The 143,468-nt window shown below is 45.4% G+C and overlaps 3 protein-coding genes, 1 long non-coding RNA gene and 1 pseudogene across 29 annotated transcripts in view; 4 read left to right on the plus strand and 1 right to left on the minus strand.

The window, feature by feature from the left end:
* Positions 1-3,279: 3,279 nt before the first annotated feature.
* On the minus strand, positions 3,280-40,821 carry LOC309623556 (phosphoglycerate kinase 1 pseudogene; annotated as a pseudogene). Its single transcript, XR_014249947.1, has 2 exons — positions 30,967-40,821; positions 3,280-11,156 (listed from the first exon to the last, which is right to left on the minus strand). The product of XR_014249947.1 is annotated as a phosphoglycerate kinase 1 pseudogene (transcript).
* On the plus strand, positions 29,849-58,075 carry ZNF346 (zinc finger protein 346). 3 transcript variants are annotated; one of them, XR_014241403.1, is made up of 7 exons: positions 29,849-30,788; positions 40,830-40,933; positions 41,492-41,584; positions 43,320-43,464; positions 47,459-47,692; positions 51,475-51,668; positions 54,204-54,297. XR_014241403.1 is itself a non-coding variant. In XM_082380552.1 (7 exons), exons 1-7 carry the CDS (start codon positions 30,614-30,616, stop codon positions 56,715-56,717), a joined length of 933 nt encoding a protein of 310 aa, XP_082236678.1. In that variant the 5' UTR covers positions 29,869-30,613; the 3' UTR covers positions 56,718-58,075. The 3 variants fall into 3 exon arrangements, 2 of the variants coding, with proteins under 2 accessions (XP_082236678.1, XP_082236679.1); XM_082380552.1 differs by lacking the exon at positions 51,475-51,668 and adding an exon at positions 56,630-58,075 and having other exon boundaries at positions 29,869-30,788; XM_082380553.1 differs by lacking the exon at positions 51,475-51,668 and adding an exon at positions 56,630-58,075 and having other exon boundaries at positions 29,871-30,788; positions 47,507-47,692.
* Positions 58,076-75,463: 17,388 nt separating this feature from the next.
* On the plus strand, positions 75,464-88,370 carry FGFR4 (fibroblast growth factor receptor 4). Of its 10 annotated transcripts, XM_082380144.1 has the most exons (20): positions 75,464-75,683; positions 77,247-77,400; positions 78,002-78,145; positions 78,801-79,064; positions 79,154-79,234; positions 79,355-79,521; positions 80,072-80,195; positions 80,714-80,904; positions 81,035-81,173; positions 81,527-81,720; positions 81,828-81,973; positions 82,060-82,181; positions 83,712-83,822; positions 83,909-84,099; positions 84,492-84,614; positions 84,701-84,771; positions 85,005-85,142; positions 85,421-85,526; positions 87,427-87,507; positions 87,688-88,367. In XM_082380144.1, the coding sequence occupies exons 3-20, from the start codon at positions 78,055-78,057 to the stop codon at positions 87,754-87,756; spliced, it is 2,409 nt and encodes an 802-aa protein (XP_082236270.1). In that variant the 5' UTR covers positions 75,464-75,683; positions 77,247-77,400; positions 78,002-78,054; the 3' UTR covers positions 87,757-88,367. The 10 variants fall into 10 exon arrangements, with proteins under 10 accessions (XP_082236270.1, XP_082236264.1, XP_082236267.1 ...); XM_082380138.1 differs by having other exon boundaries at positions 87,427-88,370; XM_082380141.1 differs by having other exon boundaries at positions 77,247-77,295; positions 87,427-88,370.
* Positions 88,371-92,888: 4,518 nt separating this feature from the next.
* Positions 92,889-104,129, plus strand: LOC309623565. Its single transcript, XR_014241406.1, has 2 exons — positions 92,889-93,648; positions 94,469-104,129. It is a non-coding gene; the product is annotated as an uncharacterized lncRNA (long non-coding RNA).
* Positions 104,130-111,543: 7,414 nt separating this feature from the next.
* NSD1 (nuclear receptor binding SET domain protein 1) overlaps positions 111,544-143,468 on the plus strand; it is a 135,239-nt gene continuing 103,314 nt past the window's right edge. For 2 of the 14 annotated variants that reach the window (XM_082380499.1, XM_082380493.1), the window contains exons 1-3: positions 112,147-112,440; positions 113,568-113,681; positions 114,422-114,511. In XM_082380499.1, coding sequence (XP_082236625.1) covers positions 113,652-113,681; positions 114,422-114,511 — 120 coding nt within the window. In that variant the 5' untranslated portion in view covers positions 112,147-112,440; positions 113,568-113,651. Of the gene's footprint in view, positions 111,646-111,792; positions 111,894-112,139; positions 112,441-112,531; positions 112,719-112,738; positions 113,004-113,567; positions 114,512-143,468 lie in introns of those variants that run through there. The other 12 variants (XR_014241400.1, XM_082380491.1, XM_082380488.1 and 9 more) reach the window with 10 other exon arrangements.

Genomic DNA, 143,468 nt, shown 5'->3' on the forward strand with positions numbered 1-143,468 from the left:
TCCTAATAAGATTAACAGGCAACTTCTCAGCAGAATCAATGGAAGCCAGAAGGCACTGGGATAACATATTCAAAGCACACAAAGAAAACAACCTGTCAACCAGAAATCTTATACCCAGCAAAGCTATCTTCCAACAAAGAAGGTGAAATAAAGACTTGCCCAGATTAAAAATACAAACAAACAAATAAACAAAACAGAGAACTGTTGCTAGCAGACCCACCTTACAGGAACTATTAAAGGAAGTTGTTCAGGCTGAAGGTAAGTGACTCCAGATGGGAATGCGAGACTACATGAAAAAAGAATTGGTAAAGGCAATTATGTAATTATTTGACAGTGTACAGGCATACCTCATTTTATTGCTCTTTGCTTTACTGCACTTCACAGATACTGCTTTTTTTACAGATTGAAGGTTTGTGGCAACCCTGTGTTGAGAAAGTTTATTGGTGCCATTTTTCCAATAGCATTTGCTCACTTTGTGTTTCTGTATCACATTTGGTAATTTTCATAATATTTTAAACTTTTTCATTATTATTATGTTTGTTATAGTGATCTGTGATCAGTGATCTTTGATGTTGCTATTGTAATTGTTTTGGAGTGCCACAAACCACACCCATATAAGACGGTGAACTCAATCAATAAATGCTGGGTATGCTCTGACTGCTCCACCTACCAGCGATTTCCCTGTCTCTCTCCCTCTCTTCCAGCCTCCCTATTCCCTGAGAGACAACAATATTGAAATAGGCCATTTAATAACCCTACAATGGCCTCTAAGTGTTTAAGTGAAAAGAAGAGTCAATTGATGCAGCAAACTTCATTGCTGTCTTATTTTAAGAAATTACCACAGGCACCACTACCTTCAGCAACCACCACCCTGATCAGTTAGCAGCCATCAACATGGAGGCAACACCCTCCACCAGCAAAAACACTATGGCATGCGAAGGTTCAAATGATAATTAGCATTTTTTAGCAACAGTGTTTTTTTTTATTTATTTATTTTTATTTATGGCTGTGTTGGGTCTTCGTTTCTGTGCTAGGGCTTTCTCTAGTTGTGGCAAGTGGGGGCCACTCTTCATCGCGGTGTGCGGGCCTCTCATTATCGCGGCCTCTCTTGTTGCGGAGCACAGGCTCCAGACGCACAGGCTCAGTAATTGTGGCTCACGGGCCTAGTTGCTCCGTGGCATGTGGGATCTTCCCAGACCAGGGTTCGAACCCGTGTCCCCAGCATTGGCAGGCAGATTCTCAACCACTGCGCCACCAGGGAAGCCCTAGCAACAGTGTTTTTTAATTAAGGTACATACATTGTTTTTTTAGACATAGGCTATTGCACACTTAACAGACTACAGTATAGTGTAAACATAACTTCTATATGCACTGGGAAACCAAAAAATTTGTATGACTTGTATTACTGCAATATTTGCTTTTATTGCAGTAGTCTGGAACCAAAGCTGAGATATTGCCAAGATATGCCTGTAAATGTCTTTTTCCTCCTTTCTTTTTCTTAACTGATATAAAAATATTGTATAGTATAATATGATATAATGTACTGTTGGTACTATAACATATAGAAATGTAATATACATGTTATATATTTGCTAATAAGAGCACAAAAAAATGGGTGGGAGGAAAGCTGTATTGAGATAAGGAAGTGACTATATATGGTAAAGTAACAATGTATTGTTGGGTTTACAACATTGATTGTGTAATATGTATAACAATAACACCACAAAAAGGAGAAAAGGGGAATAGAGCTATACAGGAATAACGCTTCTAGATAATAACGCTTATTATCACTAGAATAAGCTAGCATCAGAATGTGAAGCTGATTCCGATAAGATGTATATGGCAATCCCTAGAGCAATTATTGAAAAAAAAATTTTTAATATAGTGGCAAATCAGTAAAGAAATTAAAATACTACATTAGAAAATACTTAAAAACAAAAAAAACAATAAAAGAAGAATAAAGGAACAAAAAATACATGACAATCAATAATATTATATATGAATGGGCTAAAAAAATCCAATCAAAAGTCAGAGATTGTCAGACTGGATAAAAAAGCATGATTCAACTATATGCTGACTCTAGGAGACACACTTTATATTCAAACATAAAAAAAACTGAAAGTAAAGGATGTAAAAAGACATATCATATAAACAGCAACTACAAGAAAGCTGGAATGGCTATAATAATATCATACAAAATAGACTTTAAAACAAAAAGAGGTTACTAGAGACAGAGAGGGATATTTAATCATGATAAAAATATCAATACATCAGAAGATAACAGTTACAAACATAAATGCATCTAATAACAGACCACTAAAATACATAAAGCAAAAAAACTGACAGAAATGAAAGGAGAAATACACAACTAAACAATCAAATTTGGAGAATCCAATACCCCACTTTCAACAACAGATAAAACAACACTCATATGATGACGTAAAATAAGACTTGAACAACACTATAAGGCAACTAGACCTTACAAACAACTATAAAACACTCCACCCAACAACAACGGAATACACGCCCTTCTCAAGGGAACAAGGGACAGTCACCAGAATAGATCTTATACTAGGCCGTTAAAAATAAACCTCAATAAATTTAAAAGGTTAGAAATAATTCAAAATATGTTCTCCACTACAATGGAAAGAAATTAGAAATCAACTGCAGGAAAAACTTTGGGAAATTCACAAATACATAGAAATTAAGCAATGCACTCCCAAACAATAATGGGTCAAAGAAGAAATCAAAAGGGGAATCAGGAAATAATTTGAGATGAATGAAAATCAAGACACAAAATACCAAAACTTATGAAATGCAACTAAAGCAGTACTTAGAGGGAAACTTACAGCTCTAATGGTGCTATTAAGAAAGGAGAGAGATCACAAATCAATAATCTAAACTTCCACCTCAACACACTGGAAGAAGATGAGTACAGTAAACCTAGAGCAAGCAGAAAGAAGAAAATAATAAAGAATACAGCAGAAATTAATAAAATAGAGGATATAAAAACAACAGAGAAAAGCAGTAAAAACCAAATGCTTGTTCTTTGAAAAGATCTACACAGTTGACAAACATTTAGCAATACTAATCAAGATTTTAAAAAATTCTTAAATTACCAGAATCATGGGACTTCCCTGGTGGTCCAGTGGTAAAGAATCCGCCTTCCAGTGCTGGGGACTTGGGTTTGATCCCTGGTCAGGGAACTAAGATCCCACATGCCGCGAGGCAACTAAGCCCACATGCCACAACTACTGAGCTCGCCTGCCTCAATGAGAGAGCCTGCGTGCCGCAAACTACAGAGCCCACGTGCTCTGCAGCCCGCGCGCCACAACTAGAGAGAGAAAACCCGCATGCCACAACTAGAGAAGCCCAAGCACTGCAACGAAAAGACTGTGCGCCATAACAAAGACCCCTTGTGCCACAACTAAGACCTGATGCAGCCAAAAAAATAAGGAAAATAAATAAATACAATAAATAAATATAAAAAAAATTACCAGAATCAGAAATAAAAGAAGGACATTACTATTGACCTTACAGAAATAAAAAAAGATCATAAAAGAATTCTGTGGGGCTTCCCTGGTGGCGCAGTGGTTGAGAATCTGCCTGCCAATGCAGGGGACACAGGTTCAAGCCCTGGTCTGGGAAGATCCCACATGCCGTGGAGCAACTAGGCCTGTGAGCCACAACTACTGAGCCTGCGCGTCTGGAGCCTATGCTCTGCAACAAGAGAGGCCGCGATGGTGAGAGGCCCGCGCACCGCGATGAAGAGTGGCCCCCACTTGCCACAACTAGAGAAAGCCCTCGCACAGAAAAGAAGACCCAACACAGCCAAAAATAAAAAAGATTTTAAAAATAATAATAATAATAAATAAATAAATAAAAGAATTCTATGAACAACTGTAGGCCAAAATTTTGATAAATTAGATGAAATGGACAAATTCCTAGAAAGACACAAACTATCAAAACTGGCTCCAGAAGAAATACACAATCTGAGTTTATCTACAGTAAGTGAAGAGATTGAAATAGTAATCAAAAAACTTCCCAGAGAGAAAAGTCCAGGCCCAGAGGGCTTCATCACTGAATTCTACCAAACATTTAAAGAATTCATAACAATTCTTCAAAAATTATTCTAAAAAACAGAACAAAAAAAGGGAGGGGGGGGAATTCCCTGGCGATCCAGTGGTTAGGGTTCTGCGCTTCCACTGCAGGGGGCATGGGTTCAATTCCTGGTCAGGGAACTAAGATCCCGTGTGCTGCGTGGCACGGCCAAAAAATTTTAAAAATAAATAAAATAATTTTTTAAATTAAAAAAATTAAAAATGGAAAACGAGAGAATATTTCCCAAGTCATTTCATGGGGCCAATATAACGCTTATGCCAAAAACAAAGACATCATAAGAAAAGGAAACTACAAACCAATATCTCTTATGTATATGATTGCAATAATCCTCAACAAAATACTAGCAAACAAAATACAGCATTTTATAAAAAGATTTGTTCACCATTACCAACTGGGATTTATTATGTTAATGCAAGGTTGGTTTAGTATCTGAAAACCAATTAATATAATACATCACATCAATAATATAATACACCACATCTGTTTCATGATAAAAAATAAAAACTCAACAAACTTGGAATATAAAGGAATTAACTCAACCTCATGAAGGACATTTATGAAAAATCCACAGCTAACATCGTACTTAATAGTAAAAAACTAGATGCTTTCCCACTAAGATTTGGAACAAGACAAGAATGTTCACTCTTGCTACCTCTATTCAAAATTACATTGGAGGTTCTAGCCAAGACAATTAGAAAGAAATAAAAGGGACTTCCCTGGTAGTGCAGTGGTTAAGAATCTGCCTGCCAATGCAGGGGACACGGGTTCGAGCCCTGGTCCAGGAAGATCCCACATGCTGCAGAGCAGCTAAGCCAGTGCACCACAACTACTGAGCCTGTGCTCTACAGCCCGTGAGCCACAACTACTGAGCCCGCATGCCACAACTACTGAAGCCTGCGTGCCTAGAGCCTGTGCTCTGCAACAAGAGAAGCCACCTCACTGAGAAGCCCGCACACTGCAATGAAGAGTACACCCCACTTGCCGCAACTAGAGAAAGCCCATGCGCAGCAGTGAAGACCCAACGCAGCCAAAAATAAATAAATAAATTTATTTTAAAAAATGAAAAAGAAAAGAAAGAAAGAAAAGCCATCCAGATTGGAAAGGAAGAAGTAAAATGATCTCCATTTGCAGATGCAATGAACTTGAATATAGAAATTCCTAAGGAATCCACTAAAAAAATATTAGAACTAATAAATAAGTTCAGCAAAGTTGTAAAAGTTCGGTAAACAAAAATAAACTATACTTCTGTACATTTGCAATGAACAATCTGAAAATGAAATTAAGAAAACAATTCCATTTACAATAGCATCATAAGGAATAAGATACTTAGGCATAACTTTAACAAAAGACATGTAGAACTTATACTCTGAAAACTGTAAAATGTTGTTGAAAGAAATTAAAGAAGATCTAAATAATTAGAAAAACATCCCATGTTCATGATCAGAAGACTTAACACTTAATATGGCAATGCTCCTAAATTGATCTACAGATTCAACACCATCTCTATCAGAATCCCAGTGGACTTCTTTGTAGAAATTGACAAGCTAATGCTAAAATTCATATAGAGAACCAAAAATAGCCAAAACAACACACCTTCCTATTTCAAACTTATTACACAGCAATGATAATCAAGACAGTGTGGTACTGGGAAAAGAACAGACACACAGATCAATGGAATAGAATTGAGAAGCCAAAAATAAAACCATATATCTATGATCAATTTTTTTTTAATAAATTTATTTACTTATTTATCTATTTTTGGCAGCGTTGGGTCTTTGTTGCTGCACGTGGGCTTTAGTTGCGGCAAGCAGGGGCTACTCTTCGTTGTGGTGCGCAGGTTTCTTATTGCGGTGGCTTCTTTTGTTACGGAGCACGGGCTCTAGGCACATGGGCTTCAGTAGCTGTGGCACGCAGGTTCAGTAGTTGTGGCACACAGGCTTAGTTGCTCCGCGGCATGTGGGATCTTCCCGGACCAGGGCTCAAACCCGTGTCCCCTGCATTGGCAGGCGGATTCTTAACCACAGTGCCACCAAGGAAGTCCCTCTATGAGCAATTTATTTCAACCCAGCCTTGGGACCAAAATTGGATGGTCCAAAGAAGATCACTGGGAAAAGAACAGTATTTTCAATAAATGGTGTAGGGACAACTGGTGTTGGACACTTACTTCACACAATATACAAAAATTAACTCAAAACTGATCAAAGATCCAAACTTAAGAGCTAAAACTATAAAACTCTTGGAAGACAACACAGGGGGGAATCTTCATGATCCTAGATTTGGCAAGGATACCTTGAATATGACATCGAAAGCACAGGCAACAAAAAATAAACTGACTTCATCAAAATTAAAAACTTTTGTGCATGAAAGGACACCATCAAGAGAGTAAGAAAACAACCCACAGAATGGGGAAAAAATTTTGCAATCTGATAAGGGATTAATGTCCAGAATACATATATAATTTAAACTCTTACATCTCAACGATGACAACACACACAAACAACCCAATCCAAAAATAGACGAAAGTCTTGAATAGACATTTCACCAACGATGATATACAAATGCCTAATATGCACATGGAAACATGTTCAACATTACTAGTCAAATCAAAACCACAGTGAAATACCACTTCACATCCATTAGGATGGTTGTTATAAAAAAAAAATGGAAAATAACAAATGTTATCCAGGATATGTGGAGAAATTGGAGCCCTACTACATTGCTAGTGGGAATGTAAAATGGTATAGCCACTGTGGAAAACAGCTTGGTAGTCCCTCAAAAAGACAAACACAGAATTACCATACAATCTAGCAATTCCACTCCTTGGTGTATAACCCAAAGAATTGAAAGCAGGGACTCATGATATCCAAAATATATAAAGAACTCACACAACTCAGTAGGAAAAAAGCAAACAATCCAATTTAAAAAATGGTCAGAATATCTGAAAAAACATTTTTCCAAAGAAGACATATGGCCAGCAAGTACTTGAAAAGGTGCTCAATATCACTAATCATCAGGGAAATGTAAATCAAACCCACAATGAGAGATCACCTCACATCTGTTAAAATGGCTCTTATCAAAAAGACAAGTGATAAGTGTTGGTGAGGATGTGGATATATTGGAGCCCTGGTGTACTGTTGGTGGGAATGTAAAATGGTATAACCACTGTGGAAAATAGTATCAAGATTCCTTAAAAAATTAAAAATAGTATTACCATATGATCCAGTAATTCCACTTCTAGGTGTATACCCAAAAGAATTGAAAGCAAGGTCTCAAAGTGATATTTGTAAACCCATGTTCATAGGCAGCATTATTTACAATAGCTAAAACATGAAAGCAACCCAAGTGTCCATTGACAGATGAATGGATAAGTAAAATGTAGTGTATACATACAATGGAGTATTATTCACCCTTAAAAAGGAAGGGAATCCTGACATACGCCACAACACGGATAAACCTTGAGGACATTATGCTGAGTTAAATAAGCCAGATACAAAAAGACAAATACTATATGATTCCACTTATATGAGGTACTTAAAGTAGTCAAAATCATAAACACAGAAAGTATAATGGTGATTGCCAGGGGCTAGGGGGAGGGGAAAATGGGAGGTTATTGTTTAATGGGTTTCAATTTTACAAGATGAAAAAAGATCTAGAAATGATGGTGATAATGATTACACAGTATGAATGTTCTCAATACCACTGAACTGGACACTTAAAAAGATAGGGGAATTCTCTGGCAGTCCAGTGGTTAGGACTCCATGTTCACTGCCAAGGGCCCAGGTTCAATCCCTGGTTGGGAACTAAGATCCCACAAGCCTCATGGCATGGCCAAAATAAATAAATAAAAAATTTTTTTTTAATGGTTAAGATAGGAAATTTTATGTTCTGTGTATTTTCCCACAATAAAAAAAAGTTGGGAAAAAACCAAAAATTCATTGTCTTCACCTCTAAACCTGTAATATATTCCTAATATATTCCTTATCTCTGTTAATGGCTTTACATACTATCTACCTATTCCCTCAAACTATAAGCCTCCTGGGCCACCACCCTGGGCACATTCTATGGGTCATAGAATCTTGACTTTAGAAAGACACTTAGATCCACTCCCTCCTTTGCCTCTGCCTTGGTTCAGGTCCCTCTCCTGTCATACCTGGAATACTGCAATAGCTTATGCACTATCACCAGCGTTATGTTCAAAACACTAATCCGATCCTATCATTTTTCTGCATAAAAACCTTTAATAACTCATCATTGCCCACAGAATAAGCACAGCTCTCTCAAAGTTTGCCCAGCATAACTTTCCAGGTTTAGCTCCTATCAATTCCTACACTAGGCTCCAGCTGCCGTTCCACAGTGTCACATACTGCCGCCTTACCATCTGTTACACATAGTTTTCCCATTATCTAAAGTTAACTTTCTCTCCTCCATAGAAAGAATTCTTAATCATCCTCCAAAGCTCAGAATCAACATCTCCTCCTCTTACAGAACCTCCCTGATTCTCCATTCTAAGACACTTGGTTACTTCTTCCATCAGTCAGTCAATAATAATTGAAGGCCAACTATGTGCCCTAATACAAGGTACTAAGGTTACAGTAAACAAGACAGACCCAGGCCCTAACAGTCTAGTAGGGAATAAAAAATAGTACAAAAAAAAATTACAAGCCTGTTAAATGCTATGAAGGCAAATTATGGGAAACTATGGAATATAAGCAGAGAACTTTGTCAGAAGCTATTAGGGAAGGTTTCCCTGAGGAAATATATTTAAGCTTTAAGCTGAAAGATAATCAGGAACCTAGAGCCAAACATCAGTTCTTACTCATCATCATTTACCCAATTAATTATATTGAGTGTCTACTATGGGCCAGATGCTTTGGACATATCAAGGATCAAGAATCAAAATTCCCTGCCTTCCTAGTGCTTGTATTTCATTGATTACATTCTAATTCCTTCATTCATTTACTCAACAAATTTCTATGGAGCATACACCGTCAGGCACTATGTCAAGTGGTAAGAATAAAATATGAACAATACACAAGTCCTTGCATAAGAGTACTGTCAAGCTGATTCCAATTTTATATGGTGAATATAATTGCTAAGGCAATCTTGAAGAAGAAAAACAAAGCTTTAGGAAATATGCTACCAGACATTAGGATGTATTATAAAGCTATAATAATTAAGACAGTGTGGGGAATTCCCTGGCAGTCCAGTGGTTAGGACTCAGTGCTTTCACTGCTAGGGCCCAAGTTCAATCCCTGGTTGGGAAACTAAGATCCCCGCAAGCCTTGCGGCATGACCAAAAAAAAAAAAAAAAAGACAGAGTGGTTTTGGCACAAAGGTAGACAAGCAGAATATTGGTACAGAACAGAGAATCTGGAAACATACCCACATATCTATGGACATCTGATATATGACGAAGTTGATACCTCAATGCAGTGGAGAAAGAACAGTCTTTTCAATAAATGGTGCAGGATCAGATTAATATCCACATGGGAAAAAAAGTGAATCTTCCTTCCTACCTCACACCATACCCAAAAATCAATTCCAGGTGGTTTTTAATCTGTGAAAGGTAAAATAATACATTTTTAGAAGAAAACATAGGATAATATTTTCAAAACTTCAGAGTAAGCAAATATTTCTTAAATAGGACACAAAGCGAGAGCCATAAAAAAATAGAAAAATGGACTATATTAAAATTAAGAACTTTTATTTGTAGGTCAATTATACTTCAAAAACAAACAAACAAACTTATAGAAAAAGAGATCAGATTTGTGGTTACCAGAGGCGGGGGTTGGGAGAGGGGGAATTGGATGAAGGCAGTCAAAAGGTACAAACTTCCAATTATAAGACAAATAAGTAGTAGGGATGTGATGTACAACATGATAAATAGAATTAACACTGCTGGATGCTATATGTCAAAGTTGTTAAGAGAGTAAAATCCAAGAGTTCTCAATACAAGGGAAAAAAATTTTTTTTATTTCTTTAATTTTGTATCTATATGAGATGACAGATGTTCACAAAACTTACTGTGCTAATCATTTCATGATGCATGTAAGTCAAACCATTATGCTGCATACCTTAAACTAATACAGTGCTGCATGTCAATTATATCTCAACAAAGCTGGAAGACAAAAACTGCTATTCATCAAAATACATAATAGGACAGTGAAAAGTCAAGCAGCAGACTGGGAAAAGATATTTTACTGTGAAAATATATATATATATATTCGCCCACAAAGTATTTGTTCACAGTGTCCTTCTCCTTGGGAGAAAGAAAAAGGCAGATAATCCAATAGAAAAATGGACAAAAGAGTTAAACATGTGCTTCACAAAACAGGATACCAAATGGCAAATAAACCTATGAAAGGGTAGTCAGCTGCATTAGTCACTATGTATGCAAATACTCCACCACAGGTAATTTTATTACATACCCACCATCATGACTAAAATGAAAAAGACAGACAATATCAAGTGTTGATGGGGATGTAGAACAATTGCTGCTAAGACTGTAAATTGGAAGAACTACTTTGGGAAACTATTTGGCAGTTTCTACTGAAGTTGAACATATGCATACCATATGACCCAGTGATTCCACTCCTAGGCGAATGAGCACAAAAGTTCACCAAAAGACACATACAAGAATATTCATAGGAGCAGTATACATAATAACCAAAAACTGGAAACAAATCAAATATCCATTTGTGGTATAATGCGTAATTTATTTGTGGAATATTATACAACAGAATACTATATAGTAATGAGAATGAACAAACTACAACTGTATGCAATAATACTGATTATTCTCACAAATATAATATTGGGAAAGAGAAAGCAGACATACACATACAAACATACTGTATGATTCCATTTATATAAAGTTCAAAACAGGCAAAATTAATCTATGGCGTTAGAAATCAGGATGGTCATTACCCTAGGGTGGTGAGGGAAGTATGAGAAGGTGACACAAGAAGGGCTTCTTTCGTGCTGGTAATGTTCTGTTTCTGGATCTGGGTTCTGGTTACACAAGAGTGTTCACTCTGTGAAAATTAAACGTCATACATTTATGATTTGTGCACTTTTCTGTATGTATGTCATAATTCGATAAAAATTTACTTAAATGAGTAAAACAGGTATACATTTTTTTAAAACAGACATATATAGGGGCCTCCCAGGATATACTGCTAAGTAGAAAAGGCCAAATGCAAGTCAAGAGAGACACAGAATAGATCCGTGGTTGCCTAGAGCTGGGAGTGGAGTGGGAGTGACATAAAAGTATGCAAGGTTTCTTCTTGGGGTGATAGAAATGTTCTAAAATTATACTGCAGTGATGGTTGCACAATTCTGTGAATATACTAATAATCATTGAAGTGTATACTTTAAATGGTAAATGTTAAGGTATGTAAATTATGCCTCAATAAAGCTTTTTTAAAAGATCAGATATACATAGTTTGCTACATTTTATATATAAGAAAAAGTAGGAGAGATTTAGAATATATATGTTTGCTTGTGTTTGCAAAAAATGATGAAAGGATAAATAAACAAAAATACATTTAAAGAATAGGACAAAGGGGTTGGAAGGAGGCATGAACGGACAAAAGGCAGTTTTGACCTTTGCATTATTTATACGCTTCACCTAGTCAAAGAAAAACTTAGGTTTTTTAGGAGTTTGGGATCAACGGACACAAACTACTATGTGTAAAATAGATAAACAGGGGCTGCCCTGGTGGCGCAGTGGTTAGAATCTGCCTGCCAATGTAGGGGACACGGGTTTGAGCCCTGGTCTGGGAAGATCCCACGTGCCACGGAGCAACTAAGCCCGTGCACCACAACTACTGAGCCTGTGCTCTAGAGCTTGCGAGCCACAACTACTGAAGCCCGCATGCCATAACTACTGAAGCCTGTGCGCCTAGAGCCTGTGCTCTGCAACAAGAGAAGCCACAGCAATGAGAAGCCTGCACACTGCAACGAAGAGTAGCCCCCGCTCACCGCAACTAGAGAAAGCCTGCACGCAGCAACGAAGACCCAACTCAGCCAATAAATAAATTAATTAATTTAATTTACTTAAATAAATAAATAAAATTTTAAAAAATAAAACAGATAAACAACAAGGTCCTCCTGTATAGCACAGGGAACTATATTCAATATCCTGTAATAAACCATAATGGGAAATAAATAAATAAATAAGCTACAAGGATATACTGTACAACACAGGGACTATAGCCAATATTTTATAATAACTATAAATGGAGTATAACCTTTAAAAATTGTGAATCACTATGTTGTACACCTGTAACTTATATAATATTGTATATCAACTATATCTCAATTTTTTAAAATTCCATCCCCTGGGGGAAAAAGCCTAATTTTTAAAAATTTCTTAAATTGAAAATAAATAAAATTTAATAAAATAAACTGAGTTTTAAATTGGTAACTACATAAAGAAAGGATTACTTCAAAGACTTTACAACACAGTATTTTGACTGCACATCCTAAGTGGGACACAATCCAAGAACAAAAAGATCTACAAAGAAATTTTAAACTCCCCTCAGCAGTTTTATTGTTTGTAGTAATTTCAGATTTATCACTTTCGACTGTCTTTATATTGTAGGTTAAAGCAAAGAAATAATTATGTTAATGATATTAGGAATCAACATTTTCAATGAGAGAAATATACTATTTAAATTATATGTAATATATATAATTTAAAAATCAGGGACTTCCCTGGTGGCGGAGTGGTTAAGAATCCGCCTGCCAATGCAAGGGACATGGGTTTGAGCCCTGGTCCAGGAAGATCCCACATGCTGCGGAGGAACTAAGCCTGTGTGCCACAACTACTGAGCCTGCACTCTAGAGCCCATGAGCCACAAGCACCAAGCCCGCGTGCCTAGAGCCTGTGCTCCGCAACAAGAGAAGCCACCACAATGAGAAGCCTGCACACCGCAATGAAGAGTAGCTCCCACTCGCCGCAATGAGAGAAAGCCCGCACACAGCAACAAAGACCCAATGCAGCCAAAAATAAATAAATAAATTTTTAAAAATAAATAAAAATAATAAATAAGGAAACCAAATAAAAATACCCTAATGTTAAAATTGAATGGATAATACCAATATGAACTAATTATTTTTAATGTGTATCTTTAAATTCTATCCACCAAAATGGACTAGAAGCAATGTCTCCACATTAACAAAAGGTTTTCTATCATCCAGACTGTGGTGTGTAATATCATTCCCCACTAAAACTGAACAAACAAACAACACAGGGCTCCTTAAAAAAATGTCTGAATCAAAGTCTGGTACATGGAAAAGCACAAGATGAATCTGGAGCAAAAGAAAAAAAAAACTGTTGGAATGATGATCAATCAGAGGCCAGATTTATGAATGTTTGAGGCTCAAAAAGAATAATACCTTTTCCCTTCACCCTTTTCCATTCCATCCACCATCTTTCCCCTCCTTTCCTGAACAATTCAGTTCTAAAGCAATTAGTTGGTACAAAACAAGATAGGCATTTGTACCTGGGATGGGAAGAGCTACACTAACCAAGAATGTAATGATGGAGCCTTTGAAGGGGTAAGGAGAGCGTCCATGTGAGAGAGTTGCCAGGTGAGGAGAGGAGAATCCATAATGGGGTAAAAAGAACATCCTGGCAGAACAGCAGCCTAGAGCAAAGTATCAGAGCCTGACCAGTATGAGCAGTTTGTCCACACAGGGGGCCAGCCCAGCTTGAGATGTCAGAGCCTGACTGGAGTGAGGAAGTTTCCCCCAAAGAGGGGCAGCCCATTTGGGGATACAGAGTCTCAGCAGGGTAAGAAAAGGCGATACAACATGGGATGTGTTAGTGCCCTAGCTCTGTTTACTGAGAAGGCCAGGGAGCACCAACACCCCAATGACAATGAGCACTCCCAGTGCCCAGTCTGTGGCTACTAAATACCATTCTCCACGAAAATGATCTAAGATTCTTTGGAGAAATGGCTGACTCCATTCCATTATATGGCTGGAACAGGTAGGGTATGAGATGAGCCTGAAGCATCTTGTTATGCCAAAAAGCAAAACATAATGAGGAAACTGTGAAAAGGACAAAGGAGCCAGCTCAAAGGGACTCCTACTGGCCAAATCTGGGAAAATCTGAGCATCAAAATAAATAATAGTAACTGATTATAACTCACTGAATAAAATAGGAAACCATGAGCCCATTTGCATATAAATGAATAAATGGAAAGTTTGATGAAGAACAGGATATTTATACATGGCTTCGAAGTAATTTCCCACAATATACTTATTGATTACAAGCAATACACTTATTGATTATAAATTACAAGACTAATTTTGCATCATCAGTAATAAGATATATCAAGGTTGTATACTATGTGAAAGGATACAATGATAACACAGCATCACTTTTCTAATATTTCTACCAGAGATGCATAATCTGAGAAAATACCAAACTAAAACTGAAGAACATTCCATAAAATAACTGGCCTGTAATCTTCAAAAGTGTCAGGGTGATGAAACATAATGAAAGTCTAAGGAACTGTTTCAGAGGGAAAGAAATGAAACATATGACAACTAAAAGCAACACATGATTCTAAACTGGATCCTTTTGCTACAAAGGACATTATGAGGACATTTGGCAAAATTCAAATAGCTAATTTCCTGATTCTGATGGTTGTATTTTGGTTATTTGGGAGAATATCCTTGTTTGTATGAAATACCACCAAGGTTTTGAGAAGGATGAGACATCAGATCAGCAACTCCTCTCAATGGTTCAAGAAAGGTTCTTTGTACCATGCTTACAACTTTCCTACACATTTCGGATTGTATCAGAAGCGGGAGGGGATTAAATCAAGGATTCTGTTAATTAAAGATTAAAACACCTTGAATCAATGAAAAAAATCAATTATTCTCTAACAATACTTTTCAAAAAACAGAAAAAAACCCATTTCTGCCCAAAGTAGATGTTTAAAGAAGTTCTTACTTTAAAAATTAGTAATTAAAAGTAAAGAGTTAAGCATTTATACCCCTTTCACAGTAGGAAATACATTTCAGGATAACTTAATAGTCCCAGTTCATGAAGGAAAGCTGTACCACACAGTAGTATGCCAGCTAATAAAGCACAGAAGGAATAAAATATAACTTTACAAATCCTAATTAAATTATTGACTCAGCAAGGCTTATCAACTGATGTTTAAACCATTATGTGAATGGTTGCTAGAGAATTGTATAAGCATTGAATGCCAAAAAACACCACAAAGATACTTTCTGATCACAAGGGAGGAAAAAAGTACATAATGGAGAGATCAAACTGCTACCACCATAATCCAGTGGTCAATCTTAGCTTCACTATTGGTGAAATAACCAGATATTACGTTATTACATTTTTCAGATGTGATTCAACATGAATCATACAACATTTCCTTAGATGTAGTCTAGCCAGCACGTTTAACTTAAATACGCCAAGTGTTTAGATATAACTTACAGTTAAAGGAAAACAGAGCCAATAGAGATAAAAGCTACACATCACCACAAAAAAGCCACCAATGCATCTCAAACTATCTGTGACAGAGGACAAGATTTGTTTTGTTTGTTAATTTCCAACGCTTACAGCTTGGTCTTAGTGTGCATGACTAGTATGCAGCTTGTACCACATGTACTTCACCACAAAAGTCCAACAACATGTGAAATGGACTATATCCTGACAACCCACTGATTGTGCCACTGGATACTGTGGCAACAGCAAATTTGCTAAAAAAATCTTGTAGATGCTTCCCCTCAATTTCTGTACTTACTACCTTAGTAGAGATTGTTAAGAAGAGCTCATGGACCATCACCACACCACAAACCATATATACTGATTTTTTTTTTTTTTTGGCCCATGCACCACGTTGGCTTGTGGGATCTCAGTTCCCTGACCAGGGATTGAACCCGGGCCACAGCAGTGAAAGTGCAGAATCCTAACCACTAGACCACCAGGGAACTCCCTCACAAACCATATTTTTAGATAGACTGTTTTTTAGAACAGTTTAGAGTCACTGAAGGATTGAGCAGAAAATAAAGAGATTACCAATCCTTTTTTTTTTTTTTTTTGGCCACACGGCATATGGTAATCCTAGTTCCCCAACCAGGGATCAAACCCACACCCCTTTCATTGGAAGCATGGAGTCTTAACCACTGGACTGCCAGGGAAGTCCCCACCAATCCATATTTTAAACAGCATTTTCCTAGGAGAAAGGGCAAAACTGAAGAAGACCAGTCCTAATACACAGTAAAACCAAGAATCCACAGCATCAAGGTAACATGCCAATATCTTATCTTCTTGCCAGGAAAAAATCTAAACCCTCTTGGGAGTAAGATAATATAAACAAAAACATCTCACATTTTTTTCCCCCACAATGTCCCGTACAATGAAAACTTATGAGACATGCTAAAAAAAAAAGAATAAAACAAACACTAGAAATACATTTCTATTCAACAAGTGAGTCAGACAGGGAATTCCCAGGCGGTCCAGTGGCTAGGACTCCATGCTTTCACTGCCGAGGACCCAGGTTCAATCCCTGGTCGGGGAACTAAGATCCTGCAAGCCGAGCGGTACAACCAAAAACAAACACCAAGTGAGTCAGATATTGAGAATTGTCAGAAAGGGACTTTAAAATAACTATTATTAAAATGTTCAAGAGAATAGAAGAAATGGTGACAGATGGTAACTAGACTTATCATGGTGATCATTTTGAAATATATACCAAATATCAAATCACTATGCTATATACTGGGAACTAATATAGTGCTATAGGTCAATTATACTATTGGCTATGTCTTAACAAAAGCCATGTGTTGGCTATCGTAAATATACTATTTATGATAGCCAAGACATGGAAACAACTTAAGTGTCCATCAATAGATGAATGGATAAAGAAGATATGGTACATATATACAATGGAATACTAATCAGCCATAAAAAAATGAAGGAAATAGTGCCATTTGCAGCAACATGGATAGACAGACCTAGAGATTATCATACTAAGTGAAGTAAGTCAGAAAGAGAAAGATAAATACCATATGATATCACCTATATGTGGAATCTAAAATATGACACAAATGAACTTATCTTCAAGACAGAAACAGACTCACAGACATAAAGAACAGACTTGTGGTTGCCAAGGGGGAGGTGGGGAGGGACGGATTGGGAGTATGGGATTAGCAGATGCAAACTATTATATAGAGAATGGATAAACAACAAGGTCCTATTGTATAGCACAGGGAACTGTACTCAATATCCTGTGATAAAACATAATGGAAAAGAACATGAAAAAGAATGTATATATATGTATAACTGAATCACTTTGCTGTACAGTAGAAATTAACACAACATTGTAAATCAACTATACTTCAATAAAATAATTTTTTTTCTAAATCTCAGAGAAAAAGAGATTGGCTTTGTGGTTACCAGAGGTGGAGGATGCAGGGAGGAGGAACTGGATGAAGGCAGTCAAAAGGTACAAACTTCCAGTTATAACAGAAGTAAGTACTAGGGATGTAATGTGCAATATGATAAATATAACACTACTATATGTTACAAATGAAAGTTGTTAAGAGTATATCCTAAGGGTTCTCAACACAAGGGAAAAAATTGTTTTCTTTATCTTAAATTTTTATCTATATGAGATGATGGATGTTTACTAGACTTATTGTGGTAACTATTTCATGATATATTTAAGTCAAATCATTATGCTATACACCTTAAACTTGTACAGCCTGTATGTCAACAATATCTCAATTATGAAAAGAAAGAAAATAGAAGAAAAGTTGAGAAATTTCATCAGATATCAGGAGTCTAAAAATAGAAAATGGAAATTCTAAAACTAAAAATTGCTATATCCAAAACTAAAAATACCACAGGCGGACTTAATGTAGATTAAACATAGTAGGACAGAGGATTATTGAACTAGAAGAAATGACAGTAGAAAATATCCAGACAGAAGCACAGGAGAAAAATACTATGGAATATACTTAGCATGTAAGGGACTTACAGGACATGGTGAAAAGTTCAAATATATATGAGTAATAGGAGTCCTAGGAGGAGAGGAGACAATAGAACAAAAATAAAATTTAAAGAAATACTGGATTTATTTAAATATTTTCTTTAAGAATTCACAAAAAAAAAAAAAAAAAGAATTCACATATTTTTCAAAAATTTTCCTATACTACAAAAGATATCAAACCATAGATTCAAGGAGTTCTCTGAACCCCAATCAGGATAAATACAACAAAATAAATAAATATAATAAAATACAAGGACATATCATACCAAACTGCTAAAAGCAATGATAAACAGAAAATCTTAAAAGCAGCCATATATAAAAGATATATTATGATCAAAGGAACAAGAATAAGATTCATGACTAACATTTCAACAGAAACAATGGAAAACAGAAGTGGAATGCTTCAGAATGAAAAACAGCACTTTAAATTGATGGAAAAGGGACATCCCTGGTGGCACAGTGGTTAAGAATCCGCCTGCCAATGCAGGGGACACGGGTTCCAATGTCTCCACATCTTTGTATTGCTTGTGGGAATAAAAAATGGTATACCTGCCGTAGAAAACAGTATGGCCATTCTTCAAAAAGATAAACATAGAATATCTATATGATCCAGCAATTCCACTTCTAGGTATATACTTAAGAGAATTGAAAGCATGGATCCGAACAGATATTTGAACACCAATGTTCACAGCAGCATTATTCACAATAGTCAAAAGGTAGAAGCAACCCAGTGTCCATTGATGAATGAATGGATGGATAAACAAAATGTGGTACATACATACAATGGAATATTATTCAGCCTTAAGAAGGAAGGAAATTGTGATACATGACGCAACATAAATGAACCTTAAAAACATCATGCCGGGACTTCCCTGGTGGTCCAGTGGTTAAGAATCTGCCTTCAAATGCAGGGGACATGGGTTCGATCCCTGGCGGGAACTAAGATCCCACATGCTGTGGGGCAACTAAGCCTGTGCACCACAACTGCTGAGCCCGCGTGCTCTGAAGCCCTCACGCCACAACAAGAGAGAAGCCCGCGCGCAGCAAGGAAAGAACCCTCATACCGCAACGAAGATCCCGCGTGCTACAACTAGGATCTGACGCAGCCAAAATAAAAAATCAGAACAAAAAAAAATTATGCTAAGTGCAATAAGCCAAACACAAAAGAACAGATGTTGTATGATTCTACCTATATGAAATACCTAGAATACTCAAATTCATAAAGACAGAAAGTAGAATCGTGATTACCAAGGGCTGAGAGTAGGGGATAATGGAGAGGTAAATGGGTGCAGAGTTTCAGTTTGGGATAATGAAAAAGTTCTGGAGATGGATAGTGGTGATGGTTGTACACAACATGAATGTGCTTAATGCCACTGAACCGTACACTTAAAAATGATTAAAATAGTAAACTTTATGGTCTGTATACTTTACCAGACTGAAAAATAATTAATAAAGGCAAAAGAGGACATTTTCTGACAATAAAAGTTGAGAGAATTCCCATTTGCAACAACATGGGTACACCTAGAGAGTATTATGTTTAGGGAAATAAGTCAGACAGAGAAAGACAAACACTGTATGTCATCACTTATATGTGGAATCTAAAAAATAAAACAAATAAATGTATATAGCAAAACAGAAACAGACTCACAGATATAGAAAACAAATTAGTGGATACCAGTGGACAGAGGGAAGTGAGGCGGGGCAAGGTAGGGATATGGGATTAAGAAATACAAACTATTGTGTATAAAATAGATAAGCAACAAGGATACAGCACAGGGAATTATAGCCATTATGTTGTAATAACTTTAAGTGGAGTATAATCTATAAAAATACTGAATCACCATGCTGTTCACCTAAAACTAATATAATATTGTAAATCACCTATACTTCAAGTTAAATTGTTTAAAAATGTTAAAAAGCTGAAAGAATTCATCATGAGCAGACCTGCACTATAAGAAATACTAAATGAAATTCTTTAGTCTGAAGGAAAATAAGCCAGATGGAGACTTGGAACTGCAAAATAGAATGAAGAACACCAGAAAGGGTGACTACGTAGGTAAATACAAATGAATATTGGAAATGAATATTGACAGTTTAAAACAACAAAGAAAATAATGTCTTGAGGAATTTAAAATATACACTGAAATAAAACATATAGCAACAATAGCACAGAAAGCACAAAGTGTTAGAGTTAAACTATTTTAAGTTTCTAGCATTGTTCAGGAAGTGTGAAAAATATTAATTTAGGGTAGATTGTAATGAGTTAAGAATGCATATTATAATCCCTAGAGTAACCACTAAAAGAGTTATCAAATAATAATCAAATATCTAAATAGTTAAATAATAATAAAAAAGAATAAAAAGTAGAATGATAAAAAATCATTGTTCAATACAAAAGAAGGCAAAAAAATGGAATGAAGGAACAAAGAACAGAAAGCACAAACAAAATAAATAGCAAAATGGTAGAAATAAACACACTGTATCAGTAATTAAATTAAATCAAAATGAACTAAAACACTAAATAAAAAACAAAGATTGTCAGACAGGATTTTAAAAATCCAACTATATGCTATTTACAAGTGACACACTTTAAATATAAGGTCATCACAGGGAGATCAGCTCTGTGCTTTGTGACCACCTAGAGGTGTGGGATAGGGAGGGCGGGAGGGAGGGAGATGCAAGAGGGAAGAGATATGGGAACATATGTATATGAATAACTGATTCACTTTGTTATAAAGCAGAAACTAACACACCATTGTAAAGCAATTATACTCCAATAAAGATGTTAAAAAAAAAGAAAATAATAATAATAATAAATAAATAAATATAAGGTCATCAAGGTTAAAAGAACACAAAAGAACAGGATGAAAAAATAGGTGCCGTACAAATACAAACAAAAGAGAGCTGGCTTAGCTAAATTAATATCAGACAAAACAGACTTTAACATAAGAAGTATTACTAGAGATAAGGAGAGGCATTAAACACTGATAAAAGTGTTTGTCTAGCTGAAAAATATGACTTTCCTATTAGTATATTTAGAAATTAAATATAAGAAGCAAGGGACTTCCCTGGTGGTCCAGTGGTAAAGAATCCGCCTTCCAATGCAGGGGACGCGGGTTCAATCCCTGGTCAGGGAACTAAGATCCCACATGCCACGGGGCAACTAAGCCCACGCACCTCAACTAGAGAGCCCGTGTGCCATAAACCACAGAACCCATGCACTCTGGAGCCCGCATGCCACAACTACAGAGCCCACACACCCTGGAGCCCACCCGCCACAACTAAGACACAATGCAGCCAAAAATAAGAAATAATTAATTTTTAAAAAATATATAAGAAGCAAATAATAACAGAACCAAAAAGAAAAGTAGGTCTTCCCTGGTGGCGCAGTGGTTGGGAGTCCGTTTGGCAATGCAGGAGACAAGGGTTCGAGCCCTGGTCCGGGAGGATCCCACATGCCGCGGAGCGGCTAAGCCCGTGCGCCACAACTACTGAGCCTGCGCTCTGGAGCCCGTGAGCCACAACTACTGAGCCCACATGCCACAACTACTGAAGCTCATGTGCCTAGAGCACATGCTCTGCAACGGGAGAGGCCACTGCAATAAGAAGACCATGCACCGCAGCAAGGAGTGGCCCCCGCACGCCGCAACTAGAGAAAGACCACGCAGCTGCGAAGACCCAGCACAGCCAAATATAAATAAATAAAATAAATAAATTTATATAAAAAAAGAAAAGTAGAGAAAGAGAAATCCACAATCATTGTTAGAGACTTAAATACACACACACGCCCCTCAGTAATTGATAGAACTAGTCAAAACTCAGTAAGGATATAGAAGATCTGAATACACTATCAATTACATTGACATAATTGAATATTTATACAACACTATACCCATCAACTGCAAAATACGCATTCTTTTCAAATACAAATGAAATGTTCACCAAATCGACCATATGCTGGGCCGTAAAACAAATCTCAACAGTCTTCAAAAGACTTAAGTCTTATACAGTATGTTCTCTGATCACAATAAATTAAATAAGAAATTAACAAGAAATCAAGAGAGGAGACTTCCCTGGTGGTCCAGTGGGAACACTCCGAGCTCCCAATGCATGGGGCCTGGGTTCGATCCCTGGTCAGAGAACTAAGATCCCACAAGCCGCGTGATGTGGACAAAAAAAAAAGCATATAAAGAAAAAAAGACACTAAATTCCCTAGTACCTAAGAAATATCTGCTTCATGGAGGATGCTTAATAAATGTTTAATGAATTAAAAAAGTAGGGCAAAATGAAGGATAGAATGAGAAGGTGTAACATACTTCTAATACCATTTACACCAACTAGGTTGGCAAAAGCTAAAGAAGTCGGACAGTACCAAGTGCTGGAGAGAATGAAAATCAATGGAAACTCTTACAGTTTGCTGATGAGAATATAAATTGATACAACCACTTCAGAAAACAATTTGGCATTAGCTTATAAAGTATAACATTCACATATCCTACCACCTGACAATTCAACTCCTAGGTGTGAACCCTAAGAAGCTCCTGCCCAAGTGCCCCAGGAGATAATTATAAGAATGTTAATAGTAGCTCTGCTCACTATAGCAAAAACTGGAAACATCTCAAATGTCCATCAATAGTAGAAAAGATAAGGCAATTGTGGTATAACCACACAGTAAGATATTAACCCACAGTGAAAATGAATGAATCATAGTTGCTTGCAACAACATAGATCTTAGAAACTTAGTGTTGAATGAAAAAGGAAAATCACAGAAAAAAATACAAACAGTATGATACCATGCTTATGAAGCTCAAACACAAACAAAATTAAACAATATGTTGTTTAGGCATTTTATTTATTTGTTTGTTTGTTTGTTTGTTTGTTTATGGCTGCACCGGGTCTTAGTTGCAGCAGGCGGGATCTTCTTTGCGGCACGCAGACTCTTCGTTGCGGCATGCAGGCGGGATCTAGTTCCCCGACCAGGGATCAAACCCAGGCCCCCTGTATTGGGAGCACGGAGCCTTACCCACTGGACCACCAGGGAAGTCCCTATAATTTTTTTAAAGCAAGGAAATTATAAATACAAAATTCAAAATAATGGTTAGGAAGAGATGAGGTGATAGATAATGTTCTAACTCAGATTGGATGATGACTTCATGAGTGTTCATTATATTTTCATTCTTTATAATTTATACGTAATGTTTTATATGTATTAAATATGAACTTAAAATATTTTTTAAATAAGGAAAAAGCAGTAGAAAGGGTGATAGGAGCATGGAGAAATGAGTTGTTTACTTCTTCCTAGAAGAGAGGAGAAGTTAAGGAGAATTTCATCTAGTAGGTGTGTCAGGGGTCCCCAGGTTCAGTGATTCACTAGAAGGTCTCACAGGACTCAGAGTATAATTGCACTCACAGCTATGATATATTATAGCCAAAAGATACAAATAAAAATCAGCGAAGGGAAAGGGGGCATGGGGCAAAGTCCAAAGGAAACCAGGCACAAACATCCAAGAGTCCCTTCCCAGTGGAGTCACATAGGATATAAATAATTCCTCCAGCATGACTATAATACCACTTGTGCAGTGTTGTCTACCAGGGAAACTTGCCAGAGCCTAGGAATCCAGGGTTTTTATCAGGGGTTAGTCGTGTAGGCACTCTCTGCCTACCACGTACCAAAATTTCAGACTCCCAGAAGGGAAGCAGGTGTTTAGCATAAACCATATTGCTAGCACAGTTTAGGCTCAGTGATCCACTTCTATATGTTAGGGTAGTTAGGAACCCTCCTAAAATCCAAATTCCCAGATGCTAGCCAAAGGCCAACCCTGAAAGCAGGACTTTCAAAGGATAGCACTCTCAGTCCTGCTTTATCAACTTTTTTCTGCATAGTTAAGTAATACTGTGGCTGATATTTGAGGTGAAACTTCAAGAAGTATGTCAAATGGACAAGGTAATATGGTGGAAGGGCATTAAAGGTAAAGGTAAAGAGGTGTGAAAAGATGCCCCAGTCGGGGAACAAACCACAGCGCTGAAGTCCTTTCAATATGGGTGGAGCACAAGGCACTTGGGAAAATATTAGAAGAAGGAAGTGGAGAGGGAAAGAGTCAGACTATAATGGGCCTCTTACACCACAGTGGGACATTTTAACTTTGTCCTGCAAGCGATGGGGAGTCATTAAAGTACTGTAGGTGAGAGAGTATAGTACAATGCCTGGCTGAAACAGACTGCTTGTGTCCTCCCAAAATTAAGATGCTGAAATCCTAAACCCCACTGTGATGGTATTAAGAGGTGGGCCCTTTGGGAGGCGAATAGGTGATGAGGGTGGTACCCTCATTAATGGGATTAGTGCCCTTATAAAAGAGACCCTAAGAGAGCTCCCTCACCCTCTCTGCTGTGTGAGGACGGAGGGAGATGGCTATCTATGAACCAGGAAGAAGGTCCCCACCAGACACCAGAGCTGCCAGCACTTCAATCTTGGACGTTCCAGCCTCCAGAACTATGAGAAATAAATGTTTGTTATTTAATCTACTCAATCTATGGTATTTTGTTATAGCAGCCCAAATGGACTAAGACACTGGCACATAATGTAGTAGGTCCTAAGTAAATCCTGTTGATTTCATGTGACTTAAACTACTATGCCAGTTCAATATCTATATAGATTTCTTGGCAATCCTTCAGTAGAGATGGTGGAACTTCATCGATCATTTTAGGCCACTCTAGATTTCCTTAGATACATTAAAGTAGACTACATCACTCTGATCCATAATCAGATGCACAGACTATTAACTGAAACTGGTTCTAGGAATTGTGGGATCTAAAACTGGTTCTAAAAAAGCAGGATTTAGGGGGCTTCCCTGGTGGTGCAGTGGTTAAGAATCTGCCTGCCAATGCAGGGGACACGGGTTCGAGCCCTGGTCTGGGAAGATCCCACATGCCGCAGAGCAACTAAGCTCATGCACCACAACTACTGAGCCTGCACTCTAGAGTCTGCGAGCCACAAGCCCGTGCTCCGTGACAAAGAGAGGCCACCAAAATGAGAAGCCCACACACTGCAACAAGGGGTAGCCCCCACTCGCCGCAACTAGAGAAAGCCCGCATGCAGCAATGAAGACCCAACACAGCCAAAAATAAATAAATAAAATAAATAAATTTTTTTTAAAGAAGCAGGATTTAGGTGATAGGGTCTTCACCAAGATGGAGACTAAAACGTAGTATCAATTTGTTAAATTACCAGGAAAATGTAGCTTTCCGAATAAACTGGTAACAACTACCATTTATTATGTGCCAGGCAACGTGCTAAGTAGTTTATGGAGATTGTTTTGGTTAATCTTCACAACCACCATTTAAGATGGGTATCATTTTCTCATTTACAGATGAGGAAGCAGACTCACAAATGTGAAATAATTTACCTACGGTCACATAGGTCATGGGTGCAGAATGGAGCAGTTGATGTCAAGCTGAGTACCTCACAGCTTTAACTGACTGCTTGTTTTTTTTCTCAGAGATTATTGGGGTTAATCCCCATCCTGCTTGCCTCAGACATCATCCGGGTCCAGAACATCATAGCCATCCGTTGCACCTCATATGGCTCTGAATATCCACCCCTCCTTCCCCAAGGCAACTTGGCAGGGCCTAAAATGGTTGAAATCCCTAGACTGCCACTAGAGTGATGAGAAGAAACAGTCTTATCTGTTTACTCTAACTTGCCATACAGATATGCTCATTTTTTAAATGGGCTATGACATGGAAAAAGTTGGGAAGCTCTACTTGAATCCAGTCTAATCCTCCTCCTCTCAAAATCCTCTGGAAATCCCAATCTATGATCAGCAAACTCCACTATACCCTCAATCTGTCCTTGGAAAGTCACTTTATTAAAACTTGGCATCCCCTGAAGACACTGCTTCCCTGTATGCAGCCCTGAAGACACTGTAATAAAAATGACCCAGCCTGAGAAATAGACTAGGATTGTAGCAAAGATGTACCCCCACAGAGTGAAGGCAAGTCGCTTTCTACAGGCAACTATTTTCCACAATTTCCCTCAGGAGCACCCATGCTGTTTTGGATTAATCTCAGGTTCGAATCGAATAACACTTGTTCATATCCTGTTAGTAAAACCTATCTATGGCCACTTGTAACAGCTGGAGATGTGTTTGCAGAGCTGAGAAGTAGAAAGAATCATATGGGGTAACCCAGAAACCATCATGATCCCCAAAACTGTGGCTTCTTTGTCCCACCCTATGCACACTAGCCTTGGTTGTTGTATTACTCATGTTTTGTTTTGTTTTGTTTTAATTTTCTGTTTTATTTTATGATGCTTTGACATCTTGGGACCTTGCAGACCAGGATGGAACTGCCCCTCTCAGGGTTTGCTAATTCCTAGAGATAGAAAACCACCTGCCTTCAAGCACACCTTTCATATGCAAACCAACCAATCCAAACCAGTATCCCTAACCACCTCCTTTATGGACTCTCATACACCAAACCAATATTCTCACTACCCTAAATCACCCTAGGGCCAGGTACCAGAAACTAGGGACCACTCCTATGGCCCAGAGCCCTGTTGAAATTATTCAAACTAGTCAACCCAACCTCTTACCTTGCCTCACCCATTCCTTCCTGTGGAAACCACAATAAAGGCTCTGGGCAATGTTATCCCCTCACACCTTCTGCCTCCTGACCAACCTTAGTGCTTCCCCATATGGCCCCGCATGGGCCTCTTGGGAACTGCACATAATAAAATTTTCAATGGCATTGAACTCCTGTGTCATCACTCAGTCACCTCTATAAATTAAGTCCTGGGCACAATCAAAACACTTGTCACTTCCATTACAGCAGTTAACATATACTCTCTGATATTATGTATAAGTAGATACTTTCATCTCCAGAATTTCATCTCTCTTAGAGTAGGAACCATATTTTACTAAAAAGCTCTGTAGGACTTGCCTGGTGGCACAATGGTTAAGAATCCGCCTGCCAATGCAGGGGACACGGGTTCGAGTCCTGGTCCACGAAGATCCCACATGCCGAGGAGCAACTACACCCATGTGCCACAACTACTGATCCTGTGCTCTAGAGCCCACAAGCCACAACTACTGAGCCCACGTGCTGCAACTACTGAGCCCACGTGCTGCAACTACTGAAGCCTGCGTGCCTAGAACAACAAGAGAAACCACCACAATGAGAAGCCCGCGCACCGCAACGAAGAGTAGCCCCCGCTCATCGCAACTAGAGAAAAGCCTGCGCACAGCAACAAAGACCCAACACAGCCAAAAAAAAAAAAAAGGAATATAAAAAAATAAATAAAATAAAATTTTAAAAATAAATAACAAATAAAAAGCTCTGTAGTGTGGGTTTGCATGCCCAAGAATACACACAGTCAGTGTTTATTCAACTGAAATGTTTGCTGAACTGTGGCCAATTCCTGTCCCTTCACAAAGCCATTTCCCTGGGATTGTTCTTCTCCCATAGCAACAATACACAGTAGAACATGTTGAGAAGTGGTTCTCATTTTCCACAGGGAAGAAATAAAAAAGCCAGCCCCACAAATACAAGGCATCACCTGCACTGCTGGGTCCCAATAAGGAGTCCAGGCCTGGACCAATATTAGAAGCATTTACACAAAGCAGAAAAATGGTGACACGGGCTGTTCAGACACTTGGTGCTGTAGCTCAGGACTCTGCCTCAGTGACACAGGAGACAAATCGTGACAGCATTCATTGAAGAATAAATGGAAATTATTTTGAGCATCTAATTGGATTGGGAGTGGGGAACTGGGGATTATTTATTATTATTTCCAATAATGTATAGCATCTTAAGTATCTCATTTTCAAGATTTGCTCCACTGTGCTTAAAAAAATACATATGCTTGAGTTCTGGGACTTTGACAAAAATGCCCTCTATCCCTTGGTATTTCTACCTGAACAACTCATGCTATGCAAATATGAGTAACTAGAAATCTTCTTTAAGATGAATAAGTAACATATAGTCATTGGTTTTTAGGCTGGTCATCTGGTATTGGCAAAAAGACATGGATTTGCAGTCTGAAGACTGGTGTGTTCAAGCACACCAGTGACTGGGCTCTGTCACTAACTAGCTGTGTGACCCTGATAAAAACCTTCACCTCTCTCAGTCTTTATTGTCAAATAAGAATCTATCATAAGAGAACCACACTGAGGATTAAACTTTATAATGTATGTTAAAGGTGCTTCATAAACTATAAAGCACTCACAAACATCAGTCATCTATTGCATTGGAAGCTCCAGAGCCTGGCATGAGGCCTGACACAGAGCCGGTGCTCAGTATTTGTAGTCTAAATGAGTAAATACCACTGATGAGCTGTGTGATCTCAGGCAAGAAAAATCTCTCTCCTCCTCCTCTTCCTCCTCCTCCCCTGATACCACTGTCCCCCTTGTTCACTGGACTACAGCCATACTGTCCTTTTTCCTGTTCCTCCTATACAGCAAGCTCAGTCCTGCCTCAGGGCCTCTGCTGTTTCCTCTGCCTGGAACACTCTTCCCCAGCTCTTTGCATGGCCATCCCCTTCTCATCAGTCAGGTCTCAGGCCAAATGTCATTTCTTTAGAGGCTTTCTCTTACCACCCTAATGTTCCTCCCCTATCATTCACCCAATATATATTCGTTTTATTTTCTCCTCCTGTTGACTTGTTTATTACACTCTCCTTCACTAGAATAAAAAACACTCTACTAGAGATTCCCTGTCTGTCTTGTTTACCTGTATTCCAATGCCTAAGACAACATCTAGCTCATAGAAAACTCTCAACAAAAGTTTGAATAAATGAGGTTGGAATAACTTAATATCAAAAGTTTCATTCATTCAACAAATGTTTTGTATGTACCTATGAGGATTCAGGCTCTATTTCAATGTGCTGGGGATTCAGCTGAGAATAAAACAGACAAAAATTCCTGCTTTCTTGGGGCTTGCCTTCCAGTGGGGAAACAAACAATAAACAAGATAAAAAGCGAAGTACAAACTATATCTGATGATAAGTGTTAAGGAGAAAAAAATAAATAAAGCAGTAAAGGAGGATATGAAGTGTGTTTGGAGGGGCACACAGAAATGCGAGACTGAGCCATGAGGCTATATGGGAGAAATACATTCCAGAAGGCCAGGGTAACTGGGACAGGAATGAAGGGGTTGGAGGCTAACAAAATAGAGGATGACGTCAGGGAGGTAAAGAGAAGTCAGATTGTATAGGGCCCTGTTGTCTAACCCAAGGACTTTGTCTTTTACAAAGAGTAAGATAGGGGTCCTACCTGGTGTCTTTTACAAAGAGTAAGATAGGGGTCCTTCCTGGTGGCACAGTGGTTAAGAATCCGCCTGCCAATGCAGGGTACATGGGTTTGATCCCTGGTCCGGGGAGATCCCACATGCCGCAGAGCAACTAAGCCCTTGTTTCACAACTACTGAGCCGGTGCTCTAGAGCTGGCGAGCCACAACTACTGAAGCCCACACGCCTAGAGCCCATTCTCCACAACAAGAGAAGCCACCGAGGGCTTCCCTGGTGGCGCAGTGGTTAAGAATCCACCTGCCAATGCAGGGGACACGGGTCCGCGCCCTGGTCCAGGAAGATCCCACATGCCGCGGAGCAACTAAGCCTGTGCGCCACAACTACGGAGCCTGCGCTCTACAGCCCACGAGCCACAACCACTGAAGCCCACGTGCCTAGAAGCCCGTGCTCCGCAACGAGAGGCCACCTCAATGAGAAGCCCACGCACCGCAACGAAGAGTAGCCCCCCGCTCACCACAACTAGAGAAAGCCCACGTGCAGCAACAGATCCAACAATTAATAAATTTTTTTTTTTAAAGTAAGATGGGAAAGTTTTGGAGAATCTGAGCACCGGAGTGTCATGATATGGCCTGTTATAAGAGGATCGCTGGGGCTGCTGTTTTGGGAATACCTGAAGGGTAAGCGAAGGGACCAGTAAGGATGCTACAATAACCACAGCCAAGACATAGTGGCTCCGGAAGACTGGGGAAGGAGCAGGTGCGGGGTTGGAAGATTAAATTTTGGCTTTTGACAGTTACTTTGGAGTGGAGTTTAGGGGGAGGTCTAGGCTGGGGGTCAGCGGCTGGAACTCAAATGGCAACAAATGTTGCCCTGCTAGTGAAATGAAGATACTCCCACATAACAGAGCCTTCATGCGAAAGAAATGAGGTGTCAAATGCTGACCGGAGCAACGTGAGAACCCTGAGCCAAGGACCGCACGAGCCTGTCCCGGAGGGAGGGGTATGCCGTGGAACCGGCGACCGACTTCCGAATCCACCGCACAAGCTCCGAGGTCCCAGCAGCGTCGAGGAAAAAGAACGGCCAGCGCCAGAACCGCAACGCAGCCTACGGTACTCAAACCTCGCGAGATTTGTTGGCCGGGCAAAGCCATCCTCCCACCCACATCTCGCGAGATCAAGGTTCATGAGCGGCTATCGGCCGGTTAGGGTTTGTGGGGAAGATGGAGTATTCCGCTTTGGGCACCGCGGAGGCCGCGGACAGCGGCGCGGCCCGGCCGTACAACAACTCGGAGGAGCGGGAGGGCCGGGAACCCGACGGGCTGCGCTTCGACCGCGAGAGGGCGCGCCGCCTCTGGGAAGCAGTGTCCGGGGCCCAACCAGTGGGGAGGGAGGAAGGTGAGTCCGGGTGCTTCAGAGGCAGGAAGACACTCGCCCGCCTGCTCCTTTCGCGGAGAGTGGCGAAAGCGCGGGGCGGGGACGCGGACCAGCCCCCGGGTCTACGGTCACACCCTCTGGCGCCCGGCCCGCCCCCTTGCGTGATGCGCCCCGGGACTCCCTGACTCGTGAACCTCACCAAGACTCGGGCGCCTTGTGCCAGCTCCCCTGAAAATCCAGGCCGTGCGCCACAGGAAGCGCGCGCAAATGGTCAAGGGCCTTCTCACGCTCTGGCCGCGTGGTTCTTTACCCCGCCTTCCTCACCCGCGAGAGCTTACCTCTTCCTCAACTTGAGGACTGGAATCCTCCGGGCGTGCCGTCCACGCCGTTTCGGAGACCCTCAGAACCTTCCCCGCCAGCCTCATAACCCCTTCACCATCCCAGTCTCCAGGTTGCCCCACCCCTAGTGTCTCTTGCCTCTCTTCTCTCATGCCCCACACTTCCGAGGGCTCTAGAAGGCGTTCTCCATACCTCAGTGTTCCTCCTGAACTTGGAGACTGAGCCCTGGCTTACCCCTGTTTCTTGGTGTCACCTGTCTCCACCACTTGAATCCCTTTTCTAATATAGGGGCCAGGAGCCCGAGAGCCTGGCCGGGGTATACTATGGCTCCAGCTTGTTGTATCCCACGCTTGACCCAAGGTTGTGGAGAACAGGATAGACAAGTGCGTCTAGGGGGGGCACTTGTGGGCTGAAGCTTCCCAGCTTGTTCTGCACTTGACCTAGCTCTGGGTAAGATGGAGATAGAAAGAGGAGGATGGAAAGAGCTGCTCTGACCCCGTTTTGTGACCCCCTTCACAGTCCTTAGCAGAGCTAGCTGCTTAACTCTAACCCAGAAGTACACAAACTGGGCTTTTGTGCTAATGCTGTCAGGTAATCTGCAGGGAAATCAGATTTCTGTAAAGGTTTGTTTGCTTGCCAAGCAGACTAATCTTGGAAAGTTAATATGTTGCTTGTCAACTGATTGTCCTGGGATAAAATGGAATTTTTGACCACATCCAAGGAAGATATGTTTAAATTTGGGGTGGTATACAGACCTGTACCCTGATGTATACTTCTCCGATTTAAAAACTAGTCTAGTCTGACTCCTAAATTAATAAGAGGCTCCTATCCCCCTCACCCTCATACTTTGAAACTTGTTTGGCACAAAGTTGCCTCTCCTCCACCCTCCACCGCCCGCAATTTTCCTTTCATTAATTTGACCAACATTCACTAACGCCTGCTCTGTTCCCGGGATTGGCTGGGCATCAGAGCTACAGAGTTGAGAATAATACTGTCCTTGCCCTGGAGGGGCTTGTAGTCTAATCCAGGAAGCAGACACCCAGACAGTTGCAGTGTAATGTAGTGGGTGCAGTGAAGTGGGAAGTCTAAGAGTTGAGGGTACACAAAGAGGAAGCGACCTTTGTCCTCAGGGGATAGGGAAGGCATGCCCTGGACATTGAAGCAGAGAACACAGCAGCTGTGCTCTGGGAAGTGAACTGTTTACGTGTGTATGAATGCACACAGTCATTTAGAACCCAGTTCATTTCCCTGCTCTCCTCACTTTGTCCAATAATTTATTTGAGGTCTAGGTAGATACCTATAACACCAAGTCCTACTCACCTTGGTTTTTTATTTTCTCTTAGTTATAATTTTTGTTTTCTCATTGAGTTATAATTTACATACCATAAAATTCACCCATTGTAACTGTAAAATTCAATTAATTGTAGTAAAAGTATAGAGTTGTATAGCCCTAGTCCAGTTTAGAATATTTCCATCACTCCAATTTGTGCTCCTTTACATTAAATCCCCTCTCTTACCTCCTGCCTTTGGCAACCACTAATCTGTTTTCTGTCTCTATAAATTTGCCTTTTCTGGACCTTTCATGTAAATGGAATCCTATAATATATAGTCTTTTTCATTTGGCTTCTCTCACTCAGCATGTTTTTGAGGTTCAGCCAAATTGTAGTGTGTATTAATACATCATTCCTTTTTATTGCTAAATAGAATTCCATTGTATAAATCTTGCTTTTTTTTATTCTCTAATAATCTCTGCCTTTTGAGTGGGCTGTTTAAACTATTGACATTTAATTTAGTTGTTGATATGGCTAGACTTACTGTCCCTACTTCATGACCCTATGAAAATCAGCCCTCTATGTCACATTCTAGATCTCTCAGCCTCTGCCCGATACCTCTTCTGATTGTCTACAATATGGATACAAAATAAATCCTGCCAATCAGATGCCTTCTCATAAGATTTGGAAGGCAGAAATGCAGTGAAGATCATATTTCTACAGCTATTGTTACTGTCAAGAAAGGTCGTGGAACTATAAGATCTTCTTACATCAGTGTTCCAGCATCCATTCTCCAGCTTCATATGTTAAGAGGCATGTTCAATGACAATGGAAGCGTCTTACTTCCAGCAAGGCTGCAGTGGAGGCCTCAGAGATTGTAGCTCACCTGTTGGAACAGTTATGCATTGTTCCTAGAGACATTTCTGGAAGGCTCAACCTAGTACCTTCAGCCTTTCCAATGATTTTCTAAGCACCTAATTTCCTGTATCAAACCTGTCCCCTCTGGTAATTGGTAATTGGATTAGAATTGTATGTGGATATCTGGGAAACAGGGATTCACATTCAGGCCACCATCTCAGAATTCTGATAATTCATACAAGTTCTTTTTCCCTCTGTGGACCTTAGCTTCCTCCAACCTCATGAACCTCTCACAGATTTTGTGAGTCAGGAATTCAGGAAAGGGTTGGCTGGACAGTTCTGACTCAAGGTCTCTTACGCAGTTGCAGTCAGATAGTGGCTAGAGCTGAAACAGCAGTGGGATGGAACTTCTGGAGGCTGGCCGGGCATCTCTTTTTTCACATAGTTTCAGGGTCTCTCCATGTGATTTCATGCATGGAATAGTTTAGGCTTCCTCACAGCTTGGAATAAAATCGCTTACATGGTAGCTGAAGACTTTAAGAGCAAATATTCCCAATTTGGTTCTTTTTTATAATTTCTGTCTTCCATGTGTCTATATGTTGCTTAGTAGTCAGCCAGTGATTCAGTAAACACCTGGAGCCAGTAAAGGCCTCGGTTGGATCTGTAGGTAGGTAGGAAAGTACATTCAAAGTTCAAGCCATTTTAAAGTCAGCCCTGGCTTTTACTTTCTGTCAGGGCCTTTTGCATCTCTTCTGTGCATGTGTACAACCTCAGAGTTGGCCAGGAGTATGTGGCTAACTTGGGCCGTCTTAGGTCCCCACTGCCACACAGTCTCAGCCACAAACATGACACAGCAAAGGCTATAGTAGAGCCTTTGGCCTTTCCTCCTCACCTACCTCTGAGACCATCACTTCCACCAACATTATCACTAGATAGGGGCGTTGCCCACCACTCCAAATCAAGTGGTTTCCTCTTCCACAGGGAAGCTATTGGTTCTCACATCCTACCTCTTCCTGGTAGAACCTCTGCACTGACTGAGTGTGGGAGAGGATGAGAGCAGTCCCAGATTCCCGCTCTTCTCACCCGTAGTTCAGCAGATGTACAAGCATAAGTGCTTCCCAGATTGTTAAGTGCCTTTGGTCAATTTCCAGGGTACTGAAGGGATTGTTTTTGTCAGTTTTGTCCAGTGTTTTAGTTGCCTTGGGTGAAGAGGATCTCCTCACTCTGCTATAGCCGAAGTCCCACCTCCTACTCATTTTATATTCAACTTCACTTCCTCTGCCTGACTTCTGAATTTGGAGGGTCCAAGACTCAGTCCTAGGAGTCTCAATTTGTATCTCCAGCTCTGACCTTTCCCTCAAGTTCTAGGCCTGAATCTCTAGCTGACTACTTGATATCTCTACCCATGTATGTGATAGACCACTCATGTTTAATATAGCCAAAGGAAAAGTCTTTAATTTCTCCTCCAAGGCTGTCTTCCTCCAGTTCTCATCTGTTAGTTGCTCAAATTCAAAACCTAGGAGTTATCCTTGAATGCTGTCCTACTTCACCCCCTACATCCAATCAAAGAAATTGGATGTCAGATCTACTTCCAGAACATAATTCCAAATCCATCAACTTTTCTCATCTCCACTGACAACCTGCCTAGTCCAAATTTCTATCATCTATTGCCTAGAAGACTGCAACAGCCTCTTCCCTGTTCTTCCTGTTTCCATTCCTATTCCCATACAATCTGCTGACACAACGAACAGACTAATCTTTTCAAAACATAAGCCATATCTTGTCACCTCTCATTGCACTAAGAATAAAATCTGTAGTTCATACCATGGTTTATGAGGCCTTATACTCATTCCACATGATCTGGTAGGCCTCAGGCTCTCTCCAACTTTATTTCCTACCACTATTCTCTCATTCACCATACTCTATCCACACTGTCCTTCTCTTCAGTCCTTGCATATGCCAGTCTCATCCCTGCCTCAGAGACTTGACACTGTCTCAGGTTGGAAAAGTTTCCCCCAGACGTTCTTGTGGCTAACACCTCCCTAGCATGGTCTTCACTGACTATACTGCCCCATCGTTCTCTACCACTTACTTTGTTTGCTTGTTTTCATAATATTTCTCACTCTCTGTCACCATCTTGCTTATTCATTTACTTTGTACTCTCTCTTATTTGTTGACATGGCCCCAGCACTAAACCCATTGCTGGCACGTAGAAGGCATTCTGAATACATAATTGTGAACTGTGTGAGTGTATTCTCTGAGGCCAAAGAGATGTATTTCATTTATTCAGCAGGTATTCACCAAGCCCCTCCTGTGGGTTAGGGATTTTATTTTTAATTTATTTTATTGAAGTATAGTTGATTTACAATGTGTTAATTTCTGCTGTATAGCAAAGTGATTCAGTTTCACATATATACATACATATACACATATATTCTTTTTCATATCCTTTTCCATTATGGTTTATCACAGGATATTCAATATACTTCCCTGTGCTATACAGTAGGACCTTGTTGTTTCATCCATTCTATATATGATAGTTTGCATCTACTAATCCCAAACTCCCAATCCATCCCTCTCCCACCTCCCCCTTGGCAACCATGAGTCTGTTCTCTATGTCTGTGAGTCTGTTTCTGTTTTGTAGATAAGTTCATTTGTGTCATATGTTAGATTCCACATATAAGTGATATATGGTATTTGTCTTTCTCTTTTTTTTTTTTAAATATTTATTTTATTTATTTATTTGGTTGCACCGGGTTTTAGTTGCAGCAGGTGGGCTCCTTAGTTGTGGCATGCGAACTCTTAGTTGGGGCATGCATGTGGGATCTAGTTCCCTGACCAGGGATCAAACCTGGGCCCCCTGCATTGGGAGTACGGAGTCCCAACCACTGCGCCACCAGGGAAGTCCCTGTCTTTCTCTTTCTGACTTCACTTAGTATGATAATCTCTAGGTCCATCCTTGTTGCTGCAAATTACATTATTTCATTCTTTTTTTATGGCTGAGTAGTATTCCATTGTATATATGTACCACATCTTCTTTATCCATTCATCTATCAATGAACATTTAGGTTGTTTCCATGTCGTGGCTATTGTGAATAGTGCTGCTATGAACATAGGGGTGCATGTATCTTTTTGAATTATAATTTTGGCTGGATATATGCCCAGGAGTGGGATTGCTGGATCATATGGCAACTCTATTTTTAGTTTTTTGAGGAACCTCCATACTGTTTTCCACAGTGGCTGCACCAATTTACATTCCCACCAACAGCGTAAGAGGATTCCCTTTTCTCCATACCATCTCCAGCATTTGTTATTTGTAGAGTTTTTAATGATGGCCATTCTGGGTCAGGCATTTTATTAGATACTGGGTATACAAAATCATAAGTGACATGGTCCTTGCCCTGTTTAGTCTTTGGGAGTCAGATTCTGAATATCCTTGAAAGGGAACCCCGTCTCCTTTAATAAAACAAAATCCATCATCTCCAGGCGAGGAGAGAATGGCTCTATCCTGACTCCTGGGTAGCATTTTCCCTTTATGGGCTTTGCATTCTGAGGAGCCTCTCACCCTCCCTTTAAAAAGCTCTGGCCCAGATGTGTTCACAGACCCACTTCTGTTGGTTTCTCTGAGCACGGCTGAGGCAGCCACAGTCTTTCACAAAAATCTACCAAACACTGTAGGAGAAAAATAGGGAAATAAACAAAAGACCCTCAGGGTCAGAAATGTAGCCAGACAACAGCCCTTCTTCCCAAAAGGGCTGGCATAAATAAGCTTTATATCTTGTGGAGTAGGGAGAGGCACCTTAAAAGTTCCCCACCAAAAACCTCCCTCCAGGGAATCTTGCCCACTTTTTGGTCCAGAATAGAAGATAAAACACATGAATTTGCCATCCCCTCACGGTTTTCTAGATTCTACCCCTGCCTCAGATTATCGATGTCATGATAGAACTCATGCCTTGAGTGAGATTTTACTCCCTCCTCAAAAAGTAAAGCTTTGTTTTCCAGGCCCAACAATTAAGCACAGGTTAATACTGTAGTTTCCTATGGTGTGGAACTTGTGTGACACGTTAGGTAATTTGTTTTTTTGGCTGCATTGGGTCTTCGTTGCTGTGAGCAGGCTTTCTCTAGTTGCGGCGAGTGGTGGCTACTCTTCATTGCAGTGCACGGGCTTCTCATTGCGGTGACTTCTCTTGTTGCGCAACACAGGCTCTAAGCGTGCGGGCTTCAGTAGTTGTGGCTCGTTGGCTCAGTAGTTGGGGTGCATGGGCTTAGTTGCTCCGCGGCATGTGGGATCTTCCCGGACCAGGGCTCGAACCCCTGTCCCCTGCATTGGCAGGCGGATTCTTAACCACTGCACCACCAGGGAAGTCCGTTAGGTAATTTTAGATGTTTCAAAATCAGATCAAGAACAGTGAGAAGGGACTTCCCTGGTGGCGCAGTGGTTAAGAATCCGCCTGCCGGGGCTTCCCTGGTGGCGCAGTGGTTGAGAGTCTGCCTGCCAATGCAGGGGACGCGGGTTCGAGCCCTGGTCTGGGAGGATCCCACATGCCGCGGAGCAACTCGGCCCGTGAGCCACAATTGCTGAGCCTGCGCGTCTGGAGCCTGTGCTCGGCAACGAGAGGCCGCGATAGTGAGAGGCCCGCGCACCGCAATGAAGAGTGGCCCCCGCACCGCGATGAAGAGTGATCCCCGCTTGCCACAACTAGAGAAAGCCCTCGCACAGAAACGAAGACCCAACAAAGCCATACATACATAAATAAAAAGAATGTAAGCAGAGAAGAATAGCATTAAAAATAAATAAATTAATTAATTAAAAAAAAAAAAAAAAAGAATCCGCCTGCCAATGCAGGGGACAGGGGTTCGAGCCCTGGTCCGGGAAGATCCCACATGCCACAGAGCAACTAAGCCCATGCACCCCAACTACTGAGCCTGCGCTCTAGAGCCCATGAGCCACAACTTCTGAGCCTGCACGCCACAACTACTGAAACCTGTGCACCTAGAGCCCATGCCCCACAAGAGAAGCCACCGCAATGAAAAGCCTGTACACTGCAACGAAGAGTAGCCCCTGCCTCTGCAACTAGAGAAAGCCCACACACAACGAAGACCCAACACAGCCAAAAATTAATTAATTAATTAATTTTTTAAAAAACGAACAGTGAGAAAATTACTCTCTTTTCAAGTCTTTCAATTCTTCCGATTCTGTCTGGGAAGTCATCTCAGTTGGGTGCTACGATATCTTAACACCTCTCCTCACAGTTGCCACTCTCTCTCTCTCTCTTTTTTTTTTTTCTAGTTTCAATGGATATTTTTTATTATTTATTTAATAGATCACCAACTTCTTCTTGCTCCCTACCAACAATTGGAATTTCATTTTGTTTCCATGCTGAGTGGTGAAACAATGACAAAGCTAATCAGCATAAGCTACTTCATAAAGAGAACTAAGCTAACACAGCTCATTTTCTTTTTTTTTTTTTTTTTTTTTTCATTTTCTTTTAACAGGCATAATATAAATATATGCACTCTAGAATGCACAATGGTTTAGTCTCTAAGAAATTCAAATAGGATCTTAAAGAATGTAGGCAAATCCAGGGTGCAGTAGATGTGAGCTGAGATGCCGTACAACTGTTTAAGGGTTCCTGGCGCTACATCTCTTGGCCACTAGCCGAATCTTGACAGGGGAAGATATTAGCTAATGCCAAGTGGAGATGCAGAAAGTGCTAAATTGACTTAGAGGCTATGCACAGGAACCAAAAGGCAGGAAAGTACTAAACATTTCTGAGAGCATCCACCCCAGGAAACACTTTACCTTCCAGGAGCTCTAAACTGGCACCACCCCCAGTGCTCACATGTCTGACTTTATCCTCCGTGTTCCATTTGGCACAGCAAGTAGCAGTGTCTCCACCACCTATGATGGTGATGCAGCCCCTGGAAGTGGCTTTTACCACCTCATCCATGAGGGCTTGGGTTCCTCGGGCAAAAGCTTCCCATTCAAATACGCCCACAGGTCCATTCCACACGACCTGCTTAGCCCGAGCATCAGCCTCAGCACACTCCTTGCTGCTCTCAGGACCACAGTCCAAGCACATCCAGCCAGCTGGTATGCCAGAGGCCACAGTGGCTTGGCCAGTCTTGGCATTCTCATCAAACTTATCAGCAGTGACAAAATCAACAGGCAAGGTAATCTTCACGCCATTCTTCTCAGCTTTGGACATCAGGTCTTTGAAAATCTTGGATCCCAGACAGAGAAGTGCCAGTCTCCATGTTGTTGAGCACCTTAAGGAAGGTAAAGGCCATTCCACCACCAATAATCATCTCACTGTCTTTGTCCAGCATATTATTGATCAGCTGGATCTTGTCCGTAACTTTAGCTCCGCCCATGATGGCCAGGAAGGGTCGCTCTGGGCTCTCCAAGGCCTTGCCAAGTAGTTCAGCTCCTTCTTCATCAGAAAACCTCTAGCCTTCTTTGGCAGATTTACTCCCACCATGGAGCTGTGGGCTCGGTGAGCAGTGCCAAAAGCATCATTGACATACACATCCCCTAGCTTGGAAAGCGAAGCTCGGAAGGCTTCTGTTTTGGCTGGCTCAGCTTTAACCTTGTTCCCAGAAGCATCTTTTCCCTTCCCATCTTCCTCCACGTGAAAGCAAAGGTTCTCCAGCAGGATGACAGACCCAGCAGCCAAGTCAGCACAAGCTTTCTAGTCCTTCAAGAACAAAACATCCTTGCCCAGCAGAGATTTGAGTTCTACAGCAACTGGCTGCAAGGAGTACTTGTCAGGCCTGGGGACACCATCAGGCCGGCCCAGATGGCTCATAAGAACAACTGACTTGGCTCCAATGTCCAAGCAGAATTTGGTGCTTGGAACGGCAGCCTTGATCCTCTGGTTGTTATCTTGTTGTTCTTCCTAGGAACATTGAAGTCCACTCTCATGATGACCCGCTTCCCCTTCACATCCAGCTTGTCCAGAGTCAGCTTGTTAGAAAGTGACATCTTGGCAATTCAGTGGCAGCAAGAGGCCGGGGGAAGAGACTGGGGCAGTGACAGCAGCAGAGACTGCATTTGCCATTCTCTTAATGTTCTTTTTAGAGAGAACTGCAAGCCTCTCACACCAGTATCTGGCTAGAATTGTTTCATTTTTATTGTATTTATTTTTATTGGTATTTACTTGTTTATAATTTAAAGATTCCTTTTTAAAAGAATTTACTTAGTAAAGAAAGTTGGCATAGGGACTTCCCTGGCAGTCCAGTGGCTAAGACTCCACGCTTCCACTGCAGGGGGCATGGGTTCCATCCCTGGTCGGGGAACTAAGATCCCACATGCCATGTGGCACAGCCAAAAATAAATAAATAAATAATAATAATCATTTAAAAAGAAGAAAGAAAGAAAGTTGGCGTACATAAAAGTATAAAGTAAGTTACAGGTGAGGTGGCACGAGAATATAGCATGAGTCATGAAAGCAGTAGGGGAGGGGTGGCTGAGGTTTGCCGATTTAATAGTATGGCATTCCATTACTCAGTGCCTGCGTTTGAGGCAGGGTTCAAAGACAGTACTGTTGAGGCAGGTTTTTAACTCAAAGATTTTTTATTTTCCTCTCTGTAGTGGAACACATGATCCAGAAGAACCAGTGTCTCTTCACCAACACCCAGTGTAAGGTTTGCTGCGCCTTGCTAATTTCTGAGTCCCAGAAGCTGGCACACTACCAGGTATGCCCTTGTACCTTTAGTACTGCTTTATTTTTCCAGACCCAGTGTCAAACCCCCACTTCTCCCTGGCTTGTGCAGTGAATTCCTTTTTAGCCACCCAGGTGTTGCCTCCATGCATGTTGGCTGTGACTTGAAGATTGACTTAATTTTTCTGAGTCTCATTTCTTCCATCCAAATCAGGATCATTACACTTATATGTTCCCATGCAGCTTGGTACAGTAGAAAGTACATGCTTTGGCTTTAAATAGACCTGTGTTTGAATCACATCTCTGTTACTCATCTTGGGCAAGAAACGTCACTATCTTCAGCCTCAGTTTCCTCATCTATAAGATTGAGATGATGATAATTTTCTCATAAATTATTGTGAAGATTAGATTTGACAGCATTTAAGTACTTTTACAGAGTAGGAACTCAATAAACTAGGTTTCTTCCCCCACCCTCTCCTCCTCAAAAGTGTCTGTGAGGATGAATCAGATGAAAATCTAGTAAGTGTTTTTGAGTGCCTTAGACATGAAATGGCATTTAGCTATCTTTGATCTTTTTCCTGGGTTCTTGCAGAGCAAAAAACATGCCAACAAAGTGAAGAGATACCTAGCAATCCATGGAATGGAGACGTTAAAGGGGGACACGAAGAAGCTAGACTCAGATCAGGTAATACAGCTACCATGTTGAGACTGCTCACTTCCTGATGAAGCCAGCAGGCAGGTTGGTGTGGTGGAAGGAGCATGGGCTTTGAGTCAGACTGACTTGGCTTCAAATCCTGGCCCTGTCGTGTGACTTGGGCAAGTCTTATTAATTCTCTGAGCCTTGATTTCTTCCTCTATAATAATAAGGATGCTAATGTCAACTACCTTTCAGGATTTTTCCAAACTAAAATGAAGGAAGGTTTATTAAAGCACCCAACACAGAGCCTGGCACATAGTAGGGGCTCAGTAAATGGAGCCATTGTCAGTGGTTTGTTAGAGTAGGACAGCTGTCCATTCCCTACTCAAGAAGAGAAAGTGGAAGAAAGCCAGGTTGCTTGCTTTCTTGAGATCTGGGGGAAAGAGCTGAGTTCAATACTTGAATATTTGGAATAAACAAGTGGAATAAACACTTTTCCAGCATGTTTGCTTTTTGCCTTAGAAATACTGTGAGAATTATGCTGAAACAACCCCAGTCCCTCAGGTGTACCATTATTTTTGTTCCATAGCAGGCTGTGCAAATGTCATGAGATGAAGTCAGCAGACTAGGGCCCAATACTAGCTCTACAGCTTAACTGGTCGGGTGACTTTGGACAAGTCACTTAACCTCTCTGTACTTCACCCATAAAATGGAGATAATAGTTCCTACCTCTTAAGGGTATTGTGAGGTAAAATTCCAATTCCTAGTGGATGCTCAGTAAGAGCTTACACTACAAACTGTGCCTCCCTGTCATAGGGACCACAGGTTTGGAAGGGCCTTGCTCATCCCTTCTCCAAATTCACTGGCTCATCCCCTGGTTGCCCTTCTTGTGATTTAGGATCCAGAAAGACAAGATCAACTCTGTGACCCTGGGCAAGTCACTTCACCTCTTTATATCTCTGATCCTTCTACTCTTGGAGTGGCCCAGTAGTTCTAATGAGATCAAGGGCCCCTCCCCGTCCAACAAAGAATTATCCAGCCCAAAATGTCAATAGTACCAAGGTTGAAAAATGCTATATTAGAATGAATACTGTATTCAGAGAGAGGCTGGGAACTCTTAATATAGACTTGAAGTACATTGTTTTCTAGCCTAATCATAATCATGAAATAAAACCCAATGATCTGCTTGTTCATCAAACCCTGAACATCTGCTGTGTGCCAGACTCCAGCAGAGTGCTAAGGATAGGAAACAAAGATGAATCCAACAGTCTTTGCCCAAATGTTGCACTTTAGTTCACAGAAAAGTCTCCTAAGCTGTGACACTGTCAGTTTGGGGTGACAAGCAAGTGGTATGATAGAGGTCTATTTAATGCACTCCAGGAGTACAGAGGAAGAACAAGATTAGTTCTTCCTGGAATAATCACACAAAGTGGCTTGATAATTGTTTACTGAGTAATTTTCTTGAGTAAAAGTCTCTCAGAAGAGGTAATATTTAATCTGGGCCTTGAAGGCTAAGCAGACATATGCCAGGCAGTAAAGAAAGGAAGATCATTCTAGGCAGCAGGAATGGCCCAAGTAAAACAAGGAAGTAGCAGAGAACAAAATGGGGAATGGTGAGTAGAGCATGGGATGAAGTAGCTGGAAAAGAATCCAGAAAGGTAGATTGGGGTTAGTGTGTGAAGGGGGCCTTGAATGCCCATTCTCCTATGGGCAGTGGGGAACCAGTGAAGATTTTCTGGCCGGGCAGTGGCGTGATCAGACCTGTGTTCTTTCTCCTAACCAGAAGAGCAGCAGAAGCAAAGACAAGAACCAGTGCTGCCCCATCTGTAACATGACCTTTTCCTCCCCTGTCGTGGCCCAGTCGCACTACCTGGGGAAGACCCACGCAAAGAACTTAAAGCTGAAGCAGCAATCCACTAAGGTGGAAGGTACTGGTTTTCCTGAGTGGTGCTATGTATCGGGACCCCTCCCGTCCTCAAGGCACCAATGCCAGGTGCTCCCAGAAATGCTCACTGGGGCCACAGACTTGAAGAGGTTGAACTGCTTTTGAGAGCCCTTAAAAATATCAAAGTAGACCCAGCTTCATTGAAATGTATCCTCGGAGTTGTACTCACCTAACCTCCCTTTCTTTGGTTACATCAGTTTTTCTCTATAGAAGCTTCTTAGCCCTGAGCTTTTGTCCTTACAAATAATTATAAGTCAGGAGTGCCAAAGTCCTCCAGGCTATGCACACCAGGAGAGCATTCTATCTCCTGCCTCTCTCACTTAGATTTTTCCCTCCTAGCATCCACCTGCCCTATTGCCATGCATTCCAAGTTAAAAGCTAAATCCTTGTCTTTTTCGTGTGCTCAGGTTATGCCCTGCTCACTTTAATCCTCAAAGCTGCCTGTTCTCCCCAAGACAGGGACTTGCCTTTCGAAGCTGAATACTTCAGTGCTGCCACTACTGCCCAGCAAACTGTATTTGCAACTGCCATGAATTCATTCCCAGTGCAGTGACTTCTAAAATAGCCCCCTTTATCTTGTCACCACTGGGGCTCAGCCTCCACTTTCATCTCATTAACTCCTGACTTTCTGGGATTTTAAACCTCTGCTAACTGCAGTTAGTCAAAACTGAAAGTTCTTTGATCTTTATTTTTTTCTTGGTAATTTTTGCTTCTGTCTTTATTTTGGACCGAGAAGTAGACTATACTATCTATAACACTTGTCCTTTTTTGAATTGCTGTATTATAAAAACAAGACAGTGATGTTTTGGAAGACTTTGAAGATAGGGGAAAAAAATCACTCATAATTATACTCTCTTATCACACCCAAATCTAGTATTCCTGCTATGAAACGAGAGATTAAGTCATGGATGCCCAAGTTTAAATCCTGGCACTGCTATTTACCATCTGTACGACTGAACTTCTTCATGCCTGAGTTTTCTCACCTATAAAATGTTGATAATACTACTTCATAGGTTTTGAGGATGAAATAAGGTATACAAGGAACCTAGGATGTAATAAACGCTCAGTAAATGACAGTTCTCTTTTTTTTTGGCCAAGTGGCCTGCAGGATCTTAGTTCCCCGACCAGGGATTGAACCCGGCCTGGTAGTGAAAACGCCAAGTCCTAATCACTGGACCGCCAGGGAATTTCCGACAGTTCTTATTGTTAGTATTATCACCATCATCAAGATAGCCAGTGAATGGAATCCCCACATAAAATGCAGTAGTTGATCAGGCATCCACCATCTGGAGCATGTCACTGGCCTTGCTTATGGTTTGTTCATCATTAAGTTATACTAGTACTAATTGCTTTTGTTTAAAGTCAGTGTTGGTACCATTTATGGTACCAAAAAGATTAAACATTAGACCAAGGGAAATTAGCTTAAGAACAGAACTTTATATGGTCACTTATCTTTAGGTTTATATGAGCTTAACTTTCTATAAATGGGAAAATTCCCTGGAATATGCCCGGTCCAAAGATTCCATATTCAAGGGTTTATGTTTTATATTTACTTTTGGCCCTTGCCACATAACAGGTATGTTTTTATATAGTTATAATCATAGTGCATGTACCATTTGTATCCTGCTTTAACTTTTAATTTTGTAGTTTAAGCACATTTCCATGTTATTACATGAGTTTATAACTATATTTCTGAAATTAAACATTTTTCTAATGTAAAAGTAATACAAGCATGTTGTAGAAAATATGGAAAATATAGATAAATGGAAAGAAAAATACTCATAATTTTACCATTCAAAGGTAACCACTGTTAACATTTTGGAGTACTGTTTCTCCTATAATCTTTTGTTATGTGTATGTGTGTATATCTGTGCGTATATGTGTTTTATGTATGTCTAGATTATGTGTATAAACATAAAATAGTTTAACCTTATTGTTTTTATAAAAACAACGCATACTCATTATTGTTATTTCTAGTTCAAACAATGCAGAAGGTACAAAGAGGAAAGTAAAATACCACCCAAATCCTGCCATCAAGAGAGAAACACTGTTAATATGTTGGTAACATTTCAAAATACCAGTATACACATATAGATTGCACGTTACGTCTTTTAATAATGACATGATCGTATCGTGTATAATTTTCTTTTATGCTCTTTTCACTTAATATAACATTTGTATTTCCCCATGTTATTAAAAACTTTTTCATAAACATTTTTAATGACAGTATCCCATCACAGCACATTTATTTAACCAGTCCTCTAATGGTGAACATTTACGTTTTCCCCCTCTCCTTTATTAATGTTTGTAAATAACACTACAGCAAACATTCCTGTAGAATTCTCTTTCCATATTTCAAGTTGTTTCCTGAGAGAAGACTCCTGTAGCTCTCATTTTTACTGGATGTCCATTAAGTGGTTCCTCCAACTTTACTTAACCATTCACCTCTGATGCTTCTCTTCAGTATCTTTTAAAGAAAGACCCTTATGTTTCAGTGATCATGATTATTTCTTTTCTGATATCAAGAATCTACATTCATTGTAGAAAAGTTGGAAAAGACTGAAAAGCACACTTTTACTCAATGCTTTTGGTCTTTTTTCCACACAGCACCAGTATGGTTTTTGTTGTTTTACAGAACCGAGGACATAAGAACCAGTTTGCTGTATAGCCTGCTTTTTTTTTTTTTTTTTTTTAAACTCAACACCACATACTGAATATTTTCTCATATTATTGAATATTCTACAACATGTACCTTACTTTTCCAGTGACTTGCTGAAACAATGACTAAGGAAAATCAATAGCCAGGGAAATTGAGATTTCCTATACTGGAAAACCATTGTGGGAAAAGCCAGCAAGTTTCTTCTGGCTTGTTGAAAATCCTCAAAACTTCTCCCATTGAAGTGGTACAGAGATGAAAGAACATCTGTCTGTGAGTGCTGCTGAGCTCCACCTCTCCTCCACCTTTGGTGGGGGTTCTAGACCACATTTTTAAAGCAGTGGTTACTAGATTGACACCATTCCAGCCACGTGGACTCATTAGTGAGTCATGACATCCACTTTATAAAGCAGCAGTGCAGCCTGCAGTCAGCATCAGGACATTTGTTGGCCCACGGGAGGCTTACATATATGCCCATACCAGGCTCTGATTAACTGAATTCATGGACCACAGCCAGGGATGTTTTCTGAAGGTGAACACATGGACTGTAGCCTTCAGGTCTCCCTGCCACACTCTGGCAGCCTGGCATAGAGGAGAGGACATGGTCTTTAGGGTCACACAGACCTGTATTCACTCATTAGCTGGGTGATCTTGGGTAAGTCATTTCACCCATCTGAGCCTCGGTTTTTCTCTGTATTGTGGCAAAATGACACCTACCTCATGGTATAGTTCTGAGGACCAAAAGAGAAAATATATATACAAATCTCATAACTTAATGTCAATGTCATCCTCTGCTCCCCCACTCAGCCTAGAAGGCAGTGTAGCCTAAAAGGCCCCCCTAGTATAGTGCCTTTTCTAAATGACCCTCCAGGCCCTCAGGCCCTCAGTTTCTACATCTGTGCATTGACTTCCAGATCTATAACTGGGCTACTTTGAGGATGGGAATAAAACACCCAAACTTCTTGTCCCATTTGCTGTGAAGTTCTGGGGAATTCTGAGGGATGAGAAGATTGCAAGCATGTACATCTCTAATCTGTTGTAATTTGGCAACTTGATAGCAGAAGTGCAGAGCCCTCGGAATATAAGAAAATCAGGATTCATGTGCCTGAAGTAGTTAAAGCTGCCGAACAAAGTAGGTGGTCTTTGGGCTCCCCATATCTTCTCAATTAGAGAAGATTTTCACTGTGTGATTCACACAGGCAGTGCCACACTTGCAGGTGTGATTAGCTAGTGACCCAGCCTTTCTTTGCATTCAGCATACGCGAAAGCCTGGCACCTTCTGGGTTTTTTCATTGTTTCTGTTTGAACTCTCTCACTGCAGCTCTGTCGAAACGCCTTACAAACCCTTTCCTTGTGGCCTCCACCTTAGCCTTGCACCAGAATAGAGAGATGATAGACCCAGACAAGTTCTGCAGCCTCTGCCACGCGACTTTCAATGACCCTGTCATGGCTCAGCAACATTATATGGGCAAGAAACACAGGAAACAGGAGACAAAGCTCAAACTTATGGCACACTACGGGCGGCTGGCCGACCCTGCTGTCACTGACTCATCAGGTAAGGGGCCCAGCTCACACCCAGAGCTGGATCGGGGCTTGACTGCTGGGGTTCCCTGGACCACCAAGGCTATGCTTTTCCTCCGTAGGTCTTCTGAAGCAGGCATTGCAAACTCAAATGCCTGCAGAGGCTGGACAGGAAATTTCAATATGTGAAAGAGCGAGGAGGGGATATGATCAGCTGAGGGTATGTGCCTCTCCTAGACAGCTCCAGCCAGTTGTTACCATATCTTTCAGTTTTTCAGAAGAATCTAGAAGCCAGATTTGAATAAGAATTCTCCTGATTTTTAAATGTGCAACTAAATTTTTAAAAGTTTAAACCCTATGTGAGTCAAACCTGCCTGCAAGCCAGATTTGGGGCAAGGGCCACCAATTTGCAACCTCTGATTTAAACTCCCTGTCATCCACATTTCCTGTGTGAAGGCCTCAGCAGCCTCTGCCAGATTTTATAATGTCCTCAGAATCCCTCATCTCCCAGCAGCTAAGGCCCACCTGTGTCCCTGGGATAGCGTGGTGAAGGAGACCACTCTGACTCAGAACATTAGCTACTGCCCTGACCTCCAGATACCAGTCAGCATCACAGGAGTGAGCAGTCACAAAAAGTTAGGAGCCCTTCCCATCACAGTAGCTACTCACAGCCTATAGTAAGGGTGGGGAGGGGGAGGTTATTATTTTCTCTTTCAGTCAGCAAATATTTATTGAAAACCTGCTGCATTCTCTCATTGGGGTATAGTAGTGACCAAATCTGATACAGTCTCTGCCTTGTGGAGCCTACGTAAGCATTGGTGTGGGTCCCCAGGGCTTCTTCCCCAGGCCATGAAGATGCAGCACCAGACAGACAGCACCATGGCATCCAGGTGCAAGGAAGCTCTTGCTCAGAGCCATCTGTGCTCTTCCCACAATCCTGGAGAGGTGAACACCCAGATGCCATAGATGTTCCAGACCACATATGGGCAAGGGGAACGATCATGCCTCTCTAACAACCCCCCAGACCCCAAAGCACCATACAGCACAGGCCGTCCTTGGGCAATACTGACTGATGAGAAGGGTGCAAAGTGGTGGCTATGCAGCAAGGGGGAGATTCCTTTAGCAGGGTGCCAAGGATTGCCTTTCCAATGCCTTTGAAAGACCCTCTTTTAGAAACCTCTTCAAAATCAGAAAGGAATGACTAATATTTATTTACTCTTCCTACATATAGGCAGTGCCTTTCCCTTTAACAGGATCAATCCCATATGCTGAGGCATCTGGAAACTTCAGAACCAAGCTCTTCAGAGCCCTGCTTCACGATATAGCATCCAGCTAGCACAACCCAGTGTTCTCTTGCAGCTAACCCTCTTTTGCTCCAGTTCCTGCCCCAGCTTTACTCGGTCCTGCCCTGGTCGTTCCCTCATTATCTCTTTTCCACTGGCAGGACTGAGGCACTGCAGTGTTTCAGGCTGCTTATCTTAACTTGTGTCCATTCTTTTCTTTTATCTCAAGCCAAAGCCTCCTTCTTGTATTTACCCTCCTCCATTTATCTAAGCTAAATTACCGTATTTAATCCTAGAACTGTATCCTGGATCCTTTTTTCTGGCTTAAATCATTTGACTTCATCACAGATCAACTAAATTCTTTCATGAAAATCTAGGTGGGGGGAAGGGGTATCACATCCCACTTTGATATTAATATATACATTATAATTTGATCCCCACAGCATTCCTATAAAATACTTGTGATTTTCCCACTTTACGATAAAGAAGATGAGACTCAGAGTGACTTGCTCAGGTCGTACAGCTGATATGACCTGATGTTAATAAGTGACAGCATCAGTAGGGGTCTGTAGCTCTGTCTGGTTCCAAAACTTACACTTCTTCTCCCTGCCTTCAGCTCTGAGTGTACTTGGCTGTAGGCTCTCCCGAGTCCAGGATGTCAGCAGAGACACTGAGCTCTCTCTGACCCGCTTCTTACTCACAGAGGTGGAATGTTGACCTAGGGTGTGCAAGCAGTGACTTCTGCTGACAGGGGTTCTGCCCTAGCAAAGGATTTAGGTTGTTAGCAGCTTGGCTTTTCCCTGCTGGCTTCAGTCGACCCTTGTTCATTCGTTCTTTCAGACAGTCAGTCATCCTGCACTTACCAATGGCTGCTGTAGTCCAGGCCTTAGGCTAGATGCTCTCACATTTAATTACCTGACTTAATCCACACAACAACTCTGTTGTGCACATTTGATTATCCCCATTTCACAAATGAGGACATTAGGATCAGAAAGATGAAATTGATTTGTTCTGGGTCCCACACTAGGCTGTGGCAGCCAGCATTGAAACCGAAGTCAGGTTCTGTGTTAGGTCCAGAGAATAGTTTCCATGGGGCTTCTGGCAAGTGTCTCATGACAAGTATGGGTCAAATGTGAGATGACCTAGAGTATCCAGATCTCTCCCACCAGGGGTGGATGCAGCATCTACCAAGCAGATTAAACAAGTCTTGGAGTTTGCTTTATACTCCAGGCTCACATTTCTCTCATTTACTCAAGAATGTCAAAAGTAAAACCTGCATATCATTCAGGTCGCCAAATCCTTCCAGCCACCAGAGCTCTCAGCATCCCCTCTGGGTTACATAAACAAGGCAGGTATTGTCCATATTCTTGTGGAGCTTAGAGTCTAGAAGAGAAAACAGGCATTGAGCAATGAACTACAAGTGTGGCAAGCTTTAGAAAAGGAAACAAACAGGATGCTATGAAGATAACTTAAGATAGGGGACCAGGGACAAGAGAGATAGTGTGGGGCAACATGATGCTGGGGAGATGAGCAAGTATCTAGTCATGGCATTGTGGGTCATGTTAGAGATTTGGACCTTTATCCTAAGAGCATTGGGAAGCTATTCACAGCTTCAGCATTATTAGATCATTCTAGATACAAAGTGGAGAATGGCTTGCAATTAGGGAGGAAGGGTAGTGGAGAGAGACCAGCAGTGAGACTATTGCAATAATTCATACTGGAGAATATGGGAGGCTGGACTAAGCAGTGGTAGAGGTAGACAGGAGTAGATGGATTCAAGAGGTAGGTAGGAAGTAGAATTGGCCATCCAATGTGAGAGATGAAGGAAAGGGAACAGTCAAGGATGGTGCCCAGGTTTAGTCTGAAGCCATTAGGTGGATAACCAGGTTTTGGCAGCTTGAGTTTAAGATGCCCACGAGATATCAAAGTAGAGATGTTCAAGAGGCAGTTGGATATATAGGTCTAGGCCTAAAAGAGAGGTCTGGGTTAGAGATATTGCCATGTTGGTAGGTCAGAAACTGTTAAATATTGGTAGTTTCATATGTTTTAAGCTAATAAGTGGTCATTGAAGTCAGAGAAATAAAAGAGATCCCTTAGAGAGTTTAGAGAGAAAGGAGCAAAGGATCTAAGATTGAGCCCCCTGAAAATTCTGGCACATGCTACAAACATGGATGAACCTTGAGGACATTACGCACAGTGAAATAAGCCAGTCACAAAAAGACAAATCCTGTATGATTTCATTTGTATGAGATATCAAGAGTAATCAGACTCATAGAAACAGAAAGAATGTGGTTGCCAGGGATTAGGGGGAGGGAGAAATGGGGAGTATAATGGGTGTAGGTTTTTAGTTTTGCAAAATGACAAAGTTCTGGAGATTGGTTACACGACAATGTGAAGATACTTAACATGATGAAAACACAAATTTCTCTAACCCAGAACTGTCCTTTACAATTACTGAATTGTACAGTTAAAATGGATTAGATGGTAAATTTTCTGTTATTTGTATTTTACCACAATTTAAAATAATAAAAAGAAATTTAAAGAGAGAAAGAAAGAAAACCAAGATTGAGCCCTCTGGAACTGCCAGTATTAAATGGTGGAGGTCAAACATGAGACAGCAAAAGAAACTGAGAAGGAGCCACCAGAGAAGAAAAATCAAGAGTGCGGCATGCTGAAAGCCAAGGACGGGGAGACTTTGAAGAAGGAAGGAGTCACCAGTTCTGTCAGGTGCTGTTGAGAGGTCAAATATGAAGAGGCCACATAAGCATTCATTTTGTCCATTAAATTTAGATACAGGGAAGCCTCCACTGGCCTCGGAAAGAGGGCGTGTGTGTGTGTGTTTGTGTGTGTAGGGGGATAGGTTGCAAAGTAATTGAGAGACAAGGAGATGGAGAAGCAGTTGTAGACAGGGCTTTCCAAAGTCTTGGCAGTAAAAGGGAGGAGATACAGGTGCTTTTCCAAATAAACCAGATGTTTAAAAATCAACTCTAGTGACTTATACTTCATAAAATCACAGGGGTAAACCAGAATATCAAACATGTAAAATGAAAATGGATGAGTGTGGGTACTGGACAAAGCTGGTTTTTTAGAAGCAGCAATGAATTATTCACTTGCCCCAAATGATGATTTGAATCTAGCTTACAGATCAGTAAACTGTGTGCTGAGATGTACCTCGCATAGGAGAGTCCGGAGACCTGTGGTGCAGAGGGGAAAATGGGGGCTTCACAGACCAGAGGGCAAATCCCAGCTCTGACCCCAGGTCAACCACTTGACCTCCCTGAGCCTGTTTCCTGCTCTGAAAAATGGAGCTAATCACCTATCTTGCAGCACTGTTGTAAGAATCCAAGGGCATAAGTATCCAGAATTTTGGCATGGTGCTTGGTGCTTAATAGATGATAAGAGTGGGCTGTTGTAATCTGGGCATCAGTGACCCTTAACCATTGGTGGTTGTCACCCCCACACCAACTTCAGGTTCAACTCCGGACCTTGTGGGGAGGGTGATCCTGCTAGTCCGTTATGCATCTTTTCCCTGTTAGTATTGAACCATTAATTCTGGCCTTCAGTGTCTAAAAAAGGCCTGAATTCTGATTGCAGTAATTTTCCCCTTAAATGCTTTAAAGGGATGTGTCTTCCAGGAAATACCTGAAGATACAAGAGAAACAGATGTAGCTGGGAATGTCTGCTAGCTTATTGGATTAGAGGAGATCGTTGGTGTTCTCAGTAGCTGCAGCTGCCATGGAAGGCTGGTTAAAAGATACTCTCCACCTCTTTGCCAGCATCACTCATGGAACTCATAAGAGTGATGATAAGCCAAAAGTTCACATTTATTGCATACTTACTATGTGCCAGTTGCTTTTATTTGAATCATTACAATAACCTTATGAGGTTGATACTAGTATTAACCTCATTGTATAGGTAAGGAACCTAAGTCTCAGAGAAGCCCCACTTTTACAAATGAGGAAACCAAATCCCAGAGAGATTAAGTAACTGGCCTGTGGTCCTACAAGTAAGAAATGATAGAGCTGGGATTTGAACCTAGGTGATCTCACTCCAGAGCTGTGAGACTTCAGGATGGCAGATGATTCAGAAGGTGTCAGAGGGGGGCTTCCCTGGTGGCGCAGTGGTTAAGAATCTGCCTGCTAATGCAGGGGACATGGGTTCAAGCCCTGGCCGGGGAGGATCCTACATGCCGCAGAGCAACTAAACCCATGCGCCACAGCTACTGAGCCTGCGCTCTAGACCCTGCTCGCCGCAACTAGAGAAAGCCCACATGCAGCAACAAAGACCCAATGCAGCCAAAAATAAATACTTTTTTTTTTTTTTAAAAAAAAGGTGTCAGAGGACTCTTGAAGTCACGTGTACAGTCGCCTGTCTTGCGCAGCTAGACCTGGCATGCTGAATAAGTACAGCCTTGGCAGTCAGCCAAGCCTGCTTGCCATTTACTAACTCTGTGTTCTTGGACATGTAACCATGCCTTATTTTCCTCATCTATAAGAGAATAATGATAATGGTTTTCACAGAATAATTATGAGCACCAATCAAAATTATATGAAGTGCATGGCCTATATCAGGCACTTGGTAAACAATAGCTGCTTTTTATTGTAAGTATGATGGTTGTGGTATAATTGGTTTATTGTTGAGTAAAGCTGAGGATCAGAAAGGGGAAGGGATTTAGCCAAGGTCACGTGAATGCAGAGCCAGGAGTCCAGCCCCATATCTTGGTTCCTGGCCCATGCTCTCTCTGCTAGACCATGTGAAGAAAGGCCACTTTGTCATTGGAGCAGCCCTGGTAGTGAGACAGGGTGTCTGTGAGCCCCATGGTAGAGAGACAGATTGATTTTGCTAACAGGCCTCATTAATTACTGTTACTGCAAGCCCAAAGAGAGTGGCACCTTCCCAGAGATCTCTTAGCTAAAGGCATCCTTAATGAGGCTACTTAGCACAGTCAAGGTGGAAAAAACAGTTACATCAAATGTCACCTCTTTGTTCTAGCAATCTTTTATTTACTCAACAGACAGCTACTCTGGACCAGGCTCAGTGCTGGGACTGAGGGCACAGAGGGGAACGAGGAGGTTCCCAGCCCCAGGCATACATGTGCCCCCTGAGCATTGAGGCCACTGGGATTCTTATCAGGGCCAATCACCTAACCTCACCCAACCCATCCATCCTCAGAAGGGCATTTGCACATGCTGTCAAAAGCAGCAGTCCCCAGGTCCCTTCTTATTGGATAACTAAGCATCTTGACTTTTATGTGTGTTTCAGCCGGGAAGGGCTACGCCTGCAAGACATGTAAGATAGTGCTGAACTCCATAGAACAGTACCAAGCTCATGTCAGCGGCTTCAAACACAAGAACCAGTGAGTAATCATACTTTGAAATTCAAGGGCCTGCAGCAGGAGCTCAGGGCTTTGGAAGCAGAACAAAGCCATGGTACTCCTTGGCTAAAAGGGAATCCTGGCAGTCTTTTCTGCCAGTCAACAGAAGCTCAATCAGTTAACAGAAAGTTCTTCTCCCATCAGCTTCTCCCCAGCCTTTAGACCTGTTGGGCTGAAGGTTTTAGTAGAGAAACATAAACAATTCCCTTGGTGGTCTCCTAGATTTTTTGGCTGTTAGCAGTCTGACTAGGGAAGCTTCCCCACCCCCACTCACCACTGGCCTGAAGACCTTAGTCTTCACTGCCATCAATTATGTGACAAGAGCTCCCTCTACTGGTTATTACCAAATATGACCAGGTTCTTTCATCAAATATTGAACACCCTCTGAGCGGTAGCCAAGACAGACCCAGTCCCTACTCTTGTAACCTAACATTCTGATGGGAGGAGACAAACAATAAGCATGTAAACAACCAATAATTACAAATTGTGATAAATTCTTTGAAGGGAAGAGATTAGCAGAGTCATCTGTTCATGATAATCTTGAAAATGACTAACATTCTTTGTTTGAGCTCCTGGTCTGTTGCAGGCCACATGCCAAGCAAATTCTCTCAGGTAATCCTCACAACAATCCTGGGAAGAAGGGGTTATTACTCTGATTTTACAGATAGAGGCAACCACCGTTCAGAGTGGTATTATGAGGCAGAGCCATAATTCACACTGAGGCTTGTCTCGCTCACAGCATGCTCCTCCAGGGCATCATGCTGACAAGGGGGTTGTGGCGCCATATGATGTAAACAGGCGAGGTCCTGCCGGGGAGGGCCCACATGGTTCTGTCCCTGCCTCTCAGAAGGGAACTGTGTAGTGTGGACAGTGTGCCACAGCATAACCTTCTGAGATAGGAATTATCCCCGTTTTACAGATGAGGAAACAGTTTCAGGCAGGCAAGTCTGCCGAAATGATTGCTTTGACTTTGGTGATTGGTTCTGCATTGCTTACAGAGCCGAATGAATAAAATTGGTAGGAGCACAGAGTGTTGGGGTCAAAATATCCTTGGTCCTCTCTGCTCTGCCTGAAGTCTCCTCTCCCACACTGTGGCTTTATTGATAGATATGTCTTTAACTGGGAAGACTCTTGAGGGTCCTCTTAGATATGGACTTGAGACAAGCCCTAGCAACCTGGCCTGTGTCTCACTCCTGTTTCAGCATACCTCCCTTGCAGCTTGGCTGGTGGCAATTTTGTCAGACAACGTGGAACCAGTCTGAGCCCTACCCTGAGGCTACCCAGACTTGAAAATGCTAGTGTTGTTTACTGTTTTCTTCCTACACTTCCCAGCTGTGTGACCTTAGGTGAGTCAGTAAACCTCTTTGAGTCTCCAATTCCTTTTCTGTAAGATTATAGTACAATTTGTTGAACACCTAATTCAAGCTCATTAATTTGCACCAGCAGCTCCAAATTAGGACCCCACACACACACTTTACAACCCAAGGAAACCGAATGTCAGGTAGATTAAGTAACTTTGCCCAAAATCTCATAGTTACTTGGAGTCAGACCCAGGATTCAAACCTCTGACTTCAAAGCCCATTCATTTTGCTCTGCCATTTCCAAATGGAGCTCATTATCCTCACCTTATGGGATGATATAAGGGTTAGAGATAATATATGTGAAGTTCTAGTCCCGATAAGGGGAGCTGTTAGAGATAAGCTTTCCTGTTTTGAGCACTGGGGCTACAGTAGGAACCAAGCCCAATGCTGTTGCCTGATCCTTTGGATCCCCCTCTGGTGGTAGAAGCAGATCCTAAACAAGTCCATAAACATATAAGACAATATCAGGTGGTGCTAGTGGGATAGGGATAGAAGAGCCACTTCACATTTCATTCCATGTGACGGGGAGAATGGTCATTCTGTACCGTCTAGGTCATGTAGGGCCCTGTAGGCAGAATAAATGATTTGGTATAGAGGAAACACATGGGCTGCAGTCCTGAATCTACCACACTTAAAAAAAGCTTACTAAAAAAAAAAAAAAAAAAAGCTTACTGTGGGCAGGTCACTTATACTTTCTGAACTTTAGTTTCCTCATATGTAAAATGGGGGTGCTGGTCCCCCCCTTGCAGAATTAGCATGAGAATGAAATAGGATACTGGAAGCAAGACACCCAGCCTTGTGCCTAGCATGCAGTGGCCCTCAGTAAAGGAGAGCTGCCCTGCTTATTACTCCATGCCCTGGCAGAGCTGTGCTATCATTGGAATAAGCTACCTGGAATACCATCACAACCACTACAAACTAACCCTGTGCCTTTGTTCCTTCTCAAATTACAGGTCACCAAAAACAGTGGCATCACCTCTGGGCCAGATTCCCATGCAAAGGCAACCCATTCATAAAGACTCAACCACCTTGGAAAACTAGAGGTGTTTCTGTCCAGCACCCCAGGTTGAACCAGCCATGAGCCAACTTTCTGTGACTATGGTCAGCCCTTGGCTCCTTCTTCCTCCCTTCTTACGCCTGGAGAATACACAGGCCTGAGGCAGGAGTGGACCACAGAGAGCCTCTGATTGGTCCAGGCAAATCCACCCCTGCTCCTCCCCTTTGGAATGGGCCCTGTAGGTCAGGATAAGGGAAGCAGAGATCTTGACAGGACTTGGGGTCTCCCAGAATGGTAGTTTGGAGGATGACCTTTCCCCTTCCCCAGCTCCTCTGGGCTATATGTCATGAGGCCCCAGGCCTGTCTTTCCTTTGCAGGTCAGTTTTGGACCAGTCCCTGCAGCTGAAGAACTGAGCTCTCCCTGGGCTCTAGGTATCTCCAGGGAAACCTGGAGCTTTCACGCCAGACCTTGGCCTAGGCAGGAAAGGGCAGATGGAAGTGGCTGCCGCATGGAAACTTGAAGTTAATATGACACTCCCTCTCCCCCAAAAGAGTGCAAGCTTTCCTGAGCCTGGGATCAGATGCTGGCCAGTTGTACAGATTTCTGCCAACTGTGAAGTCTCCTTCTAGAGCAATGACACAATCCTGGCAGAGTATTGCTATTCCTCTTACCACCCATTCTCCACAGTTCCTGAATGGTGCTAAGAATCTGCAGCAAGTAGGGACAAGCTAGAGCCGAAGGAGGCCTCAGTACCCAGTGGGATCATGGAAACCTCCAATAGAGGCCTTTCCCCTCCTCCATCAGAGGTGCTCTGACACAGGGTCATGTGGGAAGGTCCCCACATGCAAATTCCTTGATGGTTCTATACCCTTAAAAGGAAACTGCCTTGTGCCAGCCAGCTCAGAGGTTAATTGATGCCCTTCAGCCCTGCTAGCCCTCTCCTTCCCCTTGTGCAGCAGACCACCTGCCCAGGTTGCTGTGGTGCTAGTCCACCCCCATCATCCACCAGGAGATTCTGGGGACCAAGGAGCAGGATGGGCCCCTAAGGGAAGAAAAGAGCTGGTGTAAGTTTCTGCAGTGAGGAAACATACGTTTCCCTGGCCCCACACCTAGATTTCTCTAACACTGCTGTGTTTTATGGCCTGGGACTTCACTGGGAGTGGACTTTACCTTGTAGCTTTCAAACAGGAATTCCAGGGAGAGTTACCATCTGAGGTCCCTCTTCACTGGGTCAAAGAAGCCTGCAGCTGCTCTCGTGATCTCCTCCCCACACTTCCTGCCCCTTCGCCTGTAAATGCCTTTATGTATCGTCGGGGGGGGGGGGGTGTGCTTATGCTCTATCTCTTGGTCACTGAAGCATCTAAATAAACAATTTCTCCAATGAGCCAGACTGCAACTTAACAGACCTGGGATTTGGATCTAGTTTGTGTGTCCTTACCTTCACCCTCACCCTGCTCAGACTTCCAGCACCCTAAATACTGATTTTAAGACTTGGGACAGAGACAGGCATCCCAGTTGCCTGGCAGCTCTGTAGAAAACTTCCAGATGCCCTAAATTCAATACAAGCTCACCTGCTCATCCACCTCCCCCCTGTCCTGGAGGGCCTCACAGAGGTCTTCAGAAGGTTTAAGCTGGGAGTCTACTTTGTTCAAGATGCTCATGTGGCTGCTGTGTGGAGAAGGAATGCAGGGGAGCAGGAAAGGAGACAGACACACAGGGAGGCCAGAATGGCAGCGTATCCAGTATGGCTCTTCCCAGGCTAACTCCTTCAGGACAGAGACCTAGCCTCATTCATCTCCATTCCCCTAATGTACAGAGTGGTGTGTCACACAGTTTGTTGAATGAAAGAATGAATGAGGATGCATAAGAAGGGATGGCCTTTTCCCGCTCAGCTAATACACAACAGTAGGTTTGTTCCATGGGACTTATCATAGCCCTGGTGATTCTTGGAAGAACCTTTTCCATGACCCAGAAATGAGCTGGGAAAGGAGTGCATGTGATGGAATCAGAAGCCCTTTGTACAATGTTTGTTTCAGACAGCTAAATTTGAGGAGGGTGCCCAGGCAGCCTCAGCTCCCATCCTTCACTCAGCAAACCGTTCCTGGGCACCTGCTCTTCGCCAGCTGGGAGAGACCCTACGCAGCTCTCATCTTCTAAAGCCTAGACTGCCTTAGCAATTTCCCCAAAGTCCTTCTACCCCACCCAAGATGTCACAGTCAGCCCCGTCTACCAGGCAAGGAAGTGAAGGGCAGAGAGGTGAGTGAACTGCCATACTATGAGCCCTTGACCTGCAGGACCTCTTAGTCTAATTTTTTTTTTCTTTTTTTTTGGCCATGCTGCCCATGGCATGTGGGATCTTAGTTCCCCGACAGGGATCGAACCTGTGCCCCCCGCATTGGAAGGGCGTAGTCATAACAACTGGACAGCCAGGGAAGTCCCAGGACCTCTTAGTCTGGATTCAGGAGTCCCTGCCAGCTGTGTGCCCAGCCCTGTTGGCCTGGGGATGCAGAAACGAACACTCTCTTGCCCTTGGGGAGCTCATACACTGTTAAAGATCATTATGGCAATAATTAGAGGGTTATACAGGGTGCTGTGGGAATGCATAAGATGCAGGCACTAACTTAGCCAAGGGTATGAAAAAACTGAAGAAGTTGGGAAACTAGCATTTGATCTGTATAACAACCTTTTGAGCTAGGTGATGATATTCCATTTTATAGGAAAGGAACAAAGCTCAAAGAGGTATACTGATTTGCCCAAGGTCTTGCCGCTAAGAAGCAACAACATAGAGAGTGGAATCTGGTTCTCTAGATTCCTAGTCAAGAACCCTTTACAGACAAGGACAGAGTACTTCCCACATGACCTCTGGGCCTGCCTCACTCATCTAGCATGGCCATGGTCTCACAGAGCAAGTAGCCACTTGGCAGGGGCAGCAGCAGAACCCACAAAACAGACTGGACAGGGCTCAATGGTTATTCTATATTCCAAGCCCCACACACACCTCTCATAATTTTACCCAAGATTCCTGGTATATTAGACTCTAGTTGTAACTGTAAGAAACTTAGGACTATACTGGTGGCGCAGTGGTTAAGAATCTGCTTGCCAATGCAGGGGACACTGGTTCGAGCCCTGGTCCAGGAAGATCCCACATGCCACAGAGCAGCTAAGCCTGTGCACCACAACTACTGAGCCTGTGCTCTAGAGCCCAGGAGCCACAACTACTGAGCCCACGCACCACAACTACTGAAGCCTGCATGCCTGGAACCCGTGCTCCACAGCAAGAGAAGCCACTGCAATGAGAAGCCCACGCACTGCAATGAAGAGTAGCCCCCGCTCGCTGCAACTAGAGAAAGCCCACGCACAGCAACAAAGACCCAACGCAGCCAAAAATAAATAAATAAAATACATAAATTCAAAGAAAAAAAAGATAAACTCTAAAACAAAAAACATATACCAAAAAATAGGCCAAAAGCAGAGCACCAAAAATCAAAGAATATAGAAAAAGAAATATAGTGAATATAACAGAATCTAAGAAAATTCAACTCAAAGCTATATATGAGAGACTGTGTTATAATAAAGTGATCCAGAATGGCTGAAAATGAAAGGTCTAGAAGATAATGGTAATCACCTAAATCTGAATCTCTCCACGTATCATCCCAGAAAAAACCACAAGACCAACAAGGACCAGAAATAACACCATCTATGACCAATGCCTTCAGCATTATTAGGAGACAAAACATACCACAAACTTCAAATAACCAGCGAGCAGAGAAATAAACAACCAATTCTAACAGAGCTCCCACTGCTGCTGCAAGTCTGTGAGTACACAGAACAGAGAAAGGGAAGGCTTAAGAGACTCCATGAAAAATAAGAAAAAGAGATGAAAAACTTAAAGCACAGACAAAATCACCTTCAGAATTAGAATGTCCCACACCAAGTAGCCCCCACTGGCCGCAACTAGAGAAAGCCCGCGCATAGCAACGAAGACCCAACGCAGCCACAAAATTTTTTTAACTTAAAAAAAAAAAAACAAACTTAAAGCAGTTATCTAAAAAAGGAAATTTATTGATTCACCTAATGAAAAATCCTTGTACAGGGACGGCTTAGATTCAGGTTCTGACACTGTCATCAGGAAGAATTTAATCTCACTCTGCTTTCCTCTGTGTGGCCTCTTTCCTGGGCAGACTTTCTCCAGAAGGTGGAGATGGCCACTGGCAGCTTCAGGTTTATATCCTGATAGATTGGTAACTGCAGTGGAAAGAACATCTTTCTCTTGGTTCCGACAAAAAATTCTGGAATTGACTCATTAGCTGGTTTGGATCTGTTCCCATCCCTAAACCAATCGCTGCAGCTAGGGGAAATGGTGCTCTGATTTGGGGCCTGGGAAGGAGTATCCTCCACCTAAAACACATTGACTGAAAGAGGGAGGGATGTGCATCCCTAAAAGAAGAAAGTGTGGAGCTCCTTCTGTACTAAGGGAGAAGAGTGGATGTGGGTGGGCAAAAATAACTGTTGTCAGCCGTACTCAGTGATTATCTTTACTTGACCATTTCTTTAATTTTTTGAGATACAGCATACATTCAGTAATGTGAGCCAATTTTTAGAGTACAGTTTGATGAGTATAGTGTATACACCTGGGCAGTCGCCCTCCAGATCAAGATATAAAACATTGTCAGTTCCCCAGAAGTTTGCCTTGTTTCCCTTCCTAGTCAGTATCCCACAGAAATAAACACTGTCTTGACCTCTATCACCATAGATTAGTTTTGCTTGCTCTTGAATTTATAAAAAGGGACTCATACGTACATCCACTTTTGCTCAATATTATGTCTGTGAGATTCTTCCGTGTTGTGTGTATCAGAAGTTCATTTTTTTTTAAAAAGTTCATTTCAGGGACTTCCCTGGTGGCGCAGTGGTTAAGAATCTGCCTGCCAATGAAGGGACACGGGTTCGGTCCCCGGTCCGGGAAGATCCCTTTCCCTCTGTGAGAACTCCCTTGGCCACAGAACCAACTACTGAGCCTGCGCTCTAGAACCCGCGAGCCACAACTACTGAGCCCACGTGCCACAACTACTGAAGCCTGCGCACCCTAGAGCCCATGCTCCGCAACAAGAGAAGCCACCACAACGAGAAGCCCGCACACCACGATGAAGAGTAGCCTCCGCTCGCCGCAACTAGAGAAAGGCTGCGCACGGCAATGAAGACCCAGCACGGCCAAAAAATAAGTTCATTTCTTTCATGCTGTATAGTGTGCCATTATATGAATATACCACAATTTATCCACTCTACTGTTAATGGACAATTAGGTTGTTTCTAGTTTTGAACTATTATAAATAAAGCTATTGTAAAAAATTTTGTATGCGTCATTTGGTGTGTATGTGCACGCATATACCCAGGAGTGGAATTGCTGCATCATAGGGTAGGTATGTGTTTAGCTGAACTAGATAATGCTGAATACTTTTCCAAAGTGGTTCTACCAACTTACATTTCCACCTGCAGTGTAGGAGAGTTTGTGCTCCACATCCTTGTCAGCACTCCGTATTGCTGATCTTTCTAATTTTGACCATTCTGGTGGCACCCAGGAATTTGAATCCAAGGGTCTTGTCTTCATATCAGGACTCCTCTTACTCTGAGCACCCCTGAGATCAGGTTTGAATTTCTGTCGGCTGGAATGTTCTCCAGTGTGGCCCAGGACCCACAATACACAATCCAGAAGGTAAACATCAGAGGAAGCTCCTGTCCATGGTTCTGTGGCCAAGGGAGTTCTCACAGAGGGAAAGGCATCAGCCCTGGAGAGGCAGCCCAGTGCAGTGGCAAAGAACTCAGGCTCTGGAATGGGGCAGCCAAGGATCAGACCCCAGCTCTGCCACTGCAGGGCTGTGTGATCTTGGTTAGTTGATCTGTGCCTCAGGGTAAAACATTAGTACTTACCTACCTTATAAGGTTATTGAGAGAATTAAAAGAACAGATACATATGAAACAATTACAGTGACACATGAGAGATGCTATGTAAATGATGACTACTGTTTCAATCATTGGCCTGGGGAGGTAAGTCTACAGGCAGATGTCATCTGGCTCAGCCCCCTGTATTAAGACTCAGTGATTTATGAAATACCAGAACCTAATTCAGTCTGACTGAGGGAGGAAAAAAGGCAAAGGCGGTTGCCTTTTTGGTCAACATGTTGACCAAAGGCGGTTCTTCCCTGGGCTCCAGCAAGAAGTCATCTTCCACTGATACGGAACTTCGACTTATCTCAGGCACCCCAGGTGCTGCAGCCAATGACACCTGAGGAGAAGATGAAGTGGAATCATACAGTTAAAGCTCTTAGCTCACAGCTGGATGCACAGCAGGTGCTGGCATGCAACTGCCCCTCAGCGCAGATACAGAACTGTGTGTGAACCCGTGTATAGCCGCCGGGAGGAATGTCATGGAGGACACTGGTCTGGGATTCTGGATCCCTGGGCATTGGTCTGAGCCCTGTCACCAGCTTTATGTGACCTGAGGCCTAGGTATTTTCTTGTGAACTAGAAAGCGGAAGAAATCACAGTTCTCAGCCAAAGTCCTAAAGAGGTGGTGATGGGCAAGGGTTCTTCCCAGAGATGGTAAAGAAGAAAGACCTTCCCTCATAGCAGCCCCTGTCAGATGAGCTATTCCAACCCCTAACCAGGCCTTCTGATGGGCAGTCAATAGCGTCAAAAGAATAGGAAAAACAATTTCTCCCTCTCACCATCTGTCCACCTAACAACCTCACCTACTCCGCCCTGTGCCAAGCCCATATTACAGAGAGGGCAGACACGGCCCTGCTCTGACACTCCCAGTCTCGTTGTTCTCCATTCATGCCGCTTCGTCCATCCAGGAGCTTCAAAACCCTGAAGAAACCTTATGGGTCTGTAAATGGGTCAACTCTATAGTGCAATGACCCCACCAGCCACTAGGTGGAGAAAGCTCCCTTTTTTTGGTGGGACAAAGTAAACCAGCCTCAGGACCCTACTGTTTGTTTGTTTAATTTTGGCTGCATTGGGTCTTTGTTGCTGCGCGCGGGCTTTCTCTAGTTGCGGCGAGTGGGGGCTACTCTTTGTTGCGGTGCGCGGGCTTCTTATTATCGTGGCTTCTCTTGTTGTGGAGCACGGGCTCTAGGCATGCAGGCTTCAGTAGTTGTGGCACGTGGGCTTAGTAGTTGTGGCTTGCGGGCTCTAGAGATCAGGCTCAGTAGTTGTGGCGCACAGGCTTAGTTGCTCCTCAGCATGTGGGATCTTCCCGGGCTAGGGCCCAAAACCGTGTCCCCTGCATTAGCAGGTGGATTCTTAACCACTGCACCACCAGGGAAGCCCCAGGACCTACTGTTTAAATTAATGCCAAAGAGCATAGGATGACTTTTCCTGAGCCCCTGTATTTGATATTTCATTTAGCTCTCAAGACTACTTGAAAAGGTTCACTTTAACAGGAGAAACTCAGAGGCAAAGTCTTGCAAAGCTTACACAACTAAGACATAGCATGGCGAGATAATGACCCCCCCATGCTCCCAAGTCTTAGCATAACTTACCAGGTGTCCCTCTGGAAGACACCTCTGAGGACTGTAATTTAGTCACCTGCCTGGGAGTACACCTGATGTCTAGCCAGCTTATCAGCATTTCTTTTACTCTTTTCACTTGGGTAATATCTCTGCTCCATTCTTAGACCCTGTGGTTCTGAGAGACTAAACCTACTTCCTGTTTGCAGGGGTGAACCTGTGGCCCAGACCTGGGCAATCAGAATCATAAGTCTGGAGCTGTTAGTTGCCAACACATAAGGATAGTCTGCCTGATAATTAAGTAAGCACGGAGGAAAACAGAGCTGAGAGATGAGAAGAGACTGATTTCTAATGAGCACCTGGATCCAACCATGCCTGAAGCTAATACTCTTGGGACTTTTTAGTTATGGGTCAGTCAGTTTAAATTGACTTTCTATCAATACAACCGAGAGTTCTGCCTAATACACGCTCCAGCTCCCCTTATCAACCTAAAGATTTCTACTCATCCTGAGAAGATTTTTCAACTCACCCCAAGGCTGTTGGCTGCCCTTCTGTGCTCCCAGATGCCCTGTGCCCCCTCTAGCATTACTTTTAATATTCTGTGTTATGATCTGTTTAACTCCCTGTCTCCTCTTTTTTTTTTTTTTTAATTAATTGATTTATTTATTTATGGCTGTGTTGGGTCTTCGTTTCTGTGCGAGGGCTTTCTCTAGTTGTGGCAAGCGGGGGCCACTCCTCATCGCGGTGCGCGGGCCTCTCACTATCGCAGCCTCTCTTGTTGCGGAGCATAGGCTCCAGACGCGCAGGCTCAGTAACTGTGGCTCACGGGCCCAGTTGCTCCACGGCATGTGGGATCTTCCTGGACCAGGGCTCGAACCCGTGTCCCCTGCATTGGCAGGCAGATTCTCAACCACTGCGCCACCAGGGAAGCCCTCCCTGTCTCCTCTTTTAAACCAGAAACTCTCTGAGGTCAGGAACTGGGTCTTATGCATTACCCTGGGTCCCTGGTGCTCAGCATAGGACTGTGATTATCTTAATAACTGCTTGGTGATTGAGTAAATTAATAGATAAGTGGATATGGGCTGGTGTGGACCATTGCTGGAATTTTCCACAAAGATTTTTTTTTTTTTTTTGGCTGCACTGGGTCTTGGTTGCGGCATGTGGTATCCAGTTCCCTGACCAGGGATCGAACCTGGGCCCCCTGCATTGGGAGCACAGAGACTTAGCCACTGGACACCAGGCAAGTCCTTACACAAAGACTTCTTGAAAGAGCTGAGCCTCTAGTGATTATCAGGGTCAAAGGAACCAGGTTGCTGGGTGGGAAGAGAGTGAAAGGACATAGAAGTTATGGGTTATAGTAGATTGTTTCAATAATGGTCTCTCATGATTCTTTGCCTCCCTGGGTCTGTGCCCTTTTGCAATGTGACTTTGTCACTCTAGGCATCAACATAGGGAGTCCATTTCCCAACCCCTTGAATCTAGGCTGGTCTCGAGACTTGCTTTGCTCAGAGAATGCAGTAATGTGACATTGTGCAACTTTCAAGACTAGGACTTAGGCCTTGCAGCTTCCACTCCTGCCACCGTGCAAAGAAGTCTGGGCTAGACTGCGTGGAAGTGAGAGACCACGTGGAGAGAGAAGCCAGCAGTCTGTTCCACATATATGAAGGAGACCATCTTAGACTGTCCAGTCTAAGTGGAGCCACCAGCATAGGCGATCTCAGGAGGTACCAGCAGAACTGCCAAGCTGAGCCCAGCTAATCCACAGAATCATGAGGAATAATAATGTTTTAAATCACTAAGTTTTGGGATGGTTTATTGCACAGTAAAGGATCACAGAATCACCAAGTATCCATACCTTGTTTTGGCCTCCTCGTATCTATTTATCTGTCTTCCTATAATAGGATTTTGCTGGAGGAGCCTCACCCTCAGCTTCTGTGGTCTGGGTGGGGATGACCTCTACACTCCTGGCTTCTGCTAGAAGCTTTGGGAAAGAGTTGCCAAATAGGAGGGTCTTGAGCCCAGAGCTGTTGGTAACCTTCTTTGTCACCTCTTGGGGAGCATCTGCTGGAGAAAGGAGCCCTCAGGAAGAAAAGAGAAGAGAGAATGAGTCATGATCCAGCTGTTCCTGAAGACTGTCCACCCCTGGACTTTAAAATGCAAAAACCAATCAATTCACTATTTTGCTTAAGCCCATTAGAGTTGGGATATCTGTAACTTGCACCTGAGGGCCAGGAAGTTGGATAGGAGCTGAGCAGTTCCTGGCAGAGGGCTGTTAGGGTAGGAGAGAGGTCTCTGGAGTGTATGGGAAAGGGAATTTATTTTTCCTCAGGGCCTACTGTATGCCAGGATCCTGGAATGAGACACAATCTCTGTCCTAGAGGACCTAATGGGTTCAAGTGACTAATTACAATTGTGATTAAAATGCTGGGAAGGAAAATGCCCATACAGCCAGAGCATATATCGGGGGACTGAGTCTGGACTGGGGGTGGGGCAAGGGAGATCTCCCTGAGGAAGTGACATTCACACTGAGACTGGAAGGTTTGAATAGGAATTAGGCTGTGGGTGACAGGGGAGAGGTGCCGGGGAGGGGGACGTGATGTTCCAGGCAGAGGGAACAGCATGTGCCAAGGCACTGAGGCAAGAAGATGCTTGTCACCTTGAAGGAGGGAGAGTGTGTCACCAGGTAAGGGGAGAGACTAGCAGGAGCCACGTCCCTGAGGATGTATCAAGATTTTCAGCAGAAAGCAGCAAAAATAAACTCTAGCTAGTTTAAGTTCAAGGAACTACCAAGAGCACTAAAGAACTGGGCTCGAGCTATATAAACAGCATCCTGCCCGTATCACATCACAGAACAGGTACAGAAAGGACAGCGTTGTCCCCACCAATACTAAGCACTGGACACTGCTGCCTGTGTCCCTAGTCCAGCTAGCTCAGACATAGGACAAGATTTCACTGCCCTGTGCCCAGGAGCTCAGTCTTGTCACCACAGCCCCCACCAGAGAACATTCCTCCTGGGCCTCCCAAGCCCCACTTGTGGGTATCACTGGCTCTCTGGAGTGGATGGCGCAAATTGGCAGAACCTGGGCCTTAGCTGGGAGAGAAACTGGGGGAATAGCTAGCATTTTCAGCTCCTGTTCTAAGAGGTGAACTCTGCCACAGAAAATGGGGGTATTGCCCAAACCTTAGAAAAGGGTTCAGATGACAAACACCAGAGTAAGATCTGATCTTATGGTGGTTCTAAAATATGTCCATGCTTTTTTAAAAATAGTCCTCTCTTGGGCTTCCCTGGTGGAGCAGTGGTTGGGAGTCCGCCTGCCAATGCAGGGAACACGGGTTCGATTCCTGGCCTGGGGAGATCCCGCATGCCGCGGAGCGGCTAAGCCCGTGCGCCACAACTGCTGAGCCTGCGCTCTGGAGCCCGCGAGCCACAACTCCTGAAGCCCGCGCGCCTAGAGCCCGTGCTCCGCAACGGGAGAAGCCACCGCAATGAGAAGCCCACGAACCGCAACGAAGAGTGGCCCCCGCTCGCCACAACTAGAGAAAGCCCACGCGCAGCAATGAAGACCCAAAACAGCCAAAAATAAATAAAATAAATAAATTTTTAAAAAATATAAAAAAAAAAAAAAAAAAAAAAAAAAAATAGTCCTCTCTTCAGGAACTCAAGTTCAATTTCCTCTCCCCCACCCCACTCCCCACCCCAAGTGGGCTGTAATTAGTGACTAACTCCTGACAATTAGAATAACGTAGGAATGACAAGAGTATGACTCTGAGAGTAAATCATAAAAGACATGCAGTCAGTCTTTCTTGGATCATCAGCCCTGAAGAAAACCAGCTGACATGTCCTGAGGACACTCAAGCAGCCCTGTGGAAAGGCTCACATGGAGAGAAGTGAAGGGCTCCTGCCAATAGTCAGCCAAATGTTTGTTATTTTAAGCCATTAAGTTTGGAGGTAATTTGTTATGCAGTCACAGATAACTAATACAGGTCTTTATTCTAAAAGTAATGGGAAACCATTGAAAGGCTTTAAAGAAATTGGAGCAGTGACATGAATTTGCTGACATGTAAACAGATGAGTAGTATGGCCTAAGAGCCAACAGAGGATGGTGGAGACACAAAAGAGAGAGGAGAAATTTCTACTGGGGAGGATATTTATTAGGAGCCTCTTATTTATAAAGAGTTTTGAGGAAAAAGAAGTCAAATTAGGGACTTCCCTGGTGGCACAGTGGTTAAGAATCACCTGCCAATGCAGGGGACATGTGTTTGATCCCTGGCCTTGGAAGATCCTGCATGTGGCGGAGCAACAAAGCCCATGCACCCCAACTAGTGAGTCCACGTGCCACAACTACTGAAGCCCACGTGCCTAGAGCCCATGCTCTGCAACAAGAGAAGCCACCACAATGAGAAGCACGTGCACCACAATGAAGAGTAGCCCCTGCTCGCCACAACTAGAGAAAGCCTGTGTACAGTAACGAAGACCCAACGCAGCCAAAAATAAATAAATAAAAGTAAATAAATTTTTTTAAAAAATCAAATTAACTTAAGAAAAAAAGTATTTGGCTCACATAAATGAAATGTTCAAAGAGGTAATGGCTTCAGGCATGGCTGGATCCAGGTACACTTCATCTTTTGGCCCTCTTGTTTCCTGTGTTGGCTTCACTCACAGGCAGCCTTCCTCAAGCAGCTCTAGGCTTCCATATTCATACTTCAGTAACCTCTGAGAGTGTTAGTTTCCCATTAGTTCCAATAAAAGGCCCAGACTAGCTCTTACTGGCCCTGTTTGAGTCGCATGCATGCTCACCCCAACCCAGTCACAATAGGCTGGAGATGGAATATTCTCATTGTCCAGGTCCAGGGGCACATGCCCACCACAGGAGCCAGGAAGAAGTGTTGGCTCTACCCAAACATCTCATGAATTCAGAGTAAGAGAAGGCCAGGACCTCAAAGAAAATTAAGAGGCTGTTTCCAAAGAGAAGAAAAGGGTTTAAATGTCCAGATCAGCATGGTTAGGAACTGTCTCAGAGAAGAAGGAATGCTTGAGAGGAGTTCAGAAAGCTGAATGGCAGGCATCTGGTGGGATAGCTGGAGGGAGGGAAGGAGGGACAAGCAGGACTCAGGAAGGACAATCCCAGCAACAAGAACAGCAAGTGCAAAGGCACCAAGGTGTGAAAAATCGGGCCTGTTCAGGAGGGCCTGCCTGGAGCTCAGTGCAGCTGGAAAACAGAGAGGGGAGATGGGACAGGAGAGAGCAGTAGACACCAGTTTTGAAGGGTCCTGAGTGCCAGGCTGAGGAGCTGGGGATGCCAGTGGGTGATGAGGAGAGAGTAGTTGAAGCTGAGGAGTGACTTGGTTAGGTCTGTGTTTTAAATACATCATTGTGGGGCTGATGAGGAAATTGGTGATACAGAGGCTATTATGTGCTTGCCCAATACTCAGGCACTCCTTCTTTTTAATAGACCCAGGTTTTGGGGGCTTCCCTGGTGGTGCAGTGGTTAAGAATCGCCTGCCAATGCAGGGGACACAGGTTCGAGCCCTGGTCCGGGAAGATCTCACATGCCGCGAAGTAACTAAGCCCGTGCACCACAACTACTGAGCTCGCGTGCCACAACTACTGAAGCCGGTGCGCCTAGAGCCTGTGCTCCGCAACAAGAGAAGCCACCGCAATGAGAAGCCCGTATACCGCAACAAAGAGTAGCCCCCGCTCGCCGCAACCAGAGAAAGCCAACGTGCAGCAATGAAGAGCCAATGCAGCAAAAAATAAATAAAATAAAATTTTTTAAAAATATTAAAAAAATAAAATAGACCCAGGTTTTGTTAGGGGAGACAATGTGTCCACCAGAATGAATGTATGTACTTCCCAGCCTCCTTTGCAGCTAGGCATGGCCATGTGTCACTGTCTGGTCAAAGAGATAACATCAGAAGTTGCTGGGTGCAGATTCAACTCTTTGGGTCTTCTTCCTTCCTCCTGCCTGAACACAAATGTGATGGAAGGAGTTGAAGCTACCATTTTGCAACCATGAGGGAAAAGTCTAGAGAATTGAAGAGACCACAATCCTAATGACTTCAGAACCACCTTCACCCACCTCCAGACTTGGGGCTAAGTGGGGGATGAATAAACCCTCATTTTGTTTAAGCCCTTGTCATTTAGGTTTTCTATTATTTGTGTCCAAACAAAATCCTACATGGTCTAGGTGGTAATCAGGCAAGGTAGGAAAGAGTGAGGGTCCCTCTGGGGCTTGTTTCCTAATTCCCTTCAGACCACCAACCCTCTAACCCTTCCTGCCCAGACTCTGCCACTTTCCAGCTATCCTGGCCTCCTCTTTTCTCCAAACAAATGTTCATGCCAAGACCCAGAGGGTGTACACCCAAGTCTGTAAAGACCTGAGTCTGGCAAACCATGAAAACTCCCAGACACTCCGTGTCCTAATAAGCCAGGACACAGGCTCACAGTATCTGAGACCAGGAATGAGGGACCAGGGGTGCTGCTGAGATTCTGGGAAGTAGCAGGACTAGCCCAGATAGAGCCTCAGATCCCTCGTAGCCCATTCCCCTCCATCGCACTTGGTCCAAGGGGGCCTTCCTGAGAGCACTCCCAGACTGCCAACATCAGGGGCAGTCTCCCTGCTTCCACCACCAAGGCCCTGGGCAGCCTGCAATTCCTGGCTTTGTTGTTGCCAGAGTAGAAGTTGGATGTAGATGTTCCCACTGGGTGGGGAATGAGGAGGTATGAGGGCTGGAGGAGAGGTGACCTTCACAGTCCCTCCCTTTTGGTCACAGGAGTGTATTTCCCATCCCTTGGAGCAGGCCCTATCTAGGCCCATAGTTGCTAGTATTAGTATTGGCTACTCTTTCCTGAATACAGGCTGTGTGCATGAGAGTTTAGACACATTGTTATCACACTGAGTCCTCACAGAAGAGCTGTTATTCCCATTTTATGGAAAATGAAACTGAGGCTTAATGTTAAGTGACTTATCCAAGGTCACAAAGTTTTCAGCATTCAAACCCTCATCTGTCTGGCTCTAACACCCAGCCTTTCACCACTCAGTTTCTCTCAGTGTCACCTCCATTTTGCAAGCCACGCCAGACCTCCCTGGAGCCTGTGGGAGAAACCAGAAGAGAAAAGGGTTGGAAAAAATGGCAAAATAATAATAATTGTCAATTCTGAGTAGCAACTGTATGCTATTACCCTGTGTACTTTTTCTATATTTTAAAACTTCCTCAAAATAAAAATTGTTTTAAAAGAAAGAAATGAAGGAAAGAAGAGCAGAAAGCACAGGACTGGGTCAGAGGCTGGGGCCAGGCCTGTGCTGGAGTGGGGCCTGGGCAGGCGCTCAGGGCAGCCCTTCTGCACAAGAGCCCCAGTGTTCACTGGGCCCGGCTGCCATCCAAGAACAACATGGTCGGCACCAGGCAGTGTCTACCCCCTCCCCACGACTCTGCTCCCAGGCAGGTGAGGGGTAGGGCCTGGCCTCAGGAGTCCCCCCTGGCCCAGCCTTACAATCCAGGATTCCAGAGCCTGCCAACCCCTGCCTTGAGCCTGGTACTTCATAGGTGCCCCATCAATACTTGGCCAAATGGGCAGAGGGAGCAACGCCCAGACCTATCCCCCACAAACACACTCACCTTCAGGTGAATCTCCACCTTTCTGGGCCACAGTTAAGGACGGGGGCAGAAAGTAGGCTGATGTGTTAGCACCTATCAGCCCAGCTCTGCAGAGAGTCACCCTGAGCTCTCCCTCCCCTTTTTGTTTCCAAAAGAGTAGGGTTCAAGTCTCACCTCCATTGTTCACTTGCTATGTGACTTAGGGCAAATCATTCCATCTGCCTGAGCTTCTGTTTTCTCACCAGCAAAAGGGAGCTAAGGATTCCTACCCCCATTTGGCTTGAGGGAAGGATAAAGATGCAATGAATGGATAACATCTAGCCTAGCATGTTTCCTGGCATACAGTGGGAACTCAGCCAAGGTGAGAACTTCTTCCTTACTTCCTGTTCTGGTGAAACCCATTCTCTTAACTCATTCATTTCCTCCAAAACCCCTGAGGAAAAAGAAGTAGGGGGACTTCCCTGGTGGCGCAGTAGTTAAGAATACGCCTGCCAATGCAGGGGACATGGGTTCGAGCCCTGGTTTGGGAAGATCCCACATGCTGCGGAGCAACTAAGCCCGTGCTCCACAACTACTGAGCCTGCACTCTAGAGCCCACGAGGCACAACTACTGAAGCACGCACACCTAGAGCCCGTGCTCCGCAGCAAGTGAAGCCACCACAATGAGAAGCCCGCGCACCGCAACGAAGAGTAGCCCCCACTTGCCACAACTAGAGAAAGCCTGCACGCAGCAATGAAGACCCAACGCAGCCAAAAATTAATTAATTAATTAAAAAAAAGAAGAAGTAGGGGTGAGCCCAATTTTCTCGATAAAGAAACTGAGGCAGAGACAGCTAAAGACAGGATCACAGGATGGCAGGCTCCTGGGCCCCTGTTAGGAGTGTGGTGTGTGTGTATGTGTGTTTGAAAGAGATTGTCTTTGAGAGAGATTGCAAATGTAACTGGTGAAAGATTGTTTGCAAGAGAGTGAGACCATGAAGGGGAGACAGGTTTGGATGTCTCTCCCAGACCCCCTCCGCATGTCTCCTTCTGTTCTTTGTTTACTTATCTATCTCTCCCCACTACAATGTCAGCCCCTTTATCCTCGGGACTTAGAGCAGTGTATGCCATATAATGAACCTTCAATAAACGCTTGGTAAATGAGTGAATGAATGAATGAATGAATGACCTTGTGAGAGAGTGTCAGACTCTGCAGAGGGTCAGAGTGAGAGGTTGTGTGTTTGGGAGGGGGGCTGGACAAATGTGTGCAGATGCGGGGGGTAGGGGCAGGATTGTCAGTCTAAAGGACTTGGGCATCTCAGGGGACAGAGATTGCACAACTTGGACTATGAAAGCCTTATTTTGCTTTTGGCTCAGGTAAACCTGGGAAGTGCCTGGAAGCTGAATGAAAGCTATGTGGGGTCCAGCTCCTGCTGGCAGCTCACCCCACCCCCCAACAACCACATTCACTGAGGAGCCAGCAGAGGACCAGCGGTGGGGAGCTGAGTCTCTCCAGGAGTCCGGGAGGTCTGGTGAGGCCCCCTCTGGGCAGGAGGCTCCCATTTGCTGGGCGTCCCCAATGCCAGGAGCCTCATCTTTCCGGGGTGCTCCAGCAAGGAAGGACCCTGGATGAGGGGAATCAGGACAGTTTTTAAAAGATAACAAACTATTTTCTTGGAACTCTGCTCAGTATTCTGTAATAATCTAAATGGGAAAAAAATTTGAAAAAGAATCGATACATGTATATGTATAACTGAGTCACTTTGCTGTACACTTGAAACTAACACAACTTTGTTAGTCAACTATGTTCCAATATAAAATAAAAATAAAAATAAATAAAATAAAATAAAAATTAAAAGATAACCAACTATTTTCTGATTTATCTTTGGGAGGAGACCATTCTTTTGTTTGAGAAGGAAAAGGGAAAAAATAACTTTAATGGGCCTTTTAGTTATGCAAAGGAAAAGCCTCTATCTCATTGGGAGTAAGGGCAGAGAGGGCTAGACTTCTCCGCATAACAAAGGGAAGGGAAGCTGCTTCCCCTAGGGCAGTGTCTCCACCAGCCAGAGCACTGACCAGGAGGCGTGCAAGAGACCCCAGTTGAAGGGTTTCCCTTCTCCTCCAGAAGCCTTCAGAGGAGCACAGGGCTTGGACTTAATGTGAGGGTTGGGTAGAGGTCAAGGGTCGACTAACCTAGGACATGCTCAGCAGAGATGTGTGTGCAGGTGAGGCAGACCTGAGCCTAGAGGAGCTTGGTAGAGCTATTCCGGGTGCACCTATTGTGTACCAGTCACTTGAGATATAATGGTGTGGCCTGCAGGCAGTTCCTGCCTTCTATTTACAGAATTAACTGTTTAGTTACAATTTTGGAACATGTGATGAGGAATTAACAAGTCCTAAATAATCACAGCTAACATTACAAAGCAAGTGCTGTATGTCAGGTAGTGTTCTAAAGGCTTACACATAAGAACATGTCTACTTTTTTTTTCTTTTTATTGAGGTATAGTTGCTATACAATCTAATATATATATATGCCACATCTTTTTTATCCATTCATCTGTTGATGGACGATGCTTAGGTTGCATCCATATCTTGGCAATTGTAAATAATGCTGCTATGAACATTGGGGTGCATGTACCTTTTCAAATTAGTATTTTCATTTCTTTCCATATACACCCAGGAGTAGAATTGCTGGGTCATATGGTAGTTCTATTTTTAGTTTTTTGAGAAATCTCCATACTGTTTTCCACAGTGGCTGCACCAATTTACATTCCCACCAACAGTGTGTGAGAAGAACATGTCTACTTTTTGCAACCACTTCTTGAGGATGATACTATCATTATACCTGTTTTACTGATGAGAAAATGAAGACACGGGGATGGAGTAACTTGACAAGGCCACGTGGGATGGTGCTGAGATTTGAGTCCTGCAATTTGTGCTCTGAATCACTTCACTCTCTGCTTCTTTCCCCATGCTCACAGGAGAGGAAATGTGGAAGAGGAACTGGCAAGTTAAGAGGGCTTCTCTGGGGACATGAGCTGAGACCTAAGAATGAGGTGGAACTAACCAGACCTAGAGCGGAAAGCTCATCCCAGGAAGCGGAACCACATGTGCAAGGCCCAGAGGTAGGGTGGGAGCAAGGAAGAAGTGAATGAAGGCTTCATCTGGAGACGTGGGCGGGGCCAGGTCATGCTAAGAATCTCTATAGGAAACTATTGGGAAGTTTTGAAGAGATGGTTGTGGTTGGTACAGTCAGATTTGTATTTTAAATATCACTCTGAAGGTTGTGCGGAGAACGGATGGGGGTGGGGGCAGAGGGGTGGTCTGTATGACGATTGCGCAGAAGACAGAGGAGCCAGGTTAAGCCAAGGTCTGCGGAGGTGGCAGCTCTGGACTGCTGGGTCTTGTCCCCTGGGAGGTGAAGAGCAGGGGATAGAGCGATGGACTAGAACTTGGAAGCCAGGCTTGGGTGGGGCAAAAGAGGCGGAGTCTGAAGGGGTGTGCCAGCCGGGATTGGGCTGGCCCCCTAGGGTGCTCGGCGCATTTGGGTTCGAGGAGTGGTCTCCAGGTGGGCGGGACGCTGTGCCACCCGCTATCGGGAGCTGGTCTAGGTCAGGCGGGACCAGAGATGGGCGGGGCGCTGGGCCTTTGCAGGCCAAGCAGCTGTCAGGATAGAGCTGGTCCAGGAGGGGCGGGGCCCGAAGTAGGTGAAACCCGAGGTGGGCGGGGCGTTGGGCCGCCCGCGGCCACGCCGCTGTCGCGGGTGCATTCCTGGCTCTCCGGCCGGGGGCTGAGCAGCTCCCGAGTGGAGTCTTCGGTTCCCCTGGGCGCGGGGGTAGGGGCTGGCGGGAGCTGGGACCGGGGCCACGGAGGACCCGGGTGAGTCGGAACCTTGTGCCGGGAGCGGGGCCATCTGGAGGTTCGAGGTGAGCCGGGACCCTGTGCAGGCCCAGGCTGCGCTCCCAGCCGCCAGGGGGCGAGCGGCGGCGGGGCTCCGGGAGCTGACCCCTCCCAGCACTGGGAACCTGGGCGTCCGCTCGGCGAGGGGGTGAAGGGGACGGTAAATCAGTAACCCGCAGCGCACACAGGGCCTTTTGTCCCGCTCCGTCCAAAGAGCACCCAGGCCGCGGAGCTGGTTACTCATTGCCCACCGGGGCGGGGGCGGGCCAGCTGTCCCTGCAGCTCCCTTCAGGACCCGCTGACAGGCACTTCCCCTCAAGGTGGCCGGGTAGGTGTGGAGGAGGAAGAGCGCGCTGGTCCCGCTGCTGCTGGACCGTCTGCGCGCCCCGAATAGAGATGAGGAAGTTGAGGCTCCGAGAGGTGCAGTCATTTGCCCAGGCTCCCCAAGCGCTTGAGTGCGAGAGGCTGGAGAACACAGGACTACTTTATGCCAGAGTCAGGCCCTTCGACCCCACGTGCAGGGCAGTCGGTCGGTCAGCTGCGGCAGGTGACCCGACTAAGGTTCTGAGGTCAGGGTAGCCTGGGGGTGGGAATAAAATCCCTGGGCCTCCCACTCCACTCCCAACCCAGAGAGCTGCCCTCCCTGCAGAGCAGAGCAGAGTGAGGGGATTTCACAGAGACGGGGCAATGGAAACCGGGGGTGGGCACAGAGACAGTGGCATCTGAACCAGCTGGAGAAGTGGGGGCAGAGAAGTATGGGCAAGAGAGAAGACATGCCCGGTTTGGAAAGCCAATGGCTTCCCAGTGCTGAAGAAGCTGACTGTGCAGCCAATGAGATTGACAAGGGCAGGGAGGGAGGCCTTGGATGCTGGATAAACAGTGTGGACTGGATCCTGCTGCACACAGGCAGCCATTAAGGGCTTGTAAGCTGGTGGGTGTTGGGGGGTGGGGGGCGGAACATGGCAGACTTGTAATTTTTAAAACACTGCTGGAGAACCCAGGGAGACGTTTGCAAAGGCCCAAGCTAGAGATGACCATAGCGTGCTCTGGGTCCAGGCAGGGAAGGTGAGATGGACTAGAGAGGGATTGGACAGGTTGTGCTCCAGCTGCGGGGGCAACCCAGGGAAGAAGCAGTTCAAAGGGGGAGATAATGGCTTTGGCCAGGACAAGCTAAGTGTCCCCTGCCTCAGAACCAGAGCTGGACAGGGGGGCAGTGGCTGAGGAGAAAGGGTGCAGTGGAATTCCCGGGCAAGGTGGATCCAGAGACACCAGTGCCACCTGACTGTTACCCAGCCCCAGGTGACAGCCAGTAAGCCCCTGGGACTACACTAGTCACCCTCTTCCCCTGCCAGCTGAGGCTCAGTTTTGAGTGTTCCTTTCAGAGGATGGAGACATCGTTGGTGGCGTTTGGAGGAGAGTAACTAGATGGGGTGGGAGTGTACATCACACCTGACAGGAACAGCACCCGCAGCGGAGGTGGCTGGCCGAGAGCAGACCAAGGGTGACAGTCATGGAGACGGGGAAGGGGAAGAAAACATTCCAACATTCTGTGTGCCCAGCCCTACATACATTCTCTTTTCTCCTCAAAGCAGTCCTGTGAGGACAGCAGCCCAGAGAAGGACAGGGACTTGCAAGTTGGTAAGAGTCAGGATTTGAAGTTGGCTCTGTCAGACACTGGAGTCTACATTCTTTACAAGAGCTTGTGTGCCTCTGACGGAGCTGTGGGGACACAAAAAAACAGAGGTAACCCCAGAATGCAATTCTGGTTCAGAATGAGGAAGAACTTTTGCTTGCCATAGAATGTACTGCCTTGTTAGTAGTGAGCACCCTGCCACTGCAGGTATCCAAAGCTGGTCATGGAAATGTCAGCAATGCTGTAAGGAGCGGGGGTCAGATCAGATAACATCCAGATGCTGAAGTTTGGCCTTGTATTGTATTTCAGATTTTTTTTTCGGGGGGGGGGTTGCTCTTCAGTAATAAATTCATTTATTCAGCAAAAAATAAATTATGTGTGCTGAGAGAGAGCAGAATACGTGTCTCCATTCTCTGCTTCCTTCTAAGGAAAGAATCCCAAGCCTGCCCTTTTTGTGAACTTGTGCCGGGCTCTCAGCAGGACCCAAGGAGAGCAGGAAGCCCAGCCCCGGCCCCGCACCACACAACCTACTGTGGGGAGGCCTTGGGCTCTGACAACAGCAGAGCTGGTTCTAGTCTCTGCCCTGACGCTGCCTAGCAGGGGCTTGGACAAGTCGGCATTTCTTGTCTCAGTTTCCTCATCTGCAAGATAGCGGCGTAGCGCCAACAAAGGTGCACGTCTAGCACGAGTTCTTCGCCCTCTCTGTTTCAGGAAGGCAGTCAGTGGGAGGCCCAGCCTGGGTCCCTGTGAGCAGCAGGAAGGAGATGCGGCTGCTGTTGGCCCTGTTGGGGGTCCTGCTGGGGGCACCTGGGGCTCCAGCTTTGTCCCTTGAGGCTTCTGAGGAAGCGGAGCTGGGTATGGCCTCTAAGATGGGAGAGGGTGGCAGGGGTGGGAAGAGTGGGCATCAGGAGGGGGCTGCTGGCTGAGCAAGGCTGGAGAAGATCCTGGCCCAGGCTCTGAGGAGGTGGCAGCAGGGCAGGACCAACCACTGAGACTCAGTGTCTGGCTCCCAGCAAGCATCCACCTATCTCTGTGTCCACAAGAGAGACTGGCCTTGCAGGGTGCAGGGCCCTGAGGTGGGCCGCAGAGCTGGTGGTGAGCCCCTTGGCTGTGTGTGTGTGCGTGTGTTGTGTGTGTGTGTTCTGTGCGCTGGGTGTGTGGCTTGGGAGGCCCAGCCAGCATGTGTGGTGTATGCACTATGAGTGTGATGTGCCCCAGAGGTGTAGGCGTGTGCCCTATATGTGGCACCTGTAGCATGTGCCTTGTGTGTATATGTGTGTTTCTTAGACAGTGGCCTGTCCTGTCCAGCATGTGTGCTACGCACCGTGTGTGTGAAATGCACCAGAGGCGTGGCATTTGCCCTGCACATACCGTCTGTAGCATGTGGTTGTATGTGGAGGAGCAGCGGTGTCCAGCATGTGTCGAGGGGTGCTCCTGCCGTGAGTGTGCAGCATGTTCTCTGTATGCAGGGGGCTGACTCAGCTCACTGACCTCTGCCCTCGGCCCACAGAGCCCTGCCTGGCCCCCAGCCCGGAGCAGCAGGAGCAGGAGCTGACTGTGGCCCTTGGGCAGCCTGTGCGGTTATGCTGTGGGTGGGCTGAGCGCAGTGGCCACTGGTACAAGGAGGGCAGTCGCCTGGCACCTGCTGGCCGGGTACGAGGCTGGAGAGGCCGCTTGGAGATCGCCAGCTTCCTACCCGAAGACGCTGGCCGATACCTCTGCCTGACACGAGGCTCCATGCTTGTCCTGCACAACGTCACCTTGGTTGTGGATGGTAAGGGGGTCTGGCAGTGGCTAAGGGGTCCCTGGGGAGAGAAACTCTCTGTCCTGGGCCTCAAATGCCTCCCTCTGTCCCTGACATAGACTCCATGACCTCCAGCAATGGTGATGAGGACCCCAAGACCCACAGAGGCCCCTCGAATGAGCACATTTACCCCCAGCAAGGTCAGTGTGACTCCTCAAGGACTCATTCCCCTGCCTTCCAACTGGTCACTGAGAAGAGATCTGTGTGTAAACAGGTGGTCCTCCTGAGGGCACTGAGTTCTCCCTTCCCCTCCCCGCCAGCACCCTACTGGACACACCCCCAGCGCATGGAGAAGAAACTGCATGCAGTGCCTGCCGGGAACACCATCAAGTTCCGCTGTCCAGCTGCAGGCAACCCCACGCCCACCATCCGCTGGCTCAAGGATGGACAGGACTTCCATGGGGAGCATCGCATTGGAGGCATTCGGGTGAGTCTCCGGGTTCCCCCACCGGTCCCCTCAAGTCAAACCCACAGTTCTTTCTCTACTGAGGAAGGCAGCTGCAGGGCCCCAGAAGGAGGACTAGACTGTGGACTTGGACAGCTCTGGTCCAAGTTCCCACTCTGCCACTCTCTGGCAAGTGACTTAACCTCTCGACCTTAGCAACTCCATGTGTAAAGTGGGAAGGATCACTGACCAGCAGGTATTAATATGCTTTAGCAGCTCATTCTCATGATGAGACCCTACAGGGTCAGTTCCAGGCTCTAGTCTCAGAGGAAGCTGAGACTCAGAGAGGGCAAAAACTGGTTCAAGGTGGCACAGCTCAGAAGTAGAGCTAAAACTCAAGGACTCGAACTCACGGCTCAGATACTTCTTGGGGCCTTCTCCTTTGTTCCAAGGTCCCTAGCCTTGGCGTGGCCTCCCCAGGGCCTAGAGAGCTTGAGAAGACCCCCGCGGGCAGAATATAGCCTCCTCATGCTCTGGTCCCCTGGATGGGCATGGTTCGGTGGCCCCTCATGGACACTTCTCCTGCTCCCAGCTGCGCCACCAGCACTGGAGCCTGGTGATGGAAAGCGTGGTGCCCTCGGACCGTGGCACATACACCTGCCTTGTGGAGAACTCTTTGGGCAGCATCCGCTACAGCTATCTGCTGGACGTGCTGGGTGAGCGGGCAGGCAAGGTGGTGTCAGGGTGGGAGCCCTGACCCTGCCCTCAGGTGGGACCCAGTCTGGCAGGCAAGATGGACTTTTAGATGACTCACTCAAGCTACTCAAATTGCCCAGGTGGGTCCAAGAGAAGCACAGGGGATAATGTGGGCTTGGAGGAGCAGGGCTCGGCTGAGGGGAAACATGGGAAAGACATCTAGGCAGAGAGCACAGGCTGAGTAAAGGCCCTAGGCATAAAGAACAATGCATTTGTGCGGACGTATATGCCTGGGGTGTGGCGTTTAAGCAGAGAGCCAGGCTTGGAGGGTTTTTGAGTGCTAGGCTGAGAAGTTGTCCTTGACCCCAAAGGCAATGGGGAGCCATGGAAGGTTTAAACAGTGTAAGAAGGGGATGAACAAGGTCTGAGCTGAGTATCAGGAAGGCCCCTCCCTTGAGCTGGGTGGGAGGCTGGAGGCAGGTGACCAGGGTGCTTCTGTGGGTGCCTGGTCAGGGCTGACGGCCCGGCCCCGCCCCAGAGCGGTCCCCGCACCGGCCCATCCTGCAGGCGGGGCTCCCAGCCAACACCACAGCTGTGGTGGGCAGCGACGTGGAGCTGCTCTGCAAGGTGTACAGCGACGCCCAGCCCCACATCCAGTGGCTGAAGCACATTGTCATCAACGGCAGCAGCTTCGGTGCCGATGGCTTCCCCTATGTGCAAGTCTTAAAGGTCCAGTCCCTGCCGGCACCTGACTCTACCATTCTCCCACGGGTGGTAGGGAGTGGTCCCCAGCTCCCTTCCTGGCCGCAGTGTGGCCCCAGGCCCTGCTGTGACCCCTGAATGTGTCCCCCTTCCCCAGACAGCAGACATCAATAGCTCGGAGGTGGAGGTCCTATACCTTCGGAACGTGTCTGCTGAGGATGCAGGCGAGTACACCTGCCTGGCGGGCAACTCCATCGGCCTTTCCTACCAGTCAGCATGGCTCACGGTGCTGACAGGTGAGCTCCTGAGGGGGCCAGGAGAGGCTGCGGGATTCTGCTGTGGTTCCACAGGGCTGTGACCTGTTGGGTAGATAGTCTTCCTTGGCCTGTGGGGTCTAGATTTGGGATGTGGTGTGTGGATTTGTGTGTTTGATTCTGCTTGTAGCGGTCCCTCTATGCGTGTCCACATGTGACTGTCCGTGTGACTCTCTGGGGTGTGGGTATGCGGGACGGGGTGTACATGCAGTTTTCTTGGTGTGTGTCCCTATGTATGTTGGGAGCCATGAGGGCCTCAGTTAGAGGGAGTGGGGCCAGCCATCTGATCACTGACTGGTCAGTTTCTGTCTGTGTGTATGTCTCTCTGTGGGCAGAGGAGGATCTCATGTGGACGGCAACAGCGCCTGAGGGCAGGTACACGGACATCATCCTGTACACATCAGGCTCTCTGGCTTTGATGGTGCTCCTGCTTCTGGCCGGGCTGTATCGCAGGCAGGTGCTCCTCGGCCGGCACCCCCGGCAGCCTGCCACTGTGCAGAAATTGTCCCGCTTCCCTCTGGCCCGACAGGTACCAACCATGCTGTCCCCACCTCTGTGTCCCCGTAGTGAGGCTCTGGGCCGGCTTTCCTGCCTCAGCTTGGTTTCAGCAGACAGACCAGGTCTCTCACTTTGCAGTTCTCCCTGGAGTCAGGCTCCTCAGCCAAGTCAAGCTCGTCCCTGGTGCGGGGTGTCCGTCTCTCCTCCAGTGGCCCCCCCTTGCTTGCGGGCCTCGTGAATCTAGACCTACCTCTCGACCCACTGTGGGAGTTCCCCCGGGACAGGTATGCGGTGCCGAGTGAGGGTGGGGCTCAGACTCTGGGCAGGAATGATGCCCTGATGGCGGAGGCCTCGTCTCTCTCATCTGCAGGCTGGTCCTGGGAAAGCCCCTGGGCGAGGGCTGCTTCGGGCAGGTGGTGTGTGCAGAGGCCTTTGGTATGGACCCCATCCGGCCTGACCAAGCCAGCACTGTGGCCGTCAAGATGCTTAAAGGTGAGTTTGGCAGCCTGGGGGAGATCCGGTGACCTTGGGAGTAACAGACGGGGCTCTCAGTGCTAGCGGGTGAGCACTGAGGGCCAAGAGAGGCTACCCGATCCCACCCGTGGGCCTGGGGCCCAACTCTGCTGCTGAGCCTGGCAAGTCATTTCTGAGCTTCAGTTTCCTCACGTGTCACATAGGGTAAATAATAGTCCCTGCCTCCCAGCGCAAGGTTTGTGGAAAGTGCCTGGTGCCTAAAGTCTTAACCATTGGGATGATGATGACTACAAGGGTTTAGGGTGATGGGTTTGATACCCCGTGTCAGCCTTGGCCTCAAATAACCTTGTCAGCCTTGAAGGCCTCCACCTCATTCCCCCATGATTCCCCCGCAAATCACACCCTCAGCCTCCCCCAGGCCCTTCCCAGGTCTGTCCCCCTGTGTTCACCACTGTCTTGGAGAACAGCCCAGGCAGCAACCCCAAGGGGCTCAGAGCACACCTGGGACCCACCATCGGGGCCTCTTGCTGCTGTTCCCCAGCCCCCTCTTTAAGAGCAGCCCAAACTGCTGTTCTGCTCCCCCCGGCCCCTCCTCTCTGCACAGCTGGGGCCACCTGGCACTTTCTGGGAGGCAGGGATTGAAAAATGTGCATTGTGAGGTCTGGTGGGGAGGGTATGTCATTGGCCCAGGGCCACAGGTCAGCCCTGGGGGCTCAGCCCCTGGTCCTTAGCCTTCTCAAAAGAAGCTGGAGCAGTGCCTTCCTGGCCTCCCCATCTGCGCCCCACTGGCAGCTCCCTGAATTCCCAGGCCAGATGGACGCCAGGCCTTGGTCAGACAGACCTCAGGTCGCCAGCCCGCTTCCCGCCCCCGGGAGTTCTCACCCCATTCAGGGAGTAACACCAAGCCCTCCAGACAGAGAGCTTCCTTCCTGTTCAGAGCTCTTCCCTCTCTCTCCTGTTTCCTGGTCCCACTCACTGGCAGGCCTACCACTTTTATAGTTTCTTTGTTTTTTGTTTTATTTATTTATTTATTTATTTTTGGCTGTGTTGGGTCTTCGTTTCTGTGCGAGGGCTTTCTCCAGTTGTGGCAAGCGGGGGCCATTCTTCATCGCGGCGCGCGGGCCTCTCACTATCGCGGCCTCTCTTGTTGAGGAGCACAGGCTCCAGACACGCAGGCTCAGTAGTTGTGGCCCACAGGCCTAGTTGCTCCGCGGCATGTGGGATCTTCCCAGACCAGGGCTCGAACCCATGTCCGCTGCATTAGCAGGCAGATTCTCAACCACTGCGCCACCAGGGAAGCCCCCCTACCACTTTTAGATCCTTGATCTTGTTGCATCCTTGCAACTGCTATGAGAGTAGGGCACGATCCATTGTCCCGTTTCATACAGGATGATCCTGAGGTTCAGAGAGGTTAAGAGATTGTTTCAAGGCCACACAGCCTAGCAGAAATTCAGGCCCAGACCTCCCTGACTCTGAGTCCAGGGCTCCGTGTCCTGTCCCCAACCCAAAGTCTCGCTTATGTAGTCACCCTGGCTGTCATCCTTACAGACAATGCCTCCGACAAGGATTTGGCAGACCTGGTCTCTGAGATGGAGGTGATGAAGCTGATTGGCCGACACAAGAACATTATCAACCTGCTGGGTGTCTGCACCCAGGAAGGTGGGGTTGGGCAGGGCTAGGGACGGGGACAGTTGGGATGCGGAGCCACAGCCTCAGTAGCTTCCCTGTACCCCTCGCCTCTGTAGGGCCCCTGTACGTGATTGTGGAGTGTGCCGCCAAGGGAAACCTGCGGGAGTTCCTGCGAGCCCGCCGCCCCCCAGGCCCTGACCTCAGCCCTGACGGGCCTCGGAGCAGCGAGGGGCCACTCTCCTTCCCTGCCCTGGTCTCCTGCGCCTACCAGGTGGCCCGGGGCATGCAGTACCTGGAGTCGCGGAAGGTACAGGCAGCGGGCAGCACTCTGGACCACTCCAACTGCCCCATCCCCACACTTTCCTGCCCTGCATTAAATGCCCCAACTTCTCCCTCCCCTTTTTCATTACCCTGTGTTCCTGAGTCCTTCTGTAACCCCTCAGTCCTTCTGTACACAGTTGACACCGCATATCCCCATTCCTTCCTCACATACTCCCTACCACACAGGTAGGAAGAGGCAGCACAGGAGAGAGGGTGTGGGCCCTGAAGTTAGTTGGCTTAGGTTTCCCCTCTGTGAATCTTGACTTCCTCATCTGTAAAATGGGTGGATGATCCCTACCCCCAGGGTTACTGTGAGGTCCTGTGTGCCTAGCTTCCAGCTGTGTCCTCATAAACCTAAGACCCCTGCCCTGCCCCCAGTGCATCCACCGGGATCTGGCTGCCCGCAACGTGCTGGTGACCGAGGACAATGTGATGAAGATCGCTGACTTTGGGCTGGCCCGCGGCATCCACCACATTGACTACTACAAGAAAACTAGCAATGTAAGGGAGGCTGGGCAGAACTCAGTAGGGGCGGGGCACCGGGACCTGTGGGACTTAGCAGCAATGTGCACTCTTCTCCCCTCCAGGGCCGCCTGCCTGTCAAGTGGATGGCACCTGAGGCCTTGTTTGACAGAGTCTACACACACCAGAGTGACGTGTGGGTCCTAGAAGCTGGGGCCTGGGGTGTCTGCAGGCGATCATTATCCTACCCCACAGAAAGGGCAAAGCTCTTGCCCAGGGTCGCACAGCCCTGGGACCTGAATGGGACTAGACTCTAAAAGAAACCTTAATCCCAACCCCCATGGTGGATCATAGCTGTGGGGTCCGCCATCCTAGTCCCAGGGGTAGGGAGTGAAGCTGTGCCCTGCTGAGCCTCGGTTCTGCCTCCAGGTGGTCATTTGGGATCCTGCTGTGGGAGATCTGTACCCTCGGGGGCTCCCCGTACCCTGGCATCCCAGTGGAGGAGCTGTTCTCGCTGCTACGGGAGGGGCATCGGATGGACCGGCCCCCACACTGCCCCCCAGAGCTGTGAGGCCTCACCCCACTCTACCCCGCTTTCCAGTCCTTCGCCTCTGCCCTGACCTTGACCTCAGGGCCTGGCCATAGAGAGTGGTTAGCACTAACTCACTGTCACCACCTCCTCCTCAGCCCAGCAGGGAGGTCCTGGCCTGGTACCCTTCCACTGAATGGCCTCACTTACCCCACGTCAAACCCTACCCCTTCCTCACACCCCCCACCCAGGGCCGTGAGGTCCCCGCTCACCCAGGCCTGAGGCTCCTTCTGACGCTCCCCCACACCTCTCCCAGGTACGGGCTGATGCGTGAGTGCTGGCACGCAGCACCCTCTCAGAGGCCCACTTTCAAGCAGCTGGTGGAGGCACTGGACAAGGTCCTGCTGGCCGTCTCTGAGGAGGTACTGTGCCCCTGTTGTCCCAGGACCCCCCTGTGCCCACTGCCCTCTGGGCCTTGTCCCACCTGACCACCAGGGCTGACCAGCACTGTTCCCCGTAGTACCTCGACCTCCGCCTAACCTTTGGACCCTACTCCCCTGCTGGCGGGGACGCCAGCAGCACCTGCTCCTCCAGCGACTCTGTCTTCAGCCACGACCCCCTGCCCCTGGGGCCCAGCCCCTTCTCCTTCCCTGGGGTGCAGACATGAGCAGGGGCACAAAGTTGTATGGGCAGGCCGGCCAGCAGCCTTGGGCCTCCTGGCTGAGCCGCAAGCTGGTGGTGCTTGACCTTGGCACCCCAGGCCCTGACCTAAAGGTACTGTCCCAGATCTCTGGTTCTGCTTTGGGGAGGTCTGTCTTTGGTCCTGGGGTCCCTAGTTGAGACTCCTGCTCTGGCCTCTGGGTCTCAAGCTAGAGTTCAACCCCAGTCTCAAGGCCTTGCTCTTGCCTTGGAATCATGGCCCCAGTGTTCTAATGGCTTGTTAAGGTTCTGCTTGGCCTCCTGGGTCTTGGCACTCGGTCCGTGTTACAGGGCTTTGGTTGGACCTGGCTGTAAGGCTGTCCTAAATCTCCCCACTTCCCTACACCAAGAAAGGTCTTGGGCCTCTGAACCCCATTTCCCCAGGCCTCCCCTGCCTCCCCTCTGCTGCTTATCCCAGCATCTCGGTGGAAGGAGCACTGGCCCCTTTGCTAGCTGAGAGGCTGGAAGCCTGCCAAAACACAGAAGCAAATGGCCTTTTATAAATTATTTTTTTTTTTGCAATAAACCACTGTGTGCCTGCCTGGTGTCTTCCCTGCAGCGGGTGGAGGGGGAACAGGGTGGAGAGATCCCCGAGCTGGGAGTTTTGCCTGAGTGACACAGACTGAGGGCTCCATGCCCGGCCGTGGGTTTACATCCACCTCCAGCTGCCTCAGGGTGGACCCAGGAGCCTGTGTGAACCTCTGTCTTAGTCTGTCTTACCAGCACCATCTTGTATATGTGATAGTGTGAACGAGCGCTAACGGGCAGAGGAGTCCACGCGGCACCACCCACTTGGCAGGACTCCTGTACCCTCTGCATATGTGTATGTGTGTGCATACCCTGGGACTGTCCCCAAGGGAGCTGGCAGCACCCCTCCCCCATCTGCTCAGCATTAACCAAGCTGACCGTTAACACAGCGTGAAAGCCTGAAACTCAGCTTCGAGGCTGCTGCCCGCTCCCACGCTCTGCGGCTCAGGCTGGGGGCTTGTGGAGGCTGTGCCCGCCCCGTCCCACCCTGGCCAGTTTCCCAGGCAACAGCTGGTTGCCGCCTGGCTGGGCTGCAGCTGTCTCTGCCTGCCTGGTCCTCCTCGCCTGGGGAGGCCATCATGGCCCTGTTCTCAAACACCCTCTTGGGGGTGGAGGGATCAGCTTCCCAGGGCTCTGAGCCTGGAACCTTCTCCAGCTCCATCCCAGTGGTTACTGCTGCTCTTCAGCCCCTGAATCACAAGGAGATAACAGACCCAGTACCTGGTGCTCTTTTCTGCCCTGCCCTGCTGGAACAGGGGTGCCCATCCAGGATACATCATTTGTGGAAGCCGCCTGGATTGCCCCCATGGCCTCCCAGGGGGTGGTGGCTGAAAGTACATACAGGGTCAGAAGGGACTGGATTTAAGGATTTGGGACTGGGGCCATCCTGGAAGACTGAGCAGCAGCTCATGGCCATGCTTCTCTTCCTACTCCAGGTCTCCTGACACACCCACTGTGCCCTCTCTGCTTCACCGTGTCCCAAATTGAACTACTCATTTTCCCCCCAAAACTGTACCTCCTCCAGGACACCCCATCTCAGAGAAAGCACCAGGCCTAAACCCAGGGAGTCATCCCTGACCTCTTCCTTTCCCTTAGGAGCCCTGTTCCCTAATGGATGGAGACAACACTGGACTTGGAGCCAGGAAGTTCAAAGCCTGCCACTTCCAGTGCGCCAAGGCCAGTGCTCTCACTTCTTTGAGTGTCACTTTCTTTGCCTATATGAATGGGGTGCTCCTGCCTTGCCTACCTCCCACGGCTTAGGGTTTAGGATGAAATAGGTCTTGGATGAGCACATGCTTGGGGAAGGACGCCCTGCAGAGTTCACACGGGTCATGCCAAGTGTTTCACTAAGAACAGGTGCTTGGGGCTTCCCTGGTGATGCAGTGGTTAAGAATCCTCCTGCCAATGAAGGGGACACGGGTCTGAGCCCTGGTCCAGGAAGATCCCACATGCTGCGGAGCAGCTAAGCCCGTGCGCCACAACTACTGAAGCCCGTGTGCCTAGAGCCCATGCTATGCAACAAGAGAAGCCACTGCAATGAGAAGCCCGCGCACTGCAACGGAGACCCAACGCAGCCAAAAATAAATTAATTAAATTAATTAATTAATTAAAAAAAAAACAACAGGTGCTTGGCCTTTGCGGTGGCCCTGAGTGTCCCCCTCCCCGCCCAAGGTCTCCTCCATCCCCTTCCCTCCCATTCCCTTGCAGGTGGCTCTACAGGCAGCTTCCAGCTCTTGGCTTATGCTCCCCCCGCACTCAAGAACTCCCTCTGGCTCCCTGGAGTCCCCCCAAACTTTCTGACTGAGCCCCAATTCCCACTGGGGTCACTGGCCAGTGACTGTGTCCTTCACCAGCCTAGCCAGTCACAGGAGAGGCAGATCCCTCAGAGCCTGCCTGGGGAAGAAAAGGGTTGGGAGGCTAAGAGCAGTGTGTAAGGACAAGAGGGTGACAAATGAGAACCCCCACTTTCCACTTTCCCACCGTGAGGCCACTGCTGTGCCAGGCTCAGCCACCCACCACTCTCCCTCACCACAGCCTCGCCAGATAAAGATTAGTATCCCCAATTTAATGGTAGAGAAACTGAAGATGTGATGGGCACAGGGTTAAAAGGATTAGGGTCTAAGGAAGGAGATGAGTTGATCTCCCCAGCCCAGGTTCCCAGCAGGTCCTGTATACATGGGAGACTCATCAGAGTGACAGGGGCAGCTGCTGCCTGGTAGATCCTGGGGTCCAAGAGGGGCTCAGCTGCCCACCCTGTGCCCCCTCCCTGCTAGCATCCCTGGCAGGCACGTGCTTACTGGGGCCTTTCCACATTCCTCACAGCCCACGTCAGAATGAGACAGATGCTACTAATTCCCCCGTGCAAGCTTTGCTGCTCCATCTCCCCTCCCCCAAGCCTGCCCTGGGCATCATGGCAGCATGTGGAGCCCGACCCCCTTGGTCTGCCTGGGTTCTGAGCAGCTTCCTAGCTAGTGACGCCCGCCTCAGGAGCCTTTCCGAAAAGCACTGGGTCACCTCCGGACTCTACCACTTGCTGGCTGCTTGTGTCAGTCAAGGCTCTGGTGGGAGCAACAGATAGACAGCCACTCAGATGTCAGAAGCCAGAGCCAAGGGGCAAGAGGCTGCTGGGAGGGAATCAGCGCCTGGGAGGGAGGGGCAAGCTGGCCACAGTGTGTGTGTGTGTGTGTGTTGCTGTGACTGAAGTTACCCTCTCTGAGCCTGAAACACAGGAACGACAACATGCCTTGGGGAGTGGTTGTAAATGTTCAGTCAAAAATGGCTGTTGCATGGGGATTAGGAGGGAATGGCCCCCAGGCCTGGGTTGCCATGATCTCATGCCCTCTTTGTGGCAGCCCTTCCCAGGAAAGCATTCTTGTCCCCATTGCCCAGATGAGGACACTGAGGCTCAGCAGGAAGTGACTGGCCCAAGGTTACATGGGGGCAAATGGGAGAGTTGGTGCTTGGGACCAGGTGCCTGTCCCACTGCAAGGATCATTCCCAGAGCCCTGGTGGCCCAGCCATTCCGAGGACCAGGAGAGGCTCTGTATTTCCATGAAGAAGAGGATACCTGTTAATGGAATATCCATGCACACTGGTGGATGGTCATTCATGACACCCAAGCACAGAGGTGCTGGGCCCAGCACTTTGAGCTCCAGCCCTATGGCCTCCATCCCTGCCACCTCAGGGCTCTCACATGGGCTGTTCCTTCTGGGGGACACTCCTCTTCCCCCCCTCACCTGGCCAAGCCCCACCTGCCCTTTAGATCTCACTTAAACCTCATTTCTTGGGGCAGCCTCCCAAGGACCTCTTCCAAGTTGGGCCCCCCCTTCATGCTGAGCCCTCCTATTCAGAGGCTCTCATTGCTATAGAGAAGGATGCCCACAAGAGTCTCCTTCCCCCAAAGTGTGATCCCCAGGAAGCAAGCACTGTTTTGGTAGTTTTGTTTGTTTGTTTTATAAATTTATTTACTTTATTTATTTATTTTTGCCCGCATTGGGTCTTCGTTGCTGTGCGCGGGCTTTCTCTAGTTGTGGCGAGTGGGGCCTACTCTTCGTTGTGGTGCGCAGGATTCCCATTGCAATGGCTTCTCTTGTTGGGAGCACGGGCTCTAGGTGCACGGGCTTCAGTAGTTGTGGCACACAGGCTCAGTAGTTGTGGCTCGCGGGCTCTAGAGTGCAGGCTCAGTAGTTGTGGTGCATGGACTTAGTTGCTCCGCGGCATGTGGGATCTTCCCAGACCAGGCCTCGAACCCGTGTCCCCTGCATTGACAGGCGATTCTTAACCACTGAGCCACCAGGGAAGCCCACTTTGGTAGTTTTTAAATCAGTAGTTCTAAAATTTTAGCATGTATCGGAATTACCTGGAGGGGTTGGATTGCTGGGTCCCACCCCAGAATTTTTTATTTGGTAGGTATGAGGTAAAGCCTGGAAATCTGCATTTCTAGCAAGTTCCCAGGGGATGCAAATGCTGCTGGGCTGGGGCCACACTTTGAGAACCACGTTTTAAGGAGGCATTCCGTGTTCATGGTTTAAATAATTGAAACAAAAACTTCAATGGCACAAAAGGTTTTCAGTGAAAAACTACCCCCTTGTACCTACTCTCTCTGCTCCCCAGGGAAAACTGCCTCCATTTTCCAAGTCATCTGGCATTGCCCCCTTCCCCTGCCCATGTTCATGTAGCCCTTGATCCAGGTTAGCGGTTACTGTCCTTGCCCTCCCAACTCCCACCCAGGGCAGCACCAGGCAAAAGTGAGGCAAAGTAAAGAGTTGAACAAAGGGAGGGATGGAGGAGACCCACTCTCAGGTACAGACACACTCAGGTGTGCGCCGCCACTGCCCGCCCCTTCCCACACTCCGGGACCCTAACTGGGAGTCCCCCTCCCACCCTGCCACCTGCTGTCGGATTTAGCCTAATCCCAGAGTATGTGTGTGAGGCAGCTGCAGCTCTCTCTGGGGGGAGAGGGCCCCCCTCCAGAGGAAATCTCCTTTTATTCTCTTGCTACCGAAATCTGACCTTCATCGGCACCTGGGCCCCAAGGCTGGGGCCTGTCCCCAAGAAGTGGCTGAGGAGATGGCGTGAAATTGCCAACAGCTGAATTCACCCTGCCTTTCCCTGCTTCCTCTCCTACCCAGTCTCAGCTCACATGCCACAGCACCAGCCCCTTCCAGGCCCCCTAGTGCCAACCTCATGTTCTTGTGCTGGTACTTGGGGCCCAGCCTGACCTGGCCCTACTGATCGCACCCGCTGACCCTGCGGCATATGGCTGTGGGCTTCTCGCAGCTCTCGAACCTCCAGACCATCCTTGTTCCCTTCAGGGCTTGGCTCAGCTATCACCTCCTCCAGGAAGTCCACGCTAATCTCACAGCACAGCCTAGGCATTCTGCCTCTATGCACAACTGGAACAACCCATTTATGGCTCTCTCTGTCTCACTCAAGGCAGGAGCCTCATGGGCTCCCCCTCTAAGTCAGGTCCAGTGCAGGGCAGGCCGACAAAGGTTTGTCAAACGACTGAATGACCTGGTAAGGGGGATGATAAGGCTCCTGGTCAGAGAGGCCCTTTCCTTTAACACCTGAGACCCCTATGAAATCAGGTCACAGGAGAGGAGGGAGCCCTTGGATCCTGGGGGACTGAGATTATTATAATTGCTGGGGGACCCACTGTGTGTGATGAGGAAGGCTTCACCTCACATAGCTGAGCTTCCGCCTCTATGGCGTGGTCCCTTCCAAGCCACCCCTGAAGGCAGACAGGCTAGAAATAAATGATGGATAGCATGGAATTCTCTAGAGCAGCACTGTCCAGGAGAACCGTCTGCAGTGATGGAAATATTCTCTATCTGTGCTGTCCAATACGGTAGCCACTGGCCATGCGTGGCTACTGAGCACTTGAAATGTGGCTTGTGTGACTGAGGGATTGATTATTTTATTGTAATTAATTTAAATATAAGTTTAAAGAGCTGTGTATTGACAGGACAGCTCTAGAGCCTTCACAAAGGGGCTCTAAGTGTTCTGACGGGGAATTTGCTCTGCGTTACACTGCTGAGGGGAAAATTCAAGATGAAGCAGCACACGCATGTCCCTGTGAAACATGTACCTGCAGTTGTAGGGATGCAATCGCTTGGGAAGGGTGGGCAGGTGGTCACCATGGCTGCTTCTGGGGAGGGGAACTAGGTGGCTGGGGTCAAGGAGGGAGGAGACCTTTGTTTCTTTTGATTTTTGTACCTGATATGTGTATTATTTATTTACAAAAATTGAAAATTGAAATTTTTTTGAAAAAAAAAGAAAAGAGGGAATTCCCTGGCAGTCCTGTGGTTAGGACTCTGTGCTTTCACTGCTGTGGGCCCAGTTTCAATCCCTGGTTGGGGAACTAATATCCCACAAGTTGCACGGCGTAGCCAAAAAAATAAATTAATTAAGAGAAAAGAAAAGAGAAAATACCAGAGAAGAAAAGTATCCCCTCTGAGTACACACCAGTTTCCAAGGCTGCCTGGCCCAAACCTCAGGCTGCCCCAGAGCCAGTTTCAGAGCTTCCAGGGCCCAGCGCCCTCCTACACAGCCACACTGTCCTCTTGCCACTTCACACACCAGCCCAGGCTGAACCCAGGCCCACGGGACGAAGCCTGAACTGACCCCTGCCCACTCCCCAAACTCCTCGCATACCCCTCCCCCATCGATTCTCCAGCTCCAGTGAACTTCTTTCTGTTTTTCCACCACCCCAAGTTCATGAGAACCTCAGGGCCTTTTACTTGCGGGTCTCTGCTTGGAATGCTAGTCCACTGGTGCTTCTGGCTGGCTGTCAGAACAAAGGTCATCAGGACTTCGCTGGTGGTCCAGTGGTAAAGAATCCGTCTTCCAATGCAGGGGACGCGGGTTTGATCCCTGGTCAGGGAACTAAGATCCCACATGCCGTGGGGCAACTTACCCTGCGCGCCACAACTACTGAGCTCTTGAACCTTAACTGGAGAGCCTGTGTGCCACAGCTACAGAGCTCACATGCCCTGGAGCCTGTGCGCCACAGCTAGAGAAGAGAAAACCTGCATGCCACAACTAGAGAGAAGCCTGCATGCCTCAACGAAGAGCTCGCACACTGCAACGAAATATTCCGCATGCCTCATCGAAGATCCTGCGTGCCGCAACTAAGACCCGACACAGCCAAAAATAAATAAATAAATAATAAACAAACTTTTTTAAAAAGTCAAACACAAAAAAGTGATATAGGGCTTCCCTGGTGGCACAGTGGTTGAGAATCCGCCTGCCAATGCAGGGGACACGGGTTCGAGCCCTGGTCCGGGAAAATCCCACATGCTGCAGAGCAACTAAGCCTATGCACCACAACTACGGAGCCTGCGCTCTAGAGCCTGAGAGCCACAACTACTGAGCCCGTGTGCCGCAACTACTGAAGCTTGCATGCCTAGAGCTCGTGCTTCGCAACAAGAGAAGCCACCGCGATGAGAAGCCCGTGCACTGCAACGAAGAGTAGCCCCGCTCGCCGCAACCAGAGAAAGCCCACGCGCAGCAACAAAGACCCAACGCAGCCAAAAATAAATAAAATAAAAATAAATAAATATTTTTAAAAGTGATATAAATTATTAAAAAAAAAAAAGAATGAAAGTCATCTCCTAAGAGTGGACTCTCCTGACTGCTCTGGCCAAAGTACCCCCCTCTGTTATTCCATATTTTAGCCCCTTGTTTGTTTTCTTCTGTAATTATCTTATTTGCTCACTCTTTACTAGCTGCCACCTCACTAGAAGGCGAGCTCTGAGAAGCCGACTGTCCCGTTCACAGTTGTACCTGAATGTCGTCAACGGGGTCTGGCGCATGGTAAGTGCTCCCTAAATGTTCACGGAATGAATACGTGTTGAATAAATTTCTCAGATTCAAAATTTAAATTCCAGGCTGGTGAGCTGATCTCAAAGAGGCTTCCCAGCCCCTTTAGGAGCTAAGACAGTGCCCCCCAAAATACACACATAGTCTTGGACCACAGTGATGAGCCCTACAGTATCCACCAAGGGATGGTCGACCCTCCTCTCACCCTCTGATGTGGGGCTGGGAACCCCAAGAGGGCTCAGGACCATCACTGCCCTTACAGCACCTAGGCTCAGGGTGTCTGCCTGTAAGCCAGCATTCTCCCACGCTGTGTCAGGACAGCATGGGGCATCTAAGGAGGGCCTGCAAATCCACAAGGAAAAGACACCTCAAAATACTACAGGGACTTCCCAGGTGGTCCAGCGGTTAAGACTCTGTGGTTCCACTGACCAGGTTCGATCCCTGGTCAGAGAACTAAGATCCCGGTGGCCATGCGGTGTGGCCAAAAATTTAAAAAAAAAAAAAAATGCTATGGTGAGGGTATGATGAGGTGATTGAATGACAAGGAAATCAGAGGTTAGCAAGCTTATGAAGAGACCCTAAAACTCAAGAATTATGCAAGAGATGCTCTCACTTTGCACTTATCAGACTGGCAAAAGTTAGCAAGCTAGAGAATGCCAGGTGTTGACAGGGATATGGGGGGCCCACCTGGACTGTGGGTGCAGCTATCCCAGAGCCACCTGGGAGCTTTCAGCTAATTATATAAACGAATGTTCTATGATCTAGCAATTTTTCCCTGAATATATACCACCCCCTTCCCCAAATCCTCACACAGGACCACATGGGGAAGTTTGGAGGAGGGGTTGGAGGCAATCTGGAGTCCATCACTGGGAGATGGATGGATTACACGTGCAGAGGACCCAGTGGATGCACAGCCATGTGAAGGGACCTCAGAAGCCTAGTGCTGAGTGGAAAGGGTAAGAAATGTAGTGAGCTCAAAAGCATAAAGCCATTTGCACAAAAGAAATGAGACAGAGAACACACACAAATGACACAGAGAACACACATGTTACAAGAACACACACAAAACCATTAGCACGGCTGCCTGGGGCGCAGGGAGATAAGAGTGGGGAATGAGGCCCAAAGGGAATTGAAAAGCAAACAAAGGAATGAAGCCCAGGAATGAAGCCCAGGAGCAACGTACACCCAGGGCAGGGGTCAGTGATGCTTTCCAGAGGAGGTGACGTGGGTGACCAAGTTGAAGAAGAAACCACAGAAGAGGGCCGGAAGGCACAGTAAATCAACAAACGTTTATTGAGCACCTACTATATACCAGGTGCCATTCTAGTCGGTGGTTATACCCTGTGATGAAGACAAGCCCCTGCCCTGAGGAGCTGGAAATCTAGAGGTGGGGACAGACATTAAATAAACACCCAGGAAAGCGCTGACTATAATTAACACAGACTCTGAAGATCGATTGGCTGCAGCTGTGAATGTCTACCATGGGGACTGATCCTGATCCGACCCAGGGAAGGGCTCCACAAGGAAGTGATATGTGAGTTGAGGGAGGGGAGCACTTGGCCTTGTGATGACTGGGCAGAAAAGCATTCCAGGCAGAGGGAACTGTCTTCACAGAGGTCTGGAGGCAGGCAGGAGTGGGGAGAATCTGAGCCACTCCAGTTCGGCCAGTGGACAGAGCACACACAGAGTTAGGGAGGACATGCTGCCGGATGAGGCCACACCACAGAGAGCCTTGCAGGCTTCGGATTTCACTCCCAGAGGAGTGAAGAGACCAGAGAGTGAGGGGCTACTAGCGCAGATGTGGGGAGATGGGCGAGGGGACTCTTTTAGTGTCTGGTTAGAGCTGGAAACTGGGACAGCACCCCCAAAGGACACATGTGGTCTCCCAAGGTGATGGAAGTAATGAGTCCCAGAGCATCCACAGAGGGACTGTCCATTTCCCCTCCCATCCTCTGGCCTGGGACCAGCACCGTCCTGCACAGCCACATTGCAGGCCCCCATGGTGGCCAGGCGATGGAAAGAAGTGAAAATTGAAGGATGTCTTTAGAATAAGAGGGCTTGCTAATGGTGGCCGGGGGGAGAGGAAGGTGGTCAAGAACTTGGAGGTTCTTGGGCAATGGCCAGGAGCTGGGTAAACAGGCTGGGTCCCTGTGAGTGTTTCAGGGGCCTGACGATGGGCTGCATGGAAGAGGGTGAGGCACACAATGGTGAAAATCTAAGTCAGAATGATGTAACCTGCTTGACCCTGAAAAAAATCAAATGGGAGCCAGTACCACCCCAACTCCCCCGTCCTGTGACTTGCATCCCAACCACCCCTTGGGCCCTTGGCCTCCTCCTCTCCTTCCCTCACTCACCTCTTCTTTCCTCTTTGGTCTCTGCACCCTGGGAGGGGTCTCCAGAGCAGGGAACAGGGTGGAGGGGACACGCTGGGGTGATGGTGCCACCTCCTGGAGGCCACAAGAAATGTAGCATCCCGCTTCAGCCTCGTGTTGGGTGTGGCTGGGGCCTTAGACTGTACCCATAGAGGTTTTAGGTGGGGATCCTGTGAAGAGATGTCTTTCCTTGCTGGTGATCACGTCATTCCTGGAGGACTGTTCAGTTCTGGGTGCTCCATTTTTCAGAGCGGTGCTGATATGCCCTCTCTACCCTACCCAGGGGAACTGCTGTAACCACCCCTGCTCAAAACCCTCCCACTGCCCTCGGAACTGGGGTCCAAGCTCTTTAGCACAGCACATAAGGATTTGACCCTGGCCTTAGGCATGCCTTGTTCCTATTAGCTTCAATCCCTACCTGTCCCCCTCCCCCAACACATGCAGCTCCATCCCTTTACACAGGTTGTTCTCTCTTCCCTACCAGTTTTCCAAACTCTACTCCTCTTTCAGGTCTCAAATTCTCCATTCCTCTCCCCAACCCTTAGACCTTCCAGCACCTCCACATTAACTACGCAAAGAGAGGAGGGAAGAGTGTTTCAGTCTATGGGAACAGCATTTGCAAAGGTCTAAGGTGGCTTCGAGGAGATGGGAAGGGCCAGAGACCAGAGAAGGTGACAGAGCTGGTAGGGCTATAGCAACTGACCACACATGGCTCACGGGCAGTGGTGAGGGGCTGAGTCCCCAGTGAGCAGTGGGAGGACAAGATCTTCAGCAGCAAAGGACACGATCAGATGTGTGTTTGGAAAGGCCAACACGAGGTTGCCCAGTGGGAAAGGCACTGGAAAGGCTAGGGTGGGTGTTAGGAGAACAGGCAGGGGCTACATAGGTGATAGTTGATGGGAGCTTGGACCCCTGAGCCCCTACTTTTTGCTGGCCAGGTCCTGAGCTGGGGCTCCCAGTCATTGATTCCAGCCTCCCTAATGGGACCCCAACTTACCCCAGTTGTGTTCCATACCAGCTCTGACTGCCAGCCGTGATACCCTCCCCACTTCTCATCCCTGGTGTTATGTCCCCAAACACTGCCTGCCCCGTGGAGCCAGCACCTATGCCTTGTGGGGGCTGCCATCTCATTTAGAGGAAGACAGGATGCTTGAGCTCAAAGTTGGGAAGTCAGTAGTGAGCAACAGAGGTGGGATTTGAAGTGAGGTCTGTCTGCCTTCTCCACCATACTAGGTGTCCTAGCAGTTATAGGCAGGGCTCTGTCCCCTGATGGCTGTGCGACTTTGGGTGGGTCACTTTACCTTTCTCTGCTTCAGTGTCCTCTTCTACAAAATAGGGGCAATCATAGCAAACTGCCTAGCAGGATTTGTGAAGAGTATACGGAATAAATGCCCATAAGGGGTCCAGCACAGCACCAGACACACAGCAGGTGATCAATACATGGTTGCTGTTCACGTGAATACAGTCGCAGGAACTTAACACGCTTCCTGGGGAAATGTACTTCAGGGTCCCGAATCAGGGGGAGGACAAAGGGAGCTCAGGAGAGATGGGTAGGGAGGAGAAAACAGAGGGAGCATCTCGAGTCAGGTCTGGAGCTAGATGGCCCTGATTTCCAAGCACAGAGCAGGTGTCAAGGGTACCAGCTCTGAAAAGGCTTGAATGACACAGTGCAGAACCACCAAAAGTTCTACAGTTAGAAAAGGCACAGCCAGTGCCCTAAACCTGGGTGGGATGATTTCTCCTCCACAGGTGATAGCACTGACACTGGAGGCCTGAGGGAGCCTAGACAGCAGAGCACTGGCAGCCGGGAGCAAATTCTCAGGTTTCAGAAAGCCCAAGTCTAGGTAGCCCTTTTCAGGCCAAAGAACCTCCCTTATGTAATTTCCCATCTCGTCACACGGTGGCGATAGTGCACCACTGGGAAAATCATCTTTACCTGCTGTCTCTCAGTCAAAACAATAGCTAAGTACCAATGCCTGCTAGGTGCCTCTAAGAGCTCTGGGAAAATCCCTACAAATCTCTATGAGGTAGAGTCTATTCATATCTCCAACTTACAGGTGGAAATGTGGGCTCACAGAAGTCCAGTAGGACCCATATGATCACCCGATCAGGATTTGAACTCTGGTCTGTAAGTCTCCCAGTCGGCCTGCAGCATCTGCCTGTCCTAGAATGGCAGCTCCAGGTTCTCTCTCCTGCCCCATCACTGAGCAGTGCTGCCTTTGTGGAGTAGACTGCCCTGGGAGTAGAATATTAGACAGGACAAGGAGGACTGTCACTTCAGCTTTTTCTTGTTTACCTTGTTTATCTCACTTATGTAGCTTTTGCATTGAAGGTGAGGTGATGGGACAGTTCCCATCCCTGGCATAGAGAGGATCTGGGCTGAGGGATGAGGCAAGTAACACTGAGCACCTCCTTTGTGCCAGGCACTATGCCAACATTCATTCCTACATGAATTCAGCACACAGTAATGAAGAACCCACTGTGTGCTGGTTACAGGTGACACAGTACTCCCAAGCTTTTGGCACACAGCAGTAAATACTTACATATTTATTTTATATGTAAAGATATGTTTTTAAATATTTATACTGTAAATGAGCCCTCAGCTTAACAAATATTTATTGAATGAAACACCTACCTTCAGCCTTAGGTACCAGTGAGACATTCAGGTAGCAAGTTTGGAGCTACAGGACAAATCCAAGCTAGAGACTGAGGCTCAGAAATTACTGGCATTTAGGAGGTGCCAGTGACCAGACGAGATCCCTCAGGGAGTCTGGGTAAACAATCAGCAAAGACAGGAAAAAGGGGAGGCATGCCCATGATGGGGCGGCACAGAGAAGGGCTTAGGAAAGAGGTAGGAAGGGACCAGACAAGAGTGGGAGCTCCAGGAAATCTTGTCGGTTCCAATAGGGTCAACAGAGTCAAATGCTGCAAAGTGGAGCAACAAAGATTATGAAATACCACCGGTTTTGGCCAGAGTGGGACTGCTGGTGATCTGAAGCCAGACTTAAGTGGGATGAGGAGGGAGATGAGAAAGGGAGGCCAGGGTCAGTGGAGGGGAAAAGAGGCAGAGCCTGGCTGTAGAGGCGTTGAAATCTTTCTCTTAACAGGGGAAGAGACTACACGATTTGTGGGCTGCCTGAAGGAGCAAAAAGACAGGAAGGCTTGGAGCTCCAGGGGAGCGAAAGGAGAAAGATGCACAAAAGCGGGAGGAAGCATTAGGGCGGGACCCAAAGCCCAAGAGGAAGGCTGGTCTAGTCTTCTTTTGTATCTCTGAGCGATGGGGCAGGGCTAGTGGCAAATTTTGATAAATAGGCGTAAAGGGCAACCGCTGGCTGGAACTGGGGCATGCCAGACATCGACAGCCTTTTCCCAGCGCGGCCTCACGCATAAGACATCCTTTTCTGAGGCTCCACGCAGGCAGAGCAGATCGCCCAGCCCACCTCCTTGCCTCCTGCTGATTGGCCCGCGGGAGCCACCTGACAGAGCCAGCCAATCAGAGGCGCTCTCCCAGGAATGAGGACCCACGTGTGGTGCAGGGCGGAAGATGAGCTGTTGTGGGACTCCGGGGCTGTGCGGGTGGCGTGGGTACAGCCGTTCTCAACCTCTGCGGAACTTAGAAGCTGAGGCCCGGCCTCCCCCAACCCCGCCCGGTTCCTGCCTATCCGGCTGCTACGACCCCAAGTCCTTTTTGCTAAATCTCCTTCTCTCCTGCCAGCTACTGCGGCTAAGCCGCGCTATGTTCATCCCTGTACCACTGCCTTGACTGGTCCAAAGTGGTGATTTGGCGGAAGACAGACCCAAGTTCCAGTTATCATGTGACCTACGACAGGTGTTTAACATTGCTGAGGCCCATCTGTAAAATGGGATTCTTAATGCCTACTGAGGTGTTTTTGTGAGGATTGTAAAGCCCAGTGCCTGTACACCGTGAGCTCCCAAAAACATTGGTTATATTTTTTATGATTGTTGATATTCCTACCTTTCAGGAATTCACAATCCTCATTACACATGACCTTGTGTTAAGGCTATTTTTTATTCCTCTTCTCTTATTAGAATGTAAACTGCTTGTCCACGGGAATGTGCCTGTATGCCTTTTTAGTCTTCCAACTCCATTATCCCTTCACTTGGTCTGACAAGGGTAAATTTAACCTACAGAAACAGTAGTGGGACAGAATATACAAAATCATGGAATATATAGCACGGAAAATATCAGCAGTTAGCTGGGGATATTCATAATGCAACAGTGATGTACTGGAAAAAAACATCTTAGAAAACTGCCAAGTACCAGCTCTGTGAGCTCAGGCAGATCTTGACCTCTCTGAGCCTCGTGAGAACAATAATCATGACTGTAACAACTGCAGGACTCACCATGTGCTAGACACTATGTGAAGCTCACATTAACATTTCAACAACATCACTTGACAGAGGACACACAGGCACAGAGAGGTTCTATTACTTGCTTAAGTTCACACAGCTGTTAAGCGGTAGAGCAGTGGTTCAAGCGAGGCTTCTGGGCCAGAGGCCGTACCCATAACTTCACTGTGTGCTACCTCTTGGGCACCAGCACAGGCAGCTGGCACACTGAATATCCACTACACAGAACTATGGAGAGGGCTAGGGCTAACAGGGCAAAGTCTTCTGCATCCAGAAACCAAAGGAGGCCAGTATGGCTGAAGGGTGGAGAGGCAGGGGAACAGGGTAGACAATGAGCCTGGACTTGCAGGCAGGTCCACACCTTGCATGGTGTTCTAGGCCACAGTGAGGAGCTGGTGTCAGCACAGTGGAAGCATGTGACTAGGTGTTCCGAGGGCATTTCAGACCCCTTGTTGCCACAGACCTGGGATGCAGAAGGCAGCAAGGGCCTCTCTCTTACTGTTAGCTTCAGTCCCTGCCCAGCCTGGAGATCCAGGGCCTATCATATCCCTAAGTCACCTGGCTGTCCCCCAGGGTCCCCTCCCTGGGCGGGGCTAGAGATGCCACTACCTTGAGGCCCCCTCAGCTCCTCCTCTCTGGTCTCTTAATTGCCTTAGGCTCATTAATATGACTAATTAGATAGGCCTTCTGAAATCACCTGCATCCTCCCATTGGCTACTATACAAACCCTGAGATGCCCTATTATTTAAGGCCTCTGCAAGTATCCCTGGGGCTTATTATGAACTCTAGACACATCAACTGACTCTCCAGACAAGGGGCCCAGGATTTGCGGGAGCAGGGAAGCGCTTTTGTTGACTGTCATGCCTTAGTTGTTCATCTCATTGGTCCTGTCTTATCACTAACTCCTCTGGAAACTCCCTGGCATTCTCTTCAGAAAATGTTGCCTGTGGTCAGGGGCCCTGTGCTATGGCTTCTCCCCTGCCTCTGCCAGCCTGGGGCCCAAGGCCAACTTCACATGCACCCTCTCTAGCACTTCCCCCCTTGACCTTTCATCTGATAACCTTTTCACCTTAGAACCCTGGAGGGGATCCAATCATGAGTGGAGGGTGCCCACTGGTTAGGCCCAAGCCTGGGCTCCAGACCCAAGGTCACTCAGCTGTCCTCAGCTTCCTTGAGCCTGCAGCCTCTCCCTTCCCTCTCACTTCCTATCTCTGGAGAAAACAGAGGTACTGGGTGGGACCTCTCTCAGTTTCCTTCGCTTCCCACGTAAAACATAGCTGAGGCCCCTTGCCTTTCCCTACGTGTCCTCTGCTCTGTGGCCCATCCATCCACCTATGACCCCATTCATACACCCTGCACCTCCTTGACCTCAGTGACTTCTCATTATTGTACCCTCAACTTTCCCCTCTCAACTGGCTTCTTCCCAAAAGCATTGTACTTATTTGAGGATTTATTCATTCAATCCACAAATATTTATCAAGCATCTACTCTGCACCAGGCCTTGTTCTGGGCATTGGGAACACAGCAGTGAACAAGTCCTAACTTCTTGGTACTTCCATTCTAGACAGTGAGAAAGATGGAGGTGTGGACCAAAAAAAAAAAAAAATCAGGCAATTAAGACTTTGTAAGTTGGGGGGAGGGATATATTGGGGGTTTGGGATTGACATGTACACACTGCTATATTTAAAATAAAATGCCTCTCCATAAAAAAAAAGAAAAGACTTTGTAGTACTGGCATAAAGATAGATCTATTGATCAATGGAATAGATTGAGAATTAAAAAAGAAACCCATGCTTCTATGGTCAATTGATTTTTCGACAAGGGTGCCAAGACCATTATTCAAGAGGAAGAGATGGTCTCTTAAAAAAATGGTGCTGGAACAACTGGATATCCACATGCAAAAGAATGAAGTTGGATCCCTACCTCACACTATAGTAAATTAACTCAAAATAGACCAAAGTCCTAAATGTAAGGGCTAAAACTATAAAAGTTTAAGGAGAAAGCATAGGGATAAATTTTCATGACCTGGGTTAAGCAATGGTTTCTAAGATATTACCAAAAGCACGGCAACAAAAGAAAAAAATAGATAAATTGGACTTAATCAAAATTAAAAGCCTTTGTATTTCAAAGGATACTATCAAGAAAGTGAAAACACAACCTACAGAATGGGAAAAAATATTTGTAAATCTTATATCCAAAAAGGACTTGTATCCACAATACGTAAAGCATCCTTATAACTCAACAACCAAAAAAGACATTACCCAATTTTAAAAATGCACAAAGAGGGGACTTCCCTGGTGATCCAGTGGTTAAGAATCCGCCTTCCAGTGCAAGGGATGTGGGTTTGATCCCTGATCAGGGAACTAAGATCCCACATGCGGTGGGGCAACTCAGCCCACGTGCCGCAGCTACTGAGCACACAGGCCACAACTAGAGAGAAGCCTGCGCACGGCAAAGAGGAGCCCGTGCTCTGCAGCAGAGGATCCCACAAGCTGCAACAAAGATCCCTCATGCCGCAACCAAGACCCAACACAGCCAAAATTTTTTTTAAAATGGGTTCTGTTTAAAAGATAATAATAAAAGATCAAAAAATGTGCAAAGAATCTGGATAGACATGTCTTTTTTTTAAATTAATTAATTTTTTTTGGCTGCGGTTGGGTCTTTGTTGCTGCACGTGGGCTTCCTCTAGTTGCAGCAAGCGGGGCCTACTCTTCATTGCGGTGCACGTGCTTCTCATTGTGGCGGCTTCTCTTGTTGCAGAGCTCTGGCTCTAGGTGCGCGGGCTTCAGTAGTTGTGATGCGTGGGCTCAGTAGTTGTGGCGCACCGGCTTAGTTGCTCCACGGCATGTGGGATATTCCTGGACCGGGGCTCGATTCTGTGTCCCCTGCGTTGGCAGGCAGATTCTTAACCACTGTGCCACCAAGGAAGTCCCTGGATAGACATGTCTTAAAAGAAGATATACAAATGGCCAATAAACACAAGAAAATGTGCTCAACATCACTAGTTGTTAGGGAAATGCACACTGACTGCTAATGGGTACAATGTTTCTCTTCAAATGATGAAAATGCTCTGGAATTAGATAGTGGTGATGGCTGCACAACTTTGTGAGTATATTAGAAACCACTGGGGAATTCCCTGGCAGTCCAGTGGTTAGGACTCTGTCCATGAAAAAATTTGTACACAAATGTTCATAGCAACATTGTTCATAGTAGCCCCAAAGTGAAACCATCACTGATAAACAAAACATCAACTGATAAATGAAATGTGGTATATCCATAGAATGGAGTATTATTCAGCCATAAAAAGGAATGCAATACTGCTACATGCCACAACATGGATGAGTCTGGAAAACATCATGCTCAGTGAAAGAAACCAGACATAAAAGACCGCATACTGTATGATTCCATGTATATGACATAGCCAAAACAGGCAGATCTGTAGAGACAGAGAGTAGATGAGTGGTTGTCAGGGCCTGGGGGGAGGGAGAGAATGGGGAATGACTGACTGCTAATGGGTACAAGGTTTCTCTTTAAGTGATGAAAATGCTCTGGAATTAGATAGTGGTGATGGCTGCACAACTTTGTGAGTATATTAGAAACCACTGGGGAATTCCCTGGTGGTCCAGTGGTTAGGACTCTGCCCTCTCACTGCTAAGGGCCTGGGGTTCGCTCCCTGGTCTGGGAACTAAGATCCCACCAGTGTAAGGTGTGGCCAAAAAAAAACCACTTTTTTTAATTAATTAAAAAAAAAGAAAGAAACCACTGGATTGTACATTTAATTTTACTTTTTAAATTTTATTTTTTGGCTGCACCACATGGCTTGTGGGATCTTAGTTCCCCGACCAGGGATTGAACCCCGGCCCCCTGCGGTGGAAGCTCAGAGTCCTAACCACTGAATCGCCAGGGAATTCCCAGATTGTACACTTTAGAAGGGCGAAGTTCATGGTATGTGAATTATATCTCAATAAAAAGAAAATAAAGAAATAAGTAGGGAAAAATCAGATAATTTCAGAGAATGGTAATTGCTATAAGTTACCTCAACAGGAAGATGTAATAGAGTGACCTTGGGTCAATCAGGGGGTCCTCAAGGTGAGGGAGAAGCCAGGTGAGCCTGTCTGAAGAGGCACTCTTGAACTGATAGATGGAAAGAGCCCTGGCAGAGCTGGGAGCGGAATCTTCCAGACACAGGAACACAGGCCCTGAGGTGGAATGGTTTACACAAGACCAAGTCCCTTCTGCCTTTAAAAAAAGCCCTCCCTCCTAGCCCCTCTCCAACAGTTGCTGCCTCCTGTTCTACACAGATACGTGTTTTCCAGTCATGGTTTTTGCCTAAGGTCTTCACCTGATGTGAAATCTTTCCAGATTGTTCCGAGCATAGTTGGAGTTAAGGGTACAAATTCCCAGACCTTTAACTTTCATCTGAACTCCTTGCTCTGCCTGAGAAAACACCTCTCTCTAGTTCTTTCAGATGGCTTCCCACTCATGAGAGAAAAGCCACATCTCACCCAGATGAGAAAAGCCACATCTCACCCAGATGAATCTCCCTGAATGGGCACCTCTGGAGAGGAAGGTGCTGGAGAGCCCTCAGAGCTTCCCAAGGACTTACTTCACCCAGTAAACTCAGGGCAAGGCTTTGGCCTTGTCTGTCAGTCCTACAATTAGAACCCAGCAGGGGGATGGTTGTCATGGGGATGCATATTAACATGCTGGTTTTAATTGAGAAGTGGAGTCAAATCTTTTCCGATTGAAAGTCAGTCTGAGTGCTGCTTCAGCAACACATATACTAAAATTGGAACACTACAGAGAAGATTAGCATGGCCTTCGTGCAAGGATGATATGCAAATTCATAAAGCATTCCATATTCTTATATTAAAAAAAAAGTCAGTCAGTTGGCTGAGGGATTTGATGATGGGGCCTGGTTTTGGCATTTCAGACACATGAGAGACGTTTTCTATAAATTGATAGAGTTGAATCTACAGCCCCAAGGTTTTGATTAAGATGTATTTAAAGCACACATATAGTACACCAAAAATTATATTATTTGTAATATATGACTTAAAATTAGATACCGACTTTCAAAGATGAGTGGGTATATACATATTCTCTTGAAATTCTTTTCTTATAAATTTATTTACTTATTTATTTTTGGCTGCGTTGGGTCTCTGTTGCTGCGCGCAGGCTTTCTCTAGTTGCAGCGAGCGGGGGCTACTCTTTGTTGCAGTGCGTGGGCTTCCCGTTGTGGTGTCTTCTCTTGTCGTGGAGCACGGGCTCTAGGCACGCGGGCTTCAGTAGTTGTGGCACGTGGGCTCAGTAGTTGTGGCGCACGGGCTTAGTTGCTCCGTGGCATGTGGGATCTTCCCCGACCAGGGCTTGAACCCGTGTCCCCTGCATTGGCAGGCAGATTCTTAACCATTGTGCCACCAGGGAAGCCCCTCTTGAAATTCTTTAAAGGGGTACTTGATTAAAAAATGTGGAAGACTGGGCAGTCCAGTGGTTAAGACTCTGCACTTCCACTGCAGGGGGCCCAGGTTCGATCCCTGGTTGGGGAACTAAGATCCCTCATGCTGCTCCGCACGGCCAAAAAAAAAAAAAAATTGGAAGACCATCCACTTTACTAAACCCTTACCCCAGAGTCTCGTCCCTGCCTTTATATTACCTGACCTCCTTTTAGTGTTTATTGAATGACTGCTGGGTATAAACTCTGAGCCACCCCATCACTTGCCAGAGCAGGACCTTTTATAAGCCACTGCTTCTTTCTCAGCCTCTGTTTTCATCTGTAAAATAGGATAATATCCTCTTTTTGCAGGGAGAAGATGGGTGGTTGGGTGTAAAATGGTAACCCTTAGGCAGGCAGAAGGTAGAGCCACTCTCCCGGCCACAGGCTGCAGACCTCCCCCTTCCTCTGACTGCATCCCCCCAGAGCCCAGCATTCTTCAACTTCCCCTTCTTCCCCTGGGAATCAGTACGTTCAGAAGTGGTCCTCTGGAGGCTAAGGGTACATCTGAAAAATCAAGTGCCCAGAGAAGGAGAGGTTTGGGGTGGGGGAGGGAGACTGACGTGTTGGGCTGGGAAGCCTGGTCGCATCTGAAGGAGGTGTCTTGTGAGCAGCTGCTCTGTGCAGGCCCTGTCTACATTCACATATTTAATCTGCACAACCACCCCATTTGTGAGGCTCAGGGAGAGGAAAGGACTTGCTGGTAAGTGGCCCCGGCTGCAATTTGAACTGACATCTATCTAAGTCCAGATCCTATAGGCTCTCTTACACTTTCTGAAAGTGTTGTCTGGCACAGAGACTTGTGTGTTCCCCAAACATCCCTGAATCCTTTTAGGGATGGTTTTGCACAATCATTTAGTCCACAATTTGAGCTATAATTCTTCTGTCTTTTGGAGACACAGACTTAGAGAAGAGGGGAGGGGATAGATGAAGCATTAGGAAATGTTTCCCAGCACTTACTCCGATCCTCACAGTCCTGGGCTTGGTCACTGGAGGTCAGAGAAGCATATGCGCTCTGTCTTGTATAAGGGGCTCACCAACTGGCTGGGACCAGAAATGTAAAGCCAATAGTTACTGCAGGGGCTCATTCAGGGAAAAATGACTGCCTGTAAGGGTGGAATCAGTGGAGACTGCCAGGAGGAGGAATCTTCTAAACTGGGCTCTGAAGGATGAGTAGGAGTTTGCATGACAGGGGAAAAAGCAGAGGGACCAGCATGAGTGCAGGCTGGATGGGATGTGGCCTGTCCTGGCACAGTGAGTATACTGGGCAGCCGGGGAAGTGATGAGGGCAGGAGGGCAGGGATTAGTGGGCACTACACACAGGGCTTTCAGAAAAGAATGTTTGAGAGACAGAACAGTTGAAGGTGAAAATTTGAGTCCCTGGGGTGGGGGCTAGGGCTGGGGCTACAGGGTCAGGTTAGCTGACAGAAACCTGGCATTTTGGGTAGGAAGGAAACTACTGGAGGGCTGCATGGCTTCAAATGTGGCCTAATCTTCCTCGATCTTAAGTTCCTGATCCAGTTCTGGGGAAACCACTTGGTGAGAGAGAAAGAAAACAATTCTTGGACCCATCACAGGGATGGTTGTGGTGTTCACCAGCAGCGTCTGGGACTAATCACCAAAGGCCTCCAAACCTGGCTGTTTCATCAGAAAGCAGATGCTGCTCCTGTCCAGTGGGGATGAAGAGCTTGCACTGGGAGTTGGGGTTGGGAGTCTGACTTTGAATAGGTCACGCTTCCTACCTGGAATATGGGGGTAACAAGAGTGCTCATCTCAGGATTAAATGAGAGAGTGTCTTACAGAGTAGCTGGCACAGAAGAGAAGCCACACTGCTATTGTAACCTAACAGTCCTAGCATATCCCAAGGCAAGGCCCTTGTGTTTCTAGAGGAGGTATCAATCTCTTCTGGACACTGCTGGCAGAGTGAGCTTTCAACTGCACAAATGAGATTCTTAACCTGCTTCTTAACCTTCCATGGCTCCCTGCTGCCTTCCAGATAAAGCCTGAATTCTTTAACTTGACCAAGAAAGCCCTGCACTGTCAGGCCCCTGTGGCTTTCCCCATCTTCGTCTGAGGCCTCTTACTGCACTCATCACCTCTACTGCTCCCACCACGCACTACCCTCTGGCCACACTGAACTGTGGTCAATTCCTCCAAAGCCCGGTATTTCTCTGGGCTCTTCTACTGGAATCTCTAGCTCATCCCCTCCTTTCTAAGCTATTCCTGTGAGTCCTTCTGGACTCCCTCTGGATGTCACTTCTGTGGAAGACCTTCCCTGTCCCTGAGGCCACTCCAGCTCCCCCAGCTCCCCCAGCACCTCTGGCTTCTCTCTCAGTACTCAGCTCTCTACCTTGTTACTTCTTCTCTGCCTTTCCCACAAGGCTCTGAGGGGGAGCTCAATAATTATCTGCTGAATTAATGAATGAAAGGGGGGGGCAGTTGTAAGAAAAAAGAAGTACACTGGTGGAATGTCTCGACAGGTATCTCTTTCAGCAGGTTAGGAGTAACAGTAATTTACAGATGAAGAAACTGAGGCTAAGGTAATCTCACTTTGCCTGCCACTCAAATTCCTGAGCACCTGTGGGCAAGACACTGTGCTGGGCCTTCTCACAGACAGTACCTGGAAGGCGTGCTGGCTAAGAGCAAGGGATGTGAGGCTGATCACACCAGGTGATAGGACTCTGAGACCTTGCAGAAGGGCTTAATCTTTTGGACCTCATTTCTTCACAGGGCTGCTAAAGGGTTAAAAGAACTCATGCGTGTCAAGTGCCCAGCATGATGTCCAGTACACAGCATAGACTCAGAGAGTAGTTATTGATGCTAGTCTCTGTCTTAAGGATGGGAGGCACAGGCCCAGAAAAGTTCCCTGTGCTGAGACAAGGAGGGCCAGCCACAGCCCTATCCCTCCTTCCCCCACTTCAGAAGCCAGTGTCCTTGTGAGAATATTGGGTCCTGTGGGTTGCCCCAGCCCAGATCTGGCACACATGAGGCCAGTGCCTGCTAGATAGGAAGGCTCCAGTGGGGGCTACTGTGAATGAGACCTCTGCAGCCATATTCCACTCTAAGAGGCAGGAAGGGACCCTTGAGTCATTCCAGGAAAGTCCAAGAGATTTTCTCTGGGATTCCAGTCTTTTCCCCGAGACCATCAGTAAGCTGTTCATCCCCAGCTGCCTGTCCCCCTTTAGCCCCTACTCCTATTCCGTGGGGCCTGGGAGGTTGGAGAGCGGGGTTCCTCTAGGGCAGGGATGTGTAGAGGTCAGCCCTGGGGGGAACCACTGTCCCGGCCCCTCTTCACACCTTAGCACCTTTATTTAACTGTTTCTTCCTAAGGCCTGGGGCTTCCTAAGGCAGGCATCTCATCCTTTGTTTACCCAGCACCCAGCAATACTGCCTGGAATGCAGGAAATGGTTGCTGAATGAAGCGGTGAAACACATTTCAGCATTCATCAAGTGCTTAGTCTGTATAGGCCCCTAACACTTACTTTCACCTTGCAAGGATCCTCACAGCCACCCTGTGCATTGGAAGCCACAGGTGAGGAAACTGAGGCCTGGGGCTGTTAATCGACAGGCTCAAGGCCATACAGTGGCAGCTCACAGGCCCTCAGGATGGTCGTGGGAAAGTAAAGGGTTGAGAGTAACCTTGAGGAATTGGGGCAACTGGCAGGGGGTAACTGTCAGTCAGAAATGATTGGCTCAAATTATTAGGTGGGAAGAAGGAACCAGTCAGAGCTCCCCCACTGAACTGCCTAGAAGGGATCAGCAGGAGTCACTCCTTAGTAGAACAAAGGGCAGGTCCCTGTAGGGCAGTACCCTGGGGTGTAGACCCAGCTCTTCTCTGGCTGGTCCTAGCACACAGAACACTGCCAACCTGACTTTGCACCTGGGAACAGTCAGGGTACCTCATTCTCTTCAACAGAAGGAGGCCCTCTGGGGTCACGGTGCTCCCCTCATCACTCTGGTTCCAGGGGGCACCTTCCTTCGGAGACAGCCTGCTGCTCTCTTGGCAGGGACTGCATCCCAGCACTTAGGTGTGGTAAGGACCTGTTGTGTATCTCCTTGGCTGGGCTGTGGGCCTTGGAGGGCAGGAGGCTAAGGGTATCCTGAGCTCCAAGACAACTGGGGCCAGTTTTGGGGTGAAGGTTGGAGAAGGCCGAAGGATGAAATTTAGGGAGCTCCGCGCCAACGCCAATACCGCGCAGAGCAACGCCAAAAGTGGCCTTTCTCCCAGGTGGGCTCACGGTTAACAGATAGAAGGATGGCGGGTAAACACTCCACTGGGGCAATAATTATGCACATTTACTAAGCCCTGGGAGGAATGGTAGTCACGTGGCTCTCGAGGGCGGTGCCCTCAGCTTTGAGATGGAGTTAACTCTAATCACAGAAGGCTTTCTGGAGGAGGCGGAATTTTTATGGCGGTCGATTGTGGTTTTCTCTGAACAGCGAGGATGAGCTTAGCACTCTAGGGACCAGATAGGTCCCGAGGTGAGCTTTTTGTCGGGGAGCAAGCCCGGGGCGGGGGTCGGAGTTGGATCGGGTTAGGGGAAGGGCCTGGGGGGTCGGCGTCGCGGGGTCAGGTTGTTTGGGTTCCCCCGCTTGCCTTCACGTTGCCTTTGGTGATTGGACGCGCTGCAGCCGCGCTAGGCCGGTGCTGCGGGGCCCCAGGCACTGGGTGCAGGCCTCGAGGTGCCAGGCGCCCGAGAGCAGAGCGCCCCAGGCCAAGGATTAGGCCAGCAGGCTTGGCGGGGCCAGCCCGGCGATCCGCCCTCCCAGCGCTGTTCCGCCGGGGTCCCGATGCCCAGCCCGCAGGGGTGAGGCGCGCGCTCCCCGGGGAGCAGGGTTGCTGAGCAGGCGGCCTGCGCCGGGCGGAGGTGGCACGAGAGGGCCATCTGCCTGGGTGCAGAGAACTGCAGCATCCCCGGTGCGAAGCGCGACCCCTCCGGGCCCCCAGCTCGTGTCCACTGCCCCGCGCGCACTCACCTACTGACGCCCGCCCGCGCCCCCGGCCCAAGTCCCGGTGCCAGGCCCAGACCCGGACTAGGCGCGGGAGGCGGTGCAGGGATTGATTAGTGGACCCCTCCCCCAGCACTCCCCTCGCCCCGCCCGAGGCTGCGAGGACCCCTGGGCCCGGGGGTGGTGAGGGAGCTTCGTCCCCGCGGTGCCCGGGCTGGGGACTCGATCTCACTGGGCGGGGGCCGCACCGCGGCAGGCCGAGGTGCGGGCGCGCTGTCAGACTGCTGCCCGGCTCGGGTGCGGGGGGGGGGGGGGGGGGTGGGCTCAGCGCGGGGGTCGCCCGGCTTCATCCCCCCTGCCGAGGCCACGGCTGGGCGGGCAGTGCCCGGGCCGGTAACCCGACCCGACCCAGCTCCCGGGAGCCGCTCACCCCGCACGGCCGGGCAGGGGGAGGGAGAGGAATGGGGGGGAGGGGGAAGGGAAGGGGTGGTGGGTGAGGGGCTGTGGGGACCGCAGGGCCGAGTCCCCGGCCTGTCTGCGCTGCTCTAGGGTGGCTGCCTTTGGTGCCTGGATGAGCCAGCCCCCTGCCTCGCGGGCGTCGGGCCTGCGGCAGGAGGGAGCCCTGGGGCTGTACAGGCTTGGCTCGGGGAGGCAGACCCGAGCTGCTGCCTCCATTTTGTTTCCTGCTCAGCTTGGTCTGTAGTGGTGGTGGTGTGGGCTTGGGGTGCGGCCGGGCAGGGGGTTCACCTGCGGCCGCGCCTGCTCGGGGTTTGAGGCCTCGAAGACCCCAGCCCCAGCCCCCAGGTGAGCCCCGCGGTAGGAGGGGGGTTGCCTTGGCCTCGGGCCGAGAGGAGCGGGCTGAGGGCAGGTGCCCAGTGGATGGGGAACCAGGGCTGTAACCTAAGATGGAGGCCGGGACTGACGCGGGCCCGAGCGGGGCTGGCGGGGCGGTCGGACAGGCCTCAGCCCGGCCAGGTGCCGCCGGGGCTGGGGCTCGAGACCGGTAGGGTGCTGGAACCGTGTGCAGCCCGGGGCCGGCGCAGCTCCCTGAGGTAGGTGAGGGGATCGGAGTGCCACCCACGACGCCTGCAGGCCCCGACACTCCGGGGAGGCGCGCGAGGCCCCTGGGGAGCCCGCCTCAGGCCCCGCCCGGGCAGCCGGGCCGGCCCGTAGGCCCGGGCCGCGAGCTGGCGCGCAGGGGGAGGGGAGGGGGCGGCAGCGGCGGCTCCGCTGATTGGGCGGCGCGCTCGCGAGCCCGACTTCACCCGCCCTGAACCCCGAAGAGTGAGGCAAAGGAGCGCGCGCCGTGGGGGAAGGGGTGCGCGCGCACTCGGGGCCCCAGCCGCACGCGGGCCGGCGCGAAGCGCTCGGTCGCTCGCGCCGCCGCGGGGGCGCGCGCGGTGGGGGTGTGAGGAGGAGGAGGCGGCGGCGGAATAGGCCGGGGCAGGTCGCACTCGCTGCCTTCTCCCCTGAAGAGAGACGCGGGGGGAGGGGGGTGCGGCGAGCGGCTCCGCGCTCTCCCCACCGCTCCGCTCGCGCCCCAGTGTAATGAGGGTCACCCCCTCCCCCCAGCCGGCCCGGGAGGGGGCGCGGGGCACGGTAACTAGTGCGCTGGGGTGGGCGGCGGGCAGGCGCGAGCGGAGGGGGGAGGCGGCCGGGCGGGGAAGATGGTGGTGGCCGTGAGGTGAGGGGCGCGGGGGAGGGCCGGGCGCGGCACAGGGTTGGTGGCCGGCGGCGTTGCAGCCGCAGGCCCCCTCCCCCTCCATCACTACCAGCCGGGCTCAGGCCTAGCCGGCCGGGCCGCCGCGAACTTCCTCCCCGCGCGGCCAGTGCCCCGCCGGCCTCCCGCGCGCACCTCGGCCTCCGCCTCCCTTCAGGTAGCCGGCTGGGGGGCACGGGGCCGGCTGCCCTCCTGCAGCAAACTTTGCTTGGTGCTGAATATTGATGAGTGAGATCGGCTCGGCCAGGAGGTGCTGCCGGCGCTGCGGGAAGGAGCGCGGCCCGGGCAGGCGGCGGCGGCGTCGGCAGCAGCCATGTTTGTCAAGCTGTAGCAGCTGCTGCTGCCCTGACTCGGCTTCACTGGCTGCCTCCGTTTCTCCCCCTGCCGCGTTCCAGCCTCTGGGCCCTGCAGCCGTGGACCGAGCAGGCCTGCAGTCAGAAAGGCGAGCTTCGGGGTGCACCCGCTTCGGCCGACTCGCCTGCGGCCAGAGCACGGCCGCTGCAAAGGCTCCGGCGCCGGCTGGGGCGCAGGGTGCAGCGCTATTGTGACCGCTGCGCCCGAGCGAGCCAGAAAGGATGGGGGGGATAACCTTTTTGTGCAGCGTCCCGGAGCCCCCTTCGAACCCTACAGCCCCCTCCCTTCGGGAGATCCGGCCACAGGACCCTCAGCGGGGGAAGGGAAGGACTATTGCTGTTTGAGATTTGGAAATTTCTACTGCCAAAGGGATTTTAATTTTAGATCAGCCCAACTGTCCACCAGTCTGCAGTGCAGAAAAAAGGGACGGCTGTTTCCATGTGGCAAGATCTGCCCATCTCCGGGAAGATGGAGTTTGCGGAGTCTCTCCGAGGCCATTTTTCCATCGTCAGCTGGGGAACTTTTTCCGCCCATGGAAGTGCAGTAGAACTAGGCTTCGAGGCCACTAGGCCTTGAGAAGTGGCTGCCATTTTGAAGATAAGAGTCAAATGGCCTATTAACTCAGATTAATTGCTGTGTTTTTGGATTCCAGGTTGATGCTGGCCCAGGATGGATCAGACCTGTGAACTACCTAGAAGAAATTGTCTGCTGCCCTTTTCCAATCCAGTGAATTTAGATGCCCCTGAAGACAAGGACAGCCCTTTCGGTAATGGTCAATCCAATTTTTCTGAGCCACTTAATGGGTGTACTATGCAGTTATCGACTGCCAGTGGAACATCCCAAAATGCTTATGGACAAGATTCTCCATCTTGTTACATTCCACTGCGGAGACTACAGGATTTGGCCTCCATGATCAATGTAGAGTATTTAAATGGGTCTGCTGATGGATCAGAATCCTTTCAAGACCCTGAAAAAAGTGATTCAAGAGCTCAGTCGCCAATTGTTTGCACTTCCTTGAGTCCTGGTGGTCCAACAGCACTTGCTATGAAACAGGAACCCTCTTGTAATAACTCCCCTGAACTCCAGTTAAAAGTAACAAAGACTATCAAGAATGGCTTTCTGCACTTTGAGAATTTTACTTGTGTGGACGATGCAGATGTAGATTCTGAAATGGACCCAGAACAGCCAGTCACAGAGGATGAGAGTATAGAGGAGATCTTTGAGGAAACTCAGACCAATGCCACCTGCAATTATGAGCCTAAATCAGAGAATGGTGTAGACGTGGCCATGGGAAATGAACAAGACAGCACACCAGACAGTAGACACGGTGCAGTCAAATCGCCATTCTTGCCATTAGCTCCTCAAACTGAAACACAGAAAAATAAGCAAAGAAATGAAGTGGACGGCAGCAATGAAAAAGCAGCCCTTCTCCCAGCCCCCCTTTCACTAGGAGATACAACCATTACCATAGAAGAGCAATTAAACTCAATAAATTTATCTTTTCAGGATGATCCAGACTCCAGTACCAGTACATTAGGAAACATGCTAGAATTACCTGGAACTTCATCATCATCTACTTCACAGGAATTGCCATTTGTAAGCAGTTTTTGGTACAACTTAAATATATACATAAATGTATATATACAGGCAACTTAAAGGGAAACTATAAAAACCAATTATAACTAATTGGTTTTTTGTTGTTTATCAGTTCATAGATGAAAGCCTATTGCTAATGATAAGCTCTTTGGGGAAATTTTACTTTGATTTAAAAAATCTTCCTCTATTGTATGAGTTTGGTTCTTTTTTGATTTTTCCCAATTAACTCTCCATTGAGGACTGGCTAAGAGTTAAACTTAAAGGGCATTTGATTGCGTTCAGATTTAAATGTTCAAGATGGAGGTATACATTTGTTTAGCTTTTTCTTTTTTAAGTGAGCTTGGCTTTGGCTTGCTGGTATCATGAGTACAGGTGAACCAGTTAATTACCTGGAGTCCTGTTTCTGCGTAAGGCATGGCTTATATTTTTAGTTGATGGGGTGACTTTTGCTGCAGGTTGAAGTGCATTTGGGGTAAACATTCAGAGTAGCTAAGATGAGAAGGCCTTCTTGGACATCAGTCAGAATTTAAATTGGGCTGATTTTCCTGAACTACCTGTTGTGCAGCATCCTATGCTTCAGGTAACTGCCACCATTAAAACTTTTCCTAGTTTTAAATTTTGAAGTGTATGTAAATGTGTGGTATGGGTGTATGTGTATAGCAATGGAAAAAAATGTAATTTGAGTTACTCAATAGTGCTACATACTATTGTTAGATTGTGGTAAATGATGAAGTTTTTTTAAAAGTTTGATCTTACGCAGAATTTTTTGACTGTTCCTAGTTAGCTAAATGATCAGTTGACTTCTTTTAGCCTCAGTTTAATCACCTTTAAAATCTGATTGTTTTAACTTGATTGTTAAAAGATTCCTTTCAGCTTTAAATATTTGATTCTGATTTTGTTTTTGTCCAGACACATTGTCATGGTCACCTGTAATGTCACTAAAGAGGATCCCATTTCCTCCCAACATACCGCTGAAATACTATGTAAAGATTTAATCAGAGAACATTTTATGGTGTGTGATGATAGTTATGAGTGCATTAAACATTCATTTTACTGTATAGCCCTGCTGTTCTTTAAAGTTAGAGTGAGAATGTGGGTGTGTCACTTTTGTTTCTGTTGATTCATATCTTAAATATGCTTTAGTACTCCTTGATTTCTTAGCTTGCAGTTGCAGATTTAAAAAATTTGTTTTGGTAGTAATCTAGAGTCTGTATTGTCCGAGGTATTTTTCAGGGTGGATAGGCTGTATTGGCAGCCTGTTGGCAGCTCAGACAAATCCTTCTTCGTGGGTTCACATTGAAATTTATTTTACATGTATATAGTTTTGTCTTTTTAACTACATAAAAACTTAGATCTGAAGGTGGAGATACATGTTTCTTTAGAAGCATACAAATATAAATGTAAATCTATGTGCTTCTTATCAAAGAAATGTCAGTGGAGTATTGGTTCTATTAAAAACAATTGAAAATACTGGAGCCTATAGAAAGTATGTTATGCATCTAAAATGAGAGTTAACAAACTTGTATAAATGTAGAAGAACTTTTTTCAGGTAGAAAATCTAAATTGCTCAAAGATTATGGACTTGAAGAAGCAAGTATCTTTATTTTTTTTTTTTGCCCCCGCAACCCGGCTGTGCTGCTCGTGGCTTGCAAGAGCTTAGTTCCCGGACCAGGGACTGAACCGGGCCACAGCAGTGAAAGCGCCAAGTCCTAACCACTGGACCGCCAGGGAATTCCCATCTTTATTCTTTCATTCCGGTTGTAGATGAAATCTGTTGCTTTCATTTTCGCCTTTGATGTGTGTATATATATATTTTTTGCCTTTGATATTTTTTAACTAAGGATTTAAAGTGAAGTCAATCTCAAAATGCAAATGTAGTTGAACAATAAGCCTGGGAAAGGTGTAATTAAAAATAATTCTATATAGCCACACACTATTGATGCTTTGAGACTATTCACAGTTGATTGGTTGATGCAGCCGGTATAGAGTGCTTACTCTGTATTAGATCCTGTGCTCAGGGCTAGAAATTAGAATATCTTTTGCAAATGCTATTTGTCTTTTTTTCTGTCTGTAATATTGTGATAGAATGAGATTCTCCTGGCGAGATTAAGAGTAGTTATTAGGGTTTTAAGCCCTCTGTCTGGAATTAGGGAAAGACACATAATTCAGCATCATATTGCCAGTTGTTTTGTACAACTAGCTATCAGCAGACTTTTTGCCTTCTGTCATAAATGAGCAGCCTCTTCAGTTTACCCTCATGTTCTTCAGTTTTTTCTGTGTACAGTGATGTGAAATGGTTGTCATTCCAGTTAATAATCCTGACCTGGTGCTTTTATATTTAATTGGGTTGATACTGTCTAATTTCTGCCAATGTACATATGCAATGTACAGTGCTTTGTACATTGTAGATACTTGGAAAAAATCTTCAAGGAAGGTTGGTCCCCGGAGCTCCAAGTTAAAGCAGTCAGTAACTTACAGTTTATTCAGTGCTTTGGTCTGTATTATCTTATTGGGTCTTCATAGCCTTGTAGTAAAAACAGATGTCATAGAAGACACAGATCAACCTTCAAGGCGCTTGACGTTATTTGAGACAAGACTGAAACCCTTGAAACCATAGAATTATCTGAGTACTCTTGGTTTTCTTTTGTGACTTTTGAAGGTCTCTGACACTCTTACCTGGGCCTGAAGTAACTCCTGGTTTTCTCACTAGGCTGATTGCAGCAGTTGTTTATTTGCTACTCTTCCTCACTTAGATATTTTATGGAGATAAATATAAATAGAGTTAATTTATGCTATGGTGGTATTCATGAATTTGGGGATCCTCAAAGTTCTTAGGATGTAGCCAGTCTCCAGGATGGTCTGACATACATTTTATATTAGTGATCCTCCTTATCTAAAGAAGACTGCTAAAAATGAATACACTTAAAATGAGGACTAAAATTTCATAAGTAAATAAGGAGAAAAAGGATTATTTAGGATTTTATATTGAAAAGTAAGATTAAGAATTATAAAAGTAAGTTTTATTTATTTATTTTTGAAAAGACACTTCTATTTTTTTTAATTTTATTTTTTATTTATTTATTTTTGGCTGCCTCGGGTTTTCGTTGCTGCACACGGGCTTTCTCTAGTTGCGGCGAGCGGGGGCTGCTCTGCTTGCGGTGTGCGGGCTTCTTATTGCGGTGGCTTCTCTTGTTGCGGAGCACGGGCTCTAGGCACGTGGGCTTCAGTAGTTGTGGCACGTGGGCTCAGTAGTTGTGGCTCGCGGGCTCTAGAGTGCAAGCTCAGTAGTTGTGGCGCACGGGCTTAGTTGCTCTGCAGCATGTGGGATCTTCCTGGACCAGGGCTCGGACCCGTGTCCCCTGCATTGGCAGGCGGATTCCCAACCACTGCGCCACCAGGGAAGTCCCTAAAAGTAAGTTTTAAACCTTTATCAAAATTTTGATTATGGGACTTCCCTGGTGGTCCAGTGGCTAAGACTCCGTGCTCCCAATGCAGGGGGCCTGGGTTCGATCCCTGACTAGATCCCACATGCTGCAACTCAGAGTCCGCACATGGCAACGAAGATCCCACATGCTGCAACTAAGACCTGGTGCGGCCAAATAAATAAATATTAAAAAAAAATTTTTATGGCAACTATTTGTTATAATAAGGCAAGAATCAAATAGATTTTTAAAAATTTTGTCCAGCAAAATTGTACCATAGGAGATGGCATACTTTATTTTGCTTCATTTTCTCATGATCATAAGGAGGATAAATTTTTGTAAAATATTTAAGGACTTAATCAGTCTTACTGACGTTTTCGTTTTAAAAATATCCACTATGGAAAATTTCAGGTGTATACTGAAGAAGAGAAAATAGTTGAATTTCCATGTACTCCTCACCTAGCTTCAAGAATTACTGATATTGGGACTTCCCTGGTGGATCAGTGGTTAAGACTCCACGCTTCCGCTGCAGGCGGTACAGGTTTGATCCCTGGTTGGGGAAGTTACACATCCCGTGAGGTGCAGCTACTCCCCACCCCCCACAATAAAAAAGAATCACTGATATTTTGCCAGTCTTGTTTTATCCTCTCTCCACTGTGTCATTCACTAACATTTCTTAACCCTTTGATGTTCATATCACTCTTTGAAGCTCCTGTCCTGTATCCTTGTCAGTTGTCACTTGTTTACTGGTTGACCTAGATCAACTTTTCCTTGCCTGTAATTGGGGTGATTCTTCTTTATTATTTACCTTGACTTTAAGGAACACAGCATCTTTTTGCCAGATTTGTTTGCAATTTTACCTTGTAATTGGTTCGCAATGTAATACTAGTTAGTGCTTCATTAGGTAATGACAGACACTGTATTGTACATGGGATGGATGTTTGAATAGAGTCTTTTTCTTGGCCACTTAAAAATAGATATCTTGGGACTTCCCTGGCGGTTCAGTGGTTAAGAATCCGAGCTTCCACTGCAGGGGGCATGGGTTCGATCCCTGGTTGGGGAACTAAGAATCCCGCATGCTGCGTGGTGCGGCCAAAAAAAAAAAGATATCTTGGTGTTGTAACAATATCCCCTGGTACAATCTTGGAGATCCAGTAAATGCTCACAAACCACTCCCTGTACTAAGTTCTGTGCTATGGATGTTTATGTGGTTAAGGAGATCAATGGAGAGATGAATGAAACTTAGAGCTTCAAGGAAGAAGTGGGATTTGAATTGGTCTTGACTGGGTTAGGTTTGGTTAGGTTTAGAAGGGTACTTTGGATAAAGAGAACTAAATGAACATAGTATTTTCAGAAGGTTGGGTAGGATGGGTGTCCTCAGGTAATAAGGCCTAGAAATCCAGACTGTGGCATTTGGTATTGATGTGATAGGAACTGGGATCCAGTGAGGAATTTCAGCTGAGAGGTGATTCGATGAAATCTGTGTTTGGAAAACTTTGGCTGGGAGAGAGTAGAGGCAATGTTAGGATGTAGGAGTCTGTTGCAGTAGTAATTAAAAATTAGAATTGATCAGAGTCAGTAGTAGAAAGAAAGGGGGTAAATCCAAAAGATTATTTCAGAGGAGGGAAAATTGGCAGCCCTTTTAGGGTTGCCTGGATTGGAGGCAAAATTGGAGCCTGGATTTGAGGAATGAAGGAAAGAGATAAGTGCAGACGATGTCCAAGGCTTGTCGTGTTGGTGCCTGAGACAAAAATGATTCCTCAGGGGTTTTCTCCTCTTCCCTTCTCATCATCCCAGCAATTCTCTACTCCCTCCTTTCCTGTCTCCACACGTCTCTGTTTCTGGTCTTTATCTGACTCTGTCCTTGCTGGAGGCCCTGGTTTTATTCATTACTCTTTCCTCTTTCCCTCTGGGATCTTTATTCTCAACCTTCACTGCATCACTTTTTCTGCCTAAAAAGAATGACATCTTCCTATTCTAAAGGAATCTTCCTTTATCCTGTAACCCCTCTGATTATCTTTCCTCTTTACTGGTGAATTTCTTGAAAAAGTTGTCTACTTTGTTTACGTCTCCTTAAGCTCTGTGAATTGGCTTCTGTACTCTGTTGAAACTGTTCTTTTCAGAGTCACAAATAACACCTCCATACTTATGCTACTAGATGTGCAGCATTTTGACCACGACTCCTTTTATGACTGCTTGTTCTCTTTTCTTCATTGTCTGCAGCCTCATCCGCTTTCATTGATTAACTTTACTGCTTCTCTACTGTGTGAAAACTCTCTCAATCTGACTTCTGAGCTTCAGACCAAGAAACTCAAATTGCCACCCGAGTTTCTCTTCCACCTGTATCATACTCACTTTTTTTTTTTAAAGCTTTTTAAAAAAATTATTGACACTGCTTTTTAATTTTTATTTGTTTATCTATTTATTTGGCTGCATTGGGGCTTCTTTGCTGCGCATGGGCTTTCTGTAGTTGTGAGTATCAGGGGCTCCTTTTTGTTGCAGTGCGCGGGCTTCTCGTTGCGGTGGCTTCTCTTGTTGCGGAGCATGGGCTCTGGGTGTGCGGGCTTCAGTAGTTGTGGCTTGCGGGCTCTAGAGTGCAGGCTGAGTAGTTGTGGCGCAGGGGCTTAGTTGCATTCGCGGCATGTGGGATCTTCCTGGACCAGGGCTCGAACTCGTGTCCCCTGCATTGGCAGACGGATTCTTAACCACTGCGCCACCAGGGAAGTCCCCATACTTACTCACTTTTGACCCTATCTCTTTTATTGCCAAACATGCTTTTCCTTCTGTCTTAATGATGGCATCATCCTCCAGTTCTTCTCAAGGCTGGAAACCTTGGAGTCACTTATTTGTTTATATGATCAAAATGCATTTGAGTGCCTCCTCTGTGCTAGGCACTGCTAGTATTAAAAAAGGGAAAGACGTAGACTTGCTTTTAAGGAACTTTACTGTGGAAAACAAGTGTAAACAATGGCAATACAGAATGCCACATGGTCTGATAGGTGTTATAGGTACTATGGGAGTGTGGAGGAAGGCATGCCTGGAGTAATCTGGAAGAACTTCACAGAGGGTTATATGTAATTTGAGCAGAGACATGCCAGTAAGTAAGAAGGAATAGCATATGCAAGTGGCAAGAAATTCTTTGATAGGAGGAATCTGAGAGGAGTGGGGTTGTCAGGAGATAAAGTGTAAATATAGGCCTTGTATTCCATGCTGTAGGGTTGAATTTTTATGCTATTTCCATTCTACTATGATGTCTTTATTACTGGTCTTCATATAGTTTTTCTCTCCAGTCTGTCTGGAGAGACAGACAAAATTACCTCTGACCTCCAAAATGAGAAAACTAGGTCTCTGGTTAAAGCTTTACCTTCAGTGCCTCGCTCCTCTCCCCATGTGCCTAACAAATAAGCCCAAATTCAGTTGTCCTCTGTGATAGGACCTCATCCCGACTTTCCCAAATCTCATATGCTACACCCAGGGAATCCTGGCTGGGTTCAGCCAGGCTGAACTGTTAGCCTTTGTCTCCCTGGTGTGATTCATCTTTTTGCATCTTAACAGTGTGTAGCATGGTGCCTTCTTTGTAGTAGACACTCATATATTTATGGAGTAAAAGAATGAATGGTGCTATTACAGAGATACAAGTTGGGAATGGGAGTAAATTTTAGGTAGGAAGGTGATGAGTGGACTGTGAATGCTCATCCTCAATGTACCAAATTTCAAAACTTCAGTGATTTTTTTGACTTTATCTCCTCATGCATTTAATTTCTAAGGGCTTTGAATTTGTGCTCCCTGTATCTCAAGCATTCATTTTTCTCTCCATTCTCACATTTAATCTCTTAATTAAAGATATTAAATCATAATAGTTTTAAGTTGGATAGATCCCTTGACAGTGTACTGTGCTACCTGTTTAGTAGAAGTCCCTTTAATCTCTCTGAGGCCCAGTTCCTCATCTCTAAATGGGGCGAACACTGTGTAGCCTACACATTTGAAAGGATGCAACAAGATAATTTATCTGAAGCAGCTAGCACACTGCTAGTTCTGAAGTGTAGGTGCTCAGTAAGTGATGCCTATTATTACTATATACCAAGAGCCAAATGGACATTTGGAAGAGTTAGTTGTGAATTTTGAGAAACATATGTTTGCACTTTTGCTTTTTTCTCTGTTCTTCTAAACTCTTCCTGCTTAATTGGTAAGATAAAGGCATTAAGTATTTTTTCTGTTTTTGTTTAATAATCAGGAGAATTTGATCCATTTTTTGTTTGGTAATCAGGAGAATTTAGTTTGGGCCATAGGATCAGTATCTCTCTGCACTCCAGCTATTAAGTAGTTTAACTTTATTACATTGTTGCTTTTTGCTGGTTGTCTTTTGTCATGGATATAAATGTTTCATTTCCACCCCCTGGTTTTCAGGAGAGCCCACCTCTTTTCTGGTGGTGGGTTTGATTGTCATTGAATGATCATTTCTGAAACTTTTTTAATGATCTCAAAATGTGGCCTTTTGAGGAGATTGCTATGAATATTTTTAGTTAGAAAAGTAATATAAATTCATGGTAAAAGTGAAAAATGGAACATTAAAAAAAAAGGAACTTTATTTCTGTCACCCCTCATATGCTCCCTCTTTTTTTGGGGGGGGGGGGCGGGACCTGCACTATGCAGCTTGTGGGATCCCAGTTCCCTGACCAGGGATTGAACCCTGGCCCTCTGCCATGAAAGCACAGAGTCCTAACCACTGGACCACCGGGGAATTCTCAGTTGTCCCTCATTTTCATTCTTTATATTTTATTAGGATTTTCTTTGTGTCTATGTACCTTTTTTATCTTTTGGTAACACAAGTGGCCTGATATACATATTATTGAATACCTAATACGTTGAGGATATCTATTCATATGAGCATGTAGGTAGATCTCCATTTTTTTTTAATGATTGAAATTTTTATTGAAATCACTGTAAGTTCACATGCTGTTAGTTGTGAGAAATAATACAGAGAGATCCCATGTATGTTTTGCTTGATTTTGCAATGATAATGTTTTGCAAAAACATCTAATATCACAACCAGGATATTGACATTGGTATAATCCACCAATCTTATTCAGGTGTCCCAGTTTATGTTTTTCATATTTTTTTTAAAGAAAATTCTACAGTTCTATAAGGACATATTCCAGATGTCCCTGGTTTTACTTGCACTTGTTTGTGTGTATGTACTATGTTAAGTTCTCTGCATTTTTATCACCTGAGTGGGTTTGTATGTGCACTACCACACTCAAGATGTTGAACAGTTTCAGTGCCACCAGGATATCTTCTGTGGCCCTTTTATATCACACCCATCTTCTTCCTGGCAGTTCCTCCTCCAACTTTTGCCAACTACTAATCTGTCCTTTGTTTCTAAAATTTTGTCATTTCAAAAATGTCCGTAAATGGAATCATGCAGTATATATATAGCCTTTTGGGATTGGGTTTTTTTCACTTAAAATTCCCTGGAGAGTCATCCAAGTTATTGAGTGTATCAATATTTTATACCTTTTTATTACTAAGTAGTATTCCGTGATAGGTATCTACCACAGTTTGTTTAACCATTCACCTGTTGAAGGACATCTGGGTTTATTCTAGCTTTTGGCTATTAGAAGTGCTGTGAACATTCATATACAGGTTTTGTGTGAACATAAGTTTTCATTTCTCTGGGATGAATGCCCAAGAGTACCATTGCTGAATCATATGGTACTACATGTTTACTTTTATAAGAAACTGCCAAGCTGATTTCCAGAGTAACTGTACTATTTACATTCTCACCAGTAGTGTATGAGTGATCCAGTTTCTTTTCCTCCTCACCATCATTTAGTGTTTTCACTATTTTTGTTTTAACTGTTTTGATAGTTATGTAATGATATCTCATTATGGTTTTTGTTTTTTGTTTTTAATTTATTTATTTTACTTTCTTTTTTGGCTGTGTTGGGTCTTTGTTGCTACACATAAGCTTTCTTTAGTTGCAGTGAGCGGGGGCTTCTCTTATTGCGGAACACAGGCTCTAGGCATGCGGCCTTCAGTAGTTGTGGCTTGCGGGCTCTAGAGCGCAGGCTCAGTAGTTGTGGTGCATGGGCTTAACTGCTCTGCGGCATGTGGGATCTTCCTGGACCAGGGCTCGAACCCGTCCCCTGCATTGGCAGGCAGATTCTTAACCACTGCGCCACCAGGGAAGCCCTCATTATGGTTTTTATTTGCATTTCCCTGATAGCTAATGACGTTGAACATCTTTTTGTGTCTTTATTTCCCATCTGTATATCCTCTTTGGTGAAATACATTCATGTCTTTTGCCCATTTTCTAATTGGATTGTTTGATTTTAATTGTTTGGTTTTGAGAGTTCTTTATGTATTCTAGATGATCTACATTCTTTATAATGCCTGTATACAAGTCATAATTTTTAAGCATTGTTTCTACTTTTAGATAACTTAATTAAAGAAACAATAAAGTCATACAAACTTGTTTCCCCTTAATAAATTGGAACAGATTTTAGTGTTTTTTACTGTTATTAGATGAAATTACTTTATTAAGGCCTCTAAAGTTCTTTTCACATGTCCAGTGACCTTACATAAAATATCAATACCATAGTACTGTGTTAAAGATTGCTGGAAGGATAAAACCCATTTTGGAGGATGAACAATTATATTTACACATTAGATTAAATTAAAAATAATTACTGGTTATATGATATCCCCTCATATACCAGGCAGAATCTGAAGGTAGTCTTTCTTTGTAAATTACTGAGGGTATATTCCTCTTGGCATCTCTAATTTCTCTTGATGCTGTAATTGGAGTTGTTGGGGATCCCTGGTGAAACTCGGCAATGTGCAAGTTTTATCTATACCCAGTAAAAATAATAGACATCAATGCCATGCTAATTGTCATTGGAATTTTATATCCAAAGGCATTTTTTTAACATTGCAGTTGGTTCAGTGGACAATGTATTGAATCTATTTTTATAATCAGCATATGAAGAAAAAACACTTCCACCATGCCATGATCTGTAAAGAATTGCAGAGCAGTTGAGAGGTAATACAGTTCTGCATTTGAAGTGCTTCCTTTTTTTTTTTTTTTTTTTTTTAAGTATAGTAGAGCTTTGAGGCAGAAGTGTTATAGTGCAGGTAATTAAACCACTGAAATTAGTTCTTTGGTGGAGTAGATATTAGAGTTTTAAGTAAAGTCTTGGTAGGTACCTTATTAATTTCATAGTAATGTCTGTGGAATTATTTCCTAAGGATAAACTGCTGATAGGGGAATTATCAGGGCAATGGGTTAAATTTTTTGTCTCAGATGTACCTACTTCTGTATGGCTTTCCAAAAGGAGTGTACCATTTCACACAGTTCTAAATAGTGTATATACGAGTACAGCATTTTCCTCCCTTTGATAGCATGCCAACTTTGATAGCATTGATGTTTTAAGTTTTTTACTTCATTAAATAGGTGCATACTTCTACCGCAAGTTTGATTTAATTAATATTGTTGAAAATGATTTCTTTGTTTCTTGTTTGTATTTCTCCTGTGGCCTTTGCTGTCCATATCCTTTGCTGACTTATCTGTCTGGGTTGTAGTGTTTTATAGCTATTATCCTTTTATCTTACAGACATAAATATTTCTTCTCAATCTGTTTTTCATTTTAGTTAATTTTCTATAGTTGTAGAGTCGAAGTTTCATTTTTCATGTATCCAGATCTGTTTGGAGTAGTTTCTTTTATCGATTCGAAACTTCTGTATGTTCGATAAACCAATTTTACACACTTGTAAAAATTTTAAAAAATTCTGTCTGCTAAAGCCTTAAATTGATCTAATAGGGATTTTATTTTAATATCTAGCACTGTGCTGATGATAATTTTTATAGAGTCTTTAATTTTATTTTTGAAAACAAATTCTTACAGCTGTGGAAGGAATGTTTCCCTTTGTATTAGTTATCTTTTTTTAAAAAAAAATTTATTTATTTGGTGGAGCTGGGTCTTAGTTGCAGCACGCAGGATCTTTTCTAGTTGTGGCATGCAGGCTCTTAGTTGCGGCATGTGAGATCTAGTTCCCTGACCAGGGATCGAACCCAGGCCCCCTGCATTGGGAGTGCGGTGCGGAGTCTTAACCACTGGACCACCAGGGAAATCCTGTATTAGTTATCTGTTCTGCCTAACAAATTACCCTCAAACTGAGCAGTCTAAAATAATAAACATTTCTCTCACACAGGGTTAGGAATCAGGGAGTGGCTTAGCTGGATGGTTCTGGCTCAGTCTCTCACGAGATTACAAGCAAGATGTCCATCACTGCTGCAGTCATCTGAAGGCTGTAGGATCCTTGTCCAGTATGGCTCACTCATATGGCTGTTGGCTGAAGGAGGCCTCAGTTCCTTGCTATGAGCGCCTCTCCATAGGGCTGCTCACAGTATGTAGCTGGCTTCCCCCCTAGAGTGAGTTGTCCAAGAGAGGAGAGACCTAGCAAGGAGATCCAAGGAGATACAATGTGGGAGGGGAATACCCTGAAGTGTGGATCACTGGGGACCATCTAGGGCGACTGGTTACCACGCCCACCCAATAAGAAATAAGTAGTTTTAAAGGAGAAAGCTTAAGTATACAAAGTAGTGACACTTAAAAAAACTTATTTATTTATTTACTTATTATTTATTTATTTATTTTTGGCTGCGCCGGGTCTTAGTTGCGGCATGCGTGATCTTCGTTGTGGCATGCAGGAACTTTAGTTGTGGCATGAGGACTCTTACTTGGCAGCATTCGAACTCTTAGTTGTGGCATGCATGTGGGATCTAGTTCCCTGACCGGGGATTGAACCTGGGCCCCTTGCATTGGGAGCATGGAATCTTACCCACTGGACCACCAGGGAAGTCCCATTAACTTAAAAAAAAAAAAAAATTAATTAATTAATTTTTATTTTTGTCTGCGTTGGGTCTTCGTTATTGCACATGGGCTTTCTCTAGTTGTGGCGAGCAGTGGCTACTCTTCGTTGCAGTGTGCGGGCTTCTCGTTATGGTGGCTTCTTTTGTTGCGGAGCATGCGCTCTAGGTGCGTGGGCTTCAGTAGTTGTGGCACGCGGGCTCAGTAGTTGTGGTGCACAGGCTCAGTTGCTCCGCGGCATGTGGGATCTTCCCGGACCAGGGCTCGAACCTGCATCCCCTGCATTAGCAGGCGGATTCTTAACCACTGCGCCACCAGGGAAGTCCTATTTTTAATTTTGATAAAATATACATAGCATAAAATTTACCATTCTAACTTTTTTTTTTTTTTGGCCGTGCCATGTGGCTTGCAGGATCTCAGATCCCCGACCAGGGATTGAACCTGGGGCCATGGCAGTGAAAGTCCAGCATCCTAACCCTAGGCCACCAGGGAACTCTCCATCCTAACTATTTTGACGTGTACAGTTAAATAACATTAAGTGTGTTCACATTTCGTGCAGCCATTCTCCAGAACTCTTTCCATCTTAGAAAACTTACCAGTTGAACAACTTGCCACTTCCCCTTCCTCCCAGCCCCTGGTAACCACCATTCTGCTTTCTCTCTCTGAATTTGACTGCTCTGAATACCTCATGTAGAATTATACAGTATTTATCTTTTTTGTGATTGCCTTATTTTACTTAATGTAATGTCCTCAAGAGTTCACCCATGTTGTAGGCCGTGTCAGAATTTTCTTCCTTTTTAAAGATATTCTGCTGTATACCACATTTTCTTTATCCATTTATCAGTCGATGGCCACCTTTTGGCTATTGTGAATAATGCAGATATGAACATAGGTGTACAAATACCTCTCCTGGATTCAGTGGGGATTCTTTTTTTTTTCTGGGCGCATCATGCAGCTTGTGGGATCTTAGTTTCCCACCCAGGGATTGAGCCTGTGCCCTCAGCAGTGAAAGTGTGGAGTCCCAACCCCACGGGACTGTTTAACATTTTGAGGAACAACCAGACTGTTTTTGCACAGTGGCTGCACCATTTTACACTTGTGATTTCTTCATATTCTTGCCAACACTTGCTTTTTTTTTTTTTAAGCCATCCTGGTGAGTGTTACATGTTATCTCATTGTGGTTTTGATTTATATTTTCCTGATGATGTTGAGCATCCATTTATGTGCTTTTTGGACATTTGTATAGCTACTTTGGAGTCTGTGTTGTTAATCCTTTGCATATTTTTTAAAAATTGGGCTTTTTTATTGCTGAGTTGTAGTTATATATTCTGGATTAAGTCCCTTATCAGATATGATTTGCAAATACTTTCTTCCATTCTGTGGGGTTTTTCATTTTCTTGATGGTATCCTTGAAGCACAAAATTTGTTTTTGTTTTCTTGTTTTTTTAATGTTTTTGTATTTGGCCATGCCGTGCAGCTTCTGGGATCCTAGTTCCCTGTTCAGGGATTGAACCCTGGCCCTCAGCAGTGAAAGCACAGAGTCCACTGGGCCGCCAGGGACGTTCCAAAGGTTTTTAATCTTGATGAAGTCCAATATATCTATTTTTTTTCTTTGCCTTGTGATGTCATATCTAAGAAACCATTGCCTAATTCAAGATGAAGAAGATTTACTCCTATGTTTTCTCCTAAAAGTTATATTCTTACCTCTTACACGTAGGTCTTTGATGCATTTTGAATTTTTGTATATGATGTGAGGTAGGGGGCCAAACATCTTTTGCATGTGGGTACCCAGTTGTCCCAGCACCATTTGTTGAAAAGACTATTCTTTCCCTATTGAATGGTCTTGGCACCCTTGTTGAAAACAGATATAGATTTATCTCTGGGCTCTTAATTCTGTTCTGTCAATTTATATGTCTATCCTTTTTTTTTTTTTAAGATTTATTTATTTATTTCGCTACACTGAGTCTTAATTGTGGCACGTGAGATCCTCATTGTCGCGTGCAGAATCTTTTTTTTTAATAAATTTTTATTTACTTAATTAATTAATTAATTAATTGTTGGCTGTGTTGGGTCTTCATTGCTGTGTGCAGGCTTTCTCTAGTTGTGGCAAGCGGGGGCTACTCTTCGTTGCCACGGTGGCTTCTCTTGTTGTGGAGCACAGGCTCTAGGCGTGCAGGCTTCAGTAGTTGTGGCATGTGGGCTCAGTAGTTGTGGCTCACGGGCTCTAGAGCGCAGGCTCAGTAGCTGTGGCACATGGGCTTAGTTGCTCTGTGGCATGTGGAATCTCTCTGGACCAGGGCTCGAACCCATGTCCCCTGCTTTGGCAGGTGGATCCTTAACCACTGCGCCACCAGGGAAGTCCCATGTGCGGGATCTTTAGTTGCGGCATGCAGGATCTAATTCCCTGACTAGGGATTGAACCTGGATCCCCTGCATTGGGAGCGTGGAGTCTTAACCAGTGGACCACCAAGGAAGTCCCTATATGTCTAACCTTATTCCAGCACCACACATTTTTGATTGATGTCGTTTTGTAGTAAGTTTTGAAGTCAGGAAGTGTTGAGTCTTATAAGTTTGTTGTTCTTTTTTTTTTTTTTTTTTTCTTTTTTTGGCCATGCCACGCAGCTTGTGGGATCTCAGTTCCCCTACCAGGAATTGACCTTCCGTGGCAGTGAAAGTGCCGAATCCTAACCACTAGACCACCAGGGAATTCCCTGTTTCTCATTTTCAAGATTGTTTTAGATATTCTGTGTCCCTTGCATTTTCATACAAATTTTAGGATTAACTTATCAATTTCTGCAAAAAAGGGAACTGGAAGTTTGATATTTTGTTCAGTCTGTAGATCATTTTGGAGTTTATCAGCATCTTAGCAACACTGTCTCCAATGTGAAAATGGGGTATCTTTCCATTTATTTAGGTCTTGTTTAATATCTTTCAGTGGTGTTTTGTAGTTTTGAGTGTACAATTCTTATACTCCTTTTTATTTTTTATTTTATTTTTAAAAATTTAATTTTTTTTTTTTGGCTGTACCGTGCAGCATGCGAGATCTTAGTTCCCCGACCCTTTATGTGATTATTTTTATAGTAGGAGTTACTTTCTAAGTTTTCAATTAAAAGCGACTTCCCTGGCTGTCCAGTGGTTAAGACTTCGCCTTCCAGTGCAGGGGGTGAAGGGTTCGATCCCTGGTCGGGGAGCTAAGATCCCATATGCCTCGCCTTGCAGACAAAAAACCAAAACATAAAACAGAAACAACGCTGTAACAAATTCAATAAAGACTTTAAAAATGGTCCACATCAAAAAATCTTTAAAAAAAAAAAAGGTGACTTTTTACCAAGTACATTTTATTGTAACTTTGCATTTCGAAAATTGCTAACATTAATTGAGACAGCACATTCTTCATTCATCACTCAGTTGTTTTTTAGGTGCCATGCATTTGTAAGATGGGAATATGGTGGAAGTTGGGGTAGGACAGCTGTGCTGGGCAGAGAGGAGTATGATTTAGGATTCCAAGGATTGAAATAGCCGCTGCTTTGGGAGAATAAGGAGTTGATTATGGCATGATTAGGCGGGAAGGATGGGGTAGGAAGGGATGATATTGAAGTGGGGTAGTTAGGGTCTAGGTCTTTCCCTAAATTCTCCCTTTTTTTTTTTTTTTTTGTTTAAATGATTGAAATGATATTTTTTTCTGCTTGTATTTGACTTTTGTATCTATTGTTAACCTGTTTCTGTTTCTTAATTTTGACTGCTGCTCACTACGAAAAAGCATAGATAAAATGCCATTAAAAGAAGTCATAAGAACTTTTCTTTATATAGAAAGGGAGTTTGGGATTGTAGAAAGAATGTGGGAGGAGCAGTCCCTTAGAATTACCTGAGAGGCTGTGTCCCGGGCATAAGTTCTCAGTTATGTTCACCAAATAAAACATAACTCTCAACTTAAAAAAAAAAAAAATGTGGGCTTTGGAGTTGGACAGATCTCCCTTTGAGACCAGACTGACTCCTTTGATTACCTTGGACAAGTGACTCTTCACCCTTAGTTTCTTAATCTGTAAGCTGTTTTGAAAATTAACTCCTAGCACAGTGTATTGCACATGGTGTGTATTTGCTGCTGTTAATTATCATAGTTAACATACATTGAGTACCGTCTGCCAGGCAGCTAGTCTCTGTACTAAGCACTTAATGAGTATTGATATTATCTCATTTAATCCTCAGAACAAGCCCACATAAGTTGATAGACAACCATTATTTCAGGTTTATACATTAGGAAATAGAAGCTTAGGGAGATTTAAGTGGTTTCCCAAGTGATGGTGCTGGTATTCTGGCCAAGGCCGTCTGGCTTCAGAGTGTTTTCTCTCTGCTGTGTTGCCTCCCCTGTTGCAAAGGACTAAGGGCACCGTTCATTACATAATGTTATTTTTAGTGGTCTTGTTGGCAGTGGGAGATTAAAATGAGAGGCAGAAATTTGATAGTTTTTCTCAAGTCTGCATGTCAATTTGGCCTGAAAACTTGAATAGAAAGACAGGTGTCATCAGCAAATCTGTCCTATCCTGTACTTCAAAGCCAAATGCAACTTCTATCTAGTATGAGGATTTATTTCTGTCTGACTTCTGAGTTACCTCTGCTTACTAACAAATAACCACAATGTAAGTGTAACTGTGCAGTAATGAAATATTCTTTCAGTTTATCATACCAGATGTGAATGTTCCATTTAAAAAATAGTTTAAGGAAGCTAGACACTTTTTTAAGAATTGAGATAAAATTTAAATAACTTAAAATTGACCATTTAAACCGTTTTAAAGTGTACAATTCAGTGGCATTTTTTACATTTACAGTGTTGTGTAACCATTACTGCTATGTAATTCCAGACCATTCTTATCACTCCAAGAAGAAACTACTTAATCATTAAGCAGTCACTCCCCATTTTCCCTTTCCCCTAGTCCTTGGCAACCACTGATCTTTCAGTCTTTATGAGTGCCTATTCTAGACATTTTGTATAAGTGGAATCAAAGTATGTGGCCTTTTTTGTCTGGTTCCTTTCGCTTAACCATCATGCTTTCAAAGTTTATCCATATTGTAGCACATATCAGCACTTTATTCCTTTTTATGGCTGAATAATATTCCATGGTGTGGATATACCACAGTTTGTTTATCTTTCATCAGTTGGTGGGAATTTGGATTATTTCCACTTTTTGGTTATGATGAATTAATTATGCTGCTGTCAATAGTTGTGTACAAGTTTTTGCTTGAACATCTGTGTTTAAATCTCAGGTATATACCCACTAGTGGAATTGCTGGGTCATATGGTAATTTTGTTTAACTTTTTTTCCCCTTTTATTATTATTTTTTTTGAGGCATGATTGACATATGGAAAACCTGTACATATTTAATGTGTATATCTTGATGAATTTGAAGATAAGTATACACCTGTGAAACTGTCACCATATATAATGCCATATATAATACCATACACTTAACCATAAGATGTAATCACTTAACAGATTTTAAGTATATAATACAGTATTGTTGACCATATGCGCTATACAGTAGATCTCTCAGACTTATTCATCTTGCATAAGTGGAACTATGTACCTTTTGACTAACATGTCCCCGATTCCCCCTCCTCCCAGCCCCAGTAACCTCCTAGCCCCTGATAACCACCCTTCCACTTTGTGCTTCTATGAATTTGACTGTTTTGGATTCCTGATATAAGTGGGATCATGTAGAATTTGTTCTTCTGTGTGTGGCTTATTTCCCTTAGTATAATGTCCTCCATGTTCATGTTGTAGCAAGTTGCAGGACTTTCTTCTTAAAAAGAAGGCTCAATAATATTCCATTGTATGTATATACCACATTTTCTTTATACACTCATTTGTTGATGGACATTTAGGTTGTTTCCGTGTCTTTCCTATTGTAAGTAATGTGACAACAAACATGGGTGTGCAGAAAACTATTTGAGATCCTAATTTAAATTATTTTGGATATGTATGGCAGAGTGGGATTATAACTATATGATAGTTATAGTTTTAATTTTTTGAGGAACCTCCACATAGATTTCCACGGTACTCATTTACATTCCCACCAACAGTATACAAGGGTTCCCTTTTCTTTCTGTATTCTCACCAACACTTGTGGATGTTATTTATGTGTTCTGGATACGAGATGTTTATCAGATATTTGATTTGCAAATATTTGTTCCCATTCCATGAGTGTCTTCCCACTCTTGATAGTGTCCTCTTCTACGCAAAGAATTTTAATTTTGATGATGTCCAATTTAACCTATTTTTTCCTTTTGTTGTTTGTACTTTTGGTGTTCTTCCTATGAATCCGTAGCCAAATACTAGGTCATGAAGATTTACTGCTGTGTTTTCTCTAAGATTTTTATAGTTTTAGCTCCTACATTTAGATCTTTGATATATTTGAGTTAATTTTTGTATATGGTGGGAGGTAAGGGTTCAACTTCATGTTTTAACTAAAAAAATTTTAACAACTTTATTGTGGTATAATCCACATACCATACATATATCCATTTAAAATATAATGTAGTGATTTTTAGTATATTCATTGAGTTGCACATCCGTCACTACAATCTAACTGTAAAAAATTTTTATCACTCCATTAGCAGTCATTCTGCTCAGCCCTAGGCAACCAGCAGTTTATGTTCTTTCTTTATGGATTTTCCTATTCTGGACATTTCATATAAATTAAATCATATAATATATGGTCTTTTGTGATTGAGTTCTTTAACTTAGTGTAATATTTTCAAGGTTCATCCATGTTGTAGCATGTATCAGTACCCCAGTCCTTTTTGTGGTTGAGTAATATTCCATTGCATAGATATATATACCACATTTTGCTATCCATTCATCAGTTAATGGATCTTTGGTTTGTTTCCACATTTTGGCTGTTATGAATGCTGGTGTGAAGATTCATGTAAAAGTTTTTGTGTGGATGTGTGTTTTCTTTACTTTTAAAAAAAAAATAATATTTATTTATTTGGCTGCACTGGGTCTTAGTTGTGGCACGTGGGTCTTTGTTGCCGCGTGTGGGATCTTAGTTGCTGCATGCAGGATCTAGTTTCCTGACCAGGGATCGAACCTGAGCCCCTTGCATTGGGAGCGCGGAGTCTTAACCACTGGACCACCTGGGAAGGCCCTCAATATTTCTTTTTTTTTTTTTTTCTTTGCCCCTGTGTTTGTGCGCAATGCCTGCAGATGGACACACAGGTGTGTGGACACACAGGTGCATGCCTGCCTGTGTACACACAAATCTGGGTAAATGGCATGTGGCCAAGGACCCCTGGCCATTCATGGTGGACCCTCAGCCATGCAATTACTGAGCACCTACTGTGTGCCTGTCACTTTCCAAGCCCACCATGTGGGTAAGCTCATTGATTGCAATGATTTTCTCCACTTTCCAGATGGAAAAGGTGAGGCCCCAGGAGGACAAGAAACTTGCTTTAGGTCCCACCTGCTGGGCAGGGGTGGAGTTGGGATTTGATCCCAGGCAGCTGGGTCTGCTGTAGACATTGGGGACACAGAGAGAACCCATCTTTGCCCTCCAGGGGATGACATTGTAATGGCAGAGACAGACACTACACAGGTCAATCAGTCAGTAACAAAATGGGAGGTAGTGATAAGTACCCTGAATTTACACAAAGCAAGAAAGAGAGAGAGTGAGTTGGGGAGGGGGTGTGGTCATTCAGACTTGGGGTCAGAGGAAGCCTTTCTGAGGAGGTGACTTTGAGGAGAGACCTGAAGGAGATGACGGAGGGAGGTGTGCTGACATCTGGGGGAAGAGTGTTCCAGGCAGAGGGAATAGCCTGTGCAAAGGTCCTGAGGCAAGACTGTGCCTAGTGTGTTGGAGGAAGAGTGAGGAGGCCCGTGTGGCTGAATCAGAGAGAGTGATGTGGAGAGAGGGAGGAGGGGAGGGCAAGGAGGGGATGGGGCAGGTGGTACAGGGCCTCATGGGCCTTGGGGAAGTCTTGGGCTTTTAACTCAATACTTCTTTTAGGATGGGTTTAGTATTGCTGTATTCTTTTAGTATTTGCTTGTCTGAGAAATTCTTTATCTCACCTATTCTAAATGATAATCTTGCTGGGTAGAGTATTCTAGGTTGCAGATTTTTTCCTTTCAGGACTTTTGACTATATTTTGCCACTCCCTTCTGGCCTGTAACGTTTCTGTAGAGAAATCAAGCTGATAGCCTTATGGGAGTTCCCTTGTAATTAATTCTTTGTTTTTCTCTTGCTGCCTTTAGAATCCTCTCTTTAACTTCAGTAGTTGTGGCACATGGGCTCAGTAGTTGAGGCTCGCAGTCTCTAGAGCGCAGGCTCTGTAGTTGTGGTGCACAGGCTTAGTTGCTCCGCGGCATGTGGGATCTTCCTGGACCAGGGCTCAAACCCGTGTCCCCTGCATTGGCAGGCGGATTCTTTTTTTTTTAATTAATTTATTTATTTGTTTATTTATGGCTGTGTTGGATCTTCGTTCCTGTGCGAGGGCTTTCTCTAGTTGTGGCAAGCGGGGGCCACTCTTCATCGCGGTGCGCGGGCCTCTCACTATCGCGGCCTCTCTTGTTGCGGAGCACAAGCTCCAAACACGCAGGCTCAGTAGTTGTGGCTCACGGGCCCATTTGCTCCGCGGCATGTGGGATCTTCCCAGACCAGGGCTCGAACCCGTGTCTCCTGCATTGGCAGGCAGATTCTCAACCACTGCGCCACCAGGGAAGCCCGGCAGGCAGATTCTTAACCACTGCTCCACCAGGGAAACCCTGGCAGGCGGATTCTTAACCACTGCGCCACCAGGGAAGTCCCTGTCATTTTAATTATAATATGTCTTGGTATAGATTTGTTTGGGTTCATCTTGTTTGGGTCCCTCTGTGTTTCTTGTACCTGGATATCTGTTTCCTTCTTGAGGTTTGGGAAGTGTTCAGCCATAATTTCTTCAGATATACTTTTGATCCCCTTTCCTCTTTCTTCTCCTTCTGGAATCTCTGTTATGTTTAGATTAGCACGCTTTATATTATCATAGGTTTCTTATATTGCTTTCAGTTTTTTTCATCTGGCTTTCTGTCTGCTGTTCTGATTGGGTGATTTCCATTATTCTATCTTCTGCATTATTCAGTCTGCTGTTCATTGCCTTTAGCTGAGGTTTTATCCAGCAAATGAGTTTTCTAACTTTTCTTGGCTCCTCTTTATAGTTTCTAGTTCCTTTTTACAGTAATCTACATTTCTATCGATAGCCTTTTTTTTTTTTAATTGAAGTATGGTTGATTTACAATGTTGTGCTTTGATAGCCTTTCTTAATTCCTTTAGTATTTTCATTACCTCTTTTTTGAACTCGGTGTCTATTAGACTGAAGAGATCTGTTTCATTGTTCCTACTTTCAGGAGAATGCTCTTGATCTTTTAATTGGTAGTGGTTCTTTTGCTTCTCCATTTAACTTATATTTCCCTTGCTCTATGAGTTTAGGAAAACAGTTGTCTGCTGTGGTCTCAGAGGGGTATTTTTATGTGGGAGTGTCCCTGTGTAGCCTGCATGGGTTTAGTATTTTTTGGTGCGAGGGCTGTTTTTAGTATGGATGCCTGCCACCTCTTTCCTCGGTGTGTGCTGGCCGATATCCCCTTGATAGGGGGTGTAACTGGTGTTGTGGTGACCAGAGCCCACACTGGAAGTTGAGCGGGGCCTCCTTTTTGCTCTGTGGTTGTCACAGCCCTGTTAGGGGCAGAATCTGCTCCTTAGTTTTTGGAGTAGAAGGTCCCAGATCTGTTTCTAAGCTGCTGTGTGAGGTCGGCAGGATTGGAGCGCTCCCACTGGGAGAGGAGCCACTGAGTATTCCTCCGCTGGAGCTGTCCACCAGGGAGCGCGCTCTGTGGTGTCTCCTGAAACCCATTGTGTGGGCTCACAAAGTACACTGTTGTTGGCACTGTCCTTGTTCCCGGCTCAACCGTAGGAATGCTGGCAACAGGCCCTGGTGACCCTCAGGCGCTGTGTTTACAAAGCCACCAGCGCAGATCCACCAGCTCAGATCCAGAGAAGTCAGGTACCAGGACTGGAGTAGTCGCGCCATGTGAGCTATGGAAGCAGCCCGGACCCCGGCCCAGCCTTAGCGTGCACACTCCCACACAGCCCACAGCTGCTAAGGCCAAACCTGTCCCAGCCTCGGGGGCACCTGTTGTCTACTCGATGTCCCACAGGCTCCGAGTTTACAAAACCAGCAGCCTTGCCCTTTTCTTTTTTTTTTAACATCTTTTTTGGGGTATAATTGCTTTACAGTGGTGTGTTAGTTTCTGCTTTATAACAAAGTAAATCAGCTATACATATACATATATCCCCATATCTCCTCCCTCTTGCATCTCCCTCCCATCCTCCCTATCCCACCCCTCTAGGTGGTCACAAAGCACCGAGATGATCTCCCTGTGCTATGTGGCTGCTTCCCACTAGCTATCTATCCTTGCCCTTTTCTTTCTTTCTTTTTTAAAAATAAATTTATTTATTTTATTTATTTATTTTTGGCTGCGTTGGGTCTTTGTTGCTGCATGCGGACTTTCTCTAGTTGCGGTGAGCAGGGGCTACTCTTTGTTGTAGTGCACGGGCTTCTCATTGCGGTGGCTTCTCTTGTTGCGGAGCATGGGCTCTAGGCACGTGGGCTTCAGTAGTTGCGGCACGTGGGCTCAGTAGTTGTGGCTCACGGGCTCTAGAGCACCTCAGTAGTTGTGGCGCACAGGCTTAGTTGCTCTGCGGCATGTGGGATCTTCCCGGACCAGGGCTCGAACCTGTGTCCCCTGCATTGGCAGGCGGATTCTTAACTACTGCGCCACCAGGGAAGCCCCTCTTTGCCCTTTTCTTGATTAGGCATTTGCTTGGTTGTTCCAGACCTTTTTAGTAGTTTCCCCACTTCTCATAATTTTTTGTGTAGTTGTTCGTGATAGTTTTTCCCTTGTTCATCTGCTATTTTTGTGGAGGTACTGGCCCTTGAAGTTCCCTATTCCCTCATTTCTTCTGATGTCACTTGAGACACATTTGACTGTTAGAACCTTTCCTCAAAATAGTTTTGGAGTTTATTTTTTGTAATAGTCTTCAGACCTTGTTTTTATTAGGGAAAATCAAGTAAGGATTGAATCTGGTGAAGAAGTTAAACTAATAGATCGCAGTTTAGGTTCTACATGTGGTTTGGAATTAACATGAAAGGTTTTTATCATGTAATACGTAGAATTGACTTGTTAGTGGTAGTTTTTGACAAACTGCAGATAAATCTGGCCACCACCTGTGTTTGTAACAGCCCATGAGCCAAGAATAGTTTTTATGTTTTTGAATGGATGAGACAAAATCAAAAGGAAGATATTTGATAACATGTTAAACTAATATGAAATTCAAATTTCAGTGACCATGTATGAAGGTCTGTTGGAACGTAGCTCTTTTATGTGTTGTCTATGGCTACTTAATGTGCTATGATGGGGGAGTTGAGTAGTTGGGAAAAAGACCATGAAATATTTACTGTTTGGCCCTTAACAGAAAAAGTTTATCACTCTACTGTATATATTATCCTAAGAGTTATTAAATGGTCTTGTAAGGACAATACTTGTTTACAAGTTCTGGTGTGTATGTCAAAATATTATTTTGTTCATAAGCACATCTCATATTTTAAGTTTTAATGAATGAAAACAGTAATTCACTAGTTAAATTAACTACAAATACAACTTTTCTGGTTAATCGGAAGGATGTTCATAGGTAGTCTGATATTCATATTGTCATTTGGTTAGCATTTCTTCCTACTCTCTTAATACTTTTCCTTGGTTTTCAGAAAAGTGGATAAAAAGTTCTGTGTTCCCATAATACTGTTACAGCATTTTTCATAATATGTTTTGATTATTGTTCTGTCCTGTATCCCCGAGTAAACTTACAACTTCAAGCTTGGGATTGTGTTGTCTTTATTTTGTATCCTTGAGTCCTACTACAGTTTCTCATAAGTAGGTAAGCAACAAATATTTTTAGGAGGAAAGAATGAGTATTGTTAGAGAAATATCTAGGTCATTTCTCATCTTGATCCTCCTGCAGAGAGGAAAGCTAGGTTTATACTTTAGAGATATAAATTAAAATAAGTAGGGACTTGCCAGAGACTGAGTCAGTTGTAGGAAATTATTATACATTCAAGGCACCAATAGCCAAAACGGTTATCTGGTTTTTAACTCATCAACGTATAGCTTGTACATATTTATTATTTTATTGATTTTGCTTTTGGGCTGTGTCATCAACTATATGGTCACAAAAGATGAGGATTAGTTTTCTGTGGTGAGTAGAAAGATAATTTGAATGCATATATGTTATAGAAAGTAATAGCATTTAAAAAGTCTTATTCAGGGCTAATTCTTGGAAGGGCAAATAATCTTAAAGCTTTGACAATAATATGTAGTATATCATTTAAACCACGTGGAAAAGGATATTTTGTATGTCATTTAAAATAATAGGCAGGGTAAAGTTTTAAAAAAGTTAATCTCCAGAATGGCAAGTGATATATCCTGTCTGCATTTTACAGTAAAGCTTATTTGCGCCGTGAACATTCAAATTAGAAAATTCTACTTTTTCTTCATTTCAGTGTCTTCAAACTCAGTGTTTTGAAATTGAAGTGTTAAAAACTAAATTATTCTTTTAGTTTTTATCATTGCAAATCCAGAACACTGTCTGCATTTACCTGAAATGTTTAAAATAGGTTTTGTCATTACTTTTCCTGATTAGTACAGTATAAATCTAAAAGGATTGTCTTGGAAGAGCTTATAACAACTTAAAAATTTTTAAAAATGTTTATTTTGCAAAAAATGCTCTGGTGATGAGCTCAGGATTCTTTAACTCCAGAACTTAGTCCAGAGCCCAGGCCCAACTTTTTGCATAGAGCAAGATGGTGGGTACCCAAACTTTGGGGATCAGTCAGAATTGAGCTTGGCAATTAATGGTGTCACATTGGAAATTTTGTTTTGGGTTTCTCAGTAGTAAATGGAGGTAATACCCACCTATTAGCATTTTTTGTAATTCCATTTATATTACATGTAAAAAGTCTTGGCACATGGTTGAAGGTTCTAAGAAATGTTTTTTTCCTCTAAACCTGAGATTCAACTTGGTCCCAATTTTTAAAATGTCAAGATTTTTCTTTAAAAATTCAAATACTGGCCCACAAACATTGGGTTTTCAAGTTATGAATGTTACCTATTAGCTCAACATACTTACTTGACTCAGTAGACATAAGACCTTTGGGCTCTTCCTTCATCATTCAAATTGGTGTTTGAGCCTATTTGTTCACCAGAAACTTTGGATACACAGTTTCCATAAATCCAACAGGTTTAGCTTTGAGAATCTAAGAAACATGCATAAAGTGTGAAACTTGTTTTCTTTTCCCTTCATATTTGTATCAGGAGTGTCTTAGCACATGCTATGGCTTTCTTTTCTCAACTGCTCTTTGTATTTTGTTATTCCTATTTCTTTGTGGGAGTCAAACCATACACCACTGAAGGAGATTAGTTAAATTTCTGGAATATTCCTAGTAGACTACTGGCAACTGGAGGAGAAAGTGCACACTGGCTATGGTTTTTAAATGTGTGTGACACTTCAGCAGATGCTTTGCACCTTTGTGCATTCAGACTTTTCCTTTGCATTGCATGCTCTGTTTTCCCACCTACATATAATTACGACTTAAAGTTGCTTTATGTTGCAAGGACTGAAGTGGAAGATAAAAACTTTTACAGTATCTCATTATTTTTTTGATCTTTCATTTATTCGTTCATTATTCAACAAATATTGAGCATTAACAATGTGCCAGACAGTGTTTTAAGCACTGGGAATACAGTGATCCTCATGGATCTTCGAGTCCTGTGGGGAAGACAAACAGTTAACAAGGTACTCCACAATACTTATGTAACAGCAGTTAAACTGAGGATTAGGAAGAAGAGAAGTAGGGAATTTCCTGGTGCTCCAGTGGTTAGGACTCCGAGCTTCCACTCCCAGGGGCCCTGGTTCAATCCCTGGTTGGGGAGCTAAGATCCCTCAAGCCGCACCACGGGAGTGGGGGCGTGGGGGGAGGAAGAGGAGAAGTGTAGGGAACTTGTAGAATGCATCCTGGGGAGGCTTGATCTAGTTTGGTGCTCAGGGAGTCTTCCCTAAGAAAGTGATGTGGAGACTGGGAATCCAAAGATTAAGTAAGAGTTAACTGGGACATAAAAGGGGCTGGGAGGGTGGTGATGAGAGTAGGAGAGAGGAATTTTTATTCTTTGCATGTGTTAATATCTTTTTATTTTTATTTTTAAAATTTTTATTGAAATATAGTTGATTTATAATGTTTCAGATGTACAGCAAAGTGATTCAGTTATACATGTATTCTTTTGTTAGATTCTTTCCCATTATAGGTTATTACAAGATAGTTCCCTGTGCTTGTTGGTTATCTATTTTATATGTAGTAGTGTATGTGTTTTAATTCCAAACTCCTAATTTATCCCCACCTCCCTTTCCACTTTGGTAACCATAAGTTTGTTTTCTATGTCTGTGAGTCTGTTTCTGTTTTGTAAATAAGTTCATTTGTATCATTTTTTTTTTTTTAGATTCCACATATACAGGATATCATATAATTGTCTTTCTCTGCCTGACTTCACTAGTATAATGATCTCTAGGTCCATCCATGTTGCTGCAAGTGGCATTATTTCATTCTTTTTTATAGGGGAGAAAGGAATTTAAAGAGCATGTTAGGCAGAGGAACCAGCTTGAGTAAAGGCTACAGTAGTTTTAGTAATTGTGCAAAGTCTATGAGCTTGTGATTGAATCCTGGATATCCTGAGGGTCTGCCATTCAGGTTTCCTTTCTTCTCTTCTCCTTCTTTTTTTAAATTCAGTATTAGATTGTGCATTCACACTGACCAGGGTAAGAGGAAACTTTATACGAATGCCCAGATATTCCTCTCTGCTCTAATTAGACTCTCTCTCAAGATGCCTTCCAAAGAAATATTTATTTCAGTTAAGATTTTAGAGCCATTCTTTTTTGTTTCCTGCTTGAAAATGGCATTACTTATTACATTTGTAACACTTACATGTTTTGTTTATTTTATTTTTTAAAAGATTTTTAAAATTTTATTTATTTATTTATTTTGTCTGCTCTGGGTCTTCGTGGCGGCACGTGGGATCTTTAGTTGCAACATGTGAACTGTTAGTTGCGGCATGTGGGATCTAGTTCCCTGACCAGGGGTCGAACTCAGGCCCCCTGCACTGGGAGTGCAGAGTCTTAGCCACTGGACCACCAGGGAAGTCCCTAAAGATTTTTTTTTTTGGATGTGGACCATTTTTATAAATTTATTTTTATATATTTATTTTTGGATGCATTGGGTCTTTGTTGCTGCGCGCAGGCTTTCTCTAGTTGCGGCGAGTGGGGGCTACTCTTCTTTGCAGTGTACAGGCTTCTCATTGCCGTGGCTTCTCTTGTTGTAGAGCATGGGCTCTAGGTGCGTGGGCTTCAGTAGTTGTGGCACGTGGGCTCAGTAGTTGTGGCTCCCGGGCTGTAGAGCACAGGTGAAGTAGTTGTGGTACACGGGCTTAGCTGCTCCGCGGCATGTGGGATCTTTGTGTACCAGGGCTCGAACCTTTGTCCCCTGCATTGGGAGGCGGATTCTTAATCACTGTGCCACCAGGGAAGTCCCTGTGCATCATTTTTAAAGTCTTTATTGAATTTGTTACAAATATTGCTTCCGTTTTATGTTTTGATTTTTTGGCCCCAAGGAATGTGGGGTCTTAGCTCCCTGACCAGGGATCGAACCCACTCCCCCTGCATTGGAAGGCGAAGTCTTAACCACTGCACCACCAGGGAAGTCCCAACACTTATATGCTTTAAATTTTAAAAGATTTATAATGAAAAGTATTTAAATCAGCCAGTTCCTCTCACTGGTAATCAGTTATCAGTTCTTGTGTGTTATCCTTTGAAATATTTTATACATATGCAAGCAAATGCATATAATATCCACCCTAGTGTTTTTTTTTGTTTTTTGTTTTTAAATAGTGGTAGTGCTTCCCTGGTGTCAGTCACAGTGGTTGGGAGTCCGCCTGCCAATGCAGGGGACACAGGTTCGAGCCCCGGTCCAGGAAGATCCCACATGCTGTGGAGCAACTAAGCTCGTATGGCACGGCTGCTGAGCCTGCACTCTAGAACCCGCAAGCCACAACTACTGAAGCCTGTGCACCTAGAGCCCGTGCTTTGCAACAAGAGAAGCCACCACAGTGAGAGGCCCACGTACCACAGCGAAGAGTAGCCCTGGCTCACCACAACTAGAGAAAGCCCGCGCGCAACAACGAAGACCCAATGCAGCCAAAAATAAAATAAACAATAATAAAAAAAAATAAGATAAATAGTGGTAGTGCACTATATTATCTTTTTTTCCCCTTTAATTAATTAATTAATTTGGTTGCACTGGGTCTTAGTTGCAGCAGGTGGGTTCCTTAGTTGTGGCATGTGAACTCTTACTTGAGGCATGTGTGTGGGATATAGTTCCCTGACCAGGGATTGAACCCGGGCCCCCTGCATCGGCAGTGCGGAGTCTTAACCACTGCACCACCAGGGAAGTCCCCCTACCTTTTTTTTTTTTTTTTTGAATTTTATTTAATTTATTTTTTTTATACAGCAGGTTCTTATTAGTTATCCATTTTATACATA

Source organism: Balaenoptera borealis (genome assembly GCF_965194805.1).
Source record: "Balaenoptera borealis genome assembly, chromosome: 2".
Classification (NCBI taxonomy): Eukaryota; Metazoa; Chordata; class Mammalia; order Artiodactyla; family Balaenopteridae; genus Balaenoptera; species Balaenoptera borealis.

Excerpts from the sequence above, each read along its gene's own strand:
- ZNF346 (XM_082380552.1), top strand. The coding sequence starts at position 30,614 with ATGGAGTATTCCGCTTTGGGCACCGCGGAGGCCGCGGACAGCGGCGCG. Across the intron at positions 30,789-40,829 it reads ACCAGTGGGGAGGGAGGAAG|TGGAACACATGATCCAGAAG; the intron begins GTGAGTCCGGGT and ends TCCTCTCTGTAG. Across the intron at positions 47,693-54,203 it reads TGCTGTCACTGACTCATCAG|CCGGGAAGGGCTACGCCTGC; the intron begins GTAAGGGGCCCA and ends TGTGTGTTTCAG.
- FGFR4 (XM_082380138.1), top strand. The coding sequence starts at position 78,055 with ATGCGGCTGCTGTTGGCCCTGTTGGGGGTCCTGCTGGGGGCACCTGGG. Across the intron at positions 79,522-80,071 it reads ATCGCATTGGAGGCATTCGG|CTGCGCCACCAGCACTGGAG; the intron begins GTGAGTCTCCGG and ends TCCTGCTCCCAG. Across the intron at positions 80,905-81,034 it reads CCTATGTGCAAGTCTTAAAG|ACAGCAGACATCAATAGCTC; the intron begins GTCCAGTCCCTG and ends CCCCTTCCCCAG.